This window comes from Lissotriton vulgaris, chromosome 12 (genome assembly GCF_964263255.1).
Source record: "Lissotriton vulgaris chromosome 12, aLisVul1.2, whole genome shotgun sequence".
Classification (NCBI taxonomy): domain Eukaryota; kingdom Metazoa; phylum Chordata; class Amphibia; order Caudata; family Salamandridae; genus Lissotriton; species Lissotriton vulgaris.
The window spans coordinates 21,011,551-21,155,729 of NC_141700.1; the positions used below are offsets into that span (position 1 = coordinate 21,011,551).

Below are 144,179 nucleotides of genomic sequence, written 5' to 3' on the forward strand. Positions count from 1 at the left end.
CTTGAATTGGGAGAATTTCCCTATCCCACTGTGCCATCCAGAAAAGGGTACAACTTGCGACGAAAGGAGAGTGCTTCGGCCTAGCAGACCACTAAGTAAGTCAAAAATCTCAGAGCAGTAGCTAACACTACAAAGGCTACCAGGAGAGACGCCAGACAAAGTATGTGGTCCTGCGAGTCACCGGGCCTCTTGAAGGTGATGGAAGAACCCAGACGTCCGAAGACCCATCGTAAAGACACCAAGACTGCCAAGCTACATAGCACAAAAACAATTGCACTCTTAATTGCCTCCCTCATCTGCCTCTTGCTCATGGTCACAGTTTGGATCATGGAAGAAAGTGCTCCCGCTCACAAGACAATGATACCGACTATGCAGCCCACCACCAAGAAAGAACATTGTCTGGTCTCACTGTCACTCCACCTCCGAGAACGCCGCAAAGAATTTTGGAATAATTCATTTGTACAATTGCTGCATCAACACAACCTTGCTGCCAATGCCACATTGGCAGCAAGGTTGTGCTTCCTCATGCAACTGGACACTATTCCCTTCATCCCTTCACCTTTCTCTGTACACGGATCCTGCCTTGCCTGGTTAATACTACAAGGGAGCTACAAAGACAATGCAACATCTGATAAAACAGTTGCACAGTTCCACAATGAGTTCTGGCTGAACAAAACAGGAAAAACCTCTGCTCCCTTTTGCCCTCTGACTTCCAACACCATTTTTCAAATTAACATCCCGGATAAAGAAAGAATCGAAATGCAGGTGTTCAACAATCCAGCCAGACCCACCTTCTCCTACCTTTGGAAACGGACAGCCACAACTCTGACTGTGGCCCTATCTGTGGTTAACGTCTCAGGCCTTGTCTGCATTGAAGGTCATGGGACGAAAATCGTGGGCCACAGCGCCTGCCGCATCACAAGGACACTGAACACTGCTGATCCTCCATCTTTTGTTGCCTCTCCGAACATGTACTTTATCTGCGGTACAAAAGCCTACACCTGGCTCCCAAAGGGCTGGGGGGGCACCTGTTACATTGCCTTTGTCCTCCCTCAAACATATGTGGCACCAGCAACTCACCACAGGCAGAAGCGAGCAAAACACATCGATCAAGCAGATTCCACCGCATCACAGTTTTTTGATGCAGCAAAAGGACTCATTCCTCTCTGGGGTCTGATGGCAAACAGTCGAGCCATCCGACATCTGACCCAAGCAGTGGAAACAGCATTGAATATCACGGCTGGCATCCTCACAAATAATACAGCCGAGCTACAGGCGTCCGCCTGGTGGCTCTACAGAACCGTCTTGTCTTAGACGTGGTGCTAGCAGATCGTGGAGGTGTATGCCGCATCATCTGATCTAGCTGCTGCACCTTCGTACCGAATAACTCACCATCAGTTTTCAAAGCAATTGAACACCTCCACAGACTTTCATCAGAGGTCCATCAGGAACAAGAAGGCTGGTCGCTTGGGAGCTGGTTCTGGAGCACTTTGAAAGACTGGGGTTGGAAGTAATTGACGATAGTATTGGTACCAGTTTTCATAATATGTGGTTGCTGCCTGGGGATACAATGCATACCGCCTCTGTGTTCTCTTCTCATGAACTCTATTTGCCCTAAGACTTTGGACACTAAATCTGAACATGTAAAAGCCTTGTATGTCGTAGAAATACAAAACATGATGGGAATTAATGTAAATTGACAAGCTGGCTTAAGCATGTTCAAAGGGTACACTGTGGAAAATTAGATTTCGATGTGAACACTGCCGGCGCCATCTTGTCCAAACCTGGGCCCGTACGAGCGCGTAAGCGGCAGCCATCTTAGACACCATGGCCACTTCATACATCGCCGAGCGCCTGAACGTCTCCCTGACCTCGCTAACATCCCCCGCGCTCGGACAACCCCCATGCACACATGCCTGAACCATAAACACACCTACAGCGCGACCCTGCCCTGGAGCCATTTCCTGTGCCGGACCCACATACTCTTTCATCCCTTTCACACGAACAGTCCCTTTGATAACCCCTTGCCCTGTACCCGACTGTTCGACCCGATCCCAGGCCATCACCTAGCCCTGCGGATGCAGTTTATTGTCCCCAAACTGTAGAATCGGGATTACTCAATGTCACCACCCCATGAGATCCGACCGATTGCGCACATTTCGGTTCCCAACGGAATGTCCAGCTGCGAGATAGTCATTACCTGCTGAGATTGGGGTGGGGATCTCTACTGTGAATACATGTGGGAACGGGCCGAAAGCAGGGATTCCGGGGATTTCTTACTGTTCTTCAAAGTAATGTTAAGAATGGGTCTTCATGCAATAAAGCAATAAACTACAGTAGAAGAGGCCAGGCCGCAGAGATGCAGTTAGAGTACCTCGAGACGATACCCTGTTTGTCCGATCTGACGTGCTTTGCTCTAGAGAAATAAAAACCCGTCTCCTGCTTTCCAGTTTCCAGCGCTCGCCTCTTTCTTTGATAATTATTGAATGGTTCAGAGGTGACTAACGCCAAGCAGTGCTTGAGTAGATCTAGAGAAGAACTGCTTTTCCACACTCTCCACCCCCTTCCCTTCCCCCAACCCCTCCCATCCTCGTGAAGCACTCAGACCATAGTCTGTGCTTGTGATATTTACAGTGATAGCGGTTCGGGCATTTCTTTCACTTACTTTTCAGTGCCTAGTGCCCCCTTACCACCCCCGGCATGAATAAAAGGTCAAACATGATACAGAAAGAAGGAAAACAGAAGAAACAAGAAAAGGAACAAATTTAAGAACCAAGGAGAGAATCCGAGCGGCTGTCCCACTTTGACTAAGGGTAGCCAGCCTCTTCATTTTACCCACTTATTCCCCTAACTGCCTAGGGAGTCCAGATATTCTTGTGCCTTCACTTCTGAGGCGAAGTACTGAGTCCGACCTTCATTTACTATTTTCAGTTGAGCAGGGTTGAGGAGATATACTTGAATGTGTTTATCCTGAAATGGTTTGATCAATTGTCTCAACCTCCAGCACCTCTCCACTGTTGTGTGGCAATAGTCTGGTGTTACGAAAAAGGTGACTCCCTCGCTGGTTCTTCGTGCCTCAGGTCTGGCTTTTTCAGCGATGGCCTGCCGTAAGATAAAATTACCCAAGAATATTACAATTGCTCTGGGCTTGTCCCCTTTTCCAGCACCGGATCGGATTTTAAACGAAGTGCGATGCGCTCACTGAATTTCTGCGGACCAGTTCCAGTCAATGAGCTCTGGGAGGGCCTCTTTGAACACATTTATCATGTACCCCCTGACATCCGAGCCCTCCACCCCTTCAGGTATCCCAAGTACCCGCAGGTTATTCCGCCTGAGTCTATTTTCCATGTCCTCCAGCATCCACTGAATATCGATAACCTGGGCGCATTGGGACTCAACTCTAGTGGTGGCAGCAGCAGCCTCCGATTCTGTTGCAACAATCCTTTCTTCCAGGTTTGACACCCTATCACACACCGTAGCGCATGCCTTGGACAGCTTTCGGACCACGCCTTGAATCTTCCCCATTGCGGTCTGCGATTTGCGGTTATCCGGACGTGCTTCCTCGCGATGGGCCAGGATTGCCTGGTGGATGACTTCAAGGATCGGTGTATGAGTTACAAGGTTTTCTGGATTGGGGCTTCCCTGGAGTGGCATAGAGGATGAATGATCCCAGCTTAAGTCTTGCATTGGCTCTTGTTGATTTAACTGAACATTAGCCCTTTTAGCGGTGTTGGGGGGGTCCTGTTCGAAGTCACTTTCTGAATCAAAGTTACTATCCCCCTGGGATGAGCTCCTATCGTCTTCAGACCACTCAGCCTCTTCTGAGACAGAAAAGAAGCATTCACTGCTCTCCTTCTTCTCTTTGCTATCCATCGGGGCCTCTGGGAGGCAGACAGGGAGGCAGGTCCGTTCCAATCCATCTACACCTGAAGTGCTACCTGCACCTACTTGAGCCGGTATCAACATCAACTGATTCCGCTCGGATGCACCTTTCAAATGTACGGTCAAAGTCTTATCTCCCAGGGGCTCCCCCTCCTTCAAGGCTGACTTAGTGCAGCTGGTTACTGTACAAATAATGCCAGACTCATTATTACTCGTGCCTCTCTTTACTCCAATAGGGGGGGTCTCTACAGGCTCTGTTAGTATTTTATCCCCTACGATGACCTGGGGACCTTTTTGACCAATAGTACAACTTTTCCCCGGGGGAGCAATACCTGAGCCTTGCGTTACTGGCAGTTTGGCCTCCTCCTGTAGGTGTACGGAGGTAGATACTTCCTCAGTCTTGGTATTTAGACCTCCTTTACATCCCGGGGATTAGCGTTGTAACTGAACGCGTCTTTGTAGCAGCCTGCTTCCCTTTTCTCGGCTGCTTTGCAGAGGGCGTGCGGAGTTTAGTCGGTGACCTATCCTTTCCAGATTCCTGTCCGGTTTGCTCCGTAGCCTGGGTTTTCCTTTTGGCTGCTGCCGTTGCCGCCATTGCCAATTTCGCCGAGGCTCCGGGAGTGGGTTTAGACGCCATTCCGTCAAGACTTCGTTCTGACCGCTCGCTCCGTTTACTCCGCACACTCCGCTTACCCCGCTTGTCCCTTCCGACACGCCCACTGCTCCTGAGCTGAGATCGGAGCCAGAGAAACAGAACGCCGCTCAGCCCTCGGAGCCACAAGATTCCAGGCTTCCCCGCTCGCATTCCTCCCATTGCAGAAGAAAGCAAACCGTAAGTTGGCAGCATTAAAATTTCCTTTTCTTCTTTGTTCAAGGAAATTGCCGATTATTGCCTTCTTGTACCATTGTGGGGCTTCAGTAGACCTTGCCCTTTCCCGCTAGCACTGCAGAACGACGACTACGCGGTCGCTATCTTGCTCCCCTTCCCGCTAGCACTGCAGAACGACCACTCCGCAGTCGCCATCTTGCTTCCTTCAAGGGATTTATTTCAATGCTTGTTTTTACTCTTTTAGTTCACCATTCAAGGCGAGCATAAAATATTGCTTGCAATGAAATTTCCTTTTGTAATTTATTTTCGTAGAATATAAACGTACTTAGATTGTTCCCTTATTCATAAAATGAGAACACAAGATCTAATCATAGACCAATATATCCAAACACGGGAGTAAGTATAAAAAGAATTTTATACTGAGAATTAATATGGGGTACTTGTAGGTTTAACTCACAATGAAACAAGAAGGAAAAAAGTTTTTACAATAATTAACCCCTTCACTGTAACAATTGTGTACACTTTTTCTAATAAAACAAATGATATTTAAGAAAGAAGTGTATTTGTCAACGTTTCGCTCCTTATGCATTTGTCAATAAGACCATCTTCGGGACTGTAAACGTTAAAAACAGTTGACCCCTAATGAAACATGGAATAAAAAAAATGTATATATTATATATATATTTATATATATATATATTATATATTATATATATATCAGACAACTGCAATTCCCGAGCTCCGACCACAGCGACCCAGGAAATCACGCGGATCCAATAAGTATAAGCACAGTTCTTTTATTTAAAAGCTGAACCAGGCAATCTGACGCGTTTCGGGCATCCGCCCTTGCTCACAGACAGTCAGAGTTGTTAATGCATGCGTTTTAAATAGTAGTCACTGGGCAGTGAAAAAATGCATTTTTTTACTTTTTTTTTTTTTTTTTTTTTTTTTGCATAGTACACCACGTGATGATAAACAGTGAGGACAAACTACTGATAAATGGTAGCCTAGTCTGTTTTCCAAACAAAATTAGAATGGCAACAATTCACAAAAATCATTAACAGGTTAAAATCCATGTATCGATATGACAAAGATAAACTCCCACGATTTAAAAGTTTTTCTGAAAATGAATTTCTAGAAAAAACCTTTGTTTTATACACTGCATAAAATGCACAAGCTAAGATGGTTAATTGAGTAAAGCCGGTAAGGGTATATTATAGAAACCCACATTGATTTTTGATATTAACAGTTCCAATAGCATAATAAAGTGCAAAGTGCAAAGTGCCTAGTGCATAGTTAAGAAATGATAGTTGTATTTCAGGCCAGATGCTATTAAAAACCAATAGTAATGTTATTGGTTATGTGCAAAACATGCTAAAATGTAAACAACATTATATTACATCTGTAACTATCAATGTGCAAAATAGCATAGCATGTAAACATTTGACTGCAGCAAAATCAATTGATAAAATATGGGCTATATAGCTTCTAAGCATAGGAGTATCGTAGTCAGATAGCGAACTGTTACAAAAATATATTTATATATGGATGACAGAAAACAGCTTGTTAATGTCTATGTCCTCAATCAAATGTGTCAAGAAAATAAAAAGTTTTAATATATATAGAACACCTAAATAATGAATCACCGTGAGTAATAATGAAAATAATACGTACAACAATTCAACAAGGAGACAAGTAATGAAACCCATGGAAAGGGAGGCGGCGGTATAAGCCAAATAAACCCCACCACCTCAGGCAATACAGAGTGTGAGGTAATAAGCAGGGCAATAGTTACAGAAACACATGTAGGTCTTCTGTGTTGTTAAGACCATATATATATATGATAAGATAAAAGGGTCTGGCGCGGTCTTCTGGAGAGGACACCCCTGGCAGCGCGGGGTGAACTGTTCTCATGAGTAGCAGGGCCGGGCGTTGCTACTAAGCAGGGCCGGGCGTTGCTACTAAGCAGGGCCGGGCGTTGCTACTAAGCAGGGCCGGGCGCTGTCTTCTGGAGAGGACAGCCCTGTCAGCTCAGGGGATGAACTGTTCCCATGAGGAGCAGGGTCAGTGCTGATTTGCATAAGGTGGGCCTCTGTTATGCAGCAGCGCTGGGTTACATTGAGGCGGGTGGGGGGGCTGCTCACCTCCACACCAGCATGCACCGAGTTATGCTGCAGCCCCAGACTGCTGTCGTGCAGACCACAGACCCCTCCAGCCCATCACAAACTCTGCACAGCCTCCTGGCCCATCCTGAAACCTACAGATGTCCCTGAAGTCCAGCCTTCCTCTGACCACAACCGAGAGGGGCTGACTCACTGCACCACAAACTACAGCCTGCAGATGCCATTAAAAGGAAGTAAAGTGCCTGCCTGCCCCATGTGAACCCAAACCACAAGCTCACAGCCAACCACCGGCTCCTCCCTGGCAAGACACCAAACCACCCTCTTCTGGAAACCGCGCCTGTTCACAGAGACTTCAACAACAAACCAGTGTGCAGCCAGAGCTGAGCCCAGGCAGTGAAACTACCACCGACAAGCAGGGCCCAGGCAGTGAAACTACCACAGACAAGCAAGGCCCGGGCAGTGAAACTACCACAGACAAGCAAGGCCCGGGCAGTGAAACTACCACAGACAAGCAAGGCCCGGGCAGTGAAACTACCACAGACAAGCAAGGCCCGGGCAGTGAAACTACCACAGACAAGCAAGGCCCGGGCAGTGAAACTACCACAGACAAGCAAGGCCCAGGCAGTGAAACTATCACAGACAAGCAAGGCTGGAGCAGTGAAACTACCACAGACAAGCAGGGCCCGGGCAGTGAAACTACCACCGACAAGCAAGGCCCGGGCAGTGAAACTACCACAGACAAGCAAGGCCCGGGCAGTGAAACAACCACAGACAAGCAAGGCCCCGGCAGGGAAACTACCACAGACCTACCCTCAGCAGCCAGAGCTGGGCCCGGGCAGGGAAACTACCACAGACCTACCCTCAGCAGCCAGAGCTGGGCCTGGGCAGGGAAACTACCACCAACAAGCAAGACCCGGGCAGTGAAACTACCACAGACAAGCAAGACCCGGGCAGGGAAACTACCACAGACCTACCCTCTAGACAAGCATGGCACGGGCAGTGAAACTACCATAGGTAAGCAAGGCCTGGGCAGGGAAACTACCACAGACCTACCCTCAGCAGCCAGAGCTGGGCCCGGGCAGGGAAACTACCACAGACCTACCCTCAGCAGCCAGAGCTGGGCCTGGGCAGGGAAACTACCACCAACAAGCAAGACCCGGGCAGTGAAACTACCACAGACAAGCAAGACCCGGGCAGGGAAACTACCACAGACCTACCCTCTAGACAAGCATGGCACGGGCAGTGAAACTACCATAGGTAAGCAAGGCCTGGGCAGGCAAACTACTAGAGACCTACCCTACAGACAAGCAAGGCCCAGCAGGGAAACTACCACAGACAAGCAGGGCCTGGGCAGGAAAACTATCACAGACAAGCAAGGCCCGGGCAGTGAAACTATCACAGACAAGCAAGGCCCGGGCAGTGAAACTATCACAGACAAGCAAGGCCCGGGCAGTGAAACTATCACAGACAAGCAAGGCCCGGGCAGTGAAACTATCACAGACAAGCAAGGCCCGGGCAGTGAAACTATCACAGACAAGCAAAACCCGGGCAGGGAAACTACCACAGACCTACCCTCATCAGCCAGAGCTGGGCCCGGGCAGGGAAACTACCACCAACAAGCAAGGCCTAGGCAGTGAAACTACCACAGACCTACCCTCATCAGCCAGAGCTGGGCCCGGGCAGGGAAACTACCACCGACAAGCAAGGCCCGGGCAGGGAAACTACCACAGACCTACCCTCTAGACAAGCAAGGCACAGGCAGTGAAACTACCATAGATAAACAAGGCCTGGGCAGGCAAACTACTAGAGACCTACCCTACAAACAAGCAAGGCCCGGGCAGGGAAACTACCACAGACCTACCCTCTAGACAAGCAAGGCACAGGCAGTGAAACTACCATAGATAAACAAGGCCTGGGCAGGCAAACTACTAGAGACCTACCCTACAAACAAGCAAGGCCCAGCAGGGAAACTACCACAGACAAGCAGGGCCCAGGCAGGAAAACTATTACAGACAAGCAAGGCCCGGGCAGGGAAACTACCACAGACAAGCAAGCCCCGGGCAGAGACACTACCACAGACAAGCAAGGCCCGGGCAGAGAAACTACCACAGACAAGCAAGGCCCGGGCGGGGAAACTACCACAGACCTACCCTCCAGACAAGCACAGCCCAGGCATGGAAACTACCACAGACAAGCATGGCCTGTGCAGTGAAACTACCACAGACCTACCCTCTAGACAAGCACAGCCCAGGCATGGAAACTACCACAGACAAGCATGGCCTGTGCAGTGAAACTACCATAGACCTACCCTCCAGACAAGCAAGGTCCTGACAGTGAAACTACCACAGACCTACCCTCCAGACAAGCAAGGCACGGGCAGTGAAACTACCACAGACCTACCCATCAAACATACACTCTCCATACAAGCAAGGTCCAGACAGTGAAACTACCACAGACCTACCCTCCAGACAAGCAAGGCCCGGGCAGGCAAACTACCACAGACCTACCCTCAGAGGTCAAGCCAGGCCTGGGCAGTGAAACCACCACAGACCTACCCTCAGCAGACAGGGCTAGACAGGGAAATTACCACATAGCTATCCTCAGCAGATGAGCATGGCCAGGGCAGTGAACCACCCACTGACATATCCACCTCCATCAGCAGGGTCTGGGCAGTAAGATCACAGCAAACCTACCCACCGCACAAAGGCTGGTCCCATGTAGTGAAGCCACTTCAGACCTCTCCACTGAAGACAGGCAGTGCCAGGGCAGTAAACGAAAGCACACCTACCCTCTGCAGATGAAAAGTATGAACGGTTACTGTGAACACTTCCGAGAAGTGTTACACCCAAACACGCAGGGGCAACACCCAACTCCTTTCGGGCCTGTGCTAGCCACATAAGTCATCCCAATGAACTAGTTAATCCGTCTTTCCAACAGCCCTCCCCTGACCTAACAATGTCCAGGGACTGAGTCACTATTTCATTATTTAGTCGTTCAATGTTTTTAAAACACATTAGGCCTACATAACTCATCCGAGCCCGTTGCCACCCAACCCGCCGCATGCCCTTTGAAAAGTGACGTCAACAACCCATGTACCTGCACCCAGTCACCCTCACAGGCACTCAATTGTCAAAGGTTTTTAAGGAGGGATGTGAAAAATTGAATTTGCTGAATTGTGTAACATTTTGGAAAAAATATGCAGAATGCAACTCCATTCATTAGTGTAGGATGCTGTATCCATTGCGGGCACAAGGGCGCATTTTGCGCTTACAAAATAACATAAAAAGCTAAAACTATTGCTAACAACAACTGTCTGTGTTCTGCATGTTCACATGGTTCCCACGCTATCATTTTGCAGCGAACCGCAGAGTAGTTACGCAAAGTGGCGTATTTGTGTGATTTTAGGAATTTCACGTACCAAGCAAATATCCCCAAAAATGTGAACTGCACGAATGCGATTTTAAATCTGTCCAGGGCCTATTTTAAAACACAGTCGCAAAACACTGCACAAGTCACCAACACAACTACTGACGCCATTCCCTGCCACACAAACAAACGAAGAAGTGAATGTATGACATTGTTCTGCATTCTGTCCATCAACTGTTTTTTTTGCATTTGTCACCCCGAGTGGGACGGGTATGCCCAGACGTGGGTACTGTGCTCTCCATGCCACTGGAATCAAGCTATCCTGGCTGATGAGGGCTGAAAGCCCAAAACCGGTCCCGATGCTTGTTTCCAGTCCAGGGAGTACCTGGCTTAGCAGTTCGGTCTGGACTGTTCCCATTGGGCGCAGGATCAAGACTGATTTGCATATGGCTGGTCCAAACTGGAATGGCATGGTGAGCAAAAAAAACGATGGATTTAGGTCCGGATCTCTCTACTGGGGTGAATGTATGACACTGTTCTGCATTCTGTCCATCAATTGTTGTTTTTGCACCTGCCAAGCAGCACACCACGATCATTTGTATTCGAAGGCAGCTTCTGCCCCCTCCAGACTAGGTCTGAAGACTCAGCAGGAGCAGCAAATACAACAGCCATCAAAAAGCCACTCAAAAGGGCCTCAGCGACCATGACTAGACCCATACCCCCTCAGCTTGCCACCCCAAATGGAGCCAGGAGATCCTCAGCTGGGAATGCAAAACCTCAGCCAGTAGTAAACACGCCTCAACCTACCTCTGCACTATCACAGCCAGACCTAGCACCCTCTACATCAGGGACATTTGAAGGATTTTGGGGCCCCTGTTCGAAACAGCTCTGAATTTATGATCCAGTTTCAGCTCCTTCATGCTCTCTTTGGCCAGGTCTCTGGCAGCACACAGGCGTACTTGTCCAAATTCTAAATGTGTTTACATCGAATATTCAGGGGTAGTGATGAGTGTTTTCAATATTATATTAAGGTAGGGGCTCAGTAACATTATTACAAATAATCTTGTCAACCCCATTTGTCACAAGCGAGATCCTGTTTTTCTCCTAAAGAAACTTTTTAGGTCGAGCCTGGGCAGCAGCGCACGCACTGGTCTTAGAGGCATGCTGTACTGGAGTATGGACTTGAAGCTCCGCCCACTCTCCACCCATATTTTTTTCATTGGCTTGTGTCATTGTCCTTTGTAAAAGCTGGCTTCTGATTAGTTAATAGGCTTTTTAGTCCCGGCTTAGTACAGAATTGGCTTTATTTGTAACCTCCCATGAGGACTGACCCTTTTACTTCTGCTGTTACACAGTAGGTTTTATTTAGTCTGTAAGCACTATTTTCTTTAATGAGTTTCTCCTACTGCAGGTACGACAGGCTTTTCTCCAACATTCAGCATGCTTTCACTTTCCAAGCAGCCCGGGACAACGGCGACTGCTTCTTTGAAATGAAATAGGTCTCGCATTTACAAGCATTAGAGCTCTTGGCATTGTAAATGACAATGCTTTATGTATGTGTTGATTATCAAAAAAGATAAATAAAAGGCATTGTCATTTACAACGCCCAAATCTTAAACTATAGCAAATGTGAGACCTATTGATTTGCAAATGCTTGTTTATGGCTGTTGACTGGTGTTGAAGAACAAACATTTCTGTGCATAGTGTCTGGGATAAACTCCCATACATGAAACACATAAAATAAATGAAATGAAAAAGGTATTTCAAGCAATCTGATTAAGAGTGATTCAAGTCATCAGGACAAGACTCTCTGCAGAACAGAGCTGGCTCTTTCAGGGTTCAACCACCAGCCTGCTCAACATATCAACCAGTCACCACAGCCAAGGGTGGACAACGTCAACAGAACCCTAGTAGATATGGCCTCCAATATACCAACTCCAACCTTAGGCCTGCCCAATCAGCACACACTAGGCAACTTACGGTGAGCAGCGCTGCGAGGCCTCCCCCTGACTCCAGCAAACCAGGTCCATCCTGCCTCACCCCAACAGCACACCCGCAGGCCTCGGTCCTACTCCTAGCCACATAGCCGCCATTTCATAACATTATCAACCACTCCTGAACCCCTGGCACAATCGAAGTTAAACCCTAGCTGCTCAGGGTGGCCAAAATACCACCCCAACTTATTCAGAGTTTTATATAGCGCGAATAAGATCTTTGCAGATATCAGAGCGCTTCACAGAGACAGGGGGTGAAGGCAACAGGAGGGTGACTAAACATAATATTGGGTACAGTATAATATTCAATAGCATGATCGGATAGCAGTCATGTGCTGATAAAATAACAATAAACAGTCAAGTAAACGATGCTATAAGACGGTGCAGAGTCTTTGGTCCAGCTTCAATAGAGATCAGGAGAGCTAGGCTACAGGGATGGCTTATACCACTCTCTAAGAGTTACAGAGAGACAAGGGGTAGGGACATCAAGTGTCAGCAAACTAACGTGTACAATATAGTAATAGGAAGTGAGTGAGTTGTATAATAGGCTCGCAATCAAGTAAGAATAGGATATCATTAGACATTCGACAGTGAGGTAGCCAGTGGTACAAAAGCGGTGCAAAGTCTCTGATCCAACAACAATAAAGTTCAGGTGAACTTGGCCATAAGGATGGCTTTCACCTCTTTCTTGAAGAAGGCAGTGGAGGAGATGAGCCTGGTTTCAGGAGGGAGTGCATTCCAGATCCTGGGTGCCATTCCTGAGAAGGAGCGTTTGTATGATTTTTCCTTCCGGAATCTGCGAGGTTTCAGGAGTAGATTTTTTGTACTTCTATTGGATCTCGACCCTCCTGATATAGTCAACTTTTGAGTGAACTTTTGAAACTTGACGTTTCAAACACAGTTGAGGGCAACCCAACCGCCCGGCCTAACTCCAAATCAAGTGGGCCATTCACAACCCTCTCTGCCCCAACTTACCCAAAGTTTGCCAAATCCAAGCCAATATGGCAGTGCTTTAAATGGGCTGGTACGGAGTCCCTGCACTTTTTTATTTTGAGAGTGAGAGTACCTGCACTTCTCAAGAGTGATGCAAGACTATCTGCACTTCTCAGAAACATGCCGAAGCTCTGGTACAGGCTGCCCACACTTCTGTATTTCCATTCCATGCCCTGGTCCAGACCATCTCTGAGTTTCCACCGCCACCACTTGCAGCCTCTGGAGTGCCCCAGGCCCCACCAAGACAAGCTCACAACTGGGACTCGCACTTTTATGGGATTTAATTGTTTTACATTTGTCTGTATTTAATCAGTTATTTTTCAAATGAATTAAGCTGTAACTCGTATATTTCCACATTTATGTACCCCATAAATGTGCACTTATACGCTGATGCTTGTTCGGTTTAACCACCTTAAGGAGCCCAATATAATAAAACCACTGAAACATCACATAATGATGAACATGCACTGAAATATGCAGGTATTTGAGGAAATCTCTATCTCCGTGTTTCCACTTTTGGAATAAATACAGACAGGAAACAGGTTGTTTTCGGTATTTATCCTCTAAAATCAGTAAAACCGAAAAGTGTGTGCCTCGCATAATGCACGTGCCTTCATTTAGCGCTTCCTATCACCGAGTTGTCAAAGCACTATACAGGTGTGTAGCAGGGGACACAGTTGGTCATTTCTGGCTGGAAGTTGATTCTTAGAGTTGGTTACAAGGTATACAGGGGGACTAGGAACACAGACAACAAAACAAATGCACGTAGATGCTGTTAAGACTACATGCGCCCCCAGAAGCAGATTATGGCCCCCCACTATCAGTAGCACCTTACCCATACTGCAACCACAAGTCACCCTTCTGCCCACCGCCTCCTACCGGGTCTCAACAAAAGACCCCTGAATAAACTCACTTCGACCCCTCCATCACCTGCAGCATCCACAGAATCCCACCCCAGGCACCCCCACCATGCATGCCCCCCCCCCCCTTAACAGCGCAAACAATGCAGCTCTACTAAGTGGTACTTACAGTGCCAAGAAGCTGACAAGGAAACCATAGGCTCTATATGAAAACAAGCCGCTGGGTGATATTTCAAGGGGGGGATGCTCCACATACACTATCTCTTCAACCAGCCTCCCCCCCCCCCAAGCATCATCCACACATTCCCACCAGCCTGCATCCCCACCTCCCACAATGCCCCCCCCCCCCCGCAGCTAGATGACTCCTTGTTTACATCTGCTGCCCCACCCAGCAGATTTCTCAGAGACAGGCCCGCTCCAGCCCTCCCAGCTCCTGATCCACCGCTGCCCTCGGCTTGTTTACCTCCAGCAGCACACTTCAACCTCTCCACCGCCCTTCACCCCCCCAGCACTTTCCTTCCTTCCTCCCTCCCCTCCCCCACCGCCCTGCTCTCTCCCAGGCTGTCTGCTCTGCGTGTCTCCTCGCTAGATCTCTGCCTGCCCCCTCCCCCTCTCCAGCCACAGCCCCCCCCATCTCCTACTACAACACAACAGCCCCCCCAGATCCAGCCCCAAAGTGCCCCTCTTCACTCTCCCCCTCACCAACCCGAGCCCTTTCCAGATCCACTCCCCTGTGCACTCGTTCCCATGCACCCACCTGCCCTCCACAACACAAGCCCCCAACACGCACCCCCCACCTGTGCCCCTGCTCCAGCCCCTCTGCACCCTCCCTCCCCATACCAGATCCAGCCTCAGCGCTCTCCCCCCAGGAGCAGACCCTGTGCCCCCAGCTGCACCCCCTCTCATCCACACCACAGACCCCTCTGCAGCTCCTTCTGCTCCACACACCCTGTGGGTCCCCCCAAACTCTCCTCCAGCCTTGGGTACCCCCTTTCTTCGCTCCCCACCCCCTGAGTTAGTCCTCTCTCCCCTCAGTTCTCCCACTGCTCTCCAGCCCTGGCTGCTCCCACCCTTCCTCCAGCCCTGGGTGCATGCATACTCCATCAGCCCTCCAGCTCTGGGCGCCTTCCTGCACTCTCCCACCCCCTGGCTTCCCCCTCTCCCCACTCTGCCCTCTTTCTCCATCCAGTCCTGCCCACCCTGGCTTCCTCCAGCCCTGGCCCCCCTGGTTTCCTCCAGCCCTGGGTGCTCCCTCCCGCTCTGCAGCCCTGGGTGCCCTAGGCTTCCTCCTTTCACCCCCAGATCCACCACTGCCCTCTCCCACCAGCCTTGGCCCCCCTGGTTTCCTCCAGCCCTGGCCCCCCCTGGTTTCCTCCAGCCCTGGCCCCCCCTGGTTTCCTCCAGCCTTGGTCCCCCTGGTTCCCTCCAGCCCTGGGTGCCCCCTGCTCCCCCCTGGCTCCACTCACCGCTCCCGGGGCCGGGCTGGGCCTGCTCTCGGTGCTGCTCCCTGGGCTCCGGGGCCTCCCTCTGCTGCCGTCGCTGCCCCAAGTCTCGCGGGCTCCGGATCCTACCGCGAGACCCCCCCCAGGAACCGATCAATGAGCGCGCGCCAGCTCCACGTGGGGCCTGCCTGGCACTGTCCTCGGCCGGGCCGCCGCGGCCAATCAAGGCGCGCGCGGCCCACGTGGGTCACGGCCGCCTCCTCGCCATTGGCCGCCGCGCCGACAGGAGCCTGGAAGCTGTCAGTCACTGCTCGGAACTAATGTAGCACAGGCAGGGTTAACCCTGAGAGTGCTGGAGGCGGCGGCAGCGGGCTGGAGGGTTAACCCCTTGCAGCCCGGGTGCAGGCTGGGAGAATTAACCCCTTGCAGCCCGGGTGCAGGCTGGAGAGTTAGCCCTATGCAGCCCTCATGCAGGCTGGGAGAATTAACCCCTTGCAGCCCCACTGTAGGCAGTAAAGTGTTCCCTATGCAGCCCTGATGCAGGCTGGGAGAATTAACCCATTGCTGCACTGCTGCAGGCAGTAGACTTATCCCTATGCAGCCCTGGTGCAGGCTGGGAGAATTAATGTAAATGTGTTGTATTTGTATAGCGCGAACAGTCACCCGTAAGTATCCCGGCGCTTGTACTCCTACCACAAGGGAACCCCTCCTGGCTTTTCCTTGTGAGGTGTCCACTCCTGGGCATCCCATGGTGAAACCAGGCATCCCTTGTGTATCGGGGGCCGTTGTGGAGACTAAGCAAGCTATTGCCCAGAGTTGCAGCGTGGGGCCCATGCTTAGATTCAGCACTGAGGCGAGAATATCCAGTCAGAGGAATTTAAGCCCGATCCCGCCGAGGCGGGAATCGAACCCTGGTCCCTGGCCAGCACTCTGCATCAAGGTCTGCCGCTCTAACCATTGAGCCACACTTCTCCACATTAACCCCTTGCAGCCCGGGTGCAGGCTGGAGAGTTAGCCCTATGCAGCCCTCATGCAGGCTGGGAGAATTAACCCCTTGCAGCCCCACTGTAGGCAGTAAAGTGTTCCCTATGCAGCCCTGATGCAGGCTGGGAGAATTAACCCCTTGCAGCCCAGCTTCAGGCTTGAGAGTTAACCCTATGCAGCCCTGGTGCAGGCTGGGAGAAGTACCCCTTTCACCCCTGGTGCAGGCTGGGAGAATTAACCCCTTGCAGCCCAGCTGCAGGCTGGAGAGTTAACCCTATGCAGCCCTGGTGCAGGCTGGGAGAATTAACCCCTTGTAGCCCACTTGCAGGCTGGAGAGTTAACCCTATGCAGCCCTGGTGCAGGCTGGGAGAATTAACCCTTATGCTGCCCTGCTGCAGGCTGGGATAATTAACCCATTGCTGCACTGCTGCAGGCAGTAGACTTATCCCTATGCAGCCCTGGTGCAGGCTGGGAGAATTAACCCCTTGCAGCCCTGCTGTAGGCTGGAGAATTAACCCCTTGCTGCCCTGCTGCAGGCTGGGAGAATTAACCCCTTGCTGCACTGCTGTAGGCTGGAGAGTTATCCCTATGCAGCCCTGGTACAGGCTGGGGAGTTAACCCTATGCAGCCCTGGTGCAGAGTGAGGAGACCTGCAGTGGGGGATGTCCACGAGTGGAGAGGGCAGAACTCCAGCCCCACCGGGTCCATTCCTTGATCACATGCCAGGCTCCGGGTCTGATGCCACCGACCTGCCCACTGTGATGGGCCTGGGCCCTCCCTGGGCCCTCCCCTTTTCAGCCAGGATGGAGCCGGCTCAGGTGATAACAACTAATTATTACAATTATGAGTGTGTTATTGTTATTGTTGTTATATTATTATAAAGACTTGCTGCATGCAGAAACCCTGATTATCTCTGCATCCGCCAGGGAGGTGCAGGCACAAGACCCCCCCCCCTCCCCCGACCCCCAGAAAACTGCAGCACCGAAAGAAATGGCTTTGTGGGAAAACACAAAATGAAATGTTCCACTATGATGAAGTGGGAAATCACGCTCCAGGCTGGGTTCACCTGCGGTTTTCAGTAGGCTTAGCTAAAGGCCTGAATAAGGAATAACACAAAACACAGCACAGAGAAACCCTCCTGTGCGCTCCATGCCACAAAAACAGCCAGTCTGGGTGAGTGCAGGAGCACTGGAGGGGGCTGCCCGTGGCCTTTGGGGGGACTTCTACCACTTAGCAATCAGTTGACAACCTCTTCTAATGCAATGTATACAGCGCTCTGAAGTAAATGCAAGGTCACTCGTAGCGCTTTGTGATTCGTCCCTCATTAGAATTAATGCTACAGCTCGTGGACAGTGCACCGCACCAATCCTACACCGAGAGGACAATGTTTAGACGCTTTCTCTGAGGGTCCTGGGCGAGCAGGGGACCCCGGACAGAAGCCCAGGGGGTCCTCTTCCCTCCCTCCTGGTCCAAGCTGCTGGCCTCCAGCAGGGGCTCCCCAAGTGGTCTGCAGGACTGTCTTGCTTCCCTTGGCTCTCCGGTGGTAGCCGTGGTCGGGCATTGAGGCCTGGCTCATGGCGCATGGGTGTGTTTGGTTTCTGAAACTCTGTGACGTAAAACAAAATGGCCGACGCCATGTGCACTTTATGGAGCAAATGTTGCTTCAGGGGTGGGGGCTTCCGCTCACTGGTGTCTGAAGCGCTGCGGAGATCTCAGGGAACCATTTCAATTAGGACCAAGCAGACAGCCAAGAAGCCCTAATGCATCTGGAGGCGCCGAGCAGGCTTTTCATTCCAGGCAGGTATTCACGACCGGCCCCGGGCCTCAGCTCCAGGTCTCGCGAGATTCAACCTGACCCTCAAAGCTCCTGAAACAAACTCTCACTGCGTTGGCGCATCGACCTTTCCCAGCTTTCCAAAACTACCTGCAAAACCTACCGTTCCAGGAGTAGTTATCAACAAATAAACATTGTGATCTTTACACAGCTTGAAAAATATTGCACATTTCCGGAGAAAAAAAAATGTCACACAGTTTGCAGAGGGACATCTTTGTAACGTCAGACGTGCGTGTAGCTGCTGTTGTGTTTTGGGCAGACGGACACACCACGCCCATAGTGTAGACAGAAGCACCAGTTTTGCCACACTGCATGCCAGGTGAACATTTGAATGGGTTTGCCAAGGCCTGTGCCCGCGTGCCAGCACGGGGATACTGCAGGGGGTTAGAATGGTGCGTGTTTGAAACTGGTTGGCCACAGGCAGATTTTCTACCCCCGCAGGGGGGTCTTCAGGCCCCAGGAGATCTTTACTTGTGCGTCTGCTTAGTAACTTTCACTGCGTTTCGAGGGCAACGGAAACCAGGCCCTCTGGGAAAAGATTTTTCACAGAATGTTTGCATGTTGTGAGTTTCCCTACGCACAAGCGGCAAATACATTTTTGCAGACTACAGTATCGTTTTAGAATGATGGGTTTGAGCTGACACTGATTTGTAGCCCCGCCCCACAAAAATACCGGCAGAGCCAGCTTACCAAGCAGCAGCCCTATTGGCTTTGCTAATGCTTGTTGGCTATTGGAAAGGTTTACAGAGGAAAAGGCGTCTCTTTGAAATCTCTAATAGTTCAGCGCTGTCCATCCTCTTGAGAGACAGGCAAGAGTGACCCCCGCTAAGAGACTGTCCCTGTATTCTCCACGAGGGGTCATGATGAGGGGAGAGTGTTGAGAGGGTGCAAACCCGCCCGGACCCTGTCAGCCCCTCCCCTTTCACTTCATGACACTAAACATTGTTTGCTTCTCTAGCGCTCTGAAGTAACATATGATACAGCGCTTTACAGAATTCAGAAATAAATACGAGACAAGGCATTACCGGATCTGCTGCAAGGCGTGGGTAATCCAGGACTCCTTGGGTGAGACAGCCCTGGCATTCACAGCCTACCAGGGGCAGCTGGGGCAATGCCAGGCCTATCGGAAGACTGGGGTAGGGGCAATGAAGGCCTTGCCCCAGGGCATGCGCGGGACACCACACAGCACCGAGCTGGCAGCCAATGAGCCGGGGGCACAGTCTAGAGACAGAGACTGCTCGAGACAGACCAGACCGCAGGCCAGAGAGGGCAGAGCCTGCCAGCAGCGTGACAAGTCACAAATACCCACTGAGGGAGGCTGGTCTCCCGCACACAGGCCTGGGGACCCCCCTGCCCCGCACTCTGTCTGCAAAATACGAGAAAAGCAGAAGTGGCAGATGCCTCAGATGTGGGGAAACAGCAGACATGGAAGGAACATGTGACTGCCCATGTCACCAGAAGAGACAGACAGATACCGCCGCATCCCCCCGAGGGAGATGGCCTGGAGAGGTGTGTGTGAAGTGAAGGACGCATGTGTGTGAGGTGGGATGCTGACGTGTCCCGCCTGCCAGGACGCATGTTGGTGGCGTGTTCTTATAGGGTCACGCCAATAGGCGTCCCCTCCCCCCACGTATCGTGCGTGCAAGATTGGCAGACCCCAAAGCCGAGCAATGCACACCCAAGGACGCACGACAGACGTCCGCGTCCTCAGCTCTGCTTCCATGTTCACGCCTTCCGTGCAGCTGCTAGGCGCTATAATCACGCACACAGAAGTCACCAGACCACCACCTACCATGAAACGCCCCTAAATGCAAGGTGCACGGCCCACTTTAAGTTTAGTGGGTGAGAATCCAGAACCGTACTGGGCCCCAGATCCCGAAGCGCTTCGAGGCCCCAGTGGAAAGGCGCTATAATAATGCACGTCACTTAATCACAGCTTTCCCCAAACCTATGCTTTTATCTTATCACCGCCCCCACCGCTTTACAAGTGCGTCACGTGGTAGTCAGTACTGTCCTGGGGGGCATTCACGGTCGGGTCCGGCCAGGGGCCAGGCCGTGGTGTTGTCTGGAGACTGCCAGTTAGTACTGGTCCACTGGTCCTGGTTCCTGGCCCCAGTCACCTGGCCCTGAGCTCTTTGCGCCACTTTGCGTGTCGGGGCCTCCTTTTCCAGGTGTCCTTGGTCCCATCGCCGGGCCCTGTATCTTTGTATCTGTCACGTCATCTCGTACCCGCCTCCTTCTCTGGGTGTCCTTGTACCCACCTCTTTGTAACCCTCTCCTTGTACCCGCCTCCCTGTACCCTTGTACTTGTCTCTTTCTCCTGGTGTCCTTGTATCCATCTCCTTGTACCCGCCTCCCTGTACCCATCTTCTTGTACCCACCTCCATGTACCCATCTCCTTGTCCTGCACTGGTGTCCTTGTATCCATCTCCTTGTACCCGCCTCCCTGTACCCATCTTCTTGTACCCACCTCCATGTACCCATCTTCTTGTCCTGCACTGGTGTCCTTGTACCCATCTCCTTGTCCTGCACTGGTGTCCTTGTATCCATCTCCTTGTACCCGCCTCCCTGTACCTGTCTTGTTCTCCGGGTCTCCTTGTGCCCACCTCTGTGCACCAATCGTTTCACCCTGGACTGGTGCTTTTACTTCCCCCCTTGTCTCCGCCTCCCTCTATCCACCTTCTTGTCCGGCAGCAGGAGTCCTTGTACCTTTCTTCTTATACCCTTCTGTTTGTGCCCGCCTCCTTCTCTTGGTGTCCTTGTACCCACTCCTTGTAGGGGTGAGTTTGTAATGGCCAGCTTGCAGGCCTGGAGCTAGGAGTGTTTAACCCTTGCAGGTCTGGTGCTAAGAGTGTTTAACCCTTGCAGGCCTGGTGCTAGGAGTGTTTAACCCTTTTAGGTCTGGTGCTAAGAGTGTTTAACCCTTGCAGGCCTGGTGCAAAGAGTGTTTAACCTTTGCAGGCCTGGTGCTAGGAGTGTTTAACCCTTTTAGGTCTGGTGCTAAGAGTGTTTAACCCTTTTAGGTCTGGTGCTAAGAGTGTTTAACCCTTGCAGGCCTGGTGCAAAGAGTGTTTAACCTTTGCAGGCCTGGTGCTAGGAGTGTTTAACCCTTTTAGGTCTGGTGCTAAGAGTGTTTAACCCTTTTAGGTCTGGTGCTAAGAGTGTTTAACCCTTGCAGGCCTGGTGCAAAGAGTGTTTAACCCTTGCAGGCCTGGTGCTAGGAGTGTTTAGCCCTTTTAGGTCTGGTGCTAAGAGTGTTTAACCCTTTTAGGTCTGGTGCTAAGAGTGTTTAACCCTTGCCGGTCTGGTGCTAGGAGTGTTTAACCCTTTTAGGTCTGGTGCAAAGAGTGTTTAGCCCTTTTAGGTCTGGTGCAAAGAGTGTTTAACCCTTTTAGGTCTGGTGCTAAGAGTGTTTAACCCTTGCCGGTCTGGTGCTAGGAGTGTTTAACCCTTTTAGGTCTGGTGCTAAGAGTGTTTAACCCTTGCCGGTCTGGTGCTAGGAGTGTTTAGCCCTTTTAGGTCTGGTGCAAAGAGTGTTTAACCCTTGCAGGCCTTGTGCAAAGAGTGTTTAGCCCTTTTAGGTCTGGTGCAAAGAGTGTTTAACCCTTGCAGGCCTTGTGCAAAGAGTGTTTAGCCCTTTTAGGTCTGGTGCAAAGAGTGTTTAACCCTTTTAGGTCTGGTGCTAAGAGTGTTTAACCCTTGCCGGTCTGGTGCTAGGAGTGTTTAACCCTTTTAGGTCTGGTGCTAAGAATGTTTAACCCTTGCCGGTCTGGTGCTAGGAGTGTTTAGCCCTTTTAGGTCTGGTGCAAAGAGTGTTTAACCCTTGCAGGCCTTGTGCAAAGAGTGTTTAGCCCTTTTAGGTCTGGTGCAAAGAGTGTTTAACCCTTTTAGGTCTGGTGCTAAGAGTGTTTAACCCTTGCCGGTCTGGTGCTAGGAGTGTTTAACCCTTTTAGGTCTGGTGCTAAGAGTGTTTAACCCTTGCCGGTCTGGTGCTAGGAGTGTTTAACCCTTTTAGGTCTGGTGCTAAGAGTGTTTAACCCTTGCAGGTCTGGTGCTAGGAGTGTTTAACCCTTTTAGGTCTGGTGCTAGGAGTGTTTAACCCTTGCAGGCCTGGTGCTAGGAGTGTTTAACCCTTTTAGGTCTGGTGCTAGGAGTGTTTAACCCTTGCAGGCCTGGTGCTAGGAGTGTTTAACCCTTGCAGGCCTGGTGCTAGGAGTGTTTACCCCTTGCAGGCCTGGTGCTAAGAATGTTTAACCCTTGCAGGCCTTGTGCAAAGAGTGTTTAGCCCTTTTAGGTCTGGTGCAAAGAGTGTTTAACCTTTGCAGGCCTGGTGCAAAGAGTGTTTAACCCTTGCAGGCCTGGTGCCTTGAGTGTTTAACCCTTGCAGGGCTGGTGCTAGGAGTGTTTAACCCTTTTAGGTCTGGTGCTAGGAGTGTTTAACCCTTGCAGGCCTGGTGCTAGGAGTGTTTACCCCTTGCAGGCCTGGTGCTAAGAATGTTTAACCCTTGCAGGCCTTGTGCAAAGAGTGTTTAGCCCTTTTAGGTCTGGTGCTAAGAGTGTTTAACCCTTGCAGGCCTTGTGCAAAGAGTGTTTAGCCCTTTTAGGTCTGGTGCAAAGAGTGTTTTCCCCTTGCAGGCCTTGTGCAAAGAGTGTTTACCCCTTGCAGGCCTGGTGCTAAGAGTGTTTAACCCTTGCAGGCCTGGTGCTAAGAGTGTTTAACCCTTGCAGGTCTGGTGCAAAGAGTGTTTACCCCTTGCAGGCCTTGTGCAAAGAGTGTTTAGCCCTTTTAGGTCTGGTGCAAAGAGTGTTTAGCCCTTGCAGGCCTGGTGCAAAGAGTGTTTACCCCTTGCAGGTCTGGTGCTAAGAGTGTTTACCCCTTGCAGGCCTGGTGCAAAGAGTGTTTAACCCTTGCAGGTCTGGTGCTAAGAGTGTTTAACCCTTGCAGGTCTGGTGCTAAGAGTGTTTAACCCTTGCAGGCCTGGTGCAAAGAGTGTTTACACCTTGCAAGTCTGGTGCTAAGAGTGTTTACCCCTTGCAGGCCTGGTGCTAAGAGTGTTTAACCCTTGCAGGTCTGGTGCTAAGAGTGTTTAACCCTTGCAGGCCTGGTGCAAATAGTGTTTACCCCTTGCAGGCCTGGTGCTAAGAGTGTTTAACCCTTGCAGGCCTGGTGCTAGGAGTGTTTAACCCTTGCAGGTCTGGTGCTAAGAGTGTTTAACCCTTGCAGGCCTGGTGCTAGGAGTGTTTAACCCTTTTAGGTCTGGTGCTAAGAGTGTTTAACCCTTGCAGGCCTGGTGCAAAGAGTGTTTAACCTTTGCAGGCCTGGTGCTAGGAGTGTTTAACCCTTTTAGGTCTGGTGCTAAGAGTGTTTAACCCTTTTAGGTCTGGTGCTAAGAGTGTTTAACCCTTGCAGGCCTGGTGCAAAGAGTGTTTAACCCTTGCAGGCCTGGTGCTAGGAGTGTTTAGCCCTTTTAGGTCTGGTGCTAAGAGTGTTTAACCCTTTTAGGTCTGGTGCTAAGAGTGTTTAACCCTTGCCGGTCTGGTGCTAGGAGTGTTTAACCCTTTTAGGTCTGGTGCAAAGAGTGTTTAGCCCTTTTAGGTCTGGTGCAAAGAGTGTTTAACCCTTTTAGGTCTGGTGCTAAGAGTGTTTAACCCTTGCCGGTCTGGTGCTAGGAGTGTTTAACCCTTTTAGGTCTAGTGCTAAGAGTGTTTAACCCTTGCCGGTCTGGTGCTAGGAGTGTTTAGCCCTTTTAGGTCTGGTGCAAAGAGTGTTTAACCCTTGCAGGCCTTGTGCAAAGAGTGTTTAGCCCTTTTAGGTCTGGTGCAAAGAGTGTTTAACCCTTGCAGGCCTTGTGCAAAGAGTGTTTAGCCCTTTTAGGTCTGGTGCAAAGAGTGTTTAACCCTTTTAGGTCTGGTGCTAAGAGTGTTTAACCCTTGCCGGTCTGGTGCTAGGAGTGTTTAACCCTTTTAGGTCTGGTGCTAAGAGTGTTTAACCCTTGCCGGTCTGGTGCTAGGAGTGTTTAGCCCTTTTAGGTCTGGTGCAAAGAGTGTTTAACCCTTGCAGGCCTTGTGCAAAGAGTGTTTAGCCCTTTTAGGTCTGGTGTAAAGAGTGTTTAACCCTTTTAGGTCTGGTGCTAAGAGTGTTTAACCCTTGCCGGTCTGGTGCTAGGAGTGTTTAACCCTTTTAGGTCTGGTGCTAAGAGTGTTTAACCCTTGCCGGTCTGGTGCTAGGAGTGTTTAACCCTTTTAGGTCTGGTGCTAAGGGTGTTTAACCCTTGCAGGTCTGGTGCTAGGAGTGTTTAACCCTTTTAGGTCTGGTGCTAGGAGTGTTTAACCCTTGCAGGCCTGGTGCTAGGAGTGTTTAACCATTTTAGGTCTGGTGCTAGGAGTGTTTAACCCTTTTAGGTCTGGTGCTAGGAGTGTTTAACCCTTGCAGGCCTGGTGCTAGGAGTGTTTAACCCTTGCAGGCCTGGTGCTAGGAGTGTTTAACCCTTGCAGGCCTGGTGCTAGGAGTGTTTACCCCTTGCAGGCCTGGTGCTAAGAATGTTTAACCCTTGCAGGCCTTGTGCAAAGAGTGTTTAGCCCTTTTAGGTCTGGTGCAAAGAGTGTTTAACCTTTGCAGGCCTGGTGCAAAGAGTGTTTAACCCTTGCAGGCCTGGTTCCTTGAGTGTTTAACCCTTGCAGGCCTGGTGCTAGGAGTGTTTAACCCTTTTAGGTCTGGTGCTAGGAGTGTTTAACCCTTGCAGGCCTGGTGCTAGGAGTGTTTACCCCTTGCAGGCCTGGTGCTAAGAATGTTTAACCCTTGCAGGCCTTGTGCAAAGAGTGTTTAGCCCTTTTAGGTCTGGTGCTAAGAGTGTTTAACCCTTGCAGGCCTTGTGCAAAGAGTGTTTAGCCCTTTTAGGTCTGGTGCAAAGAGTGTTTTCCCCTTGCAGGCCTTGTGCAAAGAGTGTTTACCCCTTGCAGGCCTGGTGCTAAGAGTGTTTAACCCTTGCAGGCCTGGTGCTAAGAGTGTTTAACCCTTGCAGGTCTGGTGCAAAGAGTGTTTACCCCTTGCAGGCCTTGTGCAAAGAGTGTTTAGCCCTTTTAGGTCTGGTGCAAAGAGTGTTTAGCCCTTGCAGGCCTGGTGCAAAGAGTGTTTACCCCTTGCAGGTCTGGTGCTAAGAGTGTTTACCCCTTGCAGGCCTGGTGCAAAGAGTGTTTAACCCTTGCAGGTCTGGTGCTAAGAGTGTTTAACCCTTGCAGGTCTGGTGCAAAGAGTGTTTACCCCTTGCAAGTCTGGTGCTAAGAGTGTTTACCCCTTGCAGGCCTGGTGCTAAGAGTGTTTAACCCTTGCAGGTCTGGTGCTAAGAGTGTTTAACCCTTGCAGGCCTGGTGCAAAGAGTGTTTACCCCTTGCAGGCCTGGTGCTAAGAGTGTTTAACCCTTGCAGGCCTGGTGCTAGGAGTGTTTAACCCTTGCAGGCCTGGTGCTAGGAGTGTTTAACCCTTTTAGGTCTGGTGCTAAGAGTGTTTAACCCTTGCAGGCCTGGTGCAAAGAGTGTTTAACCTTTGCAGGCCTGGTGCTAGGAGTGTTTAACCCTTTTAGGTCTGGTGCTAAGAGTGTTTAACCCTTTTAGGTCTGGTGCTAAGAGTGTTTAACCCTCGCAGGCCTGGTGCAAAGAGTGTTTAACCCTTGCAGGCCTGGTGCTAGGAGTGTTTAGCCCTTTTAGGTCTGGTGCTAAGAGTGTTTAACCCTTTTAGGTCTGGTGCTAAGAGTGTTTAACCCTTGCCGGTCTGGTGCTAGGAGTGTTTAACCCTTTTAGGTCTGGTGCAAAGAGTGTTTAGCCCTTTTAGGTCTGGTGCAAAGAGTGTTTAACCCTTTTAGGTCTGGTGCTAAGAGTGTTTAACCCTTGCCGGTCTGGTGCTAGGAGTGTTTAACCCTTTTAGGTCTGGTGCTAAGAGTGTTTAACCCTTGCCGGTCTGGTGCTAGGAGTGTTTAGCCCTTTTAGGTCTGGTGCAAAGAGTGTTTAACCCTTGCAGGCCTTGTGCAAAGAGTGTTTAGCCCTTTTAGGTCTGGTGCAAAGAGTGTTTAACCCTTGCAGGCCTTGTGCAAAGAGTGTTTAGCCCTTTTAGGTCTGGTGCAAAGAGTGTTTAACCCTTTTAGGTCTGGTGCTAAGAGTGTTTAACCCTTGCCGGTCTGGTGCTAGGAGTGTTTAACCCTTTTAGGTCTGGTGCTAAGAGTGTTTAACCCTTGCCGGTCTGGTGCTAGGAGTGTTTAGCCCTTTTAGGTCTGGTGCAAAGAGTGTTTAACCCTTGCAGGCCTTGTGCAAAGAGTGTTTAGCCCTTTTAGGTCTGGTGCAAAGAGTGTTTAACCCTTTTAGGTCTGGTGCTAAGAGTGTTTAACCCTTGCAGGTCTGGTGCTAGGAGTGTTTAACCCTTTTAGGTCTGGTGCTAAGAGTGTTTAACCCTTGCCGGTCTGGTGCTAGGAGTGTTTAACCCTTTTAGGTCTGGTGCTAAGAGTGTTTAACCCTTGCAGGTCTGGTGCTAGGAGTGTTTAACCCTTTTAGGTCTGGTGCTAGGAGTGTTTAACCCTTGCAGGCCTGGTGCTAGGAGTGTTTAACCATTTTAGGTCTGGTGCTAGGAGTGTTTAACCCTTTTAGGTCTGGTGCTAGGAGTGTTTAACCCTTGCAGGCCTGGTGCTAGGAGTGTTTAACCCTTGCAGGCCTGGTGCTAGGAGTGTTTAACCCTTGCAGGCCTGGTGCTAGGAGTGTTTACCCCTTGCAGGCCTGGTGCTAAGAATGTTTAACCCTTGCAGGCCTTGTGCAAAGAGTGTTTAGCCCTTTTAGGTCTGGTGCAAAGAGTGTTTAACCTTTGCAGGCCTGGTGCAAAGAGTGTTTAACCCTTGCAGGCCTGGTGCCTTGAGTGTTTAACCCTTGCAGGCCTGGTGCTAGGAGTGTTTAACCCTTTTAGGTCTGGTGCTAGGAGTGTTTAACCCTTGCAGGCCTGGTGCTAGGAGTGTTTACCCCTTGCAGGCCTGGTGCTAAGAATGTTTAACCCTTGCAGGCCTTGTGCAAAGAGTGTTTAGCCCTTTTAGGTCTGGTGCTAAGAGTGTTTAACCCTTGCAGGCCTTGTGCAAAGAGTGTTTAGCCCTTTTAGGTCTGGTGCAAATAGTGTTTTCCCCTTGCAGGCCTTGTGCAAAGAGTGTTTACCCCTTGCAGGCCTGGTGCTAAGAGTGTTTAACCCTTGCAGGCCTGGTGCTAAGAGTGTTTAACCCTTGCAGGTCTGGTGCAAAGAGTGTTTACCCCTTGCAGGCCTTGTGCAAAGAGTGTTTAGCCCTTTTAGGTCTGGTGCAAAGAGTGTTTAGCCCTTGCAGGCCTGGTGCAAAGAGTGTTTACCCCTTGCAGGTCTGGTGCTAAGAGTGTTTACCCCTTGCAGGCCTGGTGCAAAGAGTGTTTAACCCTTGCAGGTCTGGTGCTAAGAGTGTTTAACCCTTGCAGGTCTGGTGCTAAGAGTGTTTAACCCTTGCAGGCCTGGTGCAAAGAGTGTTTACCCCTTGCAAGTCTGGTGCTAAGAGTGTTTACCCCTTGCAGGCCTGGTGCTAAGAGTGTTTAACCCTTGCAGGTCTGGTGCTAAGAGTGTTTAACCCTTGCAGGCCTGGTGCAAAGAGTGTTTACCCCTTGCAGGCCTGGTGCTAAGAGTGTTTAACCCTTGCAGGCCTTGTGCAAAGAGTGTTTAACCCTTGCAGGTCTGGTGCTAAGAGTGTTTAACCCTTGCAGGCCTGGTGCAAAGAGTGTTTACCCCTTGCAGGCCTTGTGCAAAGAGTGTTTACCCCTTGCAGGCCTTGTGCAAAGAGTGTTTACCCCTTTTAGGTCTGGTGCAAAGAGTGTTTAGCCCTTGCAGGTCTGGTGCAAAGAGTGTTTAGCCCTTGCAGGCCTTGTGCAAAGAGTGTTTACCCCTTGCAGGTCTGGTGCAAAGAGTGTTTACCCCTTGCAGGCCTTGTGCAAAGAGTGTTTTCCCCTTGCAGGCCTTGTGCAAAGAGTGTTTAGCCCTTTTAGGTCTGGTGCAAAGAGTGTTTAGCCCTTGCAGGTCTGGTGCTAAGAGTGTTTACCCCTTGCAGGCCTTGTGCAAAGAGTGTTTAACCCTTGCAGGTCTGGTGCTAAGAGTGTTTAACCCTTGCAGGTCTGGTGCTAAGAGTGTTTAACCCTTGCAGGCCTTGTGCAAAGAGTGTTTAGCCCTTTTAGGTCTGGTGCAAAGAGTGTTTAGCCCTTGCAGGTCTGGTGCTAAGAGTGTTTACCCCTTGCAGGCCTTGTGCAAAGAGTGTTTAACCCTTGCAGGTCTGGTGCTAAGAGTGTTTAACCCTTGCAGGTCTGGTGCTAAGAGTGTTTAACCCTTGCAGGTCTGGTGCTAAGAGTGTTTAACCCTTGCAGGCCTTGTGCAAAGAGTGTTTAGCCCTTTTAGGTCTGGTGCAAAGAGTGTTTAGCCCTTGCAGGTCTGGTGCTAAGAGTGTTTAACCCTTGCAGGCCTGGTGCAAAGAGTGTTTAGCCCTTGCAGGTCTGGTGCTAAGAGTGTTTACCCCTTGCAGGCCTGGTGCAAAGAGTGTTTAACCCTTGCAGGTCTGGTGCTAAGAGTGTTTACCCCTTGCAGGTCTGGTGCTAAGAGTGTTTAACCCTTGCAGGCCTTGTGCAAAGAGTGTTTAGCCCTTTTAGGTCTGGTGCAAAGAGTGTTTACCCCTTGCAGGCCTGGTGCAAAGAGTGTTTAACCCTTGCAGGCCTGGTGCTAAGAGTGTTTAACCCTTGCAGGCCTGGTGCTAAGAGTGTTTAACCCCTGCAGGCCTGGTGCAAAGAATTGCAGGCCTGGTGCAAAGAGTGTTTAACCCTTGCAGGCCTGTGCAAAGAGTGTTTAACCCTTTCAGGGCTGGTGCTAAGAGTGTTTAACTCTTGCAGGCCTGGTGCAAAGAATTGCAGGCCTGGTGCAAAGAATTGCAGACCTGGTGCAAAGAGTGTTTAATCCTTGCAGGCCTGGTGCAAAGAGTGTTTAACCCTTGCAGGCCTGGTGCTAAGAGTGTTTAACCCTTGCAGGCCTGTGCAAAGAGTGTTTAACCCTTGCAGGCCTGGTGCAAAGAGTGTTTAACCCTTGCGGGCCTGGTGCTAAGAGTGTTTAACCCTTGCAGGCCTGGTGCAAAGAATTGCAGGCCTGGTGCAAAGAGTGTTTAACCCTTGCAGGCCTGTGCAAAGAGTGTTTAACCCTTGTAGGCCTGGTGCTAAGAGTGTTTAACCCCTGCAGGCCTGGTGCAAAGAATTGCAGGCCTGGTGCAAAGAGTGTTTAACCCTTGCAGGCCTGTGCATAGAGTGTTTAACCCTTGCAGGGCTGGTGCTAAGAGTGTTTAACTCTTACAGGCCTGGTGCAAAGAATTGCAGGCCTGGTGCAAAGAATTGCAGACCTGGTGCAAAGAGTGTTTAATCCTTGCAGGCCTGTTCAAAGAGTGTTTAACCCTTGCAGGTCTGGTGCTAAGAGTGTTTAACCCTTGCAGGCCTGTGCAAAGAGTGTTTAACCCTTGTAGGCCTGGTGCAAAGAGTGTTTAACCCTTGCAGGCCTGGTGCAAAGAATTGCAGGCCTGGTGCAAAGAGTGTTTAACCCTTGCAGGCCTGTGCAAATAGTGTTTAACCCTTGCAGGCCTGGTGCTAAGAGTGTTTAACCCTTGCAGGCCTGTGCAAAGAGTGTTTAACCCTTGCAGGCCTGGTGCTAAGAGTGTTTAGCCCTTGCAGGCCTGGTGCTAAGAGTGTTTAACCCTTTCAGGTCTGGTGCTAAGAGTGTTTAACCCTTGCAGGCCTGGTGCAAAGAGTGTTTAACCCTTGCAGGCCTGGTACAAAGAATTGCAGGCCCGGTGCAAAGAGTGTTTAACCCTTTCAGGCCTGTGCAAAGAGTGTTTAACCCTTGCAGGCCTATGCAAATAGTGTTTAACCCTTGCAGGTCTGGTGCTAAGAGTGTTTAACCCTTGCAGACTTTGTGCAAAGAGTGTTTAACCCTTGCATGCCTGTGCTAAGAGTGTTTAGCCCTTGCAGGTCTGGTGCTAAGAGTGTTTAACCCTTGCAGGCCTGGTGCAAAGAGTGTTTAACCCTTGCAGGCCTGGTGCTAAGAGTGTTTAACCCTTGCAGGCCTGGTGCTAGGAGTGTTTAACCCTTGCAGGCCTGGTGCTAGGAGTGTTAACCCTTGCAGGCCTGGTGCACAGAGTGTTACACTCCTGGGCCTCGTGCAAAAACACCTTAACCCCGCAGGCTGTTAGACTTCTTGGATGCCCGGTGCAAAAAACAAATGAGCACCCATTAGCGGTCCGTTGCAGAGTGTTTCAGCCCTTGGAGGCCTGGGAGAGAGTGTTTAACTCTTGAAGGTCTGTTGCACAGCGCATTTATTATTTAGGAGGCTTGGCACGAGCGGTGCCTCATTCCGACTGGTGAGCGAGTGGTAAATACATGTGGCCCGACCCTTTAACCCCCTCCCACAGCCCCCTCAGCCCCCACCCTCCTCGGCGTCGTATCTGGACGTAGATGGTGAAGAATCAGGCGCTTTGAGACAGCGGCCCGGGGTGAATTAGTGCCCCCCCCCCTTGTCTGACAGCACACTTTCTCAGTGTAGAATCCTTTAAAATGCGGCCAGATTCCCACACTTCCCCCCCCCCCCCCCACCCCGCTAATCGTCAGACGTGGGACGGGGCCAGGAGCAGCCGGGCGTGAGAACAGGGGGGGGGGGGCTGAGACAGGGCGGAGGGAGGGGGGCAGGACTTACAATGCAGGACCTGCTAACCCCAGCCCCCCCCCCAGCGATGCAGACTGGGGGGGGGGGCGCCCCACCCCCAACAAGGCCCCGCCCCCACCAGCAGGGCTCACCTCCCAAAAGATCCTATTGGAGGGATTTTTTTTAGGGGGAATTTTATCTAGCGCCAACTCAAGCCGAAGGTATTGGAGCGCTTTATATAATTTTGACCCCTCTCAACCTCTTATCACAGAGCACCCCACAGCATGCCCCCCCACTCAGAATTCAGAGCTGCTCCTGAGCTTCACCCTGCTTTTAAACTCCCCCCCCCACCCCCCCCCCCCCCCCCCCCACACCAGCATCAACCCCCTGATCTCAGCGGTCTGCAAACTTTTTAATTTTGTGCATCCTCTCAGGGCAGATAGAAATTACACCTACCCCCCCCACCTACATTTTTCACAATTATTCTCTTAAACCGGCAATGTTTAAATATGTCGAGACTTATTTAAACATTGCAGGTAAGTTTGTGTATTCCATTGAATTTGTTAGATGGTAAGAATTCAACGGAATACATGATTGCAAACACGCCACCCAGGCCAGGCAGCGACCCAAGTCAAATACCCAGAGTGGGATCATTAGAAATAGAGTTTGGGGGCTTGAAGAATAGTGGGAGTCCTGCCCTTTGACCCCCTCTCCCAGCTGAAATAGGAATGACTAAAGGTGTTACTGAGGCCCCAACACAGAGCGGGCCACTGCGGCCTGTGCTTATGAACCACCGAAAACAGAGCACTGCTATCAGGATAGGGCTTCCTTTGGTTAGAGCATGCCCCCCCCCCTCCCCCTCCCCCCCCCCCCCAACTGGGATCACTTGAGGCCCCCCAGTTTGAACACCCCTGCCCTAACAGGACAGCACAGTTACACACCCACACGCAGCCCCCCTTTCATGAAAAACTACTTGGGAGGGGGTTGTGTGGGGGATAAGGGGTAACCCAAAACATAGCCCCCCCCCCCCGCACTGAGGGGTGCCCCTGAGTGTGGACAGAACCCTCAGGCCAGTCTTTCCTCTGTTTCCTTTCTGTCCGTCTTTAGTTCCCTTTCTTTCTTTCCTTCTTCTCCCTCCCCACCTTCCACCCTTCTCTCCCCCGCCCTTCTTTTCCTCCTTCCCTCACCCCCCGTTCCGCCCTGTCCCCTTCCTTTCTCGTTTCCTTCCTCACCCCCTCTCTCGCTTCCTTCACTCTTCCTTTCTCCCCTCTCCCTCGTCTTCTCACCTGCCCTCCGGGCTCCCCCTCCCTCCCCCTCCCCCCACGCCTGCCTCTTTCACCCCTCCATTTGTCTTCGCCCCCCCTCCATCTCTTCCTTCATTCGCCTCTCCCCTCGCCCCCTCTTTCCTTCCCCATTTGTTTCTCTGTTCTTTGTTTCTGTGTTCTTTTCTATGAACCTCTCTCCTTCCTCGCCTGCTCAGCCCTCCCCTGCTCCCCACTGAAGGCCAGGGCTCGAGGGGGCGCCACGCCAGGGGCTTCAGACCTGCCAGCAGTGCGGGGGCCCTCGTCAGAGGCCTGCAGCCCGCACAGCCAATGCCCCTACTATGCTGCTAACGACCGCAGCAACACTGCTACCAACCCTCGCACTCCTGCAAGTGTGACCGTCCAGGCTGCGCCAGGCCCCGGAGCTGGAAGAGAGGCTTGGATGGCAGGGATTAGTCATTCTTAATGTATATTATTGCTATGGTACTGCTCAGTGTATTTGACAGCAGTGCCACCTTGTGGCAGAATGTCAGAAGTGCCAGCGTTGACAATGGAGTGCCAGTGCCAGCACCGGAAGCCACCGGCTCACATTAAGCACTGCTTGGAAGGTGGGGTGGGGGGGGGGGGGGGGGGGGGTCTGGTGGGAAGCCAGAGACCTTTAAGGCATGGGACGAGTGGGCAATTGCCCAAGACCCCCACCTTCCTGGGAAACTGAAAATCTTTCCACATCCTACCTCCGTTTCTCTTTCTTAACATTTAGCATCACATTCAGTATGTTTGGCTTAAAGGGGCCCCAAAATATATCTTGCTGCTGCCCCTAAAATCCTCAAAAGCACACTGTGGGAAAGCTTGTCACTCACGCCCACACCTGCGCTGACAGCTCAATTTATTATTTTTGCACAATGACGGAGCTGCGAATCTGTCTTTTATTGTTCCAGTGAAGCCAAAACCACTGAGGCGCCCCTGCTTGTGACAGTTTTTGACCTCCAGAGAAGAGGCATCCATGGCCCACCCTTTCCATTCTGGTTTGGAGCGCACGTGCCTTTGAAACGTGTGACCTTCGACCTCCGAGAGGTCTTCCAGGGACCAGCAGGTCCAATATAACAATCCCGGCCTCTCCGTTTCCAAATTGTCTTGTTATTACTGTAAATCAAATCTTTTTTAACCAGATTTCAGATGAAACTCGGGGGTGCTTTATAACAACACTTAGGGGAAAATTAACAGAACGCAACATTTTAATAAAATTAACTCAGCCATGAAAATAGGGCTTGGGCCGCATCCCACCGCAGCCGAGACGGGGGGGGGGGCGGTTATCAGGAGATCCGTGGTCTCGGCGCTAGGCCCTGGGAGCAATGTCGATTACGCCGGAGTAACCAGGGTATTTTCGGTAATTATTTATTATTCTTTTGATGTAAAATCACTAAAAGTTAGGCAATAACCCCAGCCACGTCATTATGAGTAATTTGCTGTGAAACTCTTTCCGCGGGAGCGCAGGAAACATGTCGACGGCCGCCCGCGCGCTGCTGCATTTAGGGATCATTTCTTGGTGCATAGCGCATCCTCGGGACATTTTGTGCTAAGAAAATAGCGCTGAAAGCCGGGTTCAGTTCCTCTTGTAATTCCGCATATTTCTTCCCGCCTCCGTCCTTCAGTGCCCCCCTCTCGCCATTCTCAGTACACAGAGCCCCCCACCCCCGCGCCCTCCAGCACTATCGAGCCATCTCTCTCCTTCAGTACCCCTCTCTCTCCTCTCCTCTCTCTCCTCTCTCTCCTCTCTCTCTCCTTTATCTCCTTCCTTCAGTCTCTCGCCCCCTCTGTCCACCCTTCAGTTTATATCCATCTCTCTTCATCTAGCAGTGTGCATACCTCTCTCTCTCACTCTCTCCCCCATTCCTTCACTATCCCCCTCTCTCTCTCCTCCCTTCTCTCTCTCTCTTTTCTTCAGTCTCTCTCTCTCTCCCCCATTCCTTCACTATCCCCCTCTCTCTTCCCTTCCTTCTCTCTCTCTCTCCTTCCTTCCTTCTCTCTCTCTCCCTCAGTACCCTTCTCTCTCCTCTCTCCTTCCTTCAGTCTGTCTCTCTCTCTCCTTCTACCCCTCTCTCTCGCCCCTTTCTGCTTTCTTCAGTCTCTCTCTCTCTCTTCATCAACCCCCCCCTTTCTCTCTCTCGCCCCTCTCTCTTTTTTTCAGTCTCTCTCTCTCTATCTCCTTCCTTCAGTCTCTCTCTCTCTTCTTCAGTCCCCCCTTTATCTCTCTTGCCCCCCTCTCTTTTCTTCAGTCTCTCTCTCCTTCCTTCAGTCTCTCTCTCTCTCTCCTTCCTTCAGTCTCTCTCTCTCCTTACTTCAGTCTCTCTCTCTCTCTCTCCTTACTTCAGTCTCTCTCTCTATCTCCTTCCTTCAGTCTCTCTCTCTTCTTCAGCCCCCCTTCTCTCTCTTGCCCTCTCTCCTTCCCTCACTATCCACCTCTCTCTCTCCACCCCTGCCTGTCATGGCTCCACCCCCCCCCCCTCGCCCCCTCTTTCCCTCAGAGCCCCCCTCTTCTGCTCAGTCCCCCTCCCCTCCCTCCGCCCCCCTCGGCGGGGCATTGTTTCCCTGCCAGGGGGGTGCATGCAACGCCGGGCTTCTAATTAGAAAGAATGATCCTCATTAGGGCGCAGTTGCAGGGAGGGGGGCGCAGGCACTGGCAGAGGGAGGGGGGGGGGCGCAGGCCTCCTGCTGGTTAGAGAGCCTGTCGCTGATGCTGCCATCAGCCATGTATCATGCAGGAAGGGGGCGGGAGAGGGGCAGCCAGGTGTGCCCCCCTCCCCCCTCGGAGAGGAGCGCTGTCGGCGTCTCCGCAGGGAGCCCTCCCGCAGCTCAGCCGCCGGCAGGGGGCGCCTCAGAGGCAGACTGCGGCTGGTCCCCCAGCACACCGCCCCCCCACACACACACACACCAGGGCAGGCTGGCACAAGGCTGGCGAATGGGTATGGGGGGGGGAGGGATGGCACCCTGCTGGGCGGGGGGGGGGGGGGGGGGGCACTGCTTGAGTCATATTACTGGAGAAGTGTGGCTCAATGCTTAGAGCGGCAGACCTTGATGCAGAGAGCTGGCCAGGGACCAGGGTTCGATTCCCGCCTCGGCGGGTTTCGAGCTTAAATTCCTCTGACCGGATATTCTCGCCTCAGTGCCGATTCTAAGCATGTGTCCCACGCTGCAACTCTGGGCAATAGCTTGCTTAGTCTCCACAAAGGCCCCCTGATACACAAGGGATGCCTGGTTTCACCATGGGATGCCCAGGAGTGGACACCCCACAAGGAAAAGCCAGGAGGGGTTCCCTTGTGGTAGGAGTACAAGCGCCGGGATGCCTCCGGGTCACTGTTCGCGCTATACAAATACGCCACATTTACATTTACATTTACATTACATTGACCGGCACTGTAGGGGTAAGGACTCACTGCTTGAGTCATATTACACTGACCGGCACTGCAGGGGTAAGGACTCACTGCTTGAGTCATATTACACTGACCAGCACTGCAGGGGTAAGGACTCACTGCTTGAGTCATATTACACTGACAGGCACTGCTGGGGGTAAGGACTCACTGCTTGAGTCATATTACCCTGACAGGCACTGACGGGGTAAGGACTCACTGCTTGAATCATATTACACTGACGGGGTAAGGATACACTGCTTGAGTCATATTGCACTGACAGGCACTGCCGAGGTAAGGACCCACTGCTTGAGTCATATTGCACTGACAAGCACTGCAGGGGTAAGACACACTGCTTGAGTCATATTACACTGACAGGCACTGCAGGGGTAAGGACTCACTGCTTGACTCATAATACACTGACAGGCACTACAGGGGTAAGGACACACTACTTGAGTCATATTACACTGACCGGCATTGCAGGGGTAAGGACTCACTATTTGAGTCATATTACACTGACCGGCACTGCAGGGGTAAGGACTCACTGCTTGAGTCATATTGCACTGACAGGCACTGCCGAGGTAAGGACCCACTGCTTGAGTCATATTGCACTGACAAGCACTGCAGGGGGTAAGACACACTGCTTGAGTCATATTACACTGACAGGCACTACAGGGGTAAGGACTCACTGCTTGAGTCATATTACACTGACCGGCACTGCAGGGGTAAGGACTCACTGCTTGAGTCATATTACACTGACAGGCACTGCAGAGGTAAGGACTCACTGCTTGAGTCATATTACACTGACAGACACTGCTGGGGGTAAGGACTCACTGCTTGAGTCATATTACACTGACAGGCACTGACGGGGTAAGGATACACTGCTTGAGTCATATTGCACTGACAGGCACTGCCGAGGTAAGGACTCACTGCTTGAGTCATATTACACTGACAGACACTGCTGGGGGTAAGGACTCACTGCTTGAGTCATATTACACTGACAGGCACTGACGGGGTAAGGATACACTGCTTGAGTCATGTTACACTGCAGGGGTAAGGACTCACTGCTTGACTCATATTACCCTGACAGGCACTACAGGGGTAAGGACACACTGCTTGAGTCATATTACACTGACAGGCACTGCAGGGGTAAGGACTCACTGCTTGACTCATATTACACTAACAGGCACTACTGGGGTAAGGACACACTGCTTGAGTCATATTGCACTGACAGGCACTGCTGAGGTAAGGACTCACTGCTTGAGACACATTGCACTGACAGGCACTGCAGGGGTAAGGACTCACTGCTTGACTCATATTACACTGACAGGCACTACTGGGGTAAGGACACACTGCTTGAGTCATATTGCACTGACAGGCACTGCCGAGGTAAGGACCCACTGCTTGAGTCATATTGCACTGACAGGCACTGCAGGGGTAAGGACTCACTGCTTGAGTCATATTGCACTGACAGGCACTGCAGGGGTAAGGACTCACTGCTTGAGTCATATTGCACTGACAGGCACTGCAGGGGTAATGACTCACTGTTTAAGACATATTACACTGACGGGCACTACTGGGGTAAGGAGTCACTGCTTGAGTCATATTACACTGACAGGCACTGCTGGGGGTAAGGACTCACTGCTTGAGTCATATTACCCTGACAGGCACTGACGGGGTAAGAACTCACTGCTTGACTAATATTACACTGACAGGCACTGATGGGGTAAGGATACACTGCTTGAGTCATATTGCACTGACAGGCACTGCCGAGGTAAGGACCCACTGCTTGAGTCATATTGCACTGACAGGCACTGCAGGGGTAAGGACTCACTGCTTGAGTCATATTGCACTGACAGGCACTGCAGGGGTAAGGACTCACTGCTTGAGTCATATTACCCTGACAGGCACTGCAGGGGTAAGGACTCACTGCTTGAGTCATATTACACTGACAGGCTCTACTGGGGTAAGGACACACTGCTTAAGTCATATTACACTGACAGGCACTGCAGGGGTAAGACACACTGCCTGAGTCATATTGCACTGACAGGCACTGCAGGGGTAAGGACTCACTGTTTGAGACATATTACACTGACAGGCACTGCAGGGGTAAGACACACTGCTTGAGTCATATTGCACTGACAGGCACTGCAGGGGTAAGGACTCACTGTTTGAGACATATTACACTGACGGGCACTACTGGGGTAAGGACTCACTGCTTGAGTCATATTACACGGACAAGCACTGCTGGGGGTAAGGACTCACTGCTTGAGTCATATTACCCTGACAGGCACTGACGGGGTAAGGACTCACTGCTTGGCTCATATTACACTGACAGGCACTGACGGGGTAAGGATACACTGCTTGAGTCATATTGCACTGACAGGCACTGCCGAGGTAAGGACCCACTGCTTGAGTCATATTGCACTGACAGGCACTGCAGGGGTAAGGACTCACTGCTTGAGTCATATTGCACTGACAGGCACTGCAGGGGTAAGGACTCACTGCTTGAGTCATATTATCCTGACAGGCACTGCAGGGGTAAGGACTCACTGCTTGAGTCATATTACACTGACAGGCACTACTGGGTTAAGGACACACTGCTTAAGTCATATTACACTGACAGGCACTGCAGGGGTAAGACACACTGGCTGAGTCATATTGCACTGACAGGCACTGTAGTGGTAAGGACTCACTGTTTGAGACATATTACACTGACGGGCACTACTGGGGTAAGGACTCACTGCTTGAGTCATATTACACTGACGGGCACTACTGGAGTAAGGACTCACTGCTTGAGTCATATTACACTGACGGGCACTACTGGGGTAAGGACTCACTGCTTGAGTCCTATTACACTGACAGGCACTACTGGGGTAAGGACGCACTGCTTGAGTTATATTACACTAACGGGCACTACTGGGGTAAGGACGCACTGCTTGAGTCATATTACACTGACGGGCACTACTGGGGTAAGGACGCACTGCTTGAGTCATATTACACAAACGGGCACTACTGGGGTAAGGACACAATGCCTGAGTAATATTACACTGACAGGCACTGACGGGGTAAGGACACACTGCATGAGTAACATTACACTGAGAGGCACTGCCGAGGTAAGAACCCACTGCTTGAGTCATTTTACACTGACAGGCACTACTGGGGAAAGAGCACACTGCTAGAGTCATTTTACACTGACCGGCACTGTCGGGGTAAGGACACACTGAATTAGTTATATTACACTGACAGGCACTGCTGGAGAAAGGTCACACTGCTCCAGTTATAATACACTGACAGACACTGTTGGGGTAAGGACACAATGCCTGAGTAATATTACACTGACGGGCACTACTGGGGTAAGGACACACTGCTTGAGTCATATTACACTAACGGGTACTACTGGGGTAAGGACGCACTGCTTGAGTCCTATTACACTGACAGGCACTTTTGGGGTAAGGACACACTGCTTGAGTCATATTACACTGAGAGGCACTGCCGAGGTAAAGACGCACTGCTTGAGTCATATTACACTGACAGGCACTGCTGGGGAGAGGGCACACTGCTAGAGTCATTTTACACTGACCGGCACTGTCGGGGTAAGGACACACTGAATTAGTTATATTACACTGACAGGCACTGCTGGAGAAAGGTCACACTGCTCCAGTTATAATACACTGACAGACACTGCCGGGGTGAGGACACAATGCCTGAGTAATATTACACTGACAGGGTAAGGGCACACTGAACAAGTTATATTACACTGACAGACACTGCCGGGGTAAGGACACAATGCCTCAGTAATATTACACTGACAGGCACTGACGGGGTAAGGACACACTGCATGAGTAATATTACACTAACGGGCACTACTGGGGTAAGGACACACTGCATGAGTAATATTACACTAACAGGCACTACTGGGGTAAGGACGCACTGCTTGAGTCATATTACACTAACTGGCACTACTGGGGTAAGGACGCACTGCTTGAGTCATATTACACTAACGGGCACTACTGGGGTAAGGACCCACTGTTTGAGACATATTACACTGATGGGCACTACTGGGGTAAGGACTCATTGCTTGAGTCATATTACACTGACGGGCACTACTGGGGTAAGGACTCACTGCTTGAGTCATATTACAGTGACGGGCATTACTGGAGTAAGGACTCACTGCTTGAGTCATATTACACTGACGGGCACTACTGGGGTAAGGACTCACTGCTTGAGTCATATTACACTGACGGGCACTACTGGGGTAAGGACGCACTGCTTGAGTCATATTACACTGACAGGCACTGACGGGGTAAGGACACACTGCATGAGTAATATTACACTAACGGGCACTACTGGGGTAAGGACACAATGCCTGAGTAATATGACACTGACAGGCACTGACGGGGTAAGGACACACTGCATGAGTAATATTACACCAACGGGCACTACTGGGATAAGGACGCACTGCTTGAGTCCTATTACACTAACGGGCACTACTGGGGTAAGGACACAATGCCTGAGTGATATTACACTGACAGGCACTGACGGGGTAAGGACACACTGCATGAGTAATATTACACTGACAGGCACTACTGGGGTAAGGACGCACTGCTTGAGTCCTATTACACTGAGAGGCACTGCCGAGGTAAGGACCCACTGCTTGAGTCATTTTACACTGACAGGCACTACTGGGGAAAGGGCACACTGCTAGAGTCATTTTACACTGACCGGCACTGTCGGGGTAAGGACACACTGAATTAGTTATATTACACTGACAGGCACTGCTGGAGACAGGTCACACTGCTCCAGTTATAATACACTGACAGACACTGCTGGGGTGAGGACACAATGCCTGAGTAATATTACACTGACAGGGTAAGGGCACACTGAACAAGTTATATTACACTGACAGGCACTGCTGGAGAAAGGTCACACTGCTCCAGTTATAACACACTGACAGGCACTGCCGGGGAAAGGACACAATGCCTGAGTAATATTACTCTGACAGGGTAAGGGCACACTGAACAAGTTATATTACACTGACAGGCACTGCTGGAGAAAGGTCACACTGCTCCAGTTATAACACACTGACAGGCACTGCCGGGGAAAGGACACAATGCCTGAATAATATTACTCTGACAGGGTAAGGGCACACTGAACAAGTTATATTACACTGACAGGCACTGCTGGAGAAAGGTCACACTGCTCCAGTTATAACACACTGACAGGCACTGCCGGGGAAAGGACACAATGCCCGAGTAATATTACACTGACAGGCATTGACGGGGTAAGGGCACACTGAACGCGTTAACTTACACTGACAGGCACTGCTGGAGAAAGGTCACACTGCTCCAGTTATAATACACTGACAGACACTGCCGAGGTAAGGACACGCTGCTTGAGTCATATTACACTGACAGGCACTGACAGGGTAAGGGCACACTGAAATAGTTAACTTACACTGACAGGCACTGCTGGAGAAAGGTCACACTGCTCCAGTTATAATACACTGACAGACACTGCCGGGGTGAGGACACACTGAACGAGTTATGTTACACTGACAGGCAGAAGCAGTGACTGACACTGCGGGGGAATTTTACCCTGCCTGAGTCCAGCGGCAGTGACCGGGCACTGGCAGGTGCCTGTGCCAGAGACTAGCAGCATGGGTGCTCCTGGCCAAGGGCACCGCTCTGCGGGAGGGGGGTGTTTGTGGTCGGCTCGGGTGCAAAGCCACGAGGCGCTGCAGGAAGCAGTCTGACGGGAAGTCTCGGCCTCTTCCTCCCCCTCATCCTCATCCTCCTCTCCATTTCCTCCTCCCCCCCCACCCCTTCCCGCGCTCAGTTCAGATTGAACCCCGCTCCTCTGCTGCCCTCTGCTGGACAAGCACGGACGCGGCCCCAGTAAATCACGGTCCTTCACGGCACCTCCTGGTTTGAGGATATTGTAATAAGAATTCGCTTTTTATAGCCCTTCCAGTCACACTTCTGCCTTCCCAAAGCTCAGTAAATAAAATGTATCAATATAAAATTAACAAATTTACTGAGCGCCAATCTCACACTGGAGACAGCGCTCTAATCTCACACCGAGGACTGGGCTCTAATCTCACACAGAGGACTGGGCTCTAATCTCACACCGAGGACTGGGCTCTAATCTCACACCGAGAACTGGGCTCTAATCTCACACCGAGGACTGGGCTCTAATCTCACACCGAGGACTGGGCTTTAATCTCACACTGGAGACAGCGCTCTAATCTCACACCCAGGACTGGGCTCTAATCTCACACTGGAGACAGCGCTCTAATCTCACACGAGGACTGGGCTCTAATCTCACACCGAGGACTGGGCTCTAATCTCACACAGAGGACTGGGCTCTAATCTCACACCGAGGACTGGGCTCTAATCTCACACCGAGGACTGGGCTCTAATCTCACACTGGAGACAGCGCTCTAATCTCACACTAAGGACAGGGCTCTAATCTCACACCGAGGACTGGGCTCTAATCTCACACCGAGGACTGGGCTCTAACCTCACACCGAGAACTGGGCTCTAATCTCACACCGAGAACTGGGCTCTAACCTCACACCGAGGACTGGGCTCTAACCTCACACCGAGGACTGGGCTCTAACCTCACACTAAGGGCAGGGCTCTAATCTCACACCGAGGACTGGGCTCTAATCTCACAGTGAGGACTGGGCTCTAATCTCACACCGAGGACTGGGCTCTAACCTCACACCGAGGACTGGGCTCTACTCTCACACCGAGGACTGGGCTCTAACCTCACACCGAGGACTGGGCTCTAATCTCACACCGAGGACTGGGCTCTAATCTCACACCGAGGACTGGGCTCTAACCTCACACCGAGGACTGGGCTCTAATCTCACACCGAGGACTGGGCTCTAATCTCACACCGAGGACTGGGCTCTAATCTCACACCGAGGACTGGGCTCTAATCTCACACCGAGGACAGAGCTCTAATCTCACACCGAGGACAGAGCTCTAATTTCACACCGAGGACAGAGCTCTAATTTCACACCGAGGACAGGGCTCTAATTTCACACAAGGACTGGGCTCTAATCTCACACCGAGGACTGGGCTCTAATCTCACACCGAGGACTGGGCTCTAACCTCACACCGAGGACTGGGCTCTAATTTCACACCGAGGACTGGGCTCTAACCTCACACCGAGGACTGGGCTCTAATCTCACACCGAGGACTGGGCTCTAATCTCACACCGAGAACTGGGCTCTAATCTCACACCGAGGACTGGGCTCTAATCTCACACCGAGGACTGGGCTCTAATCTCACACCGAGGACAGAGCTCTAATTTCACACTGAGGACAGAGCTCTAATTTCACACTGAGGACAGAGCTCTAATTTCACACAGAGGACAGAGCTCTAATTTCACACTAAAGCCAGAGCTCTAATTTCACACTGAGGACAGAGCTCTAATTTCACACTGAGGACAGAGCTCTAATTTCACACTGAGGACAGAGCTCTAATTTCACACTAAGGCCAGAGCTCTAATTTCACACTGAGGACAGAGCTCTAATCTCACACTGAGGACAGAGGTCTAATCTCACAACTAGGACAGAGCTCGTATCTCACACTAGGGACAGAGCTCTAATCTCACACTAGGGACAGAGCTCTAATCTAACACTAAGGACAGAGCTCTAATCTCACACTAAGGACAGAGCTCTAATCTCACACTAAGGACAGGGCTCTAATCTCACAACGAGGACAGAGCTCGTATCTCACACTCAGGACAGAGCTCTAATCTCACACTGAGTACAGAGCTCTAACCTCACACGGACGACAGAGCTCCAACCTCACACAGAGGAAAGGGCTCTAATCTCACTTGGGGAATGGGCTCTAATCTCACAATGAGGACGGAGTTCAAGCTAACACTCAACTAAAAGCAGGAGGTTAAGGAGAAAGTCCTTTGAGAGGATTTAAAAGCCCACCCTATGTATATTTTCAAGACTTGGTAACAACAAGGCTTGAAAACAGCTGTGCTGTCAAGACCTAAAAATGATGGAATGGAATATTTTACCTAGCAAGAAATAGCGATTACATTTGAGTCGGGCATTTCGAGTAGCGCTCCTTTTGTTCTCAGTAAATCCCACTAAATATTAAGGGGCAGATTTACAAGCCCCTTGCGCCCCTTTTACGCCGCCGTTGTGTCACTTTTGTGACGCAGCGGCGGCGCAAAAGATGCGCCATGATGCGGGGTCCCTACAACGTGACGCATCTGGGAGATGAGTTATGTTAAAAAGCCCTGCGCCAGAAGGAGGCGTTCCAGCGCAGGGGGGGGGGGGGGTGGGGGGGGCGTTCCAGCGCAGGAACGCCTCCTAAAAGTGGCTGAGTGAAATCTACAAGATTTCACTCAGTCACTTTTGGGCTCATGCTGCGCAAAAACCCTGCGCCTGCTTCAAGCAGGCGTAAGGATTGACACAGTATTGTAACAATAGGACCACCCACAGCATTGCTGGAGCTGCGTCGCGCTTGCATATGAAGAACTATGTAAACAAAATAACATATAAAATTTATGTCCAAAAGTGGGTCTTGTGGGCTTACTACACATTGGACGGAACTACTTATTTGATTGTGGAAAACACATTTTTTTTTCTTCCACCTTACAAGAAAAGTCAGTAGTCAGGAGTCTACCAAAGTAACTTGTATTCAAAATTGACGCGCGGGTGCATATAATTACAGTGCTGGGAGCTACGACAAGAGTCGACATTGTACAAAGATTTGCAAGGGTATTTCTATGTGTGGCACGAGCTGGGGATGGGCAAAATATTTACAGAAGTAACAATCCCCGACTAGGTAACAAGGTTAAGGTTTGTTGAAACTTCTCAAATCCTCACAGACGATTGAGCAAACGAGCACAAACATGATCAGTGGACATTGTAGTTCCTGAAATGGGGGTGCGCCAGGTCATGAAGTCCAGTATCAAATGATAGTGTAAAAATAGTGTTTTTATTTTAAATTCATAAGTCAGCAATACGACAGGCTCAGCCAACGCGTTTCATTCCCTCATGAGAAACTTCATCAGGGCAAGAAAATAAAGGATGGATTATAATAGTTTGGATGGCCGATGCGTAGATTCAAATATGGCAAGTACTGCGGGAACTCCCTGATATACTTCCAGATTATACTGGACAAGAATACATATTTGACTATCCGGACGCAGGATTACTGTCGCTGTTTACCCAGCAGGTCCCTTACACTGGCTTTGAGAAAATGGCGCACCCCCATTTCATTAACTAGAATTTTGGATCTGGAGCACAGAAGTGGCAAACACCGGCCCACTGAACCTTGGCGACCCCCACACTACAGACACTGCAAGGGCAATTTTACGCCACTGTGTAGGAGGACTTGAGGCCAAATTTGGAGTTTGAGGGACCGGATGCTCAGTTGCAACGGAGTGCCTTGTCCACCCAATTCTTGATCAACCCGTCCACTTTGGGTCAGGCAGGCCGCAAGGTTTAGGCTGGTGGAATTAAATGTACTCTGTCAGTGTAAACCAATGGGGGTAGGCAGGCTGCTGGAGGTAAGTCATCACACCGTTTGCCGATTTTAGAGTGGGCGGTTAGATTAAAACAATTTTTTTTTACTGCCCGCAGCCATTGCATATCCAGATAGTGAGTGACAGTCACAATAAGAAATGCCCCCAAACCATGTGAGAAACGTCATGATATTGGGGCCAGTGGGTCCCACTTTGGAAGTTTGTTTTTTGAAGGTAAAAACTTTTTAAAGTTGATGTTCCAATGACGGACGCACACCAAACCTTGAAACTGCCTTGAACAAACCACCGTGGGGGCCGCAGGGTGGGCGGTGACCTGTAGGTAGTGAGTGGAAAGGCAGGGCTGCCAGCATAAACTCCTCTGCCACTCTGACTGCTCCACCAAACTCTGCACTGGACCCTTGGCCCACATGTTCAAGCTGAATTCCTAATTTCAGAGTGGGGCCAACACTAATTTGCATATGGTTGGCTCTCTTCTGCAGCGACACACAAACTACAAGGGGGGATGAAGATTGACCAGAGGCACTCCCAGGGATTCAGCATCATTCAAGCAGTCCCATGCACCACAGTTTCTTTTCCTCGCCAAGGTTTGTTGTGAATGTCCCACAAAGGATGTGTGGCCAAGTATGGTTCAAGATGTTCCAGCCATTACTGTTTCTTTTTCTCGGTTTCCTTTTCTGATCCAGGTTTCTTGTGAACAGCCTTCGAGGAACAGGAAACTATTGAGAATGAATCCAATAAATGAGAAAACACTGCCCCCTCGTGGAAATCTCCACAACAGTTCACATTCGAAGTTTATTGTAAGGCATTTGGTACCAAATATGTACTGAAAATATTTTTTAAGTCAAACTTTTATTGTACAAAAACAGAAGATAAAATTATAAAAGGCAAGAAAAAAACCAGTATATTCCATTTATAGACAGCACTGAAGCTAGCTTTTACGACAATATTACACATTTTAAGCGCCAGGTTTGGGGTGTTTGACGCCAGCTGTCTCCAAATTCATTCAGTTTCTGCAAAGCTTTCTGACATCATAATAGCTGCCTGCTCCCCTAACTTATAATCTCTGCTGTCCCATCTATGGACGATGCGCACAAAGACCAACCCCCCCCCCACTCACAATAAGAATATGAATTATTTGTCATGATTACGACCCCCCCCCCCCCGTACTCTGACAGCAAATCACCACAAGTTCTTTCAGCTGAGGAGTGGACTTTGAAAGGGTGGGGGGCAGGCGTCCTAAATTCAGGGCCGGAGACTGATAGCGAACCTTGGGGCATATTATCAAGAACAGCGTTAAAAATGACCCCGGCTTAGCGGCAGAACACTGCTGCCAAAGCGGCGATAAAGGGCTTGATACTGTGCCCTTGAGAATTCCAGTGGTGTGAACATGCGCTTCTATTGGAATTCTCCAGGGCATATTATCACGCCCATTATTGCCACTTTAGCTGCCGTTTTCTGCCGTTAAACCGGCGATAATTTCAACGCCGTTCTTGATAATATGCCCCCAAGTATCCTGGAAGTCAGGCAGATTTCAATTCAACCTGAATGGGAACAAACCTTCAGAGGAGGCCAGGCTAGGGGGTTCAGGGGTCTTGCACGCCCCTATACCCTCTTTCTTTGAGGAGGGGGTAATCATTGTGTGAGAGTCCACATCCAGTGGGATGTAGGGGAGAGATCTCGGGGCGGGTCCGAGCTCTAGTAGGGATAAGATAGGGGGATCAGACGTCCCTGATTTCCACGGACCGCCCTGGTTTTAAGAGGACTGTCCCAGTGTCCCGACACTTTTCTTAATTTTAGGTAAATGTCCCGGTTTTTGGGACAAAGGTCAAGTCATTCTGCAAAGCAGATCTACACTCCATTCACAGGCTCCTCGAAGACTGAAATGTTTCAAGTAATTTATCTGTTTCAGCCAAACAGCACAGGAGGGGAACGGCCGCTGCTCCCGGCAGAGAGAGGAGTGCGGAGGAACGCAGGGGGCGCAGGGTGGAGGCGTCCTGCCATAGACACACACACAGTTACCAGCCTAGCGCATGTGAATGTGTATGTATATGTATATGTATATGTATATCTATGTGTATGTGTATATATATAAATATATATATATAGATACACATATATATATACATAAATACATACACAATTACAAGTGTAGCGATTGTGTGCATATATATATATATATATATATATATATATATACACACACACATATATATACACACACACAGTTACAAGTCTAACAGGTGTGTGTGTGTGTGTAGGTATATATATATATATATATATATATATATATATATATATATATATACACATACACACAAGCCTAGTGTGTGGGTGTATATGTATGTACATGTAAAAAACTGGAGAAGTCCCAAAACACTCAACTGTTAAGAAGCCCTTTAGTGTATTTCCCTCATAACTCACAATTCCAACTCAATCCAAAGATATGCAGTATTATACAATTTAAGACATATAAAGAACAAATCAAGAATCCTAAAAAACGTGTGTATTGTGTTAAAAATACAGTTTATTACAAATCACAGTTGTTAAAGTTGACAACCTTAACAACTGTGATTTTTATGATATACTTTTTAACTTTGTATTTGTACCGATAACATTTTTTTAACAAAGACTGTACTTTATATTTGGAAATTTGGCACTATAATTATGTTATATAATATTGATTATATTGATTTGTAATAAACTGTATTTTAACACAATACACACGTTTTTTTAGGATTCTTGATTTGTTCTTTATATGTCTTAAATTGTATAATACTGCATATCTTTGGATTGAGTTGGAATTGTGAGTTATGAGGGAAATACACTAAAGGGCTTCTTAACAGTTGAGTGTTTTGGGACTTCTCCAGTTTTTTACATGTACATACATATACACCCACACACTAGGCTTGTGTGTATGTGTATATATACATATATATATACATACACACATAAGTATGTGCATGTACATACATATACACCCACACACTAGGCTTGTGTGTATGTGTATATATACATATATATATATATATACATACACACATAAGTATGTGCATGTACATACATATACACCCACACACTAGGCTTGTGTGTATGTGTATATATACATATATATATACATACACACATAAGTATGTGCATGTACATACATATACACCCACACACTAGGCTTGTGTGTATGTGTATATATACATATATATATACATACACACATAAGTATGTGCATGTACATACATATACACCCACACACTAGGCTTGTGTGTATGTGTATATACATATATATATACATACACACATAAGTATGTGCATGTACATACATATACACCCACACACTAGGCTTGTGTGTATGTGTATATATACATATATATATACATACACACATAAGTATGTGCATGTACATACATATACACCCACACTAGGCTTGTGTGTATGTGTATATATACATATATATATATACATACACACATAAGTATGTGCATGTACATACATATACGCCCACACACTAGGCTTGTGTGTATGTGTATATATACATATATATATATATATATATATACATACATAAGTATGTGCATGTACATACATATACGCCCACACACTAGGCTTGTGTGTATGTGTATATATACATACACATACATAAATATGAGCATGTACATACATCTACACCCACACACTAGGCTTGTGTGTGTGTATGTGTATTTATATATACCTCCACACACTAGGCTTATGTGTGTGTGTATGTATATGTGTGTATATATATATATATATATATATATATATACACACAGACACTAACAGATTCTGAAATGCCCACATTGGGTACCATACCCAGATGCAAGTGAACTCCATTACATTTTTCCTTGATGACAAACATTGAAATTCGAATGCGATTTGAACAATATTGACAATTAAGCACACTTGTCTTTCTTTTTTTGTTTGTTAAAAAATGTAAAAATGGGGAGGAGCCAAGATGGCGACCTGATCGGACGTGTAGTCCCTCGGCTCCGGAGACCGTCTCCTTCTTTGCGACTATCCTGCCGGTGATCCTGTTTTTAAAAGGCACGCTGTGGAAGCCGATGTGCTCAGGCGGCTCGCGGTGAAATCCTGAGGCTTGCGATTCCTTGCAAGCGGGAGCAATGTCCGACTGAAGTTTGTGGCCCGCAGCGGACCCGAGACCGGGGCCTCGAGTGGACGCTGGGGCCGGATGCCGGGTGATCAACACCGGGCGTCAGAAGCTGCTTTGACCCGGTCGGACCATTTACATTAGCCGCGGCCGAATTTGGAACGTGCGCCCCTTTGGACTGCAGGTACTGTGTTGGTCGTGCCTGGCGATTTATCCGCAGAGATTGCATGAGTGCAGATGCCCACACCGCGACTGCGGACGAGTGCTTGAACACAGCCCCGCTAGCGGCGGGAGACTCCCGATCTTTCTACCCCCTCGATATCGAGCGGGGCGGCTTGCTTCAGGGACAATGCTAACGGCCTCTTTTTGGACCTGCTTAACGCCTTTCCTTGAGCTGTAAACCTGTGGCCCAATATCAGCAGCCCTGCACCACTCGAGGTGTTTCCAGTGGTGATCACGAAGTGCACAATGGAGGGCAGCTTGGGAGAGCCTGTGTCATGGAGTGATAGTGGACGTGTGGTGCAGGGAGACTTGACCGGAAGGGAGCATGGAACTGTTCGGGGCTATGGAGACTTATTGGCGGCCATTGACTTCCTTCATTCCAAACTGCTACACTCTGCAAGAACCCTGATCAACAAGGTGGACGTTCTATTAAGGGCTCGTGGACGCTCCAAAATGACCGCCTCGTCAGACGGTAGCGGTGTTCTTTGTTCCACGTCTGACCGCGACAAGATGGCGGCGTTGCTTAGCGGGGCTCGCCCAGCGACCCCAGACCCCGGAATGCCTCTTGCTACTGCTGATTATTGCCCTGGCCGAAGTGGAAAGCACGGACTGCAATCACGACGGGTATTCTCTCCCAGCACCGTATCTCCCTCTACCCGGAGATCGCTCCAGAAGGGGCCTGACATCGAGACTTTCATCCTTGGACCGGTTTCGCTCTGTGCCACAGGTGTGGTGTACTTTTGGCCCAGCTTGTTGTCATTGGCCCTGTATATACGGGACCTGGTTGAGTGCTCAAGTCGATGTTCCCCGTTTGGACTATCATGCACATCTCCCTGGACTCTCTGGGTTTCCGTGGTTAGCAGTGGTGGTGGAGAGAGAACGGGCCAGGGGTGAACATTTATTCTTATGGTCTGGGGGTCTCCTGTTGCTGACCTGGGCATGTGGGTGGTGTGTCGCTGCCTTTGACTGCGCTGTGTGTCGATTCTGCATCTCAATTTATCCTGATTGTACTGCTTAATATCACCGTGCTTTTTACTCTGTGCTGTTGCTGAACTTGCGGGACGGTGTGGCCGGGGGGCGGGTGGTGGGCTCCTCCCCACCTTTCTTTATTTACTGAGAGTTATAGATTAGGACTCTTTTCTTACTCTCTATATTTCGGGACTCCTTTTACTGGGCGACAGGCACACTGCTAGGGGGGGTTAGGCCGTAGCCAGCTGCAGGGGTGCAGGGTGGGGGGTGGACAGGGTTTTTTTTTGTTTTTTCCTTTTGATTCTATGGGCCTTCTATTCTTTTTCTTCTTTTCTGGGTTTAGCTGCTCTACATGTGTGGTAGGCAGCGAATCTGGCATTTTATTACGATTTGTATTTGTCTATCCTGTTCCTACGAAGCCGAACCAACTCGTTGTTCTTCGATATCCTGCTCCTGTCTATCCTTCAGAAAAAATCTTTTAAAATTAGACCTCAATATTTCTGTTACATATCCTTTGCGCCTTTTCTGTTGCAATGCACTGTACTTGCTAGCCCTCGGGCTCATTGCTGGATTGTATGTGTGATTTTTGTCAATAAAGGTCTTCCAAAAATTAAAAAAAAAAAAAAAATGTAAAAATGTTTGCAAACTACATATCCCACAATACCACTTAATGGTTAATGTGGGGCAGTATACATGTACAAATGATGGAAGGACTTACCAACCGTGACCAAAGCCGAGTTAGGCTGAAACGCGTTGGTGGGGTGAAAATACGCTGAATTAGAAGCTTGAAATCTACCTGGTTGTGCCGACTCATTATATATATATATATATAGTGCTTTAAATGGGCCGGTACTCACCGGTACTGAGTACCGGCACCTTTTCATTTCCTTCCCTTGAGTACCGGCACTTTTTCAAGAACGAAGAGAGTACCGGTACTCACAGGGACTTGACTTTAACCCAGGCAGCGCTCCTTTCATCCCTCAAGTGAGACCTTGGCAGCACTTTTAACAAGCACTGCACGGAAGAAATCATAGGAGCTCTTGTCACCAGGACACAGCGTGAGCTGCTATAAAAGTCATCAGGGCAGGGGTGTGTCTGCAGAGTGATTAGCGCTTCCATTGATCTTTAACAGTGGGCCTGAGAGGGGTCTGTAAAATCAAATGGTTGGGGTGGGACGCACAGTTCAGGACTAAACAAAAGAACGTTTGCTAAGCTTTAACCATCGCCACGCATATGAATTGCCTACTTGCATGGGTGAATAAGAATGGATCTTGTTACCAAACTCGCTCATCCCTATTTTCCCCAGTACATACGTCAGCTCTAGCCCCAACTCAGATTTGCAAATGTTCCAGGAGAGACTCGTGTACTGGACAGATGGCTCAGTGGGCTGTAGACCATTGGCTCGATTTAAGGCAGATTGAAGCAGTATGTCATCCTTAGGCGGTTGATAAAATGAATGCGTTTTAGTTAGATTATTGAAAATCTTTTATGCAATGGCCTCATTAGTATTCAGATCTTGAGGTTTGATACATAAACTGTCCTCATTTCTTTGAAAAGCTTCACATTATGAACTTTATTTCAAACCGTTTGGAAGTGCGAGTGGTTCCCTTTAAAAAGTACTACTTTTATGTACAGAATACGAAATCGAAGCAAATAGGAAATATTTGCTGAAGTGGACTATGTGGATGCTGTATTCAGAAAGGAAGGTTTATCAAAAGTCATAGTAAGTGACAGTGGAGGCAACTTAAAGCTGAAACCTTCTAACAGTACATGGACAGGAGTGGGTAAATCTGCCTACCACCCTGAAGGAAATTGGAGTGTGCAACGGTTTAACAGCGAAGATAAAGGGGTTATTGAGTTGGCATAAAAACAAATAAACTGAATTGGGAATAAGAAGTAAAACAAGCATTGGCAAAGCCAAAAGGTCTTGAAATGGGACCGTTCTAAAGAAGCTTTATGAAGCAGCCAGAAGCAAAAATGGAAGGAATGGTAGTGTGAGGGGGGTAGAAGAAACAGGATGGGGAGAGGTGGAGGGGAGAAGAAACAAGATGGATGAGGGTGGGAAAGGTTATGTGGCCAGCATTCACAGTGTCATATCGTTAAAAAAAGCTATTGGACAGATACATCCCACATTCTAACAATGCATTCAGATTTCTTGCATACAACTTTGGCACAGTCAAAAAGCTAACCCCGCCCCTTGTTCTGCCTTAGCACCGCCCCCTTGTGCCCACCCTAAACTCCGCCCACTACTCCATTTGGTGAGTACCTGCACTTATTTTTTTCCATTTAAAGCACTGTATATATATACACATACCCACACACTAGGCTTGTGTGTGTGTGTATGTATATGTATGTATATGTATGTATATGTATATATATATATATATATATATATATAGTTATACATATATATATATATATATAGTTATACATACATATACATACACACACACACAAGCCTAGTGTGTGGGTGTTTATGTATATACTTCCAGGGCCATGCAAAAATGGGACAGGCCAGATATAGAAATAGGAGTAAGGTCTTTAGTCCTACTTTTATGTTTGGCCTGTCTCTGCTTACGTTTCTCAAAATCCGGTCACCCTCGATAAGTCCAACGAGAGTGGGAAGACCCTCAGAGAGCGGGAATACCCTCAGAGAGCAGGTAGACCCTCAGAGAGCGGGAAGACCCTCAGAGAGCGGGAAGACCCTCAGAGAGCGGGAAGACCCTTAGAGAGCTTCCAATTCAAGCGCTTCTTGCAGGGGGAGATTTCGATGAAGGCAAACCTCTGAAGGAAATGGATGCAACAGTGGGCCTGAGCAGGGTCAACGTCTCTGAGAAGGAGCATCTGCGTGAGGCATGAACCTGGATGGACGGCAAGCCCCCTTCACACAAGAACCCTTCTTTCTTCCCTTCAGGAGGGCGTGCTGTAGTTGTAGTAGGTTCGTACAACGCGGTCTCTAAACTCAGGGGCCCAGTCCCGCAGGAGGCTGATGAACACGGCCTGCCAAGGATAGTTGATCTCGCGAGCTCTGGTGGTCCCACCTTTGACGATGGCGAGAGCGGCTTCGGAGGCTGGGTAGGGGGTCATAGATACCTTACCCCTGGAAGAAGAGAAAGAATACAGTGTGATTACCTCATGTGTCAACCTCAAAGCTGCTGCCCCTGCTGAGAGAGCGCCAGGTGCATTGACTGAAGAATGGACAAGATGCTGGAGTACTATGACGGACTAAGGGCCCTGCTTATATTTCCACAGATGTTCTGTTGTTCCACCAGGGGGACGGAATAGATTAGTCCATCCTCCTGGTGGAGGGACTACCCCAGTAAATTTATAAATCACCACCAAACTGGTGGTCATCGATAAAGCAGTGCCAGGAACCGTCGTCACAGTGGTTCCCGTCAATGCTCCTCGCGGTTTGGTGAAAGGCTCTGGCACCATGAGGTAACCACACAACAAACAGTTTTCTTTTTTATTTTCAAGAGTGTCCACCCATCTAATTGGGTGGGTTGACATATAAACATTCCTCAAATGGCCCTTACTCTGTCGAGCCGTCTGAGAGGTTTTCCTATAGCAGTGAGTATGCTAACCACCAAGATATAAATAGTATCCAAAGCTCTTAAGGCATAAAGATGGGCAGCCTCCAACTGGTGGGAGCGATTCAGGCACGACATTCTTCGTAGAAGGGGTTCAGGTGACCCCTCATCAGAAACGACCAGGTTCCAACTGAAAAGGCGAGGACCAGCAAAAAAAAACATGCCATCACCTACTTGCAAAGATATGTCACACTGAGTGCTAGAGGCACTCTTATAGTTTGACACCATGTGATGGCCTTTGACTGCCAATGCTTACATTTGTCTTTTGGTGTTTTACTTTACCCTAACATGAATGTAGAACATCCTGCATAGGCCTTTTTTCCTTGAAGGTTTCTTTCAGGTAATCTTGCAGTCTTAAGTGGGAGCTGACCGAGTAGAACAGCTTGCCAAGAACAGAACGTGTGTGTGTGTGTGTGTGTGTGTGTGTTGGGAGGGGGGGGGGGGAGTTGTGCATTGTGTTGGACATTGGGAAGTATTACGAAGTTCTTACTATTGGCTTTGACATGGCCTCATGTCATCCTGAATTCTGACTCTGCCTTGCAGGAGCTTTCTTGCACGCACAGACAGGCCCCCAGAGTGTTTGCAAGTTGTTTGGGTTAATCACGTGTAAGGTTGCATTGTTTTGAAGAGATTGTTGTATGTACCCTGGAAGGCTTTCCTAAGCTTCGTTAAGATAAAGCCTGGAACATGTGAGAATGTAGAGGGAGCGGGGAAACTCCTTTTGCCCTGGAATGCTTGCATGGAAGGTGGCCAATTCCAGTAACTTTCCTTGGGGCAGAGGGAAGGACTCTCAAACCTTCTAGTGTGTTTTGAAACTATTAGGCTGAGGGTTGTTGACTTCAAAACTGGGATTTCTGAATCCGAATAGGGACGGATGCGTCTACTTCGGTACAGCATAACCCTGGTTGCTGAGGCTCTTAACGCCGGCTATGAATCCCCCCAGTCTGGAGTGGGCTAAGATGCAGTGTTTGCGCCAGGTGAAGTGTTTGATTTTTGATGTGTGGCCAGTGGCTACGATCATTTGATTAGTTTTCTTTGTGATGTGTGAGTGAGTAAGAGTGCACATCCAAAGTAATCATTTGATGTATTTAGTGTACATATCTTTCTGATTTCTTGCACGACGTCCATTATTTTCTGCTTGTGCCTTTTATTTCAGTAATTCATGCATTTAACTGTTACATTTGCTAAGTGTGTTATTATTGCTTGCATATAAATATACATCTCTATATACATTTTAATATTGTTCTATTGACATCTGGGAAAGACTTTGTTAGAGAGCATGGCATAAATAAAACCCCAAGCCTTATTCTAAAAAGAGGGTGTTTGATGTGTTTCACTTTTGTAAAGTGAAACCTCTTTCTAGGTGTTGATGTGTTTTATGTCTCCTGCTTCGTCGTTGGTAACACGTAAATTCTAGGTCAGGTGATCCATTGAATTTGACCCAATGACCGATTTGTTCTTAATATTTTTGAACATACCAGAGGTACTCGATGAATAAATATTATGTTGAATATACCTCTAGGTGTATTTTACATTCACTCTTGACCCCAAAAAAACAAGAATTAGTGTACCGTCCTGAGCGGAGAATTATAAGAACTCCCAGGGATAGACTAGCTATCACTAGTTGTGTCCGCTGGGGCGGTGTTAGACGGACCGGGAGGGTCGGCCGAGGACAATGGGAGAGGTCTCCAGGGAGAACCCCTCCAGCGATCGTACAGACAAGTAACTTCCCCCCCACAGACGTACACCACACAGAGATAAGGTTTAACGTTCTTTATAAGTGATCTTTAAGTACGGTAGAATGGTACAAGGAGGTCTGGACTCAGGGGTCCCCTCGATTCTAGTCTCTTGGATGGGAAGGGGGTAGCGGGACAGTCTTATTACCAATCTGGTAGATGCGATGATATGATGAATAGCTCACAATCCTCGAGCTCGGCGTTCTAGATGGACGGGCCGCGGCAGCGCCGGTGGGTCCCGAGATGATCATAGGTAGCGACGGTCCGCGGCGGCGCCAGCAGGTCCCGATGAAGGTGGTAGTTACAACGGTCCGCGGCCGTGCCAGCAGGTCCCGACGAAGGTGGAGGATGCAGAGGATTGCGGCAGCGCCAGCAGGCAGGACGATAGTTCGCAAGGCAGGACTACGGCAGCGCCAGTAGTCCGTCAAGGATGAGTTCTTCACGGTGTCTCTTGACTCCAGGATACAACTGCCTTCCTGCTCTGGGGCTGCCCCAGTTATAGGTCTGGCGCCCTTTGATGTCCGGACCCTCGCACTTGGAGGTCGGGAGGTCGGGAGGTCCGGGATGAGGGAGTCCAGACACCCAGCAGGGGGGTGGAGCCAGCGCCCGGGGGAGCTGGGGGGCGATCGGCACCTGGCGGGGGAGAGCCATCGACACTTCTTTCTCCCATTGACCTGCCAAGTGGTCCGTTCACCTCCTGGGTGGATGGTGGTGCCGGGATGTCGGGGCCTGGCCAGGCCCAGGGTTAGGGTCGACCTGAGGCCACGCGGCCTCGTGGTGCAGTGTCCAAGATGGCGGCCGGGCCGGGCGAGGGCCGGTAGTGGTTCGGCCCCATGATACAGAGATGTCCGGGGGCAGGAGTCCCGTATGAGACGGGGTGCGGGGTACTTCTGTGGGTAACACCTGGAGGGCCGGGGCTCGGGCCCTGTCATGCGGGGAGGGAGCAAGCCCTTCCTGTGGCCTGTCCAACATGCGTCCCCCCCAGCTGAAGGCGGGGAGAGTCACCCATCCTCTTGGGGACTCTCCTCGTCGAGGCGGAAAAAGCGTGACAGGCCATCTGCGTTGGCGTGGTCTTGGCCAGGTCGATGTTCCACAGTGAAGTCCATCCCCTGCAGGGAGATGGACCAACGCAATAGTTTGGGGTTTTCCCCCCGCATCTGCATTAGCCACTGCAGGGGCCGATGATCTGTCTGCACCCGGAAGTGGGTACCGAAGAGATAGGGCCGGAGCTTTTTGAGGGCCCACACCACTGCGAAGGCCTCCCTCTCGATGGTGCTCCAGCGCTGTTCTCGGGCCAGGAGACGTCTGCTGATGAAGGCCACTGGTTGGTCAAGTCCTTCGGGGTTCAACTGGGAGAGGACCGCCCCAATGCCATGGTCGGAGGCATCCGTTTGTACGATGAATTCCCGACTGTAGTCGGGGGCCTGGAGCACAGGGGCAGTGCACATGGCGGCCTTCAGCTTCTCGAAGGCCGCTTGACAGTCTGGGGTCCAGTTGACCTCCTTCGGGTGGTTCTTGGATGTGAGTTCCGTGAGAGGCCCCACAATGCTGCCATAATCCTTCACGAACCGCCGGTAGTAGCCGGTGAGCCCCAAGAAGGCTCGGACCTCGGTCTGTGTGACGGGAGGCTGCCAGGACTGGATGGCAGCGATCTTTAGTTGAAGAGGGGCCACCAGACCGCTTCCCACCTGGTGTCCGAGATAGGTTACGGACCCCTGACCAATTTGGCACTTGCTGGCCTTGATTGTGAGGCCGGCCCGTTGGAGGGCCTGCAGGACCTCTCGGAGGTGGTGGAGGTGGTCGGACCAGTGGCGGCTGTACACAGCGATATCGTCCAGGTAGGCGGCGCTGAACTCCTCGAGCCCCGCCAAGACCTGGTTCACCAGTCGCTGAAAAGTAGCTGGAGCATTCTTCATGCCGAACGGCATGACCTTGAAGTGGTAGTGGCCATCGGGAGTGGAAAAGGCGGATCGTTCTTGAGCCCGGGGTGTGAGACCGATCTGCCAGTAGCCCGCCGTCAGGTCGAAGATGCTGAGGTAGCGGGCAGCCCCCATGCGGTCGATCAGTTCATCTGCTCGGGGGATGGGATGAGCGTCGGTTCTGGTGACAGTGTTCAAGCCCCGGTAGTCGACGCAGAACCGGAGCTCAGGGGTGGTGCCGGGGGCAGCAGCTTTGGGGACCAGCACGACCGGGCTGGCCCAGGGGCTGTCCGAAGGCTCGATGACCCCGATCGTGAGCATCTTTGACACCTCCTCTTGGATGCAGGCCCGTACCCGATCTGGTACGCGGTACGCCCGATGTCTGACAGGGGGACTGTCCCCAGTGTCCACGTCATGCAAGCACCAGGGAGTGACCCCTGGGGTGAGGGAAAACAGGGTCGCGAATTGCAGCAGGAGGTCTCGGCAGCCTTGGCGCTGTTCCGGGGTAAGGGCATCTGAGAGTCGGACCCCGTCCACGGAACCATCTTTTTCCCCGGTCCTTAGGAGATCAGGGAGAGGCTCGGAGTCTTCTTCCGCTCCGCTGTCTGTAGCCATCAGGAGACTGAGCTCCGAGCGCACAAAGTGGGGTTTGAGTCTATTGGCGTGGAGGACCCGGAGGGGGTTCCGTGGAGATTCCATATCGATGAGATAGGTGACGGGGCTCTTGCGCTCGACCACTTTGAAGGGCCCCGTCCACTTGTCCTGCAAGGCACATGGTTCGGTGGGGGACATCACCCACACTTGTTGGCCAGGTTCGAATTCGATGGAGGAGGCATTTTGATCGTACCATTTTTTCATGTCCTCCTGACTGGCCTCCAGGTTCGCTTTCGCCATTTCTCTGAATCGCCTGGTTTGATTGCGTAGGGTCAGGAGGTACTTGAAGACATCTGGGGGGGTCTTTAGGGGGGCCATCTCCCAACCTTCTTTGACTAGGCTGAGGGGCCCTCGCACCGGGTGTCCATACAAGAGTTCGAACGGGCTGAAGCCGAGGGACTTCTGGGGGACTTCTCGATATGCGAAGAGGAGGCACGGCAGTAGCACATCCCACTGGCGACGGAGGGGCTCTTCCAACCCCCCAATCATTCCTTTGAGTGTGCGGTTGAACCGCTCGACGAGTCCGTTTCCTTGAGGGTGATAGGGGGTCGTGAATCGGTAGGTGACCCCGCACTGTTGCCAGAGGGACTTCATATATTTTGAAATACAGTTTGTGCCTCTGTCGCTGACGACTTCTCGGGGAAAGCCCACCCGGGAGAAGATCCCCATTAAGGCCCGGCCGACCACCGGGGCTGTTACAGTTCGCAGGGGAACAGCCTCGGGGTAGCGGGTGGCGTGGTCCACCAGTACCAGGATGAACCGATGTCCTTGTGCTGTACGGGGGTCCAGGGGCCCCACAATGTCTATGCCCACCCTCTCGAACGGGGTGGTGACAACTGGGAAGGGTTGCAGAGGTGCTTTAAGTTTGCGGCCGCTTTTCCCGCTGGCCTGGCACGTGGGGCAGGACCGGCAGTGGTTGAGGACGTCGTTTCTCATCTTGGGCCAGAAGAAGTGGGTCACCAGGCGACTGTAGGTTTTGTCTTGACCCAGGTGTCCAGCCAGGGGACATCGTGGGCCAAATTTAACAAGAAGTCTCTAAAACGGAGGGGCACCACCAGCACTCGACTGGCCCCTAACTCCGCGATTCTCTGTTCACTGTATAACAAGTCGTTGTCCCAATAGATCCAATGGGCTCCGGTGGTGTCCCCTGCGCTCTGGGCGAGGGCTTGCTGGCGGTGTCCCTCTAGGGAGGGACAGGTCTTCTGTTCTTGACGGAACTGTTCTTGGGTGGGCCCTCCCTCTTGACACCACTGAGCCAGGCTAGGAAGGTCCTGGGGTTGAGCGAGCCCTTCTGGAGTTTGTTCCGGGGGGTCGGTGTCCTCTACTGGAGCGATCGGAGGAGGGGGTGCTGGCCATTCGGGTTCTTCTGGTCGGGGGATGGTACGGGCGGCCATGGACCGGGTGGTTACACACGCCCAGTCCGGGAGGCCCAACATCCCCAGGTGTTCTCTTCTTTCTACGGCGGCCCACGGGGAACTCTCAAGATCATTTCTCAGGAGACAGTCCACGGGGCGTCATCTCGGACCGTCACCTTCAACATGCCGGATACTCCTCCCCATTCGAAGGGGACGCAGGCCATCCGACATAGACTCTCCGAATTGTCGGCTGAACGGACGGGGCAGAGAATGTTCTGCAGGATTTGCTCTGGGGTCACCAGGTGACAGCGGACGGCCGTCACACTGGCCCCTGTGTCACGTAGGGCTTCGGCCCTGCGCCCATTAATGTTCACCCACTGACCATATTTTCTGGTGTTGGCGGGTAGGGGAGCCCGCGGGACCATGTCTCTTCTCCCTAGGCACGCTAGAACCATGGCGGCCGGTTCCCACTCTTGTTGTTCTTGTTCGCACTCCTCCTGTTCCTCGGAGATTTGTTCTCCCCCCAGGGCGGAGGCAGCTACCTGGCGGGGTCTCGGAGTCTGGTTCTGTGGACAGTTCGGGTCATTGGCATAGTGGCCGACTCGCTGGCATCGGTGACATGTGACATTGGCTCGGAACCCCGGGCGCACCGGGGTGTTGCCCCGGTTGGCCGGGGGCGGGGTGCTTGCAGCGGGAGCGGCCGGGACGGTGTCTCTTCCTCGTCCCTGGCCTCCTCCTCCTCGGGGACGGTGCTGACCTTGGTTGTTCCGGTTCTGTTCGTGTGGCCCACTCCGGCCTACTCGAGTGCTCTCCCACCGGTCAGCCTCGGCGGCGAGCTGCCGTGGGTCAGTCAATTTACTGTCGAGGAGGTGCTGCCTGAGCTCGACGAAGCAGTTGTTAGAGAGGTGCTCCCACACCATGAGATTAAAAAGTTGCTCGTAGGTTGTTACATGGCTTCCCTTGATCCAAGAAAACAAGAAACCCTGTTTACGCAATGGTAGGCTAAGGTGGCCAATCAAAATAGTACTGAGAGGGGTAGACAACGGATGAGTAATTATCCTTATGATAATTTACTCATATTAATCTATTTGAAAGGCAGGTACTAAACATTCACACAGCAGTATTAGAAAGTATACTCCACAGAACAATTTTATGTTGGTTTGCAAAAAGGTTAAAACAATTTATTACCTCCCTGTATGGGTTACAATCTACAACATGATAAAAAACATTAAAGTTAAAAACCACCAAAGGTGGTGAAGCAATGATTATACAGTGGAACAAAACAGTCGACGCGGCGTTTCGGTGTATTTCTAATTTCTTCACACCTTCTTCAGGACTTTTGTAAACATATTCACTCAATATCTGCTTTAATATGGACAAGGCTTAAAATTTCCTTTCCTTTACATTCGGATGCTCTCAATAGTATGTCATACGCTTCGTATTTATATGAAGAGAGCCTAAAGGTACACGGAGGAGCCACCGTCAATATGAAGGAATGGTCATCTTTTTCGTAGAATCTGTTTCTGTTTATTATTTCAAAATCTTTATGGAGTCCTGACACACGGAGGAGCAGGGAGGCCGCATTCGATATCAGAGACCACTTCATCACATCAAGAAGGTGAAGATTGGCAAAACGAATATTATCGTACCTTGGTCAATATCCACAAAGATTTTCTGAATAATAAACAGAAACAGATTCTACGAAAAAGATGACCATTCCTTCATATTGACGGTGGCTCCTCCGTGTACCTTTAGGCTCTCTTCATATAAATACGAAGCGTATGACATACTATTGAGAGCATCCGAATGTAAAGGAAAGGAAATTTTAAGCCTTGTCCATATTAAAGCAGATACTGAGTGAATATGTTTACAAAAGTCCTGAAGAAGGTGTGAAGAAATTAGAAATACACCGAAACGCCGCGTCGACTGTTTTGTTCCACTGTATAATCATTGCTTCACCACCTTTGGTGGTTTTTAACTTTAAAGTTTTTTATCATGTTGTAGATTGTAACCCATACAGGGAGGTAATAAATTGTTTTAACCTTTTTGCAAACCAACATAAAATTGTTCTGTGGAGTATACTTTCTAATACTGCTGTGTGAATGTTTAGTACCTGCCTTTCAAATAGATTAATATGAGTAAATTATCATAAGGATAATTACTCATCCGTTGTCTACCCCTCTCAGTACTATTTTGATTGGCCACCTTAGCCTACCATTGCGTAAACAGGGTTTCTTGTTTTCTGATACATAGACCCCCTTCCCTGTATAGACATCAGGGGTACCTCCTTCTGTTGAATTCTATTCCCTTGATCCAACCCTCGAAGGCTCGGCTGAGATAGTTTACATATTCCACCCAAGTTGTACCCGGGATCCGGGTGCAGTCTCGGAACCTCTGGCGGTACATTTCGGGTGTGAGCCCATATCGGGTGAGGAGGGCCGCCTTCATGTGGTCATAGGAGGTCATCAGATGGTCTGGGAGCTGTAACAGGGCATCGCGGCCTTCATTGACGAACCTCCCCCATAGACCGGCTCCCCAGTCACTTCGATCAATCCGGTGGAAGGTCATGGCGATCTCGTAGGCCTTGAACCACTGTTGTATGTCGTCATCTCGGAAATATTCTCGAACGACATCCTTGGGAATGTGTACTTTCTTTTCTGTCGTTCCTGGGGTGCGCGGTTGCTCGGGCACCCCCAGTTCTTTGTTCTGTTTCCGTAGGTTTATTTCTGCTAGATTGCGCTCGTGTTCGTACGCTAATCTTTTTTCTTCAAGCTCTCTCTGCCTCTGTTTTTCTTCCCGTTCTTCTCGGAGCCGCAAATGTTCTAGGTTCAGTTTCTGTTCGGCTAATTTGAGCTCACTGTCCATTTTGAGTCGGGCCATTTCTAACTCATGCAGTCTGCTTTTTTCTCTCTCCTGGATCTCTTCCTGCGAGAGACCCGTTCTTCGCTCCTCGGGAGCCGTGGTGTTCCTCTCTGATGCTGCAACGTTTTGGTCCGGGGGGTCTGACGGCCCCGGTTTCTGCCCATGACTCAATGGCGTGCTTGAAATCGTCTTTAGTACTCAGACCGGTGGTAGCAATGCCTAGTTCAATGCAGAATTGTTTCAATTCACGATGGCTGTATTCTTCCAATTTCTCCATCTGGAATTTCTCGGTGGATCCGCTCTCTTTGGTTGTCATTGTGTTTTCGTCGTGGGGTGAGCTACTCTCTGTACGGTTACGCGTTGATTCGGATCCCACCGCTGCCACCAATGTTAGACGGACCGGGAGGGTCGGCCGAGGACAATGGGAGAGGTCTCCAGGGAGAACCCCTCCAGCGATCGTACAGACAAGTAACTTCCCCCCCACAGACGTACACCACACAGAGATAAGGTTTAACGTTCTTTATAAGTGATCTTTAAGTACGGTAGAATGGTACAAGGAGGTCTGGACTCAGGGGTCCCCTCGATTCTAGTCTCTTGGATGGGAAGGGGGTAGCGGGACAGTCTTATTACCAATCTGGTAGATGCGATGATATGATGAATAGCTCACAATCCTCGAGCTCGGCGTTCTAGATGGACGGGCCGTGGCAGCGCCGGTGGGTCCCGAGATGATCGTAGGTAGCGACGGTCCGCGGCGGCGCCAGCAGGTCCCGATGAAGGTGGTAGTTACAACGGTCCGCGGCCGTGCCAGCAGGTCCCGACGAAGGTGGAGGATGCAGAGGATTGCGGCAGCGCCAGCAGGCAGGACGATAGTTCGCAAGGCAGGACTACGGCAGCGTCAGTAGTCCGTCAAGGATGAGTTCTTCACGGTGTCTCTTGACTCCAGGATACAACTGCCTTCCTGCTCTGGGGCTGCCCCAGTTATAGGCCTGGCGCCCTTTGATGTCCGGACCCTCGCACTTGGAGGTCGGGAGGTCCGGGATGAGGGAGTCCAGACACCCAGCAGGGGGGTGGAGCCAGCGCCCGGGGGAGCTGGGGGGCGATCGGCACCTGGCGGGGGAGAGCCATCGACACTTCTTTCTCCCATTGACCTGCCAAGTGGTCCGTTCACCTCCTGGGTGGATGGTGGTGCCGGGATGTCGGGGCCTGGCCAGGCCCAGGGTTAGGGTCGACCTGAGGCCACGCGGCCTCGTGGTGCAGTGTCCAAGATGGCGGCCGGGCCGGGCAGGGCCGGTAGTGGTTCGGCCCCATGATACAGAGATGTCCGAGGGCAGGAGTCCCGTATGAGACGGGGTGCGGGGTACTTTTGTGGGTAACACCTGGAGGGCCGGGGCTCGGGCCCTGTCATGCGGGGAGGGAGCAAGCCCTTCCTGTGGCCTGTCCAACAGGCGGCATTGCTCCTACCCCTGTGTGAGAGGTCGTCAAATGATGAAGCATGTCTAGATAAGTTGAGGGTGAGACGACCTCTCATAAATCTTTGGATGACCCACATCTAGGAGTAGTCAGAAAACCAAATAGTACAAAGCTGACAAAACAATACCCTCACGTTTATTTTTGTGTGTTGCATCCTAATAGTTGACCAGCCTCTTGCACAGAGACGCTCAAGCTCCCCTTACTCAGAGAGGACCAGACACACCTGATAGAAGAGAGTACCTGCTGGAGGGAGGTCTCAGTGTCACTTACTGAGAAAGCAAGGCCACACTTGCTAAGGTTAAGAGTTTACTGGGCTTCACCTCCTCAGACAGGGCTGGAAACCACCTGTTGTGGGAAGACCCAACATCTGCACATTGTAGAATCTATGATTTGAGGAGTGAGCCAGGCTTTACTTCCTGGGCCAGAAAGGACCAGACTCTCCCTGCTGGGGTGAAGACTAGGTCAGCTTATCAGGAGAGAATGCGCGGTCACCTGGTGGGGTGCTCGTCATTACGTCCACCAGGTCAGCTAAGATGACTCTCTCACACTAAACCTACTAAAGGGTGGGTTGCAGTCACCAGACTTCGCTTGGTGGGTCTGTCACTTCCGCCTGCATGTGGCAGAGTCTCCCTCTACTCAGACCTCGCTTGCTGTTGTATCGGCTGGTTCAGATGTCAGGGGTCTAAGGTTGTTGTTCATACCCCCGCCTCCCAGTCCCGGACCCCAGGGGTGCTGGATTGTCGTGGAGACAAGTTCAGTCTATGGCAGAGCCCACAAGCTACAGTGCCGTAGAGCTCTATACACTTCTCTTCGGTCACACTCTCTGGTTGTCAGCTTTCGTTCAATGCTCTACAGATACCACTATTGACCAGTAGGAAGCAAAACGTAGTAGGAGTTGGTGCAACCACCCCACTCAGCCACAGAAGGGTGAAAGGCTGAGACACCCAACCTGTATTTTAATCTCTGCCCAACAGGGCGCAACCTACTGGCTCAAGGCGGTACCCCTGGGGATGTCCACTGCATGTTTCAGATGAGCGAGGCGTATGGAGGAGTACGGCTGGGGCAAAACATACACACTCTCGCCAGCAAGGACCACCTAACTTCCTTACCCTATTTCCATCTCCTAAAGAGAGGAATGGGTCACTACACCTGGTGCAACAATCTTACCTCAAGACCCCCTGTCTTAGACTTCTGCTGCAGTGAAGACCCTGGCCCAGGCCTCACAAGCCCTTCCCAGGGGTACCTGCTTACCCACCTTATCCTTGACATTGCATAGTCGGTGTCGATCAGGCCCAGGATGCAGAGGGTGATGGCGATGTCCGTGCCCTGCATGGCCAGCTCTTGTCGTAAAGCACCAAAGAAACCGTCAAGGGCAAATTTGGTAGCCGAGTAGGACGTAGTGTATGGAGTGGCGACCTTACCTGTTGGAAGAAAGGCAATGTGATGGGACTGCCTGGAAGCAGACATGTCTGATCTAGGTCATCAACACCTCGGCTTCAAGACAACATGCCTCTAGCGGCAGCCCCTCTGCATGAACCATCTCTCTGAATGGCGCCTCTACAAAATGCACATTCACATAAACCCTGCTCCACACAGCGTAACTCTGTATAGACCTCTGTTCCACAGAATACCAACCCACATAGGCTTCACCTCATGGACAAAGCCCACCAATGCACAAACTCATCCCACACACTGCGCACACCACCCCAGGGATCTTGCCAACATACTCAGCGCACCTCTCCATAGGTCTGACGTCCACACGGAGCACAGCTCCGCCAAGATGATGCCTCAACATAAAACACATTTCAGCAAAGGTCCTGTATCTACATATTTCACAACTCCTCATAGAGCGGGCCTCCACAAAGAGAACACATCCTCAGAGTCCCCAAATCACACCCTCACTACACCTTTACATCGCCCCGGGGCATACCGTCCCCCATAACCCACCTCACTCTGTAAAGTTCTACTACATGTCACAGCCGGTTTAAAATATGCATTACCACAAACCACGCCTACTCCCCGACTCCATGCTTTTATCGACTCACCCTCACTAGGTACATCTCCCCCTACTAGCTTCTTGCTCCTCACAGACACCACCGCCCTACAGGCCCGTCCAGCGCACTGACCCTTCATTGGATTTCACCCGTTGAACGCTAAGTAGGGAGGTCCACTAGAATACTGATTTAAAGGAGGTCATAGCAATGGCAGAATGTGTGTTGTACAAATACTAACAGTATAAAGTAGCATGGCATCACTTGACAACATTAAAGACACACAGCTTCTCAGATATGTGGCGGTCTCAACACTTCCAGGTCGCTTATCCTAATACAGGGTTGACGTCTGCCAAATATTGCACTTCTGAGCAGTGTCCAACCCAAAAAGAACTTGGAGACCTCCATATCTCAGTACCTCAACTTACTTTCGGATTACAAAGTTGACTCTTTCTCAGACGGACAGTATAATCTTCTGTGATTTGATGGCGTGGGCGGGACTTCTGGCCCACCTTTCCCACCCTCTTTTTGAAGATCAATAAAACCTTGTTTCCTTGTTTTTTATCCCAAATTATTTTAGAGAATTTAGCTGATCCACTCACCGTTTATGGAGGACACCACCACGATGGAGCCCTTACTCTCTGTCAGCGCGGGCAGGGCAGCCGAAGCAAGCTGTGCATAACTGAGAAAGTTCACCTGCAAGACAGACATGGGCGGGATTGTCAAAGGTCCAAGCAGGCGGCGTAAGTCACCCCACGCCAGGAGCAGAAAGGGTTGTAATGCAAGCAATAAAAACAGAAACATCCATTACATATGGGATCAAATCTAACAGAATGGAAATTGTTTGGAGACAAGGTAGGTCTTCTCCAGTTCAAAACGAGTTTATTAAGCTAAAGCAATATGAAAATGCATAAGACATAACAACAATGAATATAAAGGGTTGCATACAGTATATAAAAAAATGAAATTGACATTCATATAAGGCATGAAATAAGGTCAGATAAACTTATGAGTTATAAGTAATATAACAATGTACCATGAAAAGAAGTAATATAAAGGAAGTAACATATGTTATAAAAATTTGCCAGGATAAAAAAAACAGTATAATGAGACTGTACTATAACAACATAAAGGAAGTCATGGAGGTTTAGCCACTTCTTGTTGTAAAGGAGTACACGAAGAGAACGTCTGCCACTCAAGTCAATGAATAGCGTAACAGGACACCATAAGTCCAAACGTTTTGACGCTAGATGTAACGGAAATACAAGCGCTGCGAGGCCTCCGGGTAGTTACGCGCTATATAAATGCAATTTTTCATTTCATTTCATTTCAAATTTGTCTCTAGTCTATGATTATAGCAAATAGCATACCACCACGCTTGATATGATAGTTTGGTAAAATCTTCCCAATTTTTAGTTATCTGTTGGAAGGCCACTGCTAATAACAGGTCTATTATCTTTACATTGAAATCACAGTCCTTCCAAATATTAGCCTGGCTACCTAGGAAAATATGCAAGATGGAAAAAGGGTGCCTGGAACTAAAAATTAAATTCATTTGAGACCATACCTTTTTCCAAAAAGTCTGAACAAGGTTGCATTTAAAGAGTATATGAAACAAGTCTGCCTGTGGTGAAGAACAAGTCTAACAATTATCTGGGAGAGCAGAGTGTCTTCCACTGAGAACAAGTGGAGAAATTAGGAGCCTGTTATATATGAAGAAAAGCGTTTGAGTGGCGTTTGCAGCTCTAGAGGACCTCTGTATTTTGAGCCATATTTTATCCCAAAACTCCACAGACCAAGAAGTTGTTAAGTCATTCTCCCACAGTATCTCTGTCTTGGTTTTGGCTCTCGGAAAAGGTGAACTATTTAGAAGTTTATATATAGTAGAGGCCCTGGTGCCATGAAGGAGGAGGGATCAAAGTGTAACTGTATGGACAGAATCAGGACAAGAGTTATGCTGGGAGTGTGTATATTGTATATGGGCAGATTGAATGGCCTGTATGAGGAGGAGATACTTAGAACGGAAATTTGAGGGTAGACCAAAAAAAGCACTAGCTTGTGGAAAAGACATGATCTCATCTTGCTTATATAATTGACGCACCCAAAGCAGACCCCGTCGTCTCCAGGATTTCCAAAAAACTGGTTTATTATTAATTAAAATGTGAATATTGTGCCATATGGGGTTATCAAAAAAGAAGGTCAAAGAGGCAGGCGGGATGATTTTGGCAGTGTGCTTAATTATGGGAGTCGATACAGACTGCGGCTTACGTGTGAAGGAGAGATATTCTAGGAAAGAGAATGGAGAGATAAAAGATTGTTCCAGTGTAGCCCAGAGAGGATAATTTACAGGGGAGTAAAAGTGCCACTGAGATGCTTGACGTAGTAAAAAGGATTTATGATAAACAGGAAAATTAGGGAAATTCGTTCCACCTTCTGCTTTTGGACGAATTAGTTTTGAAATGGACATTCGCGATTTCTTATTGCTCCACAAAAAGGAAGATAAAATAGAATTAATCTTTTTGAAATATTTGACAGGGATAGATACTGGAATATTAGAAATTGTATACAGGACTATAGGAGAGAGCATCATTTTGATGGAATCTAGCCGTCTCCACCAGGATAAGTATAATGGGTGCCATCTCGTCGTTAAAGAGGACAATCTTTGAATGCAATCGTCCATAAACCGAGATATTGTTCCTGAGATAGACAAAGTAAATTGTAAGCCTAAATATTTTAGGTATTGAGAACTCCATGAGAACCCTGAAGTACCATAGTCAGCCTTAAAAGTGTATTTGGTGAGGGGTAAAATCTCGCATTTATCTTTGTTCAATTTGTATCCTGAAATGTGGGAAAAGGAATCAATTTCTTCCAAAAAAGCAGGAAGAGTAGCTTGAGGTTGTGATAAGAATACTAGGACGTCATCAGCATAAGCTGCCATCTTAACACTAGTCTCCTTGAAATTAAAGCCATGAATATTATCATTTTGGCGAATCCTTAACAAAAAAGGTTCCAAAGCAAGATTAAAAAGAAAAGGAGAAAGTAGACAGCCCTGTCGGACACCTCTAACAAGGGAAAAATAGGGTGAAATGCCACCATTCGCTGAAACCGCTGCTCTCGGATTAGAATATAAAATAGAAATAAGGGCAGACATTTTTGGCCAAAACCGAACCATTCAAGTGTACAAAAAAGATAGGGCCATTCAACCCTGTTGAATGCCTTTTCAGCATCTAAAGCTATGGTTGCCAAGGATTGAGAAGAATGTGAGGCTTTGGAAAGAATGTTAAAAAATAAACGAGTATTATCTGTAATGAGCCTGCCCTTAAGAAAACCAGATTGTTCTGTTCCCAACAGCTCAGGCAATTGAGATTCGAGGCGAAGAGCCAAGGCCTTTGAAAAGATTTTGTAGTCTACATTGACCAAACAGATGGGTCGATCATTTTTACAATGTTAAGGATCTTTACCCTCCTTAGGAATAAGACAAATAAGGGCATCTGAAAAAGAGCCAGAAGATACACCAGATTGTAAGAAAGTATGTATGAGGGTATGTAATTTAGGGATGAGTAGATGAGCAAAGTGAGTAAAAAATTCTACAGTGAAGCCATCCGGACCAGGGGCTTTGTCTTTTTTGAGTGTTTTTAAGGCAGAAAGGAGTTCTTTCTGTGTAAGGTCCGTTTCCAATGGTGAGAGATCTGGACGATCGTTAGACGTGCGTTGAATTGTGGACAGAAATTGAGAAATCAAATGATCAGAAGAGAGAGTCTCAGAAGTATACAATGATTTATAGAAATGGAGAAATTTGTTTAAAATGTCGTCATCTTTAAGTTTTAATTTATGATCTTGACTAAAAATAGAGTCTATATTAAACTTATTTTGAGGAGGTAGGTCTTCTATATGTGTGCTCAAGACTTGGGAACGGCCAGATCTCCCCTTGAACAGGTACCTCCCGTAAACCTTAAGAAGCACCTGACCAGTCGAAAAGCAATGAGGGGTCCATAGCTGCTCACAAGCAATGCCACACAATCTCTGAAATGCAGGGCAAGGTCAACGTGAATATGACTCGTTATCCCGCAGTCTTTTTCCCCCGCAGGGAATTACAACGCAGTTGTTACAACGACCGCATTGTAATGCAGCATACCATTACTCCACAAGTCGGAACAACGACTTGCGGAGGGGGGGCGCTGAATGTTGGAATAGTCTAATTAACTATTCCAACTCCAGTCCTTGCGGACACTATTGCGGATTTTAAATCCAACACCTTCTCCCCCCTCCGCAAGTCGTTGTTCCAACTTGCGGAGTAATGGTGTGCGGAATTATAACGCAGTTGTTGTAACAACCGCGTTATAATTCCCTGCGGGGAAAAAGTTTTGTGGTAAAGGTTGTTTACCGGTCAACGTAGTTGTCCACAGTGATACCAGAAGGAGAAGCGGGGTGTGTGGGAAAATAATCGCACAACATATCAACACAGTCGGAAAAAGAGCTCTACACCCTCTTAGGCAACAAGAAAAATGAATTCTTCCATCTACCTACTCCATGGGAAAAAGTGGTCATACAACACCAGCCCCATGGTCCCCAAGCCTCACCCCACAGAGACCTCAATGGATAAAATAATTCACTTACCACCAGATCCCTGAGGGAAAATCTGACCTAACAACAACCCTGACCCATTGGGGGGCGTGGCCTGCAGCCGGGGAAGAGGGCCGCACACTAGCTGAGCAGCGCAGCAAACCCTGAATAAGCACCCTTAATCGTCATTATCAGGGACTAGTAAACAGCACCTACCGCATGTGAAGTGGTCGGGAGAGTGACTGCAGCTCTGGACCCTTGAATCCTCCCTTCAGCGCCGAGTCCTGGCCGCCGAGCAGGAGCACCGGCCGTGGGTTCAGCGGTGAGAAAATGGCGCCCGCCACCGCCAAGCGCCATCTCGGAGGCCCTGCGTTGCGGGGGAGATGCCGGAGAGCGGCCTACAGGCGGGAGCGGTTGGCGAGCTGCATCGGACCGCATGCACTGCGGCGGGCTGGGCCGTGGCCCATGCTGCGGGGGAATCGGAGCCTGGTAACAGCAGGGAAGCCGGGCTCGGCGGCCGCGCAGGACTGAGCGCAGCAGAGAAAGGAGAGCTGCGGCCGGCCCCGCGAGGTACAGCAGGGAATTTCTGCCGGCAATAAAGGTGGGACCTGCGGGGGAGGCTGGGCTTTTAATTGGGGCCCAGGACGGGCGAACAGAGCATATCGGAGCCAGTGTGCTGGACTGGGGGTAACAACAGCCTGGTGAGCGTGTGAGAAGTGCGCTGGACCCGCAGGGCAGTGATACATAGCGCACAGCAGAGCAGATTGGGCCTGGTGCTGGCGGGAGAGCGGCCTTGAGTGGCAGGGTGCTTGGAGAGGGCGGAGTACGGACAGCGACGGACATTTGCAACAGCGGCGGGCGCGGGACGCACCTGTACACTGCGGAGCGCTCCTGGTGGCTTACTGCGGTGGGGACTGTTGGGCCTGACGCGGGTGCTTGAGTCCTCCGGGGCATATAGATCCGTCCAGATAACAGGGGCCTCACAAGTGGAGTGGACCGTGGGAGCGCCGCCTGCCATTCAAGTGGCACAGGCTCCAGGGGGTCTTCCTGCGGGGGCTTTGGACGGGCCAGGAGGTGAGCCCAGGAGGGTCACGGCGAGCTTTGAGGCAGGGCCCGAGAACATGGGCCGAAATAGACCACTAACATCGAACCAGACAAACCATGTTGATAAATACACGATCACCATGGGCAGGGAGGACGACCAGCGGCGTGGGAGCCAGCAGCGCGGAACGACTGACGGCGGGCTGGAACCTTCGCTAAAGGACAAAATATTGGCCATAAATGAGATGCGGGGGCCCTGACAGACATGCGAGGCACCCTGGAACCTAAGCTAGACTCCGTAACCGAGGAAGTTAATCTACTCCGCTCGGATTTTAATAAAATGTCGGACAAGGTAGCGGAGGCATCCAAAACGAAGAGGCTCGAGGAGCAAGTGGCCACGCTTACGAAAAATCAAAGAGACATTGCCGCAACCTGGAGGACCAAGAGGGCAGGGCGCGGCGTAACAGTCTCCGCATTGAGGGGGTCCCAAGAGTATGGAGGGCCCGTCTGCGGACTGCTTTGTGGAGGATCTCATACTCTAGCATCTCCAGCCGAAACGCCTCTCTAATTTCTTCTCGGTGGAAAGGGCCCACCGCGCCTGGAGGGGGGAGAGCAAAAGCCTGGGGCCCTTCCACGCACCATCATAGCCCGAGTTCTCAACTATAGAGACTGGGATGCCATCCTGTAGGCGTCGCAGGTGTCCGGAGACCTAAGATTGGATAATGCCACTGTTCGCTTATTCTCGGACTTCGCATTGAATGTACAGCATCAAGCCAGGTCGTTTAAGGGTGTCAAGCGTGCCCTCAGAGACCAGGGAGTCAAATATATGATGCTGTTTCCGGCGAGACTAAAGGTCCTGGACGGGGAGAAAGTGTACTTCTTCGACTCCTCTGTGGAGGCCACCGATTGATTGGAGGGGAGGCGGACCATGGGCCGGCGTACCGGCCCACGACAACAGACTCCCAACAGGGTGAGCCAGGAAATTCAAGGCAGCAACGTTCAGCCTCAGGAGTCCTAGAGGATAGAGCAGACTTTTCATGCTTGACTGTAAGGATGGTATTGACACAGGATGCCCCTGTAAGGGGCGGTAAGGGGGCGGCCTGCCTCCAAGGCTCTTGTCGTCTAGTTAAGGTGAGGCGGGAGGATTTAGGCTTTTGGGCACCGCCAAAGTTGTGAGTTCCGGGATGGGATTGTGCCTTATGGTGACCAGTTACAGACTGCGGCACCGATTTGAGGGGATGGGGCGGGGAAGGGGGATTGGGGTTGGGGGGGTAGGGCTTTAGTTATCCACGATTCATCCATAGGGTGTGCACTTCGTTCATGAACTAGGTCTTCTTCTACGACTGCAGACTGGTGTTTCCTTATTTCGTTGCTTGGGGGAAGATGGGGCGACAGGCACTCTGCGCTTTTAAAAGGTGGGTGTTTGGGGGCCCACTGTGCAGGGAGGCAGGGAGGGGGGTATGGGTTGGGATGGGGGCCGGAGTGTTGTGGGGATGTTTATGTTCTGCTCACGGAGTCTCACACTCAAAAGTTCTGATGTTACAATGTGCATGTCAGCTGGGGCATGATATCGATTCGAAACAACCCAGGCCCTTATACATGAATGGGTGATCAGGGGCGCATGAAGGTCTGGACGTGGAACGTCAATGGACTGGGAAATAAAATAAAGCGGACATTGGTCCTACAACATGTGAAGCGCCATTACCCGGATGTTGTGCTCCTGCAGGAGACCCACCTACGGGGTAATATATGCAGGGCCTTGGACCAGTTTGGTTACAAAATGGTGGCCCACTCTGGGTTTTCATCTGGCTCTAGGGGGGTGGGTATTTTAGTTTGCAGTGCCCAGCCTGTTACAATCCCAGGAACGTGGACGGAAGGCATGGAGTGTAGGGAAGCAGTGGTGGTTAGATGGGAGGGGCGTACAATAGTCCTTAGTTCCTGTTACATTCCACCCGGTCTGCATACCCAGACTTATGTGAAACTGGGGACCCATCTAGCGGACCTTCCTGGGGGCACTCTACCACTGGGGGGTGACACAAACGCAGTTATGGACATTGAGCTAGATCGCTCCTAGGCAAGACAGGGGGGGTAGGGGGGGGGAGAAACGGACTCGCGGGGGTTTGCCACGGCGATGGGCCTCCATGATATATGGTGCACACATCACCCTTCCCAGAAGCAGTACACCTTCTACTCAGCTCTTTATGGGTCCTTCTCTAAGATTGATCAGCTCTCCGTGCGGAGAGACCAGTTGGGCGACTTTATTGACTCCTTTATAATGGCCAGGGGAATCTCAGACATTCACCGAAGGGTGTCACTCTTCAGGGGCCGACGACAGACAGGGCGGCCTTTCCAAGGATAGACCCCTGGCGCCTTAGAGAGGACACCATCACTGAGAAGTTGAGGGAGTGCTCCCAATTGTACTTTGCAGAAAATCAGGGCTCGGTGGATTCCCAGGTGGTCCTATGGTAAGCTTAAAAGACAGTGTTGAGGGGCAAGGCCCTGGCACTGATAGGCGCCCAAAAAAAAAAAGAGGAAGCGCTCCAGATCAAGGGGCTTGAATCGGAAATCAAAACCCTGGAGAAGGGTATTGGCGGGGATCCTCTGGTGGAGCAACGCCACGGGCTGGCCCTAAAGCAGAGGGAACTCAGGTTGTTGGGGGAGGCGCGCGCCTATGCTCTTGCCACACAACATAGGGTATAAATGCAGGGGACGATTGTATGAAGTTACTGGCGTGGCTCGAGCGAAGGGATAGGGAGCGACCCTGGGTGGCCGGAGTAGAGTGCGACTCTGGATCTTTGGAGACCACTAGCAAGGTCATAGCGGAGGTCTTTGCATCATACTACGAGACGGTATACACCCCAGTATGTACCAGGACTGAGTCGGATTGCGAGGAATTCTTACGGGACTTTGGTCTGAGCACCCTGTCCAGTGAGCAAACCGATAGCCTTGAGGTTGAACTCATGGGCTTGGAATTGGGCGAAGCCCTTAACGCTCTTCAGGCGGGGAAAGCACAGCATCCCAATGGACTTCCTGTGGAAATCTACAAGAGGCAAGCCAACATTGTGATAGACCCCATGAGGCGGATGCTCCTCGAGGCACGTGAGGTAGGTAAGCTTTCGCCAGACCAGCAAGAGGCCACGATTGTGGTCATCCACAAAGAGGGGAAACCGGCTGACCAATGCTCGTCATATCGCCCCATCTCGCTTCTCAATGTTGAGGCCAACGTATTGGCTAAAGCTTTGGTGATGAGGCTACTTGCAGTCCTACCAGACTTGGTGCATGTGGACCAGTCAGGGTTCATGCCGTGTAGGAGTATGAGACACAATCTACGACGGCTCTATAGGGTTCTGTATATGACGGAAGGAGAGGATGATACCCAAACGGCCTTGATGGCGCTGGATGCCTCAATGGCATTCAACAGTATTGAATGGCCATATTTATTCCAGGTTCTAAAGCGTCTTGGCTTCGGACCGTTTTTCTGCAGCTGTGTTCGCCTGCTATACGAACGGCCGGTGGCTCGGGTGAGGGTCAACGGAGCGATTTCACGTGCTTTCCCCGTGCGTAGAGGCACCAGGCAAGGGTGCCCACTGTCCCCATTCCTCTTTGCCCTCGCCCTGGAGCCGCTGGCCCACTGGATTCGAAGAGACAGGTCTTTCTGGGGCCTGTTGCTTACCGACGAATGGGAGGAGCGTATATCCTTATACGCTGATGATATTGTTCTATACATGCAAAGACCGTATCACTCCATGGCACAGGCGCTTCATCTCTTCGAATTGTTTGGCAGCTATTCCGGTTACAAGATCAATTGGGCCAAATCACTAATTTACCCCCTTTCCGGCCCCCCTCTGTGGATTCAGTCACGGTGTCCGGCAGTAATAGTCTCTGAGGGCTTTAAGTATTTGGGGGTGTATATCACCAGGGACAGAGCAGAGTTTTTCTCAATGAATCTTGAGCCTCACCTGGCACGATTAGCTTCGGACGTGGCCCACTGGAGATCCCTACTGATGTCCCTGATGGGGCGTGCCGCCCTGTTTAAGATGCTGGCCCTACAGCGCCTCTTATACATTCTGCAAAACTTGCCTTATCCGGTCCCCGGAGTAGTGTTTAAACATATCTCCCAGTCGCTGAGGACTCTGATCTGGGATGGTGGGAACCCGAGAATAGCGCTGTGGAAGCTCACGAGAGGGGAGTACAACGGGGGGCTGGCCCTCCTGGACGTCCAATTGTATTACTGAGCCTCCCAACTACAGGTGGTTAATGACTGGGTCTACACAACGGGGTCGGAACCCCCCTATAGGGTGGACAGACATGTCATGCCGGGGGCTACTGCAAATCCCTCCTGTACTCGCGGAAGCACGGCCGGGACCTCCCTTCGCATACAGGGGTGGTGCTGCAGTGTTGGAGGGAGGCCAACACATTCTTGGGGTGGGGGAACACCCGAACGGGCAGGACACCGCTCTGGGTCGGTGACCAGCTATCCGATGTGTCAAGGCTAAGAGACTTGAAGGGGTGGAGGTTGATTGGGATATAATACCTGGGCGATGTATGGAAGGGGAGCGCTCCTAGATCCTTCGAATATATTAAAAAAAGAATACAGACTTCACGACTCCCAACACTATCACTACCTACGATTAACGCATGCCCTGCTACCACATGTCCACATGGACGTTTCGCTCCCGGAATACTCCCCATTAGAGGACAGGCTCCAACTTGACCCTATTTCAGAGAAACCCACTTCTACCATCTATCGCAAGCTCATCAACAACATGCCTGACCCTCTGGTGTCCCTGCGCGGGCGGTGGAAGGGTGACACTGGTACCCTGGAGGATGAGGATTGGCAAGATGCCCTGCAGAGCCCCCGTGAAATAGCGATTTGAATCAAGTTCCGCCTAGTGCAACTCAAGATTTTGCACCAGGTGTACTACCCGCGTATCCACCTATTCCCATGGGGGAGGAGCCTGCCACCGCTGTGTGTGAGGGGATGCCAGGGGGAGGGTACCTTCTTCCACATACTGCGGGAATGTCCATACATAGTGCCCTTCTGGTCTAAGGTTGCACAAACCATGGCGACAGTAGTGGGGTCTCCGGTACCGATGGACCCAAAGTGGTTAATTCTAATGATCAAAAGGTGCCACGGATTGGTCCAGGTACAATGAGATTTGGCTCGCAACAGCTGCAGGGGTGGCCAAACGCAATATAGCCAGTAATTGGGGGCGCAGGCGACCCCACAGTGGGACCAGTGGCTAAGGGACCTGGACTGGTGCCAGAGGGCGGAGGAAACAATATATAAATCAAGAGGTTGCATTAAGAAATGGAGGATGGTGTGGGGGCCTTGGCGCAAGTATCGGGACATGTGGTGCGGGGTGGGATAAGGGGGATTGTTGTTGTTACTAGGGCCTGTCACTACAGATTCTGTCCGCGATGGTACAATGAAATGTGGTTATTCTGTAAGCCATTGGAACACTGCAGTGTTTTGTACGAGACCTTGAGCAATGTTAATAAAAAGATGTTTTAAAAAATAAAAAAAACAATCTGACCCATTAACAATCTCACCTACTAACATATCTCACAAGCACATTATGAGGTTGTATGTTGCTATATCAAAGTCGACAATGTCCACCTACGATAAAATTGTAGGTTTGTTCACTATTCCTAACTCCACCTATACTTAATGTGGGAGGTACATATGGGTGAAATTAAGAAAAGTAATCGCACCTTATAACGTAGTAGTAGGTCGATGAAGGCAATAAGATATTATTGCCAGGTGGTATATCTCATTAAATAAGGACCAATGGGCTCAGCCAAGATCAGTAGTTCCAGAAGAGCTTGTCGAAGCAGAGACTCGGCGATCGAAATGTCCGCTTTTACTGCCAGGACTTAAAGGAAGAGGACACAACCAACTTCCTACCTAGGGGCTTTGGTATATTATTCAATGAAACGAGGAAAACAAGGTCTTCATCAACCAAGGAGAACGTGGGTCGATCTGAGGGGAGGAGATGTGGCCTATCAACCAGAGCCTCCGCCTTTGGAACTGTGGACCCAGCTTCAGATCGTGGCCTCGGCTGAACACCATGTGATTCCTTGCAAATCACTTATTTCCCGTGTGCTAAAAAATGAAAGGAAATGTCTGGCTTGCATGTAAAAATGTCTGTTTCTCCCGTAAAATAATTGAATGCCCTTGGGCCAAAATCACATGAATAAAACTGCAAAGTACAAAATTAAAAAAAGAAATAAAGCAAGGTAACAGAGTCAAAGAGTCCAAAGCTGGCACAAAAAAACAAAATGGCCACCAACCTGCATGAGCCAGCGGGTGTGCTCAACATCCCCCGACCACATTTCATATGGACTTTCACCAATGTGATTCAAGACCAGGTAATCCAGACCACCTGGGGAAACAAACATATGGCAGATGATTAAACGAAGGATCAGCAGAACCCAAATACAAGTACAGGAGCGTGTACCTAATATTTTGTCATTTACTTTTCCATAGGGAGATCTCCAACCGACTATGGAGTCACCCTGTGGTAATGCATAGGCCAAAGGAAAAGAAGTACATATTTAGCTTTTTAAAGAAAAGTAAATGTATTGTATGTTAAATATTAATGTAAATTAAGTTTATATGTTTATTTTCAATGTAGAGCACAATTTGAAAAATTATACACTAACTTAATTTTGAATTAGATTTTCTGTTAAAATGTATTAAATCAGTTTTCTTAAGGTTAAATTAAAAATAAAATCTCATATTTAGTCAAATAAAATACATTGTTTTATTATGCAGCAATAATTATTAAAGGTGGTGTACAGAATTAGTTTAAAGTAATTTAACTGTATTGCAATAAAAATTAATGTTATGTTAATTTATAAATTCAAAAAGGAGTGATAAAACATATTATTATAAATAGGATTAATTTTATTTTTAACATGAAATTATATTTATTTTTATTTGCACCATTTTAGATAATTACATTTTACATTAGGTCCTAAGTGTTTCATTTTAAGTCTCCGTCTCCATTCTTTTCATGGGTGGGGAAGGGGGAGAGCTTCTGGCAGTGCCAGTGGTTGGCCAGGTGTGGTGCTGAACTTACTCTAACTTTGAGCTTACTACTGATCTTGGTCCCTTTTTGTCTGTAGTAACTTTAAAAGTGTAGTTTGTGAATAGCAATGGGCTTACTTTTCGGGGGTGAGTGCATGTCACGTAACCCCTCCGTGCCCCTCTCTAAACTCCTCCCTAAACTCCTATCATTCAGTAGTAGGTATGCCCCGTTTTCCAGCCACTCCTCCAATCACTATAACATTTACTACGATGTAGAAAACTTACATGTGTAAGGTTCTCCCTATAGAAAACCTAGGTGAGTTGGAGATTTACACATGTAGGTACTACTTACTGTAAAATGCACTTGTGAATCGGCCCCAGAGAGTGTAATAGTCATCAAGGTGATATAGAAAATTTTCACATAGTGTGGTATAAAAGATTAGAAAGCCAGGTGATACCAGCCACGAGCCAGTAGATCAGTAGGATGTGCAAAAAGAACTCACAAGAATTGCATTTGGTAGGCAGTGTGGATTAAGAAATAAAGGGTTCCCTTGCAGTAATGTAGTGTACCACTCCTTAGCTAACAAGGAGTACCTTTCTGCTCAAAATCTAGAGATGGAGCAGCAGCTGCAACTTTAGATCCAGGGTGACTCACATAATTAGCTACCAAAATGTCTGCAAAAGTTATTGGAGGGCTATTTATTAGTGTTTGAAAACAAAAACAAATGGAGAGGTCTGTGTGCCAGCTGGTGGTGACATGGGTGGTAGAGAGCAATTGTATTCTACTTAGATCAGAGGATATTGATGTTTATGAAATCAAGGATTTTGGAGAGTCAAGAATCATGTCTGTGATGTTATGTTATTGAACTGACAGGCAGATTGTCCAATTTCCTTGGTTGTATGGTGGCAAGAGCATTCGGGGTCATGTACCTGTCTGTGTGTGTGTTTGTGTGTGAGAGAGTGAGAGCTAGTGAGAAAGAGAGATTGTGTGTGTGGCTGTGTGCATGGATAACCCACACTAGTATGGAGCTGTCTGTGTTTTTGAAACTGTGTGTGTATGTTTCTGCATGTGTCTGTGCGTGTGCATACTGTGAGTTTGAATTTCACGCATCTTGTTCTGGAGATGCCCTTTGATTTAGAACCACCGTCTAATGTATGGGCCACTCTATGCTTCATGATTGGGTGTCTTATGCAAGGAAGGCCCCCTAATCCAGGAGAGACTCTTAGACCCAGGCACCACTCTCTGGCCCAACAGAGTATCTCTTATCCAGATGAGGGGTCCTCTCTATTCCAGTTACTGCTCGCCAACTCTGTTTTTAGGGTTGTTGCAGGGCTGCTCTCTTGACCACAGGCTTCTCTGTGATCTAGAGGGTGCTTCCTGGCTACTACTCTGGAAGATGCTCTCTTATGCAAGTGTGCTCTCTGAGGTCTACGCTTGAACCTGCTCCCTGATACAAAGGTTCTCTCTTGTGCATTTACCCAGTTTTTCCAACGCAAACTTCACCACTCGTTCAGGATCAGAATGAAGCGCCATGTCAGCAGGAATGTAGAAGACGTTTCTTGCTCCCAGCTCTACACATTTCTCCATGACCTGGAACCACAAACAGAGGACATGGTAAGCCTTGGGCTGACTTCACGCATGGATATAATTCATTGCATTGGTAAATGTGATTCTGAATATTACAAGGGGCTCTGCAGGAGCAGTGCAACACTGGGGAGTCAAGGGTCTCAGGGGAGACCCATTCCCATGAGTGGGAACAACCATCTTGGCCCTCACCTCAAAAGAAGGACCAGTTACCCAGAGGAGGCGCCCACTCCTTTCCTCAACAAAGGAGAATTACATTCCCCATAGGGAAAGTCCACTCCAGCCCCCAAATCTAAGAGGAAAACCAATCACCCAGCCTCACCCTCACACACAGGAGAAAGGCTGTAGACCTAAAGGAGACTGCAACTGGAGGATGAAGAAGGAACTGAAGAAAGAAAGCCTAGTGTTGAAATGGGACAACCACTGCAACTTTCACCATCATGATACATCGTAGGCGTTTCAATATCACCAACTACTAAGGAGACAGTCTCATCTCAAGGACAAGCAAGAGACTGGTCAGAAAATAATACAACACATTTGTGACAGCCGATGTACACAGGAAAGCGCAATCCAGCTCTCTCTAACCACCACCAGGCGAACTGCATTGTACAGACCCAAGACATGCATACGCCATCGACCAAGGACGCGGGTCAGTGTAGGAGGCATTGCCACGCAACGATCAAAGCTGACCACAAATCATCCCTTTTTAGGTCTCGACCTAAAGCATTGCTTTAGCAATGCTTGTTTGTCGAGATTCTAGTAAGCAGTACGAAAACTCTACCAAAACTACGGATTAGACACAGTTCATGTGAGACAGGCGCATGCACAAACCAGCCACATGACACACCACCATTTGTCTGTGCCTCGAATCAAACTTCAAATGCTGCCGCTCCCCAGCCCTCCGCATCAGACTTCTAAGTAATGCACTCCTGCTCCGGCTATCTTTCTCTTCCTTCTTCTCCTGTCTTTTCTATAATCTCGCCTCACACTGCTGCACACCACACACTGCTGCACGCCACACACTGCTGCACGCCACACACTGCTGCACGCCTCACACTGCCGCACGCCTCACACTGCCGCACGCCTCACACTGCCGCACGCCTCACACTGCCGCACGCCTCACACTGCTGCACACCTCACACGGCTGCATTATTCACACTGCTGCATGCTGCACACTGTTGCACGCCTCACACTGCTGCATGCCTCACACTGCTCACACTGCTGCATGCCTCACACTGCTGCACGCCTCACACTGCTGCACGCCTCACACTGCTGCACGCCTCACACTGCTGCATTACTCACACTGCTACATTTTCTTCATTTTATGTACCCATTTCTTCTCCTGTTTCTAACATCCCTCATCCTCTCACCCTGTCTCTTCCTACCTCTCTTCCTCTTGATTCGCACTGTCCTTTCATCCTCTTTCTTTCTCTCTGTCATAAGCTGCACTTTTCCTTTTCCAAAGCCCTGTTTCCGGCTCCCACTCGTATCTACCTCCCCCGTATCTACCTCCACCGATCCTTTCCTTCTTATATTTTGTATGCAAAACAAAAACACTTTCTCCACAAACAGCACTTTCATCCAGTCTCGCCTCTGGCTGTCTTTACATGCTTAAACCCCTCTCCAACAGACCACTCACACTGCCCCCCTTTCACACAGACCACACATACTGGCTCCCTTGCGCACAGACCACACCACACACTGCTGCACGCCACACACTGCTGTATGCCTCACACAGCTGCACGCCTCACACAGCTGCACGCTGCACCCCACACACTGCTGTATGCCACACACAGCTGCAGGCCACACACAGCTGCACACCACATACTGCTGTATGCCACACACTGCCGCACGCCACACACTGTCGCATGCATCACACCTGACACTGCCACACACCTCACACTGCCCTACGCCTCACACTGCCGCACGCCTCACACTGCTGCACGCCTCACACTGCTGCATGCCTCACACTGCTGCATGCCTCACACTGCCGCATGCCTCACACTGCCGCATGCCTCACACTGCTGCATTGCTGCACACTGCTGCATTGCTGCACACTGCTGCACTGCTGCTGCACTGCTGCTGCACTGCTGCTGCACAGTTGCACTGCTGCTGCACTGCTGCACGCCTCACACTGCTGCACGCCTCACACTGCTGCACGCCTCACACTGCTGCACGGTGCACACTGCAGCACGGCACACTTCTGCACACCGCACACTGCTGCACCAACACATCACTCTGGGACACCACCACATCGCTCTGGGACACCAACACATCACTCTGGGACACCAACACATCACTCTGGGACACCAACACGTCACTCTGGGACACCACCACGTCACTCTGGGACACCACCACGTCACTCTGGGACACCACCACGTCACTCTGGGACACCACCACGTCACTCTGGGACACCACCACGTCACTCTGGGACACCACCACATCACTCTGGGACACCACCACATCACTCTGGGACACCACCACATCACTCAGGGACACCACCACATCACTCAGGGACACCACCACATCACTCAGGGACACCACCTCATCATTCAGAGACACCACTCAGGGGCACCACCCCATCACTCAGGGACACCACCACATCACACAGGGGCATCACTCAGGGGCACCACCACATCACTCAGGGACACCACCACATCACTCACAGACACCACCACATCACTCTGGGGCACCACCACATCGCTCAGGGACACCACCACATCGCTCAGGGACACCACCACATCACTCAGGGACACCGCCACATCACTCAGGGACACCGCCACATCACTCAGGGACACCGCCACATCACTCACAGACACCACCACATCACTCACAGACACCACCACATCACTCACAGACACCACCACATCACTCAGGGACAGGGACACCAGCACATCACTCTCAGACACCACCACATCACTCAGAGACACCACCACATCACTCAACGACACCACCACATCACAGGGATACCACCACATGAATCAGGGACACCACCACATCACTCTAATACACCACCACATCACTCTAATACACCACCACATCACTCAGGGGCCCCACCACATCACTCAAGGACACCACCACATCACTCAAGGACACCACCACATCACTCTAATACACCACCACATCACTCTAATACACCACCACATCACTCTAATACACCACCACATCACTCAGCACCACAACAGCATCACTCAGCACCACAAAAAGCATTGCCATAGCCAATAGGACTCGCATTAGGAAAGTGTAAGCTATTGGCTTTGTGAATAACAATGCTATTAATTTATATATTTTCAAAGCCAATACATTTTAAAAAATTGTCATTTACAATACCAATAGCTCACACTTTCCTAATGCGAGACCTATTGCATTGCAAATGCTTGTTCATTGAAAGCCTCACATCGCTCACGTTATACCACAATGTCACAGACACAATTCTCAAAATTCTCCATTACAGAAAGATCCAGATACCTGTCTGCGGTACAAACCTTAGTTTCAAAATAATGGCCGATTGGGTTTAACTCAACAAGCATAACACAATACAAGATAATATATCAACCAGAAGGGAACCTCACAGCAGCCCACAGCTGTAGGAGAGCGCTGAACCCAAAACAGACATTAACTACAGGTCTCACAGGCAGGGGGAAAACATTGTAACCAGATGGAAAAACCAATTGTACCCTAGCAAGCGAAAGAATGGGAAAACAACAAGAGGAGGCAACCACTCCAGTCCTCGACTGTAGGAGAACGACGAATCACGCGGAGGAGGCAACTATAAAGAAACAAGACTTGCAAAAGGCACAGACTGCAGTCTTAACCTCCTTGAAGTAAGGGACAAATTATGCAACAGAGTGGACAAAATTATGCAGCAAGTAAAGGCGCGTAAGGGAGCATTCTGTGGCACATTATACCACTTCTGCTTCATTTTAACAAACATTGATGCAAAAGAGATCGCAGTGCTACGCAAAATACAAAGGTTTCTAAGAAATAAATGTAAACAAGCATTTACAATGCAATGGTTTCGCCTTTTGAAAAGTTTGAGCTATTGGCATTGTAAATGACAAAATTTGTATTTATGTGTTGGTTTTGAAAACAGATGGCATTGTCATTTACAATGCCAATAGTTTAATCTCTGGCAAATGCCACACAAAAACACACAGACCCACACACAGACCCACACACACCAACAGAGCCCCCCCCCCCACACACACACACACAGAGACACACACACACACAGAGCCACACACACACACCCAGAGCCACACACACATACATCCTATGCCTGGAAATAAGGATAGCATACTGGGTGGCAGCAGCCGGGTTTGCTTTGAAGTGGTAAACCGGGGCCCAGGGCACATCTCGTTTTCTTTGGAGGTTCTCTCTTCCTATGCCAGGGGTTGGTAGCGCTTCTGTGACCCCTTATGGTGGCGTGTGACGGGAGAGTAGCCTATGTACAACAGAGTACACAGTCAGTGAGGGCGGTACACTGGCATGCAGTTGCTTGGGTCAGTTGGTGATATGGAACTGATATTACGATTTCACAGGAACTATTCTGGTCCCAACCAAGCACTGAACCAGAGCACATCGAACAGGACATGAGGCAATCTCAGATGCTTGAATTATTATAGGGGGATAGGCCACTCAACAGAACGGGAAGCGTCATAGCGAGGTGGGTCCGCTAGAATGCTGTGGCCACAACAAAAAAAACTTTAAATGATCTACAGGCTCAGAGGAGGCCTATTGAAGGAGTGTCAAACTAAATACTGGAACAGAAAATAAAATTATTTCTTTATCCAGCGAAACCAATGAGAGATTTAAGTTGTTCACATGGCTAGATGCAGAAATGTAATAAGAAGCCTAAGAGGCAGCAATGGAGTAACCAATGAGCTTCCGGGAAGCCAATGATTGAACACAATGGCGGTGGTGCACGTCAATGTGTTGCATAAGACGCATGCAGATCGCAAGGGGTGGAATTAAACGCGGTGCTACATTACACCCCCACAACAGCCAGGAAATGATTACACTCCTATGCGAAGTGTGTATATTATTGCCGTCCGAGCAATCATTAACTTTTCTTAAGGTCACATTTCAAGGTATCGAAACCCAACCCCCTATAGAATTCCTAAATTCAACCAAACTGCTGAGTCACATACATTAATACTAGGTTAATTTCGTACCCTACCTCGTATCTGGGGTAAATGTGTGATGGAGGGATTAGGTGCATGTTAAAATATTTAGAAATAGAGGTGTGCCTGGTCGAGATTTGTAAAGTCTCTGTTGTAGGTGCACGCTTTGGAAAATCCTTTTGCAGGCCTTGTTTATATCCCCCACAGACAGCCGTCCACACTCCGAAGGTTCCCCCGCTGTCTGCAGACACCATACCCTTAAATAGCAGCCATTAGAAACTGCCTCACAGGTTAAACAGCCCCAGCCCCATTTGGACCAGACAACCGCCCGCCTCCTTTTGGAAAGTTTCCACAGACACTGATCTCCTGTAAGCTAGCCTTGTGACCGCCCCTACCACCACAGGACTATTTCTACACACAAACAAGATTGCCCTCCCATACAAGGTTGTAGACACGTGCTTTTCTGTACATACCACCCTCGCCTGAAGGTTCGTTTAGAATGCCCGACTTAAGATGAGATTGCAGGACGTGCTCCACCAAAGAACCATTCACACAGCACCATCCGCTGTAAACCAGTGCAAAGACCACTCTCTCCTACATACTAGTCCACAGACCACCAATTCCCTGGAGAGATGCCCAAAGAGCACCCTCCCTTATGTACCAGTTTACATAATCCTCTCCTACAAGACCATTTCATCTTACAGACCGGTCTACAAACCAATTTACAGGCGCCTGCCCCTATTGACAAGCAGACACTTCTGCTTCACAGACTCGCCTGCCTACAGTCCTCTTCTACAGGTCAAGTTACAAACTGCCCTTCTGTAAAGAATACACAGAAACCACACCTCTCCTGTTTGGGTTCGTCTATAGATAGTCCTGCCTTACAGATTTGTCCACAGGTCACCTATCCCCAAAGATCTGTTGACTGACGGCCCTCCTCCACAGACCAGTCTACAAGCAGCCTCCATCGGCTTCTTTTGTTTCCCTCAAACCCTCGATATCTGAACAGCTGATGAAGCTCATTAAATCATTAATTGCGCCCGATGCCGACTCTCGCTCTCCCCTGCAGCTGTCACTCTCCCCTCTCCAGCTATGCATTGCCCGGCCGTCTTGCCCGATACGCCTTCACGGGACCTTGCGTAGTAGTGATGTCGCTCAAGCCTCCGGCCCTCATCTCCCACTCCGCCTCACCTCCGACGCTACCAACATCTGCGCGTCCATTTCACTCACCTCTCCACCCCCCCTCAACAACTGTTCTCAGCCATCGGTCACCTTTAGCTGGCGCCCCTCCCTCTCCCGTCCTCAACCAACTCCTTCCCCGCCCCCATCCTCCCTCCCAGACCCTGATAGGAAACAGACCTCGCCAGCTCGGCACAGTAACAGCCAAGTGGGAGGCTGCGAGTCTGCGCCCGGGGTTGGGACTGCAGAGTACATTGTAGATAACATCAGAGGAGAGGGTCGTCTCGGACTATTGTGTTAAAGGGAAAAACGGTGCACACGAAAATGGCTACGGACATACACAACCAAATGCACGGCACGGCCCGTTCATCGTGGACTGAGCAGGCACGCCGCGTCTTCCACCGGAGGACGCTGTACTACACTGGACAGTGCGTTGAGGGGGCTGCGCGGGGTCCGCGACGCCGCCACTTCTTCCTCGCGGTATCACTGGCTTCGTTTCCCCTTCCAAATATAGCCTCAGCTCGAATCCGCCAGTCTTCGACAATGCGCTCTCCTCTCCCCTCCATTAATGGTTCCTGCCTTGCGAGAGCTCCGCCCCACCAGGGCACCCCTTCTCTGGGGGTCATCAGCTGCGGGCACATACGAGTAAACAAGCAGGCGACCCATAGACCCAGGCTGATCAGTGAGGATGGGAACTAGAAAGGCGAGAACACGGCATGGCTATATCCAACACGAAACATTGACACAGACGAGATATCCGCAAAACAGCAGGACCTCTCTCACATCAAATTCTACGGAACGCCCACGAATCGCCTCGGTGAATGACGGAAAGATCTCTCTTCCAATGGCTAGCCTCCATTTATGGAGCTAGCCAGAGGAAGAGAGGGGCGGATTAAGGCCATACTGTTTCTAACATAAGATTTCGCCTGCGCGAAACGCTGCTGCGCAGCTTTCGACAGGCGAAACCTAAAAAGGATGCACACTATTGAAATGATATTGTATTGGAAATGTTAATCATCAACCAATAATAATTCCATCTTCCATATAAGAAATGGAACATCATTTTGTTAATACAATCCCTTTAGGCACCCAGAGGCGATGAGTTTGTGTAAGTTCACCACCAGGAGAAAACACGCCTCTATGCGCAGCCGCCATGCAATAAAAGGTGTGCCCTTCCCTCCATGCACCAGAGGTATGTTGTAGAACTGGTCTTCCGTTTTGGGTTCATTCTATGGGTATAGAATGGGACTCACCCTAGAAGCACATCTTTCTATTACGAAACAGACATCAGTAGGTTTTTGCATTTCATGAGGTACAAAAGGAGCACCGCAGCAGCATTGGAGGCAAGATTCAAGGCACTGCTCCCTAAAATATGAAGTAACAGGCCTGGGATTGTACTGGACCTCTTGAACCAAATACTCCTTTAAGGGCAGGTCTGCACTTTAAAAATTTGTTGCATGATTAATGGAAAGCAGCCTACTCATGACATGGAAGGAGTCATCATTTCCATCATGTTTCAATAACATTTAAGTATGTGAGGGCTTTTGTTCACGCTACAGAAAGAAACTCTTCTCCAGCCAATCAAATGGGGACCTTGCCATTCTTTGGGGAAAGTTCAAAGTCATTTCTACCTTTTTAACTCCTTGCAAAGGGTCTATTCGTGTACTCTACCGCATTAATGGCATTTATAAATGTTTGATCCTGTCAGCTAGAAACAGATGTTTTTGGCTAACATATTCAAATTATGCAGCAGATACTGGAATATATGACAATAATGTGAAATGTATATTTACACAGATTACCCAGTAGATTTATTTGGAACAAGTATAGAAATCCTTTTTAATTTAATGCACATCATTGGATTTTTAATGGTACAAAAAAAGGTAATATTGACTTTGACTTTCTGTAACAAGAAGGCTTTGTTTAGGCATAGTAAAAGCATTGGCAAAGCAAAGTGTTTCGTGACTAGCCCTAGCAATGAAGTGCAAATAATGTTATGCGGATGTACACATGTGGCCCAGCTAATAAATCTGAAGTTGGCTGGCAGACGTTTGGCTTTACCAGTGTCTGTTTCGATTAGAAATGCATTTGGCAAAACTGTTGTTGGAGGACCTATTAAACCCTCAACAGATTAAATGAAAAATTGCTAAAAAAAACAAAAAACATTTAGGGGCTCAAAAAGCATACATTGCCAAACTAGTATCTGGCACTGGATGGAACTATTTTGCGTGTGGATGCGCTCCTTGTGAAAGGACAGAATGCAGTCATTCAGAGTGAAGTTAGCCAATGGCTGAAGTGGGCTGACCCATTGCCCCAAAGTGTAGTGGGGAGAAGAAAACTGCGAATGACATAACAGTAGGCCAATAGATGCAGGGGGCGTTCAGCAAGCACCCGTAAGTGGGCAATGAATACTATTTTAGTAAACTCAGAAGGTCTTGGCTATCGCCAGACCTAAATTTAGGTCACTCACAGAGCAAGACAGCCAATAGCTGATGTGGGGTGACCCACTAACTAGGTTGTGTGCTGTGGGGGGTGCAATCAAAATGTGAATGACAAATCAAACAGACCAGTGGATAAAGAGGGCAGACCCAAAGCCTAACAACATAGATGCAAACCCAAGCAGCCTAGCTGCTGAGAAGTGCCCATTCTCTTTTACTTGATGTCATTATTGGGCAAGCACGAGGGGCTAGCAACGCCCCAGCCCTCCGAAGCCTTTCAGACGTTTCCTATAGACTAGCAAAAGCCTGCAAGGGAAGAGTTATGCTTGAGAGACCAGGTTTGGCCATATGGGCCCACTGAACCTGGATTTCAGTCCTGGCTGATCAACCTGGCAATATTGATTGATCCAGCACAAGTCCATGTACTCCCCTACTCTCCATTTCCCCAACACAACAAAGATGGAATACGTGGACTTTGTTTCTCTTGGGAGTGCTTTCGTATCACGACAGCCCTTCTGTGCGCCATTGCGAAGTGTCGAAGAAAGGCTTGCATTGGCCCCTAATCTTTCTGACCAAACGTTCCTGCAGTGGCCTTTGAGCACAAAGCTGGTGGACTCTTTCCCTGCGCCTCCTTGCTGCATCGCTCGTGCGAGGTGCGTCTTCCCCTTCAGGCAAAGAGTTGGACAGGAAGGTCCATCATTTGAACAGTTTACACCAGGTTTGCATCACAAAAGTGGAGCTAACCTGCGCATGTTTGGTATTAATTTCCGGTACAAAAGGGGGTGGTGATAGACGGAGCATCTGAATCAATCAAACACTCACACCCAGTCAAAAGATCTGGGTTTGATCCATCACCATTCTTTACCCCTCTCTGCCACCCCAGTTCAGACAAGGCTATATGCAAATCAGTCTGACCCTGTGCCTCATGGGAACAGTCCAGCCCGAACTGCCAAGCCATGTCTTCCCTGGACCGGAAACAAGCTTCCGAGGAACAGTTTCTCGCATTCCAGCCGTCTTCAGCCCGGCTTGCTTGAATCCAGTAGCAAAGTGAGCAAGTGACTCGCGTCTGAGCATACCCTGCCAACTTATGGCGAACAAAGAGGTACAAAAGGGGGTGGTGATGGACGGAGCATCTGAACCAATCAAACACTCACACCCAGTCAACAGATCTGGGTTTAATCCATCACCGTTCTTTAGCCCACTCTGCCACCCCAGTTCGGACATGGCTATATGCAAATCAGTCTGACCCTGTGCCTCATGGGAACAGTCCAGCCCCCTTTTGTACCGCTTTTGGCCGCCATAAGTGTGGCAGGGTATGCGCACAAAACAAGGTGTGTACTTTAAAGTAGCCTTAAGGCACTAATTGGCATCAAAGAGACTTCCCACAGACAGGACATAGGATGCCCTCTGCAATCACTCATGTTTTTAAGCTAAAATCCCTATTTATTAACTACAGCAGGGAGAGATTTGCATCAAACATTACTCCACGTTGAAGCAAGCATAACATTGGAGAAAGCTTTTCATTCTTTAAAATATTCTAGATTTGCCTGTGCGCTGCAATGTATGTCTAAGTTTAGTATTCTGTACTGGAAGGTACACTTCCAGTACAAAACCTATGCTTAGCATCACACATGTGTGCAAGCGTACGTGCTCCTGTGTAGCTCTTTCTACAGTGCACCAGTACTAAGGGAAAGAGAAGCAGCGCTTTCTCTAAGTAGCCGCGGCGCTGTTCTGCGCTCTACTTTTCACGCACCAGAGCGCAGTAACTTTGGTTACTGTGCCATGTCACATGTGCAAACTTACTGAACATGCCTCAAATTAATTTATCAGACCAGGTTATCCTTAGCCAAACATCAGGTTTTGGGTTCACATTAATTTGCACACGCTACTGACTCTTCGATCTGTTTAAGTGTTGTTTTTGTCCTTCGATCATGAGCGCCTTGAGACCTGCCGGTGAGTTGGCGCTATAGAAACCGAAACTAACAATAACAATAACATCAAATACTTTAGTTTTCAGTGAAATTGTATTGGATTGCAGCTGTACGTGTGTCTGAAGAAGGTCTGGCGAGAAGAATGTGTTTATTGGGACTCCGTCAGTCTGGCCGCTTGATTCTCGATTCTTTTGAGATTTAGTTGTATCTTTTTCAGAATGTTTTTTTCTTCCTTGCGTTGTTAGAAAAAACAATATTCACGTCCATTCAAATGTTGGGTATATCCACTCCTGAACCACACCACCCCCTGTGTGATGATCCACAACATGATCTGTTTGGTTAACTATGCCTTCTTTTGTTGTGTAGCCATGCATTCTCCCCTGCATAGCTTTGCCTGTGTGTAGCCATGCATTCTTCTCTGTCACGCCTTCTCCTATGTGCAGAGATGCCTTGGCCTGTGAGTAGTATCTTCTTCTCCTATGTGTATCTTGTGTGTAGCAACACCTATCTCTTGTGTGAACCTCTTCCTGTGTGTAGGCCCACCCTCTCCAGTGTGTTTAGTTAGACCTGTGCTTTCATGTTTAACAACTGCTTGCCCTTTGCACTCAACTATTTACCATGTATTGGGATACACCTCCCACCCAGGTTTTTTGCAAACGAGAGCCAGCCTATTTACTAATGCCTTTTTCTGTGGCTTTATCCATGCCTTATCCTGTGTCTCAAGAAAACACCCGCCCCTCTGTTAGCCCTTCATACATCCCTCATGTTTCACTACAAAGCACCACCTGTACCTTCTGGAGAGCCGCTTCTCTTCTCGCCGTCAAAACAATCTCAGCGCCAAACCTTGCGTAGTGGTAAGCCATCTCCTCCCCGATGCCTTTGCTTGCTCCGGTCAGAAGAACTTTAGCGCCTGCCAAGCTTCCTGAGTTAGGAAAATGTACACGGAGAAAATCAATAACAGAAGAAATAGATGTACAACACGTTAAAATATGACTTTCTTCTTCCTGCGGATTTCAAATGCTTATGTTCCTCATTTTCTTTGCACCAAAACCCAGTAATACTTGATTCCCGACAATGCAACACCATGAGTTTCCACAAGGTGTCACTGCTGCAGCAGAATCTGTCTATTGCCACTACAACCCATGCAAATGTAATACTGTGAGTGAACACAAGGAGTCACTGCAGCTGCAAACAACATGGAGCACAGTCGATTAATGTTTGGTACGAATAATATGTTAGATTCAGTCTCCTCAGACTAGAAGATTGGGAAATGTAATATCGTGAGTGAGTACGAGGTGTCACTGCAGCAACAGAGTCGGTCTGCTCCCCAAACACTCCAGACAATATAGTATCCGCAATTAATTCTTTACATGACTGTTGCATTAGATCAGTGATACTCAAAGTACGGCCCGGGAGCCGCATATGGCCCTCCTGATATTTACATGCGGCCCCCTGGGCAGCAGCAGCACTGGGGTGGTGAAGTGAGTTGACTGGGGTGAGTGTTTGATTTGCTCAAACGCTCCATCCATCATCCCTTTTTGTATCGCTTTGTTCGCCCTGAGTCGGCAGGGTATGCCCAGACGTGGGTCCCTTGCTCACTCTACCACTGGATTCAAGATAGCCTGGCTGATGAGGATTATGAATCCGAATCCAGTCCCAAGATGCTTGTTTCCGGTCCAGGGAAGACATGGCTTGGCAGTTCGGGCTGGACTGTTCCCATGAGGCACAGGGTCAGACTGATTTGCATATGGCCATGTCTGAACTGGGGTGGGGGAATGAGCTAAAGAATGATGATGGATTAAACCCAGATCAGTTGACTGGGGGTGAGGGCTTGCAATGTTCAACACTCCGGCCATCATCCCCTGTGGTTTTGCTTTGTTTGCACTAAGTGTGGCAGGGTATGCCCAGACGTGGGTCCCTTGCTCACTTTGCCACTAGATTCAAGCTAGCCTGGCTGATGACAGCTAATTAGCCAGAAACCAGTCTCAGGATGCTTGTTTCCGATCCAGGAAAGACATGGCTTGGCAGTTTGAGCTGGACTGTTCCCATGAGGCACAGGGTCAGACTGATTTGCATATGGCCATGTCTGAACTGGGGTGGCGGAGTGAGCTAAAAAATGATGGATTCAACCCAGATCAGTTGACTGGGGGTGAGTGCTTACAATGTTCAACACTCCGTCCATCATCTCCTTTGGTTTTGCTTTGTTTGCTCAACTCAGCACTAACATGGAAGACATTTTTTTCATATACAGCAAACACTTATTCAAAGGTTAATTACAGTTGAGGAACGGAAGTAGCTAGGCCCTTAACTTTAGGAACATCTTTATATTTAAAGACAGCCACTACATATACATGCTTTGCTTCCCTACACCTACTTTACATCCCCCGCTGGCATTAGTTCGGCCCTCAGTCACACCACAGACCAAACTTTGCACCCCCGCAAAAATATTTGCGAGTACTCATGCATTAGATTCTGTTTGCTCTTTCACTGAGGAACGCAATACTGTGACTGAACGCAAGAGGACGCTGCTGCTCATTCCAGTGTCTTCTACTTCGCAGAGGAGGAGCCAAGACCACTGACTCCTCGGGCCAGCCCTTGCCCTCCGGTCCGATTGTGAAATATAAACTTGTGAATGTTGTAAACATGTCTCATTACAAAATTCCCTCAGTCGAAATGAACTACCATTTTATGTTTCTGCTTCTCGCATTGCTAAACAGCATAAGTGTTAGGTTGGGGGCGGGTCTCCTGGAAAGCAGGGGAGGAGTGGCTGGGCCAATGCTGTGGGCCCCGACTGTTTGGTCAGCCCTCTAGGGCTGACCAAACCAGTCATGCGCATTCTCCCTTCTCTGTATGTAGGCTGCATGCAGCCTACATAGAGAAAATGGTCTCCCCATAGGCGCCTGGCTGGGCACCGTCCCCACCAATCACAATGCTGCCATTGCAGCGTTGTTATTGGCTTAGGGGAGGGGAGGGGAGGTGAGGCTGCTTGCTTCCTGTTCCCTACCTTGGGACCCGATCTAGGAGCTGTGACAGCGCGGCACCCGGTAGGGTATGTTTATTATGTTTTTGCGAGTCATGTCGCCCGCAACTGAGCATTACTATTATGTGCAGGGCACAACTCGGGGGGTACACGCAGGTACACGGCGTCCACCCACTATTTTTACAGGGTGGACACCATCCCCCCTCCCAAGAACTTGGGCTCCACAGAAATATGCTGAACTTGTCCTGGTGTAATTTTCAGGCACGGAACACATTCAGCAGCGCCTGCACGTTTTCTGCTTTTCATTCACAGCAGAAGTTAAGGGGCCATTTTGTTTGAATAGCCTGACTGGAGGCGGCCTGGAACCTCACACTTAAATGTAAATGCCACGGAGGGGAAACAAAGGCACACAGCTTGTTAGCTCTTTACAAGTACTTAAGAGAGGCAGCTTTTGCCTTTGTTCAGTCCCTGTATAGAAGAGATGCATGCACTATAAGAATGTCAGGTGTGTTGGTCTGTCCCAGTATTTACACACATAACAATTTCAATAGTACTGTTTTATTTCTTTCATAGCACTACCCAACCCAATGCAGGGTGTCAGAGCTCTTTACGGTACATACATATTAAACATTGACAATAAATCAATGTACAAGATGAGTTACATGAGGCAGGGTTACAAGGTGTAGGAGTCACGTGCCCTTCATAGCTCACTGTGCTATATTACAAGGATTACAACTTATGAACTGCAGGAAACAAAAGGATCTCTGTGTTAAAAGCAGGAACCCACTTCACTATTTACATATAATAAAAAGCTGTCATCTGCGTGTTACGTGATGTGCTTTGCAGGAGACACAACAACCTTATATTACTTTGATTCAAATCTGGGTCTTTACAAAACACAGATCTCTCCAACTAATGGGTTAAACTCCAGAGTTATCTCGCCATTGTTACTATTCCCTGAGATTTAGTGGGCACCTTCACAGCAGATGCCTTAACCCAATCAAATATTTTAAAATGTAGACTTTTCAACCAGTTAAGCATAACAGACCTACTGCCATCCTTCTCCTTGTTGCCGATTTCTTTGTGGAAGGGCGTAAAAGACATAAATGTATATATTGAGGCCCAGATTTTGCGTCGGGATTGCACCACTTTTTTGGCACAAGCAGACGCCAAATCTAATTTGTTAAATCTCATAATGCGCCTCAATGTACACATGATGTACCTGGTAATCATTATCCGATGTCACTTCTTGTGATGTCACTTCCAACAAGGTCACTTCCTGTGATGTCACATGCAATGTCACGCATCGTGACATCATGCACTGTGATGGCACGCGTCATGAGTTCACTTGCATACAGCCTAACATGGTTAGTCCTCCCACTTCTTTTTTTATGTTTTATGCCCTGATTATGTGGTTTCATATAGCTTATGCCACTGGAAGTATGGTTACTACACATCAGCTGGGAATAAAAGGCGTTTTCCAACTCACGGATCAACAATGACTCTGACCTCTGAGTGCAGCGAGCTTCAAAGTACAGGCTCCGCCTCTTCTTCATGTGCGGAAAGTCTGGCCACAGGTTTCTGTGTGCAATCACTTCCAGAGTGGAGTCCCCCCCCCCACAAGACCCGGGCGCAGCCACCTCCGGGGTGCAGGCTCAGCCTAGTGCACAAGTGCAGTCTGCTCACAAGACTCATGCGCAGCCAACTCCAGGGTACTGGCTCAGCCTGGTGCACAGGTGCAGTCTGCTCACAAGACCCGTGCGCAGCCACCTCCAGGGTGCAGGCTCAGCCCGGTGCAAAGGTGCAGTCTGCTCACAAGACTCGTGCGCAGCCACCTCCGGGGTGCAGGCTCAGCCTAGTGCACAAGTGCAGTCTGCTCACAAGACTCATGCGCAGCCAACTCCAGGGTGCAGGCTCAGCCCGGTGCAAAGGTGCAGTCTGCTCACAAGACTCGTGCGCAGCCACCTCCGGGGTGCAGGCTCAGCCTGGTGCACAGGTGCAGTCTGCTCACAAGACTCGTGCGCAGCCACCTCCAGGGTGCAGGCTCAGCCTGGTGCACAGGTGCAGTCTGCTCACAAGACTCGTGCGCAGCCACCTCCAGGGTGCAGGCTCAGCCTGGTGCACAGGTGCAGTATGCTCACCAGACTCATGCTCAGCCACCTCCAGGGTGCAGGCTCAGCCTAGTGCACAGGTGCAGTCTGCTCACAAGACTCACGCGCAGCCACCTCCAGGGTGCAGGCTCAGCCTGGTTCACAGGTGCAGTCTGCTCACAAGACCCGTGCGCAGCCACCTCTAGGGTGCAGGCTCAGCCTAGTGCACATGTGCAGTCTGCTCACAAGACTCGTGCGCAGCCACCTCCGGGGTGCAGGCTCAGCCTGGTGCACAGGTGCAGTCTGCTCACAACACCCGTGCGCAGCCACCTCCAGCGTACAGGCTCAGCCTGGTGCACAGGTGCAGTCTGCTCACAAGACTCATGCGCAGCCAACTCCAGGGTGCAGGCTCAGCCTGGTGCACAGGTGCAGTCTGCTCACAACACCCGTGCGCAGCCACCTCCAGGGTGCAGGCTCAGCCTGGTGCACAGGTGCAGTCTGCTCACAAGACCCGTGCACAGCCACCTCTGGGGTGTAGGCTCAGCCTGGTGCACAGGTGCAGTCTGCTCACAAGACCCGTGCGCAGCCACCTCCAGGGTGCAGGCTCAGCCTGGTGCAAAGGTGCAGTCTGCTCACAAGAACCGTGCGCAGCCACCTCCAGGGTGCAGGCTCAGCCTGATGCACTGGTGGAGTCCCTTCACAAGACCCATGTGGGGTCACCTCCAGGGTGTAAGGTTCAGCCTGGTGCACAGGTGCAGTCTGCTCTCAAAACCCATGCTCAGCCGCCTCTGGGGTGCAGGCTCAGCCTGTTGCACAGGTGTAGTCCGCCCACAAGACAAGTGCGCTGCCACCTCTGGGGTGAAACCTCAGCCTGGTGCACAGGTGTAGTCCGCTCACAAGACCCGTGCACAGCCACCTCTGGGGTGTAGGCTCAGCCTGGTGCAGTCTGCTCACAAGACCCGTGCGCAGTCACCTCTGGGGTGTAGGCTCAGCCTGGTGCACAGGTGCAGTCTGCTCACAAGACCCATGCGCAGCCACCTTTGGGGTGCAGGCTCAGCCTGGTGCACAGGTGCAGTCTGCTCTCAAGACCCGTGCGCAGCCAACTCCAGGGTGCAGGCTCAGCCTGGCGCACAGGTGGAGTCTGCTCTCAAGACCCGTGCACAGCTACCTCCAGGGTGCAGGCTCAGCCTGGTGCACAGGTAGGGTGACCAACTGGCATGGGTGAAAATTCAGAACGGTAAGTGTTAAAATTGAGGACAAAGGGTCAAAATTCAGGACAAAAATTCAGGACAGAAGGTCAAAATTCAGGACAGACTTATGGGACAAAAGGCAAGCATTACAGACAGAGAAAGTTGCGCAATAGTATAAAAGTTAGTAAATAGATAACCACTTAAGTACAAGTCAAAAAAAGATTATATCAAGTTGAGACAATTTTGCACTTCCTGGTTTTTCGGTATGTGTGCAGCTTTGAGCAACTGTGCAGGTCTTTTTGTGGTATTTCATATGATAATAATCTCTTTATATGGTTACTGCACTGGGTTGTCTAGTCTGATATTGTTTTTACAACTCATGGTCCTGAGCAGGCATGTTTAGTGAGAGAAGCGGTCAGGAAGATCTGCTCGGATAGACTTTGTTTCTAGCATCTCATATCTGCCTGCCATTGTGAGATGTAACGCGGCAAGCATAGGTGAACTAAAGGGAGGATTGCTGTGATGAGCCCACTACAGGGAACGCATTATGGGTGTTTCAGCAAGAGGAACTTAAAATATGGAATCTGACTTTGCTTATGGGGGGTTTGCAGAGAGCTGCATTAGCTGACGTTAGTCACAAAGGTGCTTTTCCCTGCAGCTTTCTTAAAGAAGTCACTGTTGATACACTATCAAATAGGTTATTTTTTACACATTGCCCATTGCTACAAACACAATACACATCTCAAGCACAGCTCATGGCACTATAAAGCTCTCCCTAAAACCTTACACCTAAAACAAAGTATGCAAACATTCGCGATTATGTGTGTAACATTCAAGTAGCAGTTGGGAGTCACTCAAAAGGTCATATGCATGATGTATGGATCCCACACATAAGCACACCGCAAATACAGAATATTAATACATAGACAAGGGAGTAGCCAGAAAATTGAAATACCTCTCACTTTGAAATAAAGCTCTTATGGCACTGAGAAAGCAAAGTAAGTCATCACAACCCTCCCCAGAAGAGCTCTCTTGTCCAAGGATCTAGCCATTCATCCTTCCACCAAACCCCTGCCATCCACCATTTCAAATGTACTTTCTGTCATCTATTAATTCTTTCATCCATCATACAGTCTTTATTCTGTCTTTTTTGTCTGTGTGCCCATCCATATCAAACCTTTTCAACCATTTGCAAACCTATCCATCATCTATTCTTCCATCCATCATTTCACTCATGTGCCCCTCCATCCACCCTTTCACTCATACATCCATCATCCATTCACCCTTTCACTGAATCCATCCTTTCACTCATCCATCCACTCTTCCACCCATCCATCCACTCATTGATCCAGCCATTTACCCTTTCACCCAAGCCATCCTTTCACTTACTCATCCATCCACCCAGTCACTCATCCGTCCACTCCTTCAGCCTTTCACTCATCCATCCTTTCTTCAAGCTCTTCACCCACTCTTTCACTTGTGTGCATTCTTTCACTCATCCATCTTTACATTCTTCTTTTCACTCATCCATCCACCCATTCACCCATCCATTCGGCCAATCATTCACCAATTCATTTACTCATCCATCCATCTATTCGCCCATTCTCTCTCCATTTCCCTTAGCCACCCATCCTTCCAACCACCCTTCACCCATCTACACACTCACCCATTTATTCATCCACTCATGAATCCATCCATTGACCCCATCACATCCTTTCAATAACCTGTCCATCCTTTTGTCATTCTACCCTCCCTTTCACTCACTCATCCATCCTTATATCCACCCTTCACTCATCCATCCATCCATTCACCCTTCCACTTATCAATTCATCAATCCATTCATCATTTCTTGCAAACGTCCACCCATTCACTCGCCCATCATCCACCCTCTCACTGATCCGGTGCAGGCGGTGAGGAGATGGGCCTAAGGTTATTAAGGACTCCCGGGTCTCTGGTAGGTTTCTTTCTCAGGGGGGAGAAGGGTTGTATGTTTCCAATTATCGGGGAAGATGCCCGTGTAATGGGAAGTATTCCAGACATGGGTAAGTGTTTTGGTAAGGGAGTGGGCTATTATTTTCCAGAGTTTAGGGGGGCAAGGATCACCTGGGGCCCTTGATCTACATTTTTGAATTTCTTGCGCGCTCCTGAGGCGCGATTGGAATAAAGTTAGAAAACAGAGGAGCTTCCCTCTCTCTGGAATGAGGACTGTAAGAACTAGAACCTCTTTAACCTCTTTCTCCAGCTTCTGTTCATGGGCATTTTTGTACATTTGTTTCGTAGATTTCTTCCATCTGACAGAATGCCCCGCCCTAGACGGCAGGAGGAGGCCCACCCCATGCTGCAAGAGCCCAGACAGGCCCATTGTTCTGTATGGGGCAATCAGCCGCAGACAGAATAACAGTGGGTGGGGTAGGGCGACCCTTGTGCTCAGAGGTTGAGTGCCAGGCGGCCCCATCAGGGAGATGAGGCCTCTGGCAGGGGAACAGCTCTGCTCCCTGCAAGGCCCACACGGTCTGTGAAATTTATGGGCGGTTGGTCACCCTATGCTTAGGTGGGCTCACAAGACCTGTGTGGGGTCACCTCCAGAGTGCAGGCTCAGCCTGGTGCACAGGTGCAGTCTGCTCACAAGACTCATGTGCAGCCACCTCCAGGGTGCAGGCTCAGCCTGGTGCACAGGTGCAGTCTGCTCACAAGACCCGTGCGCAGCCACCTCCAGGGTGCAGGCTCAGCCTGGTGCAGTCACCTCACAAGACTCGTGCGCAGCCACCTCCAGGGTGCAGGCTCAGCCTGGTGCACAGGTGCAGTCTGCTCACAAGACTCATGCGCAGCCCCCTCCAGGGTGCAGGCTCAGCCTGGTGCACAGGTGCAGTCTGCTCACAAGACCCATGCGCAGCCACCTCCAGGTTGCAGGCTCAGCCTGGTGCAGTCTTCTCACAAGACCCGTGCGCAGCCATCTCCAGGGTGCAGGCTCAGCCTGGTGCACAGGTGCAGTCTGCTTGCAAGACCCGTGCGCAGCCACCTCCAGGGTGCAGGCTCAGCCTGGTGCAGTCTCCTCACAAGACTCATGCGCAGCCACCTCCAGGGTGCAGGCTCAGCCTGGTGCACAGGTGCAGTCTGCTCACAAGACTCATGCGCAGCCCCCTCCAGGGTGCAGGCTCAGCCTGGTGCACAGGTGCAGTCTGCTCACAAGACCCATGCGCAGCCACCTCCAGGTTGCAGGCTCAGCCTGTGCACAGGTGCAGTCTGCTCACAAGACTCATGCGCAGCCACCTCCAGGATGCAGGCTCAGCCTGGTGCACAGGTGCAGTCTGCTCACAAGACTCATGCGCAGCCACCTCCAGGATGCAGGCTCAGCCTGGTGCAGTCTCCTCACAAGACCCATGCGCAGCCACCTCCAAGGCAGCCTGGTGCACAGGTGCAGTCTGCTCACAAGACTCATGCGCAGCCACCTCCAGGATGCAGGCTCAGCCTGGTGCAGTCTCCTCACAAGACCCATGCGCAGCCACCTCCAAGGCAGCCTGGTGCACAGGTGCAGTCTGCTCACAAGGCTTGTGCGCAGCCACCTCCAGGGTGCAGGCTCAGCCTGGTGCACAGGTGCAGTCTGCTCACAAGACCCGTGCGCAGCCACCTCCAGAGTGCAGGCTCAGCCTGGTGCACAGGTGCAGTCTGCTCACAAGACCCGTGCGCAGCCACCTCCAGAGTGCAGGCTCAGCCTGGTGCACAGGTGCAGTCTGCTCACAAGACTCGTGCGCAGCCACCTCCAGGGTGCAGGCTCAGCCTGGTGCAGTCTCCTCACAAGACCCATGCGCAGCCACCTCCAAGGCAGCCTGGTGCACAGGTGCAGTCTGCTCACAAGACTCATGCGCAGCCACCTCCAGGATGCAGGCTCAGCCTGGTGCAGTCTCCTCACAAGACCCATGCGCAGCCACCTCCAAGGCAGCCTGGTGCACAGGTGCAGTCTGCTCACAAGGCTTGTGCGCAGCCACCTCCAGGGTGCAGGCTCAGCCTGGTGCACAGGTGCAGTCTGCTCACAAGACCCGTGCGCAGCCACCTCCAGAGTGCAGGCTCAGCCTGGTGCACAGGTGCAGTCTGCTCACAAGACCCGTGCGCAGCCACCTCCAGGGTGCAGGCTCAGCCTGGTGCACAGGTGCAGTCTGCTCACAAGACCCGTGCGCAGCCACCTCCAGAGTGCAGGCTCAGCCTGGTGCACAGGTGCAGTCTGCTCACAAGGCTCGTGCGCAGCCACCTCCAGAGTGCAGGCTCAGCCTGTTGCACAGGTGCAGTCTGCTCACAAGACTCATGCGCAGCCACCTCCGGGGTGCAGGCTCAGCCTGGTGCACAGGTGTAGTCCGCCCACAAGGCCGGGGTGCAGGCTCAGCCTGGTGCACAGGTGCAGTCTGCTCACAAGACCCGTGTGGGGTCACCTCCGGGGTGCTGTTCAGCCTGGTGCAGTCTGCTCACAAGACCCGTGCGCAGCCACCTCCAGGGTGAGGGCTCAGCCTGGTGCACAGGTGCAGTCTGCTCACAAGGCTCGTGCGCAGCCACCTCCAGAGTGCAGGCTCAGCCTGTTGCACAGGTGCAGTCTGCTCACAAGACTCATGCGCAGCCACCTCTAGGGCGCAGGCTCAGCCTGGTGCACAGGTGTAGTCCGCCCACAAGGCCGGGGTGCAGGCTTAGCCTGGTGCACAGGTGCAGTCTGCTTACAAGACACGTGTGGGGTCACCTCCGGGGTGCTGTTCAGCCTGGTGCAGTCTGCTCACAAGACCCGTACGCAGCCACCTCCAGGGTGCAGGCTCAGCCTGGTGCACAGGTGCAGTCTGCTCACAAGACCCGTGCGCAGCCACCTCCAGAGTGCAGGCTCAGCCTGGTGCACAGGTGCAGTCTGCTCTCAAGACCCGTGTGGGGTCACCTCCAGAGTGCAGGCTCAGCCTGGTGCACAGGTGCAGTCTGCTCACAAGACTCATGCGCAGCCACCTCTAGGGCGCAGGCTCAGCCTGGTGCACAGGTGCAGTCTGCTCTCAAGACCCGTGTGGGGTCACCTCCGGGGTGCAGGCTCAGCCTGGTGCACAGGTGTAGTCCGCCCACAAGGCCGGGGTGCAGGCTCAGCCTGGTGCACAGGTGCAGTCTGCTCACAAGACCCGTGTGGGGTCACCTCCGGGGTGCTGTTCAGCCTGGTGCAGTCTGCTCACAAGACCCGTGCGCAGCCACCTCCGACGTGCAGGCTCAGCCTGGTGCACAGGTAGACAGCCTGCCTAGTTTCTTTCCCAAGCCTCGTGCGCCGCCTCAGCCCGGGGCACTTGTGACTCTGAAGCTGCATCTGTGCTGCACAAGCTCACACTGTTCAGATCCCCGCACAGTCGCCGTGACTTACCGGGCTCGAAGGTGTCTCGGCTCAGAAAGGCGAGGAAGGCCCCCAGGGCGGCGAGGCAGAGCCCCGGCACAGCGAGCTGCATGCTCAGGCAGGATGTCTTCTGCACACAGCCCCGCCGAGCCCCGGGAAGTGAGAACACAGGTCAAAGTTCACCGGGTGGGGCACGCTCTCATTGGCAGCTCCTGGCTGCTTGAAAGGTTAGCACGACCTCCCCGGGCTGTGGCCACGCTGCTGGTTTTACGTAACGAGACTCCGCACGCCGGGTTCTTATCAGCTGATGGTAATCACTCTCTGTCACATTCCACTCCATTGTTTTTTTGTTCACTGTGTCATTGCGTGCAAGGAAAAAACGTAAGTACATCAGCATTGGTCGTGCTCCAGTCATGGCTGAACTGCCAGACTAAACCCCCTCTGTATGGGAACAAAAGCCCCCTTCATCCACCCCTCCCCCCTCCCTGGAGTACATGGAGGAGGCGTGAAACGTGAGGATCCGGCCGCAGCGGAAGGCCAGCTCGTCGCATGCAGGATGCGGCTGTCCCCGCCCCGGCCCTCCCTCCGGCCCTCCCTCCACCGGAGCTGAGGCTTTCGAGGGACAGACGGATGCGAGGGAGTCTGAGGTCCGGGCTCTCTCTCTCTCTCTCTCTCTCTCTTCCTGTCTCCAAGTCCTCATACTCTGTCACTAACACCCACTTACTCTCTCACAAACACCCATTTAGTCCCACAAACACCCTCTTACTCTCTACCAAACACCCACTTACTCTCAAAAACACCCTCTTACTCTCACTCTCACAAACACCCTCTTACTCTCACAAACACCCTCTTGCTCTCACAAACACTCTCTACCAAACACCCACTTACTCTCACAAACACCCACTTACTCTCACAAACACCCTCTTACTCTCTTGCAAACACCCATTTACTCCCACAAACACCCACTTACTCTCACAAACACCCTCTTACTCTCTTGCAAACACCCACTTACTCTCACAAACACCCTCTTACTCTCTTGCAAACACCCTCTTACTCTCACAAACAACCTCTAACTCTCACAAACAACCTCTAACTCTCTCACAAACAACCTCTAACTCTGTCACAAACACCCTCTTACTCTCTCACAAACACCTTCTTACTCTCCCACAAACAATCTAACTATCTCACAAACACACTCTTACTCTCTCATAAACACCATCTTACTCTCTCACAAACACCCACTTACTCTCTCACAAACACCCTCTTACTCTCTCGCAAACACCCTCTTACTCTCTCGCAAACACCCTCTTACTCTCTCGCAAACACCCTCTTACTCTCTCGCAAACACCCTCTTACTCTCTCGCAAACACCCTCTTACTCTCTCGCAAACACCCTCTTACTCTCTCGCAAACAACCAATTACTCTCACAAACACCCTCTTACTCTCTCACAAACACCCACTTACTCTCACAAACACCCTCTTACAAACAACCTCTTACTCTCACAAACACTCTCTTACTCCCTTGCAAACACCCAGTTACTCTCTTGCAAACCCCCACTTACTCTCACAAACAACCTCTAACTCTCTCACAAACACCCTCTTACTCTCTCACAAACACCCTCTTACTCTCTCACAAACACCTTCTTACTCTCCCACAAACAATCTAACTATCTCACAAACACCCTCTTACTCTCTCACAAACACCCTCTTACTCTCACAAACACCCTCTTACTCTCACAAACACCCTCTTGCTCTCACAAACACTCTGCCAAACACCCACTTACTCTCACAAACACCCTCTTACTCTCTTGCAAACACCCATTTACTCCCACAAACACCCTCTTACTCTCTTGCAAACACCCACTTACTCTCACAAACAACCTCTAACTCTCTCACAAACAACCTCTAACTCTCTCACAAACAACCTCTAACTCTCTCACAAACAACCTCTAACTCTCTCACAAACACCCTCTTACTCTCTCACAAACACCTTCTTACTCTCCCACAAACAATCTAACTATCTCACAAACACCCTCTTACTCTCTCACAAACACCTTCTTACTCTCCCACAAACAATCTAACTATCTAACAAACACACTTACTCTCTCACAAACACCATCTTACTCTCTCACAAACACCCTCTTACTCTCTCACAAACACCCTCTTACTCTCTCACAAACACCCTCTTACTCTCTTGCAAACAACCAATTACTCTCACAAACACCCTCTTACTCTCTCACAAACACCGACTTACTCTCACAAACACTCTCTACCAAACACCCACTTACTCTCTTGCAAACACCCACTTACTCTCACAAACACCCTCTTACTCTCTTGCAAACACCCACTTACTGTCGCAAACACCCTCTTACAAACAACCTCTTGCTCTCACAAACACCCTCTTACTCTCTCACAAACACCCACTTACTCTCACAAACACCCTCTTACAAACAACCTCTTACTCTCACAAACACTCTCTTATTCTCTTGCAAACACCCAGTTACTCTCTTGCAAACCCCCACTTACTCTCACAAACAACCTCTAACTCTCTCACAAACACCCTCTAACTCTCTCACAAACACCCTCTTACGCTCTTGCAAACAACCTCTTACTCTCACAAAAACCCTCTTACTTGCAAACACCCACTTACTCTCTTGCAAACCCCCACTTACTCTCACAAGCAACCTCTAACTCTCTCACAAACACCCTCTTACTCTCTCACAAACACCCTCTTACTCTCTCACAAACACCCTCTTACTCTCTTGCAAACACCCACTTACTCTCACAAACACCCATTTACTCCCACAAACACCCTCTTACTCTCTTGCAAACACCCATTTACTCCCACAAACACCCTCTTACTCTCACAAACACCCTCTTACTCTCACAAACACCCTCTTACTCTCACAAACACCCTCTTACTCTCACAAACACTCTCTACCAAACACCCACTTACTCTCACAAACACCCTCTTACTCTCTTGCAAACACCCACTTACTCTCATAAACACCCTCTTACTCTCTTGCAAACACCCACTTACTGTCACAAACACCCTCTTACAAACAACCTCTTACTCTCACAAACACCCTCTTACTCTCTTGCAAACCACCCACTTACTCTCTTGAAAACCCCAACTTACTCTCACAAACAACCTCTAACTCTCTCACAAACACCCTCTTACTCTCTTGCAAACAACCTCTTACTCTCACAAACAACCTCTAACTCTCACAAACACCCTCTTACTCTCTCACAAACACCCTCTTACTCTCTCACAAACACCATCTTACTCTCTCACAAACACCATCTTACTCTCTCACAAACACACTCTTACTCTCTCACAAACACCATCTTACTCTCTCACAAACACACTCTTACTCTCTCACAAACACCATCTTACTCTCTCACAAACACCCTCTTACTCTCTCACAAACACCCTCTTACTCTCTCGCAAACAACCTCTTACTCTCTTGCAAACACCCACTTACTCTCACAAACAACCTTTAACTCTCTCACAAACAACCTCTAACTCTCTCACAAACACCCTCTTACTCTCTCACAAACACCTTCTTACTCTCTCACAAACAATCTAGCTATCTCTCAAACACACTCTTACTCTCTCACAAACACCCTCTTACTCTCTCACAAACACCCTCTTACTCTCTCGCAAACAACCTCTTACTCTCTTGCAAACAACCAATTACTCTCACAAACACCCTCTTACAAACAACCTCTTACTCTCACAAACACTCTCTTACTCTCTTGCAAACACCCACTTACTCTCTTGCAAACCCCCACTTACTCTCACAAACAACCTCTAACTCTCTCACAAACACCCTCTAACTCTCTCACAAACACCCTCTTACTCTCTTGCAAACACCCTCTTACTCTCTTGCAAACAACCTCTTACTCTCTTGCAAACAACCTCTTACTCTCACAAAAACCCTCTTACTTGCAAACACCCACTTACTCTCTTGCAAACCCCCACTTACTCTCACAAACAACCTCTAACTCTCTCACAAACACCCTCTTACTCTCTCACAAACACCCTCTTACTCTCTCACAAACACCTTCTTACTCTCCCACAAACAATCTAACTATCTCACAAACACCCTCTTACTCTCTCACAAACACCCTCTTACTCTCTCACAAACACCCTCTTACTCTCTCGCAAACACCCTCTTACTCTCACAAACACCCTCTTACTCTCTTGCAAATACCCACTTACTCTCACAAACACCCTCTTACTCTCTTGCAAACACCCACTTACTCTCACAAACACCCTCTTACTCTCTTGCAAACACCCATTTACTCCCACAAACACCCTCTTACTCTTTTGCAAACAACCTCTTACTCTCACAAACTCCCTCTTACTCTCTTGCAAACACCCACCTACTCTCACAAAAACCCACTTACTCGCTTGCACACACCCACTTACTCGCTTGCAAACACCCACTTACTCTCTTCCAAACACCCACTTACTCTCACAAACAACCTCTATCTCTCTCACAAACATCCTCTTACTCTCTCACAAACACCCTCTTACTCTCTCACAAACACCCTCTTACTCTCTCACAAACACCTTCTTACTCTCCCACAAACAATCTAACTATCTCACAAATACCCTCTTACTCTCTCACAAACACCATCTTACTCTCTCACAAACACCCTCTTACTCTCTCGCAAACACCCTCTTACTCTCACACACACCCTCTTACTCTCACACACACCCTCTTACTCTCACAAACACCCTCTTACTCTCTTGCAAACACCCACTTACTCTCACAAACACCCTCTTACTCTCTTGCAAACACCCACTTACTCTCACAAACACCCTCTTACTCTCTTGCAAACAGCCACTTACTTTCACAAACACCCTCTTACTCTCTTGCAAACACCCATTTACTCCCACAAACACCCTCTTACTCTTTTGCAAACAACCTCTTACTCTCACAAACTCCCTCTTACTCTCTTGCAAACACCCACCTACTCTCACAAAAACCCTCTTACTCGCTTGCAAACACCCACTTACTCGCTTGCAAACACCCACTTACTCTCACAAACAACCACTAACTCTCTCACAAACACCCTCTTACTCTCTCGCAAACACCCTCTTACTCTCACAAACACCCTCTTACTCTCTTGCAAATACCCACTTACTCTCACAAACACCCTCTTACTCTCTTGCAAACACCCACTTACTCTCACAAACACCCTCTTACTCTCTTGCAAACACCCATTTACTCCCACAAACACCCTCTTACTCTTTTGCAAACAACCTCTTACTCTCACAAACTCCCTCTTACTCTCTTGCAAACACCCACCTACTCTCACAAAAACCCACTTACTCGCTTGCACACACCCACTTACTCGCTTGCAAACACCCACTTACTCTCTTCCAAACACCCACTTACTCTCACAAACAACCTCTATCTCTCTCACAAACATCCTCTTACTCTCTCACAAACACCCTCTTACTCTCTCACAAACACCCTCTTACTCTCTCACAAACACCTTCTTACTCTCCCACAAACAATCTAACTATCTCACAAATACCCTCTTACTCTCTCACAAACACCATCTTACTCTCTCACAAACACCCTCTTACTCTCTCGCAAACACCCTCTTACTCTCACACACACCCTCTTACTCTCACACACACCCTCTTACTCTCACAAACACCCTCTTACTCTCTTGCAAACACCCACTTACTCTCACAAACACCCTCTTACTCTCTTGCAAACACCCACTTACTCTCACAAACACCCTCTTACTCTCTTGCAAACAGCCACTTACTTTCACAAACACCCTCTTACTCTCTTGCAAACACCCATTTACTCCCACAAACACCCTCTTACTCTTTTGCAAACAACCTCTTACTCTCACAAACTCCCTCTTACTCTCTTGCAAACACCCACCTACTCTCACAAAAACCCTCTTACTCGCTTGCAAACACCCACTTACTCTCACAAACAACCACTAACTCTCTCACAAACACCCTCTTACTCTCTCACAAACACTGTCTTACTCTCTCACAAACACTGTCTTACTCTCTCACAAACACCCTCTTACTCTCTCACAAACACCCTCTTACTCTCTCACAAACACCCGCTTACTCTCTAACAAATGCCCTCTTACTCTCTCACAAATACCCTTAATCTCTCACAAATGCCCTCTAACTCTCTCACAAACACCCACTTACTCTGTCCGAAACGCCCTCTTACTCGCTCACAAACGCCCTCTTACTCACTCATAAAAGCCCTCTTACTCTCTCACAAACACCCGCTTACTCTCTCACAAACACCCTCTTACTCTGTCCCAAACACCCTCTTACTCTCTACCAAACACCCACTTACTCTCTCACAAACAACCTCTTACACTCACAAACAACCTCTTACTCTCACAAACAACCTCTTACTCTCTTACAAACACCCACTTACTCTCACAAACAACCTCTAACTCTCTCACAAACACCATCTTACTCTCTCACAAATGCCCTTTTACTCTCTCACAATCACCCACTTACTCTCTCACAAACAACCTCTTACTCTCACAAACAACCTCTTACTCTCACAAACAACCTCTTACTCTCACAAACAACCTTACTCTCTTACAAACACCCTCTTACTCTCTCACAAACACCTTCTTACTCTCCCACAAACAATCTAACTATCTCACAAACACCCTCTTACTCTCTCACAAACACCCTCTTACTCTCTCTCTCACAAACACCCTCTTACTCTCTCACAAACACCCTCTTACTCTCTCGCAAACACCCTCTTACTCTCACAAACACCCTCTTACTCTCTTGCAAACACCCACTTACTCTCACAAACACCCTCTTACTCTCTTGCAAACACCCACTTACTTCAACAAACACCCTCATACTCTCTTGCAAACACCCACTTACTCTCTTGCAAACACCCTCTTACTCTCTTGCAAACACCCATTTACTCCCACAAACACCCTCTTACTCTTTTGCAAACAACCTCTTACTCTCACAAACCCCCTCTTTCTCTCTTGCAAACACACACTTACTCTCTTGCAAACACCCTCTTACTCTCTTGCAAACACCCATTTACTCCCACAAACACCCTCTTACTCTTTTGCAAACAACCTCTTACTCTCACAAACTCCCTCTTTCTCTCTTGCAAACACACACTTACTCTCGCAAAAACCCTCTTACTCGCTTGCAAACACCCACTTACTCGCTTGCAAACACCCACCTAGTCTCACAAACAACCTCTAACTCTCTCACAAACACCCTCTTACTCTCTCACAAACACCCTCTTACTCTCTCACAAACACCCTCTTACTCTCTCACAAACACCCTCTTACTCTCTCACAAACACCTTCTTACTCTCCCACAAACAATCTAACTATCTCACAAACACCCTCTTACTCTCTCACAAACACCCTCTTACTCTCTCACAAACACCCTCTTACTCTCTCACAAACACCCTCTTACTCTCTCGCAAACACCCTCTTACTCTCTCGCAAACAACCTCTTACTCTCACAAACACCCTCTTGCAAACACCCACTTACTCTCACAAACACCCTCTTACTCTCTTGCAAACACCCATTTACTCCCACAAACACCCTCTTACTCTTTTGCAAACAACCTCTTACTCTCACAAACTCCCTCTTACTCTCTTGCAAACACCCACTTACTCTCACAAAAACCCTCTTACTCGCTTGCAAACACCCACTTACTCTCACAAACAACCTCTAACTCTCTCACAAACACCTTCTTACTCTCTCACAAACACCCTCTTACTCTCTCACAAACACCCTCTTGCTCTCTCACAAACACCCGCTTACTCTCTCACAAACACCCGCTTACTCTCTCACAAATGCCCTCTTACTCTCTCACAAATACCCTTACTCTCTCACAAATGCCCTCTAACTCTCTCACAAACACCCACTTACTCTGTCCGAAACGCCCTCTTACTCGCTCACAAACACCCGCTTACTCTCTCATAAATGCCCTCTTACTCTCTCACAAACACCCGCTTACTCTCTCACAAACACCCTCTTACTCTGTCCCAAACACCCTCTTACTCTCTACCAAACACCCACTTACTCTCTCACAAACAACCTCTTACTCTCACAACCTCTTACTCTCACAAACAACCTCTTACTCTCACAAACAACCTCTTACTCTCACAAACAACCTCTAACTCTCTCACAAACACCCTCTTACTCTCTCACAAACACCCGCTTACTCTCTCACAAACACCCTCTTACTCTGTCCCAAACACCCTCTTACTCTGTCCCAAACACCCTCTTACTCTCTACCAAACACCCACTTACTCTCTCACAAACAACCTCTTACACTCACAAACAACCTCTTACTCTCACAAACAACCTCTTACTCTCTTACAAACACCCACTTACTCTCACAAACAACCTCTAACTCTCTCACAAACACCATCTTACTCTCTCACAAATGCCCTTTTACTCTCTCACAATCACCCACTTACTCTCTCACAAACAACCTCTTACTCTCACAAACAACCTCTTACTCTCACAAACAACCTTACTCTCTTACAAACACCCTCTTACTCTCTCACAAACACCTTCTTACTCTCCCACAAACAATCTAACTATCTCACAAACACCCTCTTACTCTCTCACAAACACCCTCTTACTCTCTCTCTCACAAACACCCTCTTACTCTCTCACAAACACCCTCTTACTCTCTCGCAAACACCCTCTTACTCTCACAAACACCCTCTTACTCTCTTGCAAACACCCACTTACTCTCACAAACACCCTCTTACTCTCTTGCAAACACCCACTTACTTCAACAAACACCCTCTTACTCTCTTGCAAACACCCACTTACTCTCTTGCAAACACCCTCTTACTCTCTTGCAAACACCCATTTACTCCCACAAACACCCTCTTACTCTTTTGCAAACAACCTCTTACTCTCACAAACTCCCTCTTTCTCTCTTGCAAACACACACTTACTCTCGCAAAAACCCTCTTACTCGCTTGCAAACACCCACTTACTCGCTTGCAAACACCCACCTAGTCTCACAAACAACCTCTAACTCTCTCACAAACAACCTCTAACTCTCTCACAAACACCCTCTTACTCTCTCACAAACACCCTCTTACTCTCTCACAAACACCCTCTTACTCTCTCACAAACACCCTCTTACTCTCTCACAAACACCCTCTTACTCTCTCACAAACACCTTCTTACTCTCCCACAAACAATCTAACTATCTCACAAACACCCTCTTACTCTCTCACAAACACCCTCTTACTCTCTCACAAACACCCTCTTACTCTCTCACAAACACCCTCTTACTCTCTTGCAAACACCCTCTTACTCTCTCGCAAACAACCTCTTACTCTCACAAACACCCTCTTACTCTCTTGCAAACACCCACTTACTCTCACAAACACCCTCTTACTCTCTTGCAAACACCCATTTACTCCCACAAACACCCTCTTACTCTTTTGCAAACAACCTCTTACTCTCACAAACTCCCTCTTACTCTCTTGCAAACACCCACTTACTCTCTCAAAAACCCTCTTACTCGCTTGCAAACACCCACTTACTCTCACAAACAACCTCTAACTCTCTCACAAACACCTTTTTACTCTCTCACAAACACCCTCTTACTCTCTCACAAACACCCTCTTGCTCTCTCACAAACACCCGCTTACTCTCTCACAAACACCCGCTTACTCTCTCACAAATGCCCTCTTACTCTCTCACAAATACCCTTACTCTCTCACAAACACCCACTTACTCTGTCCGAAACGCCCTCTTACTCGCTCACAAACACCCGCTTACTCTCTCATAAATGCCCTCTTACTCTCTCACAAACACCCGCTTACTCTCTCACAAACACCCTCTTACTCTGTCCCAAACACCCTCTTACTCTCTACCAAACACCCACTTACTCTCTCACAAACAACCTCTTACTCTCACAACCTCTTACTCTCACAAACAACCTCTTACTCTCACAAACAACCTCTTACTCTCACAAACAACCTCTAACTCTCTCACAAACAACCTCTAACTCTCTCACAAACACCCTCTTACTCTCTCACAAACACCCTCTTACTCTCTCACAATCACCCGCTTACTCTCTCAAAAAACACCCTCTTACTCTGTCCCAAACACCCTCTTACTCTCTCACAAACAACCTATTACTCTCTTACAAACACCCACCTACTCTCACAAACAACCTCTTACTCTCTTACAAACACCCACTTACTCTCACAAACACCCTCTTACTCTCTCACAAACACCAGCTTACTCTCTCACAAACACCATCTTACTCTCTCACAAATGCCCTCTTACTCTCTCACAAATGCCCTCTTACTCTCTCACAATCACCCGCTTACTCTCTCAAAAAACACCCTCTTACTCTCTACCAAACACCCACTTACTCTCTACCAAACACCCACTTACTCTCTCACAAACAACCTCTTACTCTCACAAACAACCTCTTACTCTCACAAACAACCTCTTACTCTCTTACAAACACCCACTTACTCTCACAATGAACCTCTTACTCTCTCACAAACACCATCTTACTCTCTCACAAATGCCCTCTTACTCTCTCACAATCGCCCTCTTACTCTCTCACAATCACCCGCTTACTCTCTCAAAAAACACCCTCTTACTCTGTCCCAAACACCATCTTACTCGCTGACAAATGCCTCTTACTCTTTCACGAACACCCTCTTACGCTCGTCCTCTCATCCATCCACTGTCACACTCCAGCTGTCAAGCTCTCCCTTTCTCTGTCAGTAGCAGACATGGGCCCCAGTGCAAGGAAATAAATGGGGCCCTGTGGCTGCTGTTTCAATTATGAAATGCAGCAATGATGAGGGCTGAATGGGCCCCTCAAGACCCTGCACTCGGTGCACTGAACCTGTTGCACCAATGGAAGCTACACCCCTCGCCTCTCTCACCCTTTCACAAAGACTCTCTGCTATTACCTTTCTTTCGTTCGCACTAACTTATCCTCTCACTCTTTCACTCTTTTGCTCCCACCTCTCCATTCTCTTTCACTCTCTCATCCGTTCCCTGTCTCTCACACTGTCAGTCTCTTACTCTCTTAATCAATCAGAGTACTTGTAAAGCGCGCTACTTACTAGTGAGGTCTAAAGGCGCTGAGGGGAGGGGGTGCCGCTACTGCTCGAAGAGCCAGGTCTTGAGGAGTCTTCTGAAGGCAAGTAGGTCTTGGGTCTGTTGTAGGCTCAGTGGGAGGGTGTAAATGTAAATGTAAATGTAAATGTATTGGCATTTATATAGCGCACTACTTACCCGTAGGGTCCCAAGGCGCTTCGACCGCTGCGAAACCCTTCCTGGCTTCCCTGAGAGATGGTCCCTTAATGGGTATCTCCAGGGTGAGACCAGGCATCCCCGGCGGTCTGGTGGGGCCGTTAGTGAAGATGAGGCAAGCTAATGCTCAGAGTTGCCGAGTGTGATCGCTGATCAGAGTGGGCACCGAGGCGAGAGAATTATCGAGTCCGCTGACCCTGGTCCAGAAACCTGCCACGCCGGGAATCGAACCCTGGTCCCGGGCCGTCCTCTGCTCTCGGGTCTGCCGCCTCTAACCAGTGAGCCACACTACTTCACTAAGGGTGTTCCAGGTCTTGGCGGCGAGGTGGGAGAAGGATCTGCGGCCGGGGGGTTGTTCGTTGGATGTGGGGCACAGCGGCGAGGGTGAGGCTGGCCAACACAGCCACATTTGTCTAGTACCGCCTTTCTCACTATCTCTTGCTTTCTCTCTTACACCCTTCTCACTCTTTCCCCATCCTCCTACTTTCTCACAAACACTCCCTTACGCTCTTTCTCTCTCAACCATTCACTCTCACACTCTATCCCTCATGGTCGTCTTCTCACCCTCTCATTCTGTCTCACGCTGACTTACTCTCTGTCAATCACACACTTGAGGGCAGATTTACAAGCCCCTTGCAACACTTTTGCACCACTGTTGCGTCACTTTTTGAGACGCAGCGGCGGCATAAACAATGCACTGTTTTGTAGCCCATTTACAACGTGACGCATCTAGGGAGATGTGTCACCTTGTAAAGCTTTGCATCACATTATACCTGCATCAGGTTTGTTGTATGCAAGGTGGGCGTTCCCACGCAGAAAAGCATTGTAGACGTGGCACAGTGAAATCTACAAAATGTCACTGTGCCACTTCTGGGATGCCACCGCATCAAAACCCTATGCCTGCTTGGGGCAGCCGTATGGAGTGATGCAGTGTAGTGGGAAAAAGCCTTCCCATGCACTGCTGGAGTTGTATTGTGCTTGCGACACAACCCCAGCATGCATGACTTTTGCACCGACAGATGCGTCAGAATTTCTGACGCATCTGTCAAACCTTGCGCCATGGTGTGTCGTATTGTAAATACGGCGCATCCACGGGTTTCGCAAGCAGGTGCAGAGAAACTGACGCATCTATACAGATGCGTGAGTTTCTTGTAAATAAGCCACTTAGTCTCTTTTTTTTCACTCTCTCAACCGCTTATTATCCTTCTTTTTATTGCTCTCTTTCCTTTACTCTCTCTTCAATCTGTCTTGCTTTCTTTTCGTTCTCTTTCTCTCTCTCTTTCTCTGGGGTTTTCTTGCGCCTAAACATCCTGCACTTCACAGTCTACTGTGATTCCATTTGTTTAAAAGAATTGGTTAAAAAACACTCCAGTCCTTGTTTGAAGAAAACGCTCATGGGATATTGAGCCAACGACGAGACTTCAACCTGGTTCCCCAGTTCCAAGGTTGGTAGCCCTGCCTTCGACATGCATTAGTTGTGTTTACCCACCACTGAATGCCTTCTGCCATTGTTTTTAACATTCCAGACTGCTTTTAAACCACCACCTTCTTCTCCACACACTCTGTTGATTTACCCACCCCTGCACTAGAAACCAGCCTTGATAAATGCAATAGGTTTCCCCTATGGGAATATTAAAGTGTTTTTATTTTTTTATTTTACGTTGTAGCTTGCTGAGTAGTTATACTATATAAGTTACAGAAAGTCTATTAAATTATTAGGACTTGTTTATGTACAAAAAGGCAATTTATTATGCTGTAACTAGTGGTATAGTGCGGGCAAGTAATAGCAAAAATTTGAAAAATTAAGTGAAAAAGGAAAATAATGCAATTAATTGATGTAATAGCAATATTATGTGCTCAGAGGAGTTATGACAACTTTTTGCCCCGGTGCCACTACATCTGCGGCACCATTCAAATCATGACCCTATTGCCTGTATAGAAAGTGCACGTGTGCCCGCCTGTTTAGTAGTAACATATTGCAAAATTTGGTGTTTAGAGGAGTTCTGATAACTTTTGGCCCGGTGCCACTGCACCTTCAACATCCATTGAAATAATGAGCTATTGCCTGCTAGATAACAGCACTTGTGACTGCCTGTTTAGTAGTAACATTTATCAGTATTCTGTCTTTAGTGGAGTCCCGAGAGCTTTTGGCCCCCGGTGTCACTGAACCGACTGCACAATTCAAATCAAGTTCCTATTAACTGCAAGGTAACTGCAAGTGTGACTGCCTGTTTAGTAGTCAGATTGTTAGACGGGACCTGGAGGGTCGGCCGAGGACAAGAGGAGAGGTCTCCGGGGAGAGCCGTCTCCAGCGATCGTACAGACAAGTAACTTCCCCCCCACAGATGGACACCACACAAAGATAAGGTTTAACGTTCTTTATAAGCAATTCTGAAGTACGGTAGAATGGTACAAGGAGGTCTGGACCCAGGGGTCCCCTCGATTCTAGTCTCTTGGAGGGAAAAGGGGGTAGCGGGACAGTTCTGTTACCAATCTGGTAGGTGCGATGAGATGATGGGTAGCTCACAATCCTCGAGCTCGGTGTTGTAGGCAGACGGGCCGCGGCAGCGCCAGCAGGTCCCGATGAGATCGAAGGCAGCAACGGTCCGCGGCAGCGCCAGCAGGTCCCGACGAAGATGGTAGTTACAACGAGCCGCGGCAGCGCCAGCAGGTCCCGACGAGGATGAAGGTTGCAGAAGGCCGCGGCAGCGCCAGCGGTCAGAACGACAGTTCACAAGGCAGGACTGCGGCAGCGCCAGCAGTCCGTCAAGGATGAGTTCTTCACGGTGTCTCTCGACTCCAGGATACAACTGCCTTCCTGCTCTGGAGCTGCCCCAGTTATAGGTCTGGCGCCCTTTGATGTCCGGACCCTCGCACTTGGAGGTCGGGGGGTCCGGGATGAGAGAGTCCAGACACCCAGCAGGGGGGTGAAGCCAGCGCCCGGGGAGGCTGGGGGCGATCGGCACCTGGCGGGGGAGAGCCATCGACACTCCTCTCTCCCATTGACCTGCCAAGTGGTCCGATCACCTCCTGGGTGGATGGTGGTGCCGGGATGTCAGGGCCTGGCCAGGCCCAGGGTTAGGGTCGAGCTGAGGCCACGCGGCCTCGTGGTGCAGTGTCCAAGATGGCGGCTGGGCCCGGGCAATGGTGCTGGTGGATGCCCAGGCCGGTGATATGACGATGTTCGGGGCAGGTGTCCCGTGTGGGACGGGTTACGGGTGACTTGCGAGGGTGGCTTCTGTAGAGTCGGTGTCCTGGCTCTGTCGTGCGGGGAGGAAGCGAGCCCCCTTCTGGGGCCTGTCCAACATGCGTCCCCCCCAGCTGAAGGCGGGGAGAGTCACCCATCCTCTTGGGGACTCTCTCCGTCGAGGCGGAAAAAGCGTGACAGGCCATCCGCATTGGCATGATCTTGACCAGGGCGATGCTCCACAGTGAAGTCCATCCCTTGCAGGGAGATGGACCATCGCAGTAGTTTGGGATTCTCCCCCCGCATCTTCATTAACCACTGCAGGGGGCGATGGTCTGTTTGTACCAGGAAGTGAGTACCGAAGAGGTAGGGCCGGAGTTTCTTGAGGGCCCACACCACTGCGAAGGCCTCCCGCTCGATGGTACTCCAGCGCTGTTCTCGGGCCAGTAGGCGCCGGCTGATGAAGGCCACTGGCTGGTCGACCCCTTCGGAGTTGAGCTGCGAGAGGACAGCCCCAATGCCATGGTCCGAGGCGTCAGTCTGGACTATAAACTCACGGCTGTAGTCGGGGGCCTGGAGCACCGGGGCGGTGCACATGGCGGCCTTCAGTTTCTCGAAGGCCGCTTGACAGTCGGGGGTCCAGTTGACCGTTTTGGGATGCTTCTTGGATGTGAGTTCCGTGAGGGGCCCCACAATGCTGCCGTAGTCCTTCACAAACCTCCGGTAGTACCCGGTGAGCCCCAAGAAGGCTCGTACCTCAGTTTGGGTGACGGGGGGCTGCCAGGACTGGATGGCAGCGATCTTGAGTTGGAGAGGGGCCACCAGACCGTTCCCCACTTGGTGTCCAAGGTAGGTCACTGACCCTTGGCCGATTTGGCATTTGCTGGCCTTGATGGTGAGGCCAGCTCGCTGAAGGGCCTGTAGGACCGCTCGGAGGTGGCAGAGGTGGTCTGACCAGTGGCGGCTGTATACTGCGATATCGTCCAGGTAGGCAGCGCTGAAGTCTTCGAGGCCTGCCAATACCTGGTTCACGAGTCTTTGAAAAGTGGCTGGAGCGTTCTTCATGCCGAAGGGCATCACAGTGAACTGGTAGTGCCCATCCGGGGTGGAGAAAGCGGATCGTTCTTGGGCCCTGGGGGTGAGGCCGATCTGCCAGTAGCCCGCTGTCAGGTCGAAGATGCTTAGGTAGCGGGCAGCCCCCATGCGGTCGATCAGTTCATCTGCTCGGGGGATAGGATGAGCGTCGGTTCGGGTGACAGCGTTCAGACCCCGATAGTCAACGCAGAACCGGAGCTCGGGGGTGGTGCCCGGGGCGGCCGCCTTGGGTACCAGTACGACCGGGCTGGCCCAGGGGCTGTCTGAGGGCTCGATGACCCCGAGTGCGAGCATTTTTGTGACCTCTTCGTGGATGCAGGCTCGCACCCGGTCCAGGACTCGATAGGCCCGGTGACGGATAGGGGGGCTGTCCCCAGTATCCACGTCGTGAAGGCACCAGGGGGTGACCCCGGGGGTGAGGGAAAATAGGTCCGCAAATTGCAACAGGAGGGTCCGACAGCCTTGGCGCTGCTCCGGGGTCAGGGCATCGGAGAGTCGGACCCCGTCCACGGATCCATCTCTCTCCCGGGTCCTCAGCAGGTCAGGGAGGGGCTCGGAGTCGTCTTCCGCCCCACTGTCTGTGGCCATCAGGAGGCTGAGTTCCGAGCGCACAAAGTGTGGTTTGAGTCTGTTGGCGTGGAGGACCCGGAGGGGGTTTCGGGGGGACTCCATGTCGATGAGATAGGTGACAGGGCCCTTGCGTTCGACCACCTTGAAGGGTCCTGTCCATTTATCTTGCAAGGCACAAGGTTCGGTGGGGGACATCACCCACACCTGCTGTCCAGGTTCGAACTCAATGGAGGAGGCATGTTGATCGTACCATTTCTTCATGTCCTCCTGACTGGCCTCTAGGTTGGCTTTAGCGATCACCCTGAATCGCCTGGTCTGGTTGCGGAGGGTCAGGAGGTACTTTTAGACATCCGGAGGGGTTTTCAGGGGGGCCATCTCCCATTCCTCTTTCACTAGGCTGAGGGGTCCTCGGACAGGGTGCCCGTACAGGAGCTCGAAAGGGCTGAAGCCGAGGGACTTCTGGGGGACTTCTCGGTAGGCGAAGAGGAGGCACGGTAGTAGCACGTCCCACTGGCGGCGTAGGGGCTCCTCCAGCCCCATAATCATTCCCTTGAGGGTGCGGTTGAACCGCTCGACCAGTCCGTTTCCTTGCGGGTGATAGGGGGTTGTGGAACGGTAGGTGACCCCGCACTGCTGCCAGAGGGATTTCATGTACTTTGAAATAAAGTTCGTGCCCCGGTCACTGACGACCTCCCGGGGGAAGCCCACTCGCGAGAAGATCCCCATCAAGGCCCGGCCTACTACCGGTGCTGTCACTGTTCGAAGGGGGATGGCCTCAGGATAACGGGTGGCGTGGTCCACCAGGACCAGGATGAAGCGGTGCCCTTGTGCTGTCCGGGGGTCCAGGGGCCCTACAATGTCTATTCCCACCCGTTCGAACGGGGTGGTGACCACGGGGAATGGCTGCAGGGGGGCCTTGAGTTTTCGGCCGCTCTTGCCGCTGGCCTGGCAGGTGGGGCAGGCCCGGCAGTGGTTGGAAAAGTCATTTCGCATCTTGGGCCAGTAAAAGTGTGTCACCAGGCGGTTGTAGGTTTTATCTTGCCCCAGGTGCCCAGCCAGGGGGACATCGTGGGCCAAGTTTAAGAGGAAGTCTCTGAAACGGAGGGGTACCACCAGTACCCGACTGGCCCCCAATTCTGCAATTCTCTGCTCGCTGTACAATAGGTCGTTGTCCCAGTAGATCCAATGCGCCCCGGCGGTGTCTCCCGCGCTCTGGGCGAGGGCTTGCTGTCGGAGTCCCTCGAGGGAGGGACAGGTCTTTTGCTCCTGCCGAAATTGTTCTTGGGTGGGCCCCCCCTCGTGACGCCACTGAGCCAGGTCTGGAAGGTCCTGAGGCTGAGCGGGCTCTTCCGGGGCTTGTTCTGGGGGTCAGGGCGGCCGGCATCTTCCTCTGGAGCGATCGGGGGAGGAGGTGCTGGCCATTCGGGCTCTTCTGGTCTGGGGATGGCACGGGCAGCCATGGACCGGGTGGTTACGCACGCCCAGTCGGGGAGGCCCAGCATCCCCAGGTGTTCTCTTCTTTCAACGGCCGCCCACGGGGAACTCTCGAGATCGTTCCCCAGGAGGCAGTCCACGGGGGCATCATCGCGGACAGTCACTTTCAGCATGCCGGACACTCCTCCCCATTCGAAGGGGACACAGGCCATCCGACATAGGCTCTCGGAATTGTCGGCTGATCGGACAGGGCAAAGGGCGTTTGGCAGGATTTGTTCCGGGGTCACCAGGTGACAGCGGATGGCCGTCACACTGGCCCCTGTGTCACGCAGGGCTTCGGCCTTGCGTCCATTTATGTTCACCCACTGGCTGTATTTTCTGGTGTTTGCGGGTAGGGGGACCCGCGGGACCATGTCTCTTCCCCCTAGGCAAGCCAGGACCATGGCGGCAGGTTCCCACTCAGGCTGCTCTTGCTCGTATTCTTCATGTTCTTCGGAAGCTTGTTCTTCTCCTAGGGCGGCGGCCACGACCTGGCGGGGCCCGGGAGTCTGGTTCTTGGGGCAGTTCGGGTCGTTGGCATAGTGTCCGACCCGCTGGCACCGATGGCACGTGACATTGGCTCGGAACCCTGGGCGCATCGGAGTGTTCCCCCGCCCAGCCGGGGGCGGGGTGTTGTTGACGGGAGCTGTTGGGGCGGCATCTTTACCCCGGCCCTGGCCTCCTCCTCCTCCTCGGGGACGATGGTGACCTTGGTTGTTTCGGTTCTGCTCGGTTGGCCCACTCCGGGCCACGCGGGTGCTCTCCCAGCGGTCAGCCTCAGCGGCGAGCTGCCGAGGGTCAGTCAGTTTACTGTCGAGGAGGTGCTGCCTGAGCTCGACGAAGCAGTTGTTGGAGAGGTGCTCCCATACAATGAGATTGAAGAGTTGCTCTTAGGTAGTGACTCGGCTACCCTTGATCCACCCTTCGAAGGCTCTGCTAAAATAGTTCACATATTCCACCCAAGTTGTACCCGGGATCCGGGTGCAATCGCGGAACCTCTGGCGGTACATCTCGGGTGTGAGTCCATATCTAGTGAGGAGGGCGGCCTTCATGTGGTCATAGGACGTCATTTGATGGTCCGGGAGCTGTAGCAGGGCATCGCTCCTTCATTGACGAACCTCCCCCACAGACCGGCTCCCCAGTCACTTCGATCGATCCGGTGGGAGGTCATGGCGATCTCATAGGCCTTGAACCACTGTTGTATGTCGTCGTTCCGATAATATTCTCGGACGACGTCCTTGGGAATGTGGACTTTTTGTTCCGTAGCGCCCGGGGTGCGCGGTTGCTCGGGCACCCCTAGTTCTTTGTTTTGTTTTCGTAGTTCAATTTCAGCTAGCTTGCGCTCGTGTTCGTACGCCAATCTCTTTTCTTCGAGTTCTCTTTGTCTTTGCTTCTCTTCCCGCTCTTCTCGGAGCCGTAAGTGTTCTAAGTTCAGTTTTTGCTCAGCTAGTTTTAGCTCTCCGTCCAACTTGAGCCGTGCCAACTCTAACTCGTGGAGTCTGGTTTTGTCTCTTTCTTGGATCTCTTCCTGTGAGAGACCCGCTCTCCGTTCTTCGGGAGAAGTGGTGTTGGTTTCTGAGGTTTCGACGTTTTGGTCCTGGGGTCTGACGGCCCCGGTTTCCGCCCAAGACTCTATGGCGTGCTTGAAGTCGTCTTTCGTGCTCAGACCGGTGGTAGCAATGCCTAGTTCTATACAGAACTGTTTTAACTCTCGATGGTTGTACTCCTCCAATTTATCCATCTGGAATTTCTCGGTGGATCCGCTCTCTTTGGTTGTCATTGTGGTTTTTAGTCGTGGGGTGAGTTACTCTCTGTACGGTACGCGTTGATTCGGATCGCGCCGCTGGCCACCAATGTTAGACGGGACCTAGAGGGTCGGCCGAGGACAAGAGGAGAGGTCTCCGGGGAGAGCCGTCTCCAGCGATCGTACAGACAAGTAACTTCCCCCCCACAGATGGACACCACACAAAGATAAGGTTTAACGTTCTTTTTTTTTTTTTTTTTTTTTTTTGCGCAAGACCTTTATTGACAATCAAGCATTTAACACAGCAAGAGCCTACAACCCGGAGGCCGGCTCGCTACGTTTATTCCATTAACCATCATCGTAATCCAATGCCACACATATTCCAGAAAATTACAGGGTATCGCACGTATGGTTAATAGCTGGCATTCGAAACTGAGTCTCACTTTTTTCACTTTTTATAACAATAACAGTAAACCAACATACCCCAATTCGGCCGTATCATGTAATCCTAATGTACTACCCAGCAGTCGCGTCGATACATCTAGGGTCCCTCTCCCCCCGCCTCCATCGCACACTTGTCCCATCAACACGCATGCAGTCCTGCAACCCATTCAGTCCGTGTGTGGAAGTTCCTCATTATCCTGCTGTGAGGTCAGATAATCTTCTAGATAAACCCACATGTTTTTTGGTCGCGACTTAGCTGGCATCAGTTCCTCGTAAGTTTGTAACTTGTCACGGCAGGTGGACATGTCGTGTAACCACGTTTTTAACTTCGGTACTTTGCGACTATGCCAGCATTGTGCCACTTGTCTCTTAGCCAATAAGAGTGCTATCGCACAGAACTTCTTTTTCAAGGCTCTGAACTGCGGTATTATCCCCAATAAGCAGATTTTGGGTGTGCAGTGTACCTCCTCCTCCAGCATGATAGATAAAGTAGTAGTCACCTGCCCCCAGTATCCTCCCACCTTGGCGCAGTCCCACGCTAAGTGTGCAAAGCCCGCCCCCTCCCTGTTGCACCTTTTACATCTGTCCTCCTCTTGAAGCCCAAATTTAAACAATTTCTCTGGTGTGTAATATACTTGATGGAGGAATTTAAAGTGAATCAGCCTCAGATTACCATTCGGTGTGAGTATTTGTGTCAGAGCGCATGTGTTAGCCCATTCTTCATCAGATAATGGCTCGTCCAGTAGTGCATCCCATCGCCCTTTCGCTTTCAACCCTTGTCCATCCAGTTCCAATTGTGCGGCTGAATACAGCCTAGACACCAGGTGTGATAAATCATTAGTTGTGATTAACAGTTGCAGTGGTGCAAGGCATTGCGGCTCTGACGGGAACGTGGGGTAGTGCTCCCTCAGGGCTCTAGTGAGTCTGTAATACGTGAAGCGAAACATGGACGTTTGGTTACTTACATAACCCAGGTTGTCCAAGCCCACGAACTCCCCATCTCGGAACACGTCTCCCATCCTGTCGATACCGGCTTTGGCCAGTAGAGACATTCCGACGCTCTCCCCAGTTACCGAAAGCTCCTGGTGGTGGTGTAGCATCATGGCTGGTGCATACAGTGGGGTCTTGTGTGCTAGTTGCCCTAACTTATGCCAAGCTTTGACCGTGGTATCTACCGTGTTAATATCTCTAGCATGTAGCGGGGGGCGGGTGTGTGAGATGATTGCCGTGAGTGGAATAGGGTGTGCGTCGCTCTCCTCTATAGCGGTGTGGGTGAGGTAAGGAACTGCGTGATACCAATACGCCGCATATTGTGCCTGTGCGCACAAGTAATACAGGAGAAAGTCAGGTACCCCGAAGCCGCCTCTTGCAAGTGGAAGTTGCAGAGTCCGTAGATCCACACGTGCTTGTTTACCCGCCCAAATCAAAGTCCGCACCAAGGAGTTTATATGTCGGAAGACAGCCTGCGGTGGAGTGATTGGTATGTTGTTAAACAGGTATAACAGCTTAGGCAGTATGTTCATTTTAACAATCGCTATCCTGTCTGCCAATGAAAGGGGCAGACGTATCCAGCGTTGTACACTGTCCTCCAGTTTCGTCAGCACCACTCCGTAGTTCGCCCTGAGCACCTCATCCGGATCTCTGTGGTACATGACCCCTAGGTATCGTATAGGGTCCTGTTGCCAATCCAGCGGAAAAAGGTTTAACGTTCTTTATAAGCAATTCTGAAGTACGGTAGAATGGTACAAGGAGGTCTGGACCCAGGGGTCCCCTCGATTCTAGTCTCTTGGAGGGAAAAGGGGGTAGCGGGACAGTTCTGTTACCAATCTGGTAGGTGCGATGAGAAGATGGGTAGCTCACAATCCTCGAGCTCGGTGTTGTAGGCAGACGGGCCGCGGCAGCGCCAGCAGGTCCCGATGAGATCGAAGGCAGCAACGGTCCGCGGCAGCGCCAGCAGGTCCCGACGAAGATGGTAGTTACAACGAGCCGCGGCAGCGCCAGCAGGTCCCGACGAGGATGAAGGTTGCAGAAGGCCGCGGCAGCGCCAGCGGTCAGAACGACAGTTCACAAGGCAGGGCTGCGGCAGCGCCAGCAGTCCGTCAAGGATGAGTTCTTCACGGTGTCTCTCGACTCCAGGATACAACTGCCTTCCTGCTCTGGAGCTGCCCCAGTTATAGGTCTGGCGCCCTTTGATGTCCGGACCCTCGCACTTGGAGGTCGGGGGGTCCGGGATGAGAGAGTCCAGACACCCAGCAGGGGGGTGGAGCCAGCGCCCGGGGAGGCTGGGGGCGATCGGCACCTGGCGGGGGAGAGCCATCGACACTCCTCTCTCCCATTGACCTGCCAAGTGGTCCGATCACCTCCTGGGTGGATGGTGGTGCCGGGATGTCGGGGCCTGGCCAGGCCCAGGGTTAGGGTCGAGCTGAGGCCACGCGGCCTCGTGGTGCAGTGTCCAAGATGGCGGCTGGACCCGGGCAATGGTACTGGTGGATGCCCAGGCCGGTGATATGACGATGTTCGGGGCAGGTGTCCCGTGTGGGACGGGTTACGGGTGACTTGCGAGGGTGGCTTCTGTAGAGTCGGTGTCCTGGCTCTGTTGTGCGGGGAGGAAGCGAGCCCCCTTCTGGGGCCTGTCCAACATGCGTCCCCCCCAGCTGAAGGCGGGGAGAGTCACCCATCCTCTTGGGGACTCTCTCCGTCGAGGCGGAAAAAGCGTGACAGGCCATCCGCATTGGCATGATCTTGACCAGGGCGATGCTCCACAGTGAAGTCCATCCCTTGCAGGGAGATGGACCATCGCAGTAGTTTGGGATTCTCCCCCCGCATCTTCATTAACCACTGCAGGGGGCGATGGTCTGTTTGTACCCGGAAGTGAGTACCGAAGAGGTAGGGCCGGAGTTTCTTGAGGGCCCACACCACTGCGAAGGCCTCCCGCTCGATGGTACTCCAGCGCTGTTCTCGGGCCAGTAGGCGCCGGCTGATGAAGGCCACTGGCTGGTCGACCCCTTCGGAGTTGAGCTGCGAGAGGACAGCCCCAATGCCATGGTCCGAGGCGTCAGTCTGGACTATAAACTCACGGCTGTAGTCGGGGGCCTGGAGCACCGGGGCGGTGCACATGGCGGCCTTCAGTTTCTCGAAGGCCGCTTGACAGTCGGGGGTCCAGTTGACCGTTTTGGGATGCTTCTTGGATGTGAGTTCCGTGAGGGGCCCCACAATGCTGCCGTAGTCCTTCACAAACCTCCGGTAGTACCCGGTGAGCCCCAAGAAGGCTCGTACCTCAGTTTGGGTGACGGGGGGCTGCCAGGACTGGATGGCAGCGATCTTGAGTTGGAGAGGGGCCACCAGACCGTTCCCCACTTGGTGTCCAAGGTAGGTCACTGACCCTTGGCCGATTTGGCATTTGCTGGCCTTGATGGTGAGGCCAGCTCGCTGAAGGGCCTGTAGGACCGCTCGGAGGTGGCAGAGGTGGTCTGACCAGTGGCGGCTGTATACTGCGATATCGTCCAGGTAGGCAGCGCTGAAGTCTTCGAGGCCTGCCAATATTTATTTATTTATTTGGACATTTTTAAAGCGCCTGGTGACGCCAGAAGGCGTGTCCCCGCGCTATGATAAGTGAGCAGTTGCCATCCCCCCCTCCCCCAGGAGCTACCTGCTAAAAAGGTAAGTTTTTAATTTTTTCCTAAACAGGGCCTCTGATGGCTCAAGACGCAAGTCTGGGGGCAAGACATTCCAGCACTTGGGAGCAAGGTATCTGAAAGATCTCCCCCCCATCCGCGCCTTCCTAACTCTGGGCACCACAAGTAGTCCCGTCTGAGAGGACCGTAAATTGCGGGTAGGCTCATAGTGGGACACCAAACTCTGAAGCGGCACAGGGGCTTTGCCGCTCAGAATGCGATGGCACGTTGAGAGGGCCTTAAACTCAACTCTCTTCTCCATCGGAAGCCAATGGAGAGCTTGGAGAGCGGGTTTAGAGGGAGACCTTCTCGGGAGTCTTAGCACGAGCCGTGCTGCGGCATTTTGGAGCACCTGAAGGCGCCCCATGACCTTGCCTGAAGCCCCCAAATAAAGCAGGTTACCATAGTCTAGGCGCGAGGTGACCAGGGCGTGCACCAGCGTCCTACGAGCCGAGATGGGAAGCAGATCTAGAACCTTCCTCAAAGTTCTCAAGACACCGAAACACACCCCTGTCACCCGGCCAACCTGCGGGCCAAAGGCAAGGTCCTTATCAAGCCACATGCCAAGATTCTTGGCCTCCAGGCTGGGAGTGGGGGCCTCACCTAGGCAGGGTGGCCACCACGCAGGCGACCACGCAGAAGGCCCGCCCCCCACCACGATCACCTCGGTCTTGCTGCCGTTCAGTTTTAAACAGTGTGCGGACATCCAGGCTGCAAGATCTTGCATGCAGTTCCTGAAGATGTCCGCCGCAAGGCCGGGGGAACGAGATAGGGAGACGACCAACTGCGTGTCGTCGGCGTAGGACACCAGGTGGAGACCGTGGCCCTCCGCGATGGCTGCTAACGGGGAGACGTAGATATTGAATAAAGTCGGGCTCAGGGACGAACCCTGAGGTACGCCCTGGCCCAACTCGATCTCCCTCGAATAGCATTCTCCCATCCTGACTTGGAAGCATCTATCAGACAGGAAGGACTTAATCCAACCAAGCGCAGCACCTGTGACCCCTCCTTCACTCAGACACTGTAGCAAGGTGGTATGTGCTACAGTGTCGAATGCTGCACTTAAGTCGAGTAGGATCAGAGCCATAGTCTGGCCCTCATCCACACCCTGTCGGAGTGCCTCCACCGCCGCCAGAAGTGCAGATTCCGTTGAGTGACGGGGACGGAAGCCAAATTGTGAGTCATGGAGTAGCGATGCCTCCTCCACGAACTGCATCAGTTGCGTATTAGCAATTTTCTCCGCTATTTTGGCCATGTAAGGCAGAAGGGAAATGGGGCGGAGATTGTCGAATTTCTCGAAATTCACATTGGCCTTTTTTTGCAGGGGGAGTACAACTGCCCGCTTCCAAGCCTTGGGGACACTCTGGGACAGAAAAGAGGAATCGAGTAGATTGCGAACATAAGGTTCAAGCACCTGCAAGCTGCCCTTAAGCCGACTAGGGGTCGTCGGGTCTCTTGGAGAGCCAGATTTAATTGACCCGCAGATGCGGATTAGCTCTTCTGTGGGCGGGGTGAGGAAGGAGGTAAGCTTTCGTACTCCCGTCTTTTTGACACCCTTCCCCCATATGGGAGCGTTTATTGCCTGCCGAGGAAAGGAATTGTAAAGGTGAGTGACTTTGTTAGTGAAAAATTCTGCAACACGGTCACAGCCCTCCACCGTGCAGAGTGGTTCACGAGTCTTTGAAAAGTGGCTGGAGCGTTCTTCATGCCGAAGGGCATCACAGTGAACTGGTAGTGCCCATCCGGGGTGGAGAAAGCGGATCGTTCTTGGGCCCTGGGGGTGAGGCCGATCTGCCAGTAGCCCGCTGTCAGGTCGAAGATGCTTAGGTAGCGGGCAGCCCTCATGCGGTCGATCAGTTCATCTGCTCGGGGGATAGGATGAGCGTCGGTTCGGGTGACAGCGTTCAGACCCCGATAGTCAACGCAGAACCGGAGCTCGGGGGTGGTGCCCGGGGCGGCCGCCTTGGGTACCAGTACGACCGGGCTGGCCCAGGGGCTGTCTGAGGGCTCGATGACCCCGAGTGCGAGCATTTTTGTGACCTCTTCGTGGATGCAGGCTCGCACCCGGTCCAGGACTCGATAGGCCCGGTGACGGATAGGGGGGCTGTCCCCAGTATCCACGTCGTGAAGGCACCAGGGGGTGACCCCGGGGGTGAGGGAAAATAGGTCCGCAAATTGCAACAGGAGGGTCCGACAGCCTTGGCGCTGCTCCGGGGTCAGGGCATCGGAGAGTCGGACCCCGTCCACGGATCCATCTCTCTCCCGGGTCCTCAGCAGGTCAGGGAGGGGCTCGGAGTCGTCTTCCGCCCCACTGTCTGTGGCCATCAGGAGGCTGAGTTCCGAGCGCACAAAGTGTGGTTTGAGTCTGTTGGCGTGGAGGACCCGGAGGGGGTTTCGGGGGGACTCCATGTCGATGAGATAGGTGACAGGGCCCTTGCGTTCGACCACCTTGAAGGGTCCTGTCCATTTATCTTGCAAGGCACAAGGTTCGGTGGGGGACATCACCCACACCTGCTGTCCAGGTTCGAACTCAATGGAGGAGGCATGTTGATCGTACCATTTCTTCATGTCCTCCTGACTGGCCTCTAGGTTGGCTTTAGCGATCTCCCTGAATCGCCTGGTCTGGTTGCGGAGGGTCAGGAGGTACTTTTAGACATCCGGAGGGGTTTTCAGGGGGGCCATCTCCCATTCCTCTTTCACTAGGCTGAGGGGTCCTCGGACAGGGTGCCCGTACAGGAGCTCGAAAGGGCTGAAGCCGAAGGACTTCTGGGGGACTTCTCGGTAGGCGAAGAGGAGGCACGGTAGTAGCACGTCCCACTGGCGGCGTAGGGGCTCCTCCAGCCCCATAATCATTCCCTTGAGGGTGCGGTTGAACCGCTCGACCAGTCCGTTTCCTTGCGGGTGATAGGGGGTTGTGGAACGGTAGGTGACCCCGCACTGCTGCCAGAGGGATTTCATGTACTTTGAAATAAAGTTCGTGCCCCGGTCACTGACGACCTCCTGGGGGAAGCCCACTCGCGAGAAGATCCCCATCAAGGCCCGGCCTACTACCGGTGCTGTCACTGTTCGAAGGGGGATGGCCTCAGGATAACGGGTGGCGTGGTCCACCAGGACCAGGATGAAGCGGTGCCCTTGTGCTGTCCGGGGGTCCAGGGGCCCCACAATGTCTATTCCCACCCGTTCGAACGGGGTGGTGACCACGGGGAATGGCTGCAGGGGGGCCTTGAGTTTTCGGCCGCTCTTGCCGCTGGCCTGGCAGGTGGGGCAGGCCCGGCAGTGGTTGGAAACGTCATTTCGCATCTTGGGCCAGTAAAAGTGTGTCACCAGGCGGTTGTAGGTTTTATCTTGCCCCAGGTGCCCAGCCAGGGGGACATCGTGGGCCAAGTTTAAGAGGAAGTCTCTGAAACGGAGGGGTACCACCAGTACCCGACTGGCCCCCAATTCTGCAATTCTCTGCTCGCTGTACAATAGGTCGTTGTCCCAGTAGATCCAATGCGCCCCGGCGGTGTCTCCCGCGCTCTGGGCGAGGGCTTGCTGTCGGAGTCCCTCGAGGGAGGGACAGGTCTTTTGCTCCTGCCGAAATTGTTCTTGGGTGGGCCCCCCCTCGTGACGCCACTGAGCCAGGTCTGGAAGGTCCTGAGGCTGAGCGGGCTCTTCCGGGGCTTGTTCTGGGGGTCAGGGCAGCCGGCATCTTCCTCTGGAGCGATCGGGGGAGGAGGTGCTGGCCATTCGGGCTCTTCTGGTCTGGGGATGGCACGGGCAGCCATGGACCGGGTGGTTACGCACGCCCAGTCGGGGAGGCCCAGCATCCCCAGGTGTTCTCTTCTTTCAACGGCCGCCCACGGGGAACTCTCGAGATCATTCCCCAGGAGGCAGTCCACGGGGGCATCATCGCGGACAGTCACTTTCAGCATGCCGGACACTCCTCCCCATTCGAAGGGGACACAGGCCATCCGACATAGGCTCTCGGAATTGTCGGCTGATCGGACAGGGCAAAGGACGTTTGGCAGGATTTGTTCCGGGGTCACCAGGTGACAGCGGACGGCCGTCACACTGGCCCCTGTGTCACGCAGGGCTTCGGCCTTGCGTCCATTTATGTTCACCCACTGGCTGTATTTTCTGGTGTTTGCGGGTAGGGGGACCCGCGGGACCATGTCTCTTCCCCCTAGGCAAGCCAGGACCATGGCGGCAGGTTCCCACTCAGGCTGCTCTTGCTCGTATTCTTCATGTTCTTCGGAAGCTTGTTCTTCTCCTAGGGCGGCGGCCACGACCTGGCGGGGCCCGGGAGTCTGGTTCTTAGGGCAGTTCGGGTCGTTGGCATAGTGTCCGACCCGCTGGCACCGATGGCACGTGACATTGGCTCGGAACCCTGGGCGCATCGGAGTGTTCCCCCGCCCAGCCGGGGGCGGGGTGTTGTTGACGGGAGCTGTTGGGGCGGCATCTTTACCCCGGCCCTGGCCTCCTCCTCCTCCTCGGGGACGATGGTGACCTTGGTTGTTTCGGTTCTGCTCGGTTGGCCCACTCCGGGCCACGCGGGTGCTCTCCCAGCGGTCAGCCTCAGCGGCGAGCTGCCGAGGGTCAGTCAGTTTACTGTCGAGGAGGTGCTGCCTGAGCTCGACGAAGCAGTTGTTGGAGAGGTGCTCCCATACAATGAGATTGAAGAGTTGCTCTTAGGTAGTGACTCGGCTACCCTTGATCCACCCTTCGAAGGCTCTGCTAAAATAGTTCACATATTCCACCCAAGTTGTACCCGGGATCCGGGTGCAATCGCGGAACCTCTGGCGGTACATCTCGGGTGTGAGTCCATATCTAGTGAGGAGGGCGGCCTTCATGTGGTCATAGGACGTCATTTGATGGTCCGGGAGCTGTAGCAGGGCATCGCTCCTTCATTGACGAACCTCCCCCACAGACCGGCTCCCCAGTCACTTCGATCGATCCGGTGGGAGGTCATGGCGATCTCATAGGCCTTGAACCACTGTTGTATGTCGTCGTTCCGATAATATTCTCGGACGACGTCCTTGGGAATGTGGACTTTTTGTTCCGTAGCGCCCGGGGTGCGCGGTTGCTCGGGCACCCCTAGTTCTTTGTTTTGTTTTCGTAGTTCAATTTCAGCTAGCTTGCGCTCGTGTTCGTACGCCAATCTCTTTTCTTCGAGTTCTCTTTGTCTTTGCTTCTCTTCCCGCTCTTCTCGGAGCCGTAAGTGTTCTAAGTTCAGTTTTTGCTCAGCTAGTTTTAGCTCTCCGTCCAACTTGAGCCGTGCCAACTCTAACTCGTGGAGTCTGGTTTTGTCTCTTTCTTGGATCTCTTCCTGTGAGAGACCCGCTCTCCGTTCTTCGGGAGAAGTGGTGTTGGTTTCTGAGGTTTCGACGTTTTGGTCCTGGGGTCTGACGGCCCCGGTTTCCGCCCAAGTCTCTATGGCGTGCTTGAAGTCGTCTTTCGTGCTCAGACCGGTGGTAGCAATGCCTAGTTCTATACAGAACTGTTTTAACTCTCGATGGTTGTACTCCTCCAATTTATCCATCTGGAATTTCTCGGTGGATCCGCTCTCTTTGGTTGTCATTGTGGTTTTTAGTCGTGGGGTGAGTTACTCTCTGTACGGTACGCGTTGATTCGGATCGCGCCGCTGGCCACCAATGTTAGACGGGACCTGGAGGGTCGGCCGAGGACAAGAGGAGAGGTCTCCGGGGAGAGCCGTCTCCAGCGATCGTACAGACAAGTAACTTCCCCCCCACAGATGGACACCACACAAAGATAAGGTTTAACGTTCTTTATAAGCAATTCTGAAGTACGGTAGAATGGTACAAGGAGGTCTGGACCCAGGGGTCCCCTCGATTCTAGTCTCTTGGAGGGAAAAGGGGGTAGCGGGACAGTTCTGTTACCAATCTGGTAGGTGCGATGAGATGATGGGTAGCTCACAATCCTCGAGCTCGGTGTTGTAGGCAGACGGGCCGCGGCAGCGCCAGCAGGTCCCGATGAGATCGAAGGCAGCAACGGTCCGCGGCAGCGCCAGCAGGTCCCGACGAAGATGGTAGTTACAACGAGCCGCGGCAGCGCCAGCAGGCCCCGACGAGGATGAAGGTTGCAGAAGGCCGCGGCAGCGCCAGCGGTCAGAACGACAGTTCACAAGGCAGGGCTGCGGCAGCGCCAGCAGTCCGTCAAGGATGAGTTCTTCACGGTGTCTCTCGACTCCAGGATACAACTGCCTTCCTGCTCTGGAGCTGCCCCAGTTATAGGTCTGGCGCCCTTTGATGTCCGGACCCTCGCACTTGGAGGTCGGGGGGTCCGGGATGAGAGAGTCCAGACACCCAGCAGGGGGGTGGAGCCAGCGCCCGGGGAGGCTGGGGGCGATCGGCACCTGGCGGGGGAGAGCCATCGACACTCCTCTCTCCCATTGACCTGCCAAGTGGTCCGATCACCTCCTGGGTGGATGGTGGTGCCGGGATGTCGGGGCCAGGCCCAGGGTTAGGGTCGAGCTGAGGCCACGCGGCCTCGTGGTGCAGTGTCCAAGATGGCGGCTGGACCCGGGCAATGGTGCTGTTGGATGCCCAGGCCGGTGATATGACGATGTTCGGGGGCAGGTGTCCCGTGTGGGACGGGTTACGGGTGACTTGCGAGGGTGGCTTCTGTAGAGTCGGTGTCCTGGCTCTGTCGTGCGGGGAGGAAGCGAGCCCCCTTCTGGGGCCTGTCCAACACAGATATATCAATATTATGTTTGACAATACTAGAACAACAGGGGTATAGGGCAAAGAATGACTGCACTTTGTCCAATATTTTATGGTCTAGTTATTTTGTGGGTGCCAAGAACCTGAAGTCACATACCCCTAGACTTCCAAGGGCAATACCCAAAAACGCTTTTGCAATAAAACATTGTGTTTTAAAAACAATATTATGTGCTTAAAGGAGTTCTGGCAACTTTTGGGCCCGGTGATACAGCACTTGCTGCACCATTCAAATCATGACCCGGTTGTCTGCAAGGTAACTGCCTGTTTAGGAATAAAATATAGCAATAATAGGTATTTAGTGGAGTGCCTGGAGCTTGTAGTCCCGATGCCACTGCACCTGCTGCACTATTGAAATCATGACCCTAGAGCTTGCAAATACCTGCACTTATGACTGCCTGTTCGCGCTGTGCTTGTGAAATCTCTTCTTTTTAATATATCTTAAAAGAGGGCTCTTATCAGTTCCCAATGCCGAATGACTGTGTTCATTGGCTTATGTGTGGAACGTTTATTTTGTTAACTTTCCCTTCCTGCACACATTTATGATACTTCGACTAAAGCTGTTCACACTGTTTAAGCCCCATTCACTGTCAAGATAAGATTGCTTCCCAAGGAAAAGGCAGACAGCTTCTAACAGTATGCTGGAATGCTTGCTTTTTAGGTTTAGCCTGCACGAGAAATCTATTGTTTTTAATATTACCTGAAAAAGGACTTACATCCTGCCTCCTCTTACTCCTGGCTTGTAATTGGTTCCTGCTCTGTGTGCCACTTACACCTTTCCTCCATTTCTATTTGGATGTAGCATATTTCCCTGCATTTACCAATGCTTGCTCCTCGATTGCTTCTCTTATCAGTTTCCCGCCACCAAGATACTGTTAACATACTCTTTGGTGAAACTATATTTTCATAAAGTTTTGCCTTTTACTCTTGCAGCATTTTTATATAACATTTTATCACCCGGAGAGATCACGGGCCAGATGTAGGCAAAATAGATTTACCGATTTTTAATTACCGAATTTTACCGATTCGGTAATTAAAAATCGGTAAATCTAAGGGGTGAATATGTAGGTATTCCAGATGTGCTGGAATACCGATTCGGAAGAATTCGGTATTTACCGATTCGGTAAATACCGAATCGGTAATGCCCATTCATTCCTATGGGCTTTGAAGCCCATAGGAATGAATGGGCATTACCGATTCGGTATTTGAATTTGCTGAAACAACAGCAATGAAACATGTCAGCATCATTCAAGTATGGTACAATTTGAACCATTTTTAATTGGGACCACCCGCAGCAACAGAATAAAGTCAATACAGCTAGCAAGTGGTTCCCATTTTTTTTTAATAAAAATTTTATTTGTATTTTGCAAGGTTTTAAGCAGAAGAAAGAGAGGAAAAAAAAGACAAGAAAAGAAGGAGAAGGAGAATAAAGGAACAGGCGACATTCCGCTATAGAACCCCACACAGGGGGTGCTGAAGAACATTACTGCAAAGAGAAAAGCCCAAAAGTACATCAAAAAGGGACGGCAACCAGCAAGGTCAATAGGAATGCAAGTGATATGGTTCGTCAGTCTCCATCGCTCGGGAGGCGCACCCATGCCTCAGTGGCTAGTGCAAAGTTCTCAGAAGGAAAAGGGTGTCCCAATCATGATCACAATCATGGAAAAAGGCCAGGCCGTCCGCCTGCAGAGGCGATTCGTGTCGCAACTAAAAGAAGAACAACATCCCAACTCTACACCCCGCCCCCCCATTTCCCCCCCACCCCCCGCCCCGCCCCCAGTGGTGGCGACCATCACGCACTCAGAACATCATCATACACACCGGTGATTAAATTTGGAAGAGGTGTAGCGCACGTAGCGCCGAAGGGCAAACTGCTGAAGGCAAACCTCGTGACAAAAACCTAACCAAGGGTCCCCAATTGAACATGAAGTTTTTAAATTTCGAGGTCCTCTTAGTCTATTTTCCTGTAGTTTTGTCCCGTAGATAGTGGTTAAAATCAATCTCTCTCCATACAGTATTATTCGGGTATTTTCCTCCTGTGACGATATCTCGTCTTCTCTAAAACCGGGTTTCTGAACGCCAGAAACCCGGTTTTAGAGAAGACGAGATATCGTCACAGGAGGAAAATACCCGAATAATACTGTATGGAGAGAGATTGATTTTAACCACTATCTACGGGACAAAACAACAGGAAAATAGACTAAGAGGACAACTGAACCCCAATGACGTTGTAGCAGGGGTGTTGAACAAGAGATTAGAGGCCGAATTTATTCAATTTAAGCCTTGAAGAAGTCTGTGGATTAACACCATATCAGACGAAACACGTGTCGGCTAGGAGGTTTTATGAACAATCAACGCATGAAATAAAAGAAAGAAGAGAAGAAAACAAACAGCGATTTGTGATTTGTCCATTGGCTGCAAAGTGAATTTTCGTATTAGCTCAGGATAAATGTTGTGTACTAGCAAGGATAGATGAGTACAACTTTGCGTCCAGGTTGAGGAGCGCTATCGGGCGATTAGATGCGCATTTGGAAAGATCCTTCCCCGGTTTGGGGATGATAGAAATCAGGGCCTCAGCCATGGTGTCCGAGGTTCTCCCCTCAGATGCCATCGCTTTAAATGGGAAACCAGGTAATCGCAGATGTCCGATGCGAATGTTTCGTAAAACAGGGCCGTATAACCGTCAGTACCCGGGGCTTTGTGGAGTTTCAGAGCCTTTATGGCATCCAGTACCTCCTCCCTAGAGATGGGGGAAGACAGCAAATCGTTCCATTCCCTGGAGACCTGTGGGATAGGAAGACCACCCAAAAACGCAGACTGGGCCTCTGGGTCCAGGGCGTCGCTCGAGTAGAGACCTGCGTAAAAGCGGCCAAAAATGGCTGCCTTGTCTGCATCTTTATGCCGAACAGAACCTGTATGGTCCTGTATGCCCCCGATGTAATCCCTCTCGCGCTTATCTCGAAGCTGCCGGGCAAGGTGGCGCCCAACCTTGTTCCCCTAGGAGTAGGAGACGCGTCTAAGATGCAGGAGGGTAAATTCAGCCCGGTTGTTATAATGAGCTCTCAATTTCCCCCGTACCGCCGTAAGCGGGCGGAGGGTCACCCTAGAGGGGTTCGACTTGTGCGCTTGCTCCAGTGTAGTGAGCTCCGACTCCAGAGCCTCCCTCTCCTTCCGCCGAAGCTTGTTAAGATTCGCATTAAGGGCGAGGCACGTACCCCGTATGGAGGCCTTGCACGCATCCCATGTGGTATATACTGACGTATCAGAAGGTGGGTTAAGAGCAAAAAAATCTCCAATAGCCTTTCGCAGCTCCTTACAGGACACCTCATCCCGCACCAATGCTGCTGGGAAGTACCACTTCCGCCAGCCGTCCCCCCCTACAGACCAATGTAACCCAAGCACCACTAAGCTATGGTCAGATAAAGAGAGTGGGAAAATATCAGCCATTCGGATATCTCCCCTGAGGGCCTGGCTAACAAAGATGTGATCTATGCGGGAGTATGAGCGATGGACATGAGAAAAGAATGTATAATCCTTGGTCTGAGTGTGTACGAAGCGCCAGCTATCCAGCAATCCCAATTCGCCTATTTGTCGCTGCGTTTCTCCCAAAAAGACCCCAGTATCTGCCCTGCGCGCCCCGAGCTATCCAAGTCCCTGTCCCACACCATGTTGAATTCCCCCAGCAGTATCAAGTGCCCTTCCACAAAGTCCCCCATCTTGTCCATCAAGCATTGCAAAAAACCATTTTGGCCAGCATTCGGAGCATAAACCACAACAAATGTACACTGGCGGCCATATAATGACCCCTTCACCATTAGCCAACGACCCTCCTTATCACCGCTCACCCCCAGGGGTTGAAAGTGGAGAGAGGCCCGGAATAGGAGGGCCACCCCTCTATGCTTAGTGGGTGCCGACGCCCTGTAGATAAGAGGGAAATGTCTATGACAGAGTCTCAGTTCATCTCTCCTGGCCAAGTGGGTCAGGGCAACTACATCCAGATGGTGGTCTGAGAGATACTTCCATAGCTTCTGGCGTTTCTGCGGGGAGTTGAGACCCTTCACATTCCAGGTACCTATATTAACTGGCATGGTGACGACATGAGACTCCGTTCTGTGTGTTTGCTAAAATACCCAGAGCCCGGCCCCCGGCCCCCGCGGGCCACCAGTCTACACACCCCCGGATCAGGCCCTTCACCCAACAACCTCCCCCATACTCTGGTCCACCCTCCCACTCCAGTAACTCCAATGTACCAGGCCTCCGAGCCTCCCTGATAAGATGACACGTTGAGCTCTGTATACTGAGAACAATCGCATGAAGACAGCAAGGGCAAAGTCCTAAGCACCCTCGGTTCATGGGGAACCGTACTCACTCCTCCCCAGCACCCCAAATAGTCCTCCCCCATGCAAACAGCAAAAATTGTAGAGACCTCAGTGCAGTACAAGATAATAAGTGCAAAGGAGAACACCACTAGCGCCAACAACATCCCATACACACCATCTTTGGTCACCATCACACCCCCCCTCCCCCCAACCCCAACCCCAACATTCCCCCTGCAGTACCAACCCCCAGAACTCCCCTCCTCCCAGCCCCCCGCAAACAAAGAGACAAGAAGACAGAACTCAAGGCACTAAACCTGAACAAAGCCCTCAGCAGTTCCAATGGGCCACAGGCCACAAGGTCCACATCAGACTGGAATCGGGGTGGGGGCACCAATTCGGGGGCCCCCAGGGCCACGGCCCGGGGTGTCTCCTCCAAAAGTACCTATAGTACCCCGGGACCTTAGGGCTAGAGACCCCCCGGTGCCCAACCATCAAGGAAATCGGGGATCAAGCTGCTCCAGAGCTCTGCTGAGAATCCGCTAATGTGGCCGAGGCCACCGACGCCACTGCAGCACCTCTTTCTTGCAAGCTAGCAGTGCGGTCCGGACGCCTCCAGTCCGGGGAAGAACTAACCCGATGCCATGAGGAAGACCGATGCCGTCTCCTCGACGGGGAGGGATGTGCCGCCTGAGAGGAAGGAACGTCCTCCAGGCCCAGAAGATCCTTCGCAGCCCGCAGGGAGCGGATTTGAGCCAGCCTGTTTTGCCATCAGAATATTATACGGAAGGGGTGCCCCCAGGAGTATGAAATGTTGTGCTCCCGCAAGAAAGCAGTCACCGGGCGGAATTCTCTCCTCTTCTGGAGCGTCGATGCCGCCAAGTCCTGGTAGAGCTGCGGGCGGTGATCCCTGAATTGTAAGGAGGAAATGGCTCTAGCCTTCCGTAGGATACGCTCCTTCGTTTGAAAGTCACGCACACAGACGAAGATGTCCGGGGGGGGGCACCCCCTCGTCTAGGCAGACCGACTCTGTGCACCCTATCCATTTTAATTTCCTGCACGTCCTCCTCGTCCAAGATCTGTAAGAACAGGGCCTGGACATACTCTCGCAGGTCTCCAGCTTCACCGTCCCATGGGACCGCCCTAATACGAATGTTGTTCCTCCGGGAACGATTCTCCAGGTCCTCTGCATGGGCCTGCAGGTCTAAGTTCTGTTCCGTAAGGCAAATAACGTCCTGTTGTAGTTGGTGCACATCATTTGCCACACTCAAATCAAGATCTTCCAGGGTCGCCACCCATTCACCAATGCCATCGACATCTCTCCGCACCTCCCGGAGATCCGACGCCAGCTGGGCGCGAAGCTCAGAAATGTCCTCCTTGATAGAGGTGAACAGCTCCGTCATGAAGGCCTTGGTGGCGGGCGCCTCCTCGTCCGATTGCCTAGACGAACCACTGGCCCCTGGGGAAGATGGCTGCTGCGATGACTTGGAGGCACCATCCTTACCCGGCCTTCCTTTGCGTAGTACAGTGGACATCGTGGAGGTCCGGCTGCGCCGTGGGACCAAGGCTATCGTACCTTCACCCGGGACGGGGAGCTAGGTAGTCAGGCCTCCGTGTTGTCGCGTATCTGCGCCACAGGCAATGGCCGCCTGACCAAGATGGCGGCTCGGAAGCTTCCCGCCAGAGGAGCGCCCAAGAGTCAATGCAGGGACAGTGTCGTCCGGCAACCAATCCCGGGGTCTCCGCCTCTGTAAAGCGGGGCCATGAAAGCGGACCCCCTGCTCCAACCACGTACCCCCGCTGAACCTCCAAAACTATGTCTCAGCCACCGGCGAGGGGACAGCGCAGGTCAGACTGTCAGTCCGCAAGGGGAAGTAGGCCTCTAGTTCCGCTCACTCGCCGGGCCGGGGACCACAGAGCAGGGACAGTTCCTTCGGCTCGTAGCTGCTTCACGCTACGGGCACTACCCCAGGGTGCTGAGTTGCTCGTAGGTGCGATGGGGACGCCCCACTCCACCAGTGGCCGCAAGCAGCTACCTTGGCGCCATCCATTAATGGCCGCTCCCGGCCTCTCACCACTCCGCCGATAGTCCGAGGTACACCCTCCACGTGGCCGGTTGTCCACCGAGTTCCTCGGGGCAGTTGCAACAGAGCGCCAAATACCGCCTCGATGGTGCACCGCAGCACCGGCACGCAAGAAGGAGGGCAGGAGCGATCCGCTGCCTCACGATGCCACGCCCAGCCGGCCTCTCCCTCACACAAGACCGGTGCGTAGTAGGCCGGGCGACGACCCTCCCGCAACGGCGTTCTCCGGTCTCTTGCTACCTCGCCGGGGGCTCCGGACCTCTCCACTCGATGTCGGTGGTCTCTGCGGGTATCTCAGGGTCGGTTGGCGCCCCGCAGGCGATGCTATACAATGCTTAGCAGGTCGGGCGCCGGAGAGACTCGAAAGCACGTCTTACTCCGACGCCATCTTGGCCACCGTGGTTCCCATTTTTAATAGCATTGGCCATTCCTTTTCACGTTGGCCACTGCAGGGGTTCTAGGTGCACTCACCGATATTTGGTCACTTTTAGGAGATAGAAGAGGTGTTGATTAGATTATTCATTTTACACAGCACTTCTTGATAGTTTGTATTTACACATTCATTATCCTTTGGGTGTTCTTTTCTGTTGTTTCTCTGTTTGGTTTGTCACGACAAAGAGAGAGCGACCAATGATGAGAAGTGGGTAAACTGACAATACCAGGTCAGAAACCCCCTCGGGTGATCCTACCGTGAGGCGCTCTCTTTTTGTTTTCACACGTTTTTGTCTTCACACTTTCTTTCCCATGGGTGAGAAGGAGATAAGACCTTAGTATATGTTTACACCACGGCCTGTGGGTTAGTGTTAAGGATACACTTCTTTTGAGTAAGAGTATGACCTTTTGTTTAACTCTACTCCAGGGCTGTCTGATTTGTTGGTGTTTGTTGGAGGAGGTATTTTGTGTTGAATGCAGTTGCACAGGGCCCAAAACTTGTCAGAACTCCTCTAAACACATAATCTTGCCCTTACATCAATTCAATTTATTATTTCCCTCTTTCATTTTTCAAAATATTGCTATTACTTACCTCACTATTCTACTAGTAACAGCACAATATATTGCCTTACTGTACCTAAACAATTCATAACACTTTAACAGATTTTCTGTAACTTACATTGTACAACTACTCAGCAAGGTGCAACTTACAACACAATCAGCTTATTATTAATCTCATAGGAGACACCAAATGCATTTACCACTGCTTGTTTAGACAATGTAATGACTGCAAGGATTGCTTGTCATTGTAAACTGCAGTAACCTGTATATCACTTTCATGTAGCCTGTATACGTTAAACAGTACTGCAGTCTCCCAACCGCACTTCGGGCCTCATTGATGAGGCACCTTGCGGCACTGGGACATCACTTTTTTGACGTTCCGGTGGCTCAATGTGCCTCCACATATTTACAAGCCCACATAAAGCCACTTTACGTGGCTTTTCGTGGCTTTGTAATATGTACCCCTTTCACTCAGAACACTGCGTGAAAATGGCATTCCATGGGTGTTGCTGTGTGAAAGAGAAATCCTAAACCTGCGAATGCCTCAGAATCTAACCCCACCACAGGGGTGGCATTAGGGAGGGGCAACAAGGAGAATTTTTATCATTTCTTAGTTTTTTTCCATGTGTGTTGCAATATGTAGCACATATAGAAAGAGGAAATCGCCTGATTTGAATTATTGTGTGCAGGAAGGTCTCCCTTCCTGCACAAAGTCATTCATCCCCGCAACACATGCACCCTCGCACCATGGTGCAAGGGTGCCTGGCAGCCCATTGTGCGCCAGCGCTGGGGAAAAGGACAGGAATGCATCCGTATCACATTGATACAGTGCCTTCCTGCCCTTTTGTTTTGACGTAGGGCAGAGCAGCAAGATTCCTTGTAGCACTGCCCTACACCAAAACCTCATAACTGAGGCACTTCATGTGTATGAAGAGATCTATGAATTAAGAGCCGAACTACGGCAAGCACTTATTAAGACGTATGCAAAAAGAACAATTGATGGACACAATGTTGAGCAATGTCAAACATTCACCCCAGTACAGAAATCTGGGCCTAAATCCATTTTTTTTGCTTCCCTTGCTACTCCAGTTCAAACCCAGAAATATGCAAATCAGTCTTCACCCTGTTCCCCACGGGAACAGTCTGGACTGAACTGCCAGGGTCTCCCGGAACCAGAAACAAGCATCCTAGGATCGGTTTCGGGGTTTCACCCCTCATCAGCCAGGCTAGCTTGACATCATTGACATGGAGAGCACTGGACCCACGTCTGGGCATACCCGTCCCACTCAGGGTCACAATTGGGAAAAGAACAATTGATGGATAGAATGTTGAGCAATGTCAAACATTCACCCCAGTACAGGGATCTAAGGCTAAATCCATCGAGCCAGCCCACTGTATGCATCAACCTTTAACCTATCCCACAAACAGCTGAGCTACTTGTCAGATTCATTGACAAATATTAGGGGTGTCACAGTGTATGTCTGACGAGGGGCCTAAGCGGCTATGGGTATGCCCAGACGTGGGTCCCGTGCTCGCTGCGCAACTGGGCTCAAGCTAGCCTGGCTGATGAGGGGCGATGCGCCAAAACCGGTCCCAGGATGCTTGTTTCTGTTCCAGGGAGGACCTGGCTTGGCAGTTCGGGCTGGACTGTTCCCATGAGGCACAGGGTCAAGACTGATTTGCATATGGCTGGGTCCAAACTGGGATGGCGTAGTGAGCGAAAGAATGATGGAGTAAACCCAGATCTGTGACTGGGGTGAATGTTTTCATTGTTCAGCGTTCCGTACATCAATTGTTCCTTTTGCTCTTATAAAGTGGTGTCATCTGTAGGGGCATCCGGATGGTAATGACACAGCAGCATTACAAATGCATTTGATTGTGTAGGAAGGGGGTGTCTCAGGTGAACAGCAGCCACGCCAGCCTTTCATGACCACAGGTTTAACCCCTTGCATGCGCATGACGAGCTCAGCTCGTCATGAGCTACAGTGCTCCGGTGCTCATGACGAGCTGAGCTCGTCATGGCCTTTAGAACTCTCGCACGCTGGGCTAATTCCCCTGCTGTGCTGAGCGTTCTAAAGAAACGGGTGTGTGCTGCGCGCGCCCCCCCTCACCCCAGCACAGCGGGGGAATGTAGCCAGCAGGGAAGGGGTTAAGTGTCAACGTCTGCATGTTGATAATGGTACGCACACCTGCACTGAATGTTTGTGAGGATTTACAAGTAAACACTACAAAACAATTATGTAGTATCGCAGAGATACGTTCTAGTGTTCAGCATGTTGTTCACACACTGAACACCCACCCACCACAGGCGTCATCAGTCAGATGATCCTGCCAAATTAAAGGGGCTGAGCACACGTGCTCAGGGCCAGTTAATTAACCATCCAAGCTGTGTCTGCGTCCATTCATTATTAGCGATGTGGGCCTAGGGCCCCCACAACATTACATTGGCGACGAGGGGAAGCTGTGCCACGCGTGCCACAGCTGAAAAAACATTGCAGAGAAAAGGGGAGGGAGCTGCCTACCTTGAGGGCACCCCCCCTCGTGAACGGTGCCGGCCGACGAGAGGCCTGTCGGGCCTGTGATGAGACTTGGGCGTGCATACTGATGAGGAGGTGAGCCCATGAATCAGGATCGGCGTGAGAGCTGCCACGTGAAATTGGCACCCCCCCTGCCTGCAAGGAAGGCGACGCGCGAAGGCCCGCAGGGCACGTGAAAATCCCCTGGCCTGCATGACAAAGAAGGTGACCGGGAGCCTACCCCGCACCTCATCGAGTCCAGCGTGAGTCGCCCTCTGCGTGGGAGTGCCCAGGGAGAAAAGGCAGGCCGAGCGGAGCCCACCCACATCGGCCGCGACAGAGTACCCCCACTGTGAGGTGACCAACGCGGAGCCCACCCGCGTGGCACAAGAGGCTCGCTGGCCGGAGATGAGCCCGTGAATGAGGAGGGGGACAGGGGGATACGATAAACAAGAAGCGTGATGAGGTTAGCGGGAGCCCACCCCGCATCTATGGCCAGAAGGCGACCCTGAACTGTGCGAGCCCTGCAGGCGACAGCAGTGCCGCCCCTCCCCCGCCCCGCACAGCGTGTGGGCTAAGAGGCTGCGGCGACCGGGCGAAGGTGAGCAGAGAGACTCCGGCGATGCAGGGAGGTGTTTCGTCAAGTGCTAGCAGCAGGTGAGGGCCCCCCCCCAACTATGTGGCAGACTGAGGGGAGAAGGCAACGTCCGGCCTGCGACCCACATGAGCGACTCCAGCACCCCCCCCCCCCCCCTGCGCGGCCCGGGAGGAGACAATGCCGGCTGCGAGGGGCGAGAAGGCTCCACAGAGGGCATTGACTCACCGCGTCAAAGCGGAGCCCTCCGGTCCTATCTGAATGCCTGAGTGTGCCCCAAGAGCCCGCTAAGGTCCGTTGTGCCCCCCCCGCATAACCCTAAGGCAGAAGGGTCGATGATGCCAGGCTGACCCCGCTGGCTGAGACGACCCGGCGACGCCAGACCGTGACGAAGCCTGCTGCGAGGGGCGGGAAGACGTCAAAAAGTAATAATGCCACTCACTGGAGCCCGCGCGGATCCCTCATGTGGCATCTGGCCTCCCCTGTGTGTGTGACGGTAGCAGCGGCGAGCATTTGGTGTGGCCTCGCAGCAGCTTCAGAGAAGCCCACTAGTGCCCGCAAGCCTGCAAAGTTGAGCCAATCTGCAGCACAACGGAACAGGACTGAAATTGAAAACCCGCAGCGCCATCTAGTGGCCAATTAGCTGTAACGCACCCGCAAATGAAAACGCTACGGAAGCACGACAAGAGCACCAGGGGAAACACTCAGCAGCTAGAAGACAGAAGCCACATAGTGATTGACTGACTGGAATGTAGGGTCACCCCGATGCCACATGGGTGCCTCAAAAATAAAGCGACAAGATAATGATTTGAGGGGCACTATCAAGGTGCCTGCAGGATATCAACAAGCAGCCCCAACTGCACTCCCAG

The 144,179-nt window shown here is 50.7% G+C and overlaps 2 protein-coding genes across 6 annotated transcripts in view; both read right to left on the minus strand.

The window, feature by feature from the left end:
- Positions 1-15,685, minus strand: part of LOC147673082 (transducin-like enhancer protein 1) — a 190,306-nt gene extending 174,621 nt beyond the window's left edge. For all 4 annotated transcript variants that reach the window (XM_086946771.1, XM_086946770.1, XM_086946769.1 and 1 more), the window contains exon 1: positions 15,514-15,685. The gene's annotated coding sequence lies outside the window, so the exon portion shown is untranslated. The remainder of the gene's footprint in view (positions 1-15,513) is intronic.
- A 30,050-nt stretch (positions 15,686-45,735) lies between these two features.
- HSD11B1L (hydroxysteroid 11-beta dehydrogenase 1 like) lies at positions 45,736-102,827 on the minus strand. 2 transcript variants are annotated; one of them, XM_086946773.1, is made up of 7 exons: positions 102,617-102,827; positions 91,777-91,907; positions 80,209-80,320; positions 77,991-78,082; positions 66,695-66,788; positions 65,357-65,522; positions 45,736-45,923 (listed from the first exon to the last, which is right to left on the minus strand). In XM_086946773.1, exons 1-7 carry the CDS (start codon positions 102,696-102,698, stop codon positions 45,836-45,838), a joined length of 765 nt encoding a protein of 254 aa, XP_086802899.1. In that variant the 5' UTR covers positions 102,699-102,827; the 3' UTR covers positions 45,736-45,835. The 2 variants fall into 2 exon arrangements, with proteins under 2 accessions (XP_086802899.1, XP_086802898.1); XM_086946772.1 differs by lacking the exon at positions 45,736-45,923 and adding an exon at positions 52,571-53,615.
- Between the last annotated feature and the right edge of the window lie 41,352 nt (positions 102,828-144,179).

Excerpts from the sequence above, each read along its gene's own strand:
- HSD11B1L (XM_086946772.1), bottom strand. The coding sequence starts at position 102,698 with ATGCAGCTCGCTGTGCCGGGGCTCTGCCTCGCCGCCCTGGGGGCCTTC. Across the intron at positions 91,908-102,616 it reads CCGAGACACCTTCGAGCCCG|GAAGCTTGGCAGGCGCTAAA; the intron begins GTAAGTCACGGC and ends TTCCTAACTCAG. Across the intron at positions 78,083-80,208 it reads GTTTGCGTTGGAAAAACTGG|GTGGTCTGGATTACCTGGTC; the intron begins GTAAATGCACAA and ends TTGTTTCCCCAG.